Source organism: Cannabis sativa, chromosome 2 (assembly GCF_029168945.1).
Source record: "Cannabis sativa cultivar Pink pepper isolate KNU-18-1 chromosome 2, ASM2916894v1, whole genome shotgun sequence".
Lineage (NCBI taxonomy): Eukaryota > Viridiplantae > Streptophyta > Magnoliopsida > Rosales > Cannabaceae > Cannabis > Cannabis sativa.
In genome coordinates this window covers 40429925-40574103 of record NC_083602.1, presented here as the reverse complement: position 1 = coordinate 40574103, position 144179 = coordinate 40429925, and the positions used below count along the sequence as shown (strand labels likewise).

Genomic DNA, 144179 nt, shown 5'->3' with positions numbered 1-144179 from the left:
AGGAAAAGTCTCAACTATTTCAGAAAAGATAAAGCCATGAAGGATTTCCTTGAATCAACAGTAAGAGGTCTCAAATATGCTTTCCTATGCATTAGACCAAACACATGTTGTTGAGTGGGAGTACTGAGTAGGTATCAGATTAATCCAGGAAAGGAACATTGGAAGACAATCAAGTGAATCTTAAGATCAGGAAGAGGAACTATATGTTAGTCAACAAGGGTGCATTTAATACTCTTAGACTACACCAAATCAGATTTCTAGACCTACCTTAGTGCTAGAAAGTCTACTGATGAGATGGTGATTACTCTAGGGGTGGAGTAGTGATTTTGGAGAAGTGTAAAAACCTATCTGAAGTCTTTAATTCTACGAGAGAGACTGAATGTTAAAGTTCCAGGAAAGATACTTATTCAGTCTAAAGAAAGTTCTATATATTTTTGGTATTGTTCCAACATTTATTAACTACTAGTGTTACTTCCTGGCTAACGCAAAAGTAGTTGGCAAAAAGTAAAGAATCCAGTATCCTTAAAGGAGTAGACATATAGAGAGGAATTTCACAATATCAAGAATTTTGTGATTAAGGAAATGTAATGGTGGAGGAAAGGTTGTATTAAATACAACCTGTCAGATCCTATTATAGAAAGTATACTACATACTACACTTGATTTAAATGTCAAGGTGTTGAGATTATTTGAAATGCACTTTTTGTTTTATATTAGTGCAAGTGGGCGTTTATTTGGTTTTATGCCCTAAATAAAACCCATTTCAATATAATCAAATTTACTAATAAATAAAGATCAGAAATCGTATTTTATGTTGCATGGTTCACATGATTTATTTCATGATTATATTTAATGTATAAATTCTATTAAGTCCACAAGATATGTATTTGTTCGTGATTATAGTGTTGTCAGCACAGTGGAATATAATCATGATTATATGTTCAGAAAGTTTAATTCCCTATTTTTTCAGTTCACTGGATTTAGACTGGCATGATAATCAGCGATAGGTATACTTACACCTTGGATAAGTGTTATGTCCTTTCCAGGGCATTGGCAAAGTTTACCAGTATCGGATGTATGGAGTATACATTGGAAGGGACCGATATTGAACTTTGATTAGATATGATAAATTTACCGTAATATCTATTCAATTCAATATCACATAGTTGATCATAGATCAAATGATCTTAATCATGACATGATTAGGTTCGATCTCACGAGTGTTATTCATGTTCTTTGATTTTTTAGTTAAGCCTACTTTTTGGTCAGGGTGATACGTACATTTTGGGAACACGATAGTACAATTGAGTGAGAGCGCTAAACATAGATATGGAATCTGTAGCTTCTATAGGTATTTAAAAGTGAAAGAATGATTTCCTTCGAGCTTGGCTGAATAGAGATAAATGATTGAGATCTCATTTTAGTGATTATATTATTTAACTAAAATATCATTTATAGGTGGCCAAGTGTTTTAAGGATAAAATACATTGAAAGGGTGTAACGGTAATTTTATCCCTATGCAATGTAGATCATCTATAGAGGATCATAGATTATTGGGATTATAACAATGGATAATTAATAGCGTATCTATATCGTGGAACATATAGAGCGTTCTATGTAACTGAGAGTGAAATTCCAAGTTCTATGGTGGATGTAATGAGGAATTAATAAGTTAGTGAATTTACTTGGTAAATTCTAGGTCTGCTTATTGGAAGCTCGATTATATAGGCCCATGGTTCCCATACTATTTGAGACAAACTGCTTGTAAGACTCAGTTAATTGATTTTAATTAATCAATTATAATTCTAAAATTAGACTATGTCTAGTTTATGAATTTTTCACTATGTTATGGCTTGATTGTAAAGAAATAGTGTTTTGGGGTTTATTTGGTAATTAAGAGACTTTATGGAGTCTAATTAATAGATATTATAAATGACAATTTTATTTGATAGTTATTTTAATTATTAAATAGATAGTTTTGGCATTTATAGGTTTAAATTGGAAAATATGGTTTTATTGAATAGAAGAATAAGTGGTTGAAATAAAGTGGCAAAATTGTAACTAGAGATTGGCCCTTTGAAGTGTACGGCCAACAAGTTATTTTTGCCCAATATTTTATTCTTTTTTAATCCATAATAATTCAACCCTAACCCTATTGAAGATAGTATAAAAGGAAGGCTATGGTCTCTTCATCCAAACTAATGCTTCCAAAGCTAATAACCTAGCTTTTGATGAGACCTCTTTCTTCTTCAATTCGAAACACTTAGCCTTTCTTCACAAATATTATTCAGCCATTAGTGATACAGTGAGTGCCCACACACATCAAGTTGGTCCTCAATCATAGTATGTAAGACTGTGAAGAATCTAATCAACAAGAAGGAGAGAAAGAGATCCAAGTTCAGATCTTGACAATGCTCTGCTACAGAAAAGAATCAAGGGCTAGAGATCTGAACGGAAGGAGTCATTATATTTCGCTGCAATCAATGTAAGGTTTCTTAAACTTTATATGTGTTTATTTACATTGTTTTAAAAATTCATATTAGGATGTTAAATAACATACATGGTAGTAAATCTAGATCCTGGTAAAAAAATTCCAACACTTTCTCTAAATGCTTCGCTATTTTTAAGCCTTTGGCCTGGTATTCCCCGAGGACCTGGTTCACAATCAATTGGGAATTACTATGGCAGGTGAGGTTTTTTTACTTTCAACACCCCAGCTATCTTTAAGTCGGCGATCAAGGCTTCATACTCAGCCTCGTTATTTGATGTGTCAAATTGGAACCTCAGAGCATAGTGAAACTTAAAGCCTTCTGGCAATATTAATATTACCCTTGCACCCAAACCTTGTTCGTTGGATGGACCATCCACGTATAACTTCTAGGTTTCCGCATCTCGATGAACAAGTGGACTTTCTTCTGGAGATATACCTTCTATCAAGAAGTCAACCAAAGCTTGGCCCTTGATGGATGTTCGAGGATGGTATGTTATGTCGAACTGCCCCAGTTCAATCAACCATTTTATCAATCTTCCAGAAGCATCTGGTTTCGATAAAACTTGTCTCAAGGGCTGATCGATTAACACTTTTATGGGATGCGCCTGGAAGTATGGCCGTAGTTTACGAGACGCATGGACTATGCACAACACGAGTTTTTCTAGAGGCGGATATCTTGATTCTCCCCCTAGTAACATTTTACTTACATAGTAAATAGGTTGATGGTGCTTGCGCTCTTCTCGCACTATTGCTGCACTAATCGCATCTTCCGATATTGCCAAATACAGGAGCAGCGTTTCTCCAGTTATTAGTTTTGCCAAAATTGGAGGTGTCGCTAGATGCCTTTATATGTTCTGAAAGGCCTCTTTGCACTCTTTTGTCCACTCACACTTTTTGTTGCCTCGCAATATATTGAAGAACGACAGACACTTATTAGTTGACTTCGAAATGAATCTGTTAAGTGCATCCATTCTTCCTGTCAGGGCTTGTACTTCCTTAGGCTTTGTCGGTGATGGCATGTCTATTAATGCCTTGATTTTTTCGGGATTTGCTTCAATACCCCTCGCGTTAACTATGAATCCCAAAAAATTTCCTGAGGAAACCCCAAAGGAACATTTTTTAGGGTTTAGCTTCATGTTATACTTCCTTAATATCTTAAAGCATTTCGCGAGGTCTGTGGTATGATCCCTACTTTTTATTGATTTTACCAACATATCATCGACGTAAACCTCCATGTTCTGGCCTATTTGGTTTGTGAACATTTCATTTATTAATCGCTGATATGTTGCCCCAACATTTTTTGGTCTGAACGACATGACTTTATAACATTAGAGTCCCATGTTGGTTACAAAGCTTGTATGCTCTTGATCTGGTTCATACATTTTTATCTGGTTATATCTAGAATATGCGTCCATAAATGACATAAGCTCGTGCCCAGTAGTTGCACCCACTAACTGGTCGATAATGGGAAGATGAAAATAATCTTTTGGGCATGCCTTATTCAGACCAGAGAAATCAATACAAGTTCTCCAGGTTCTGTTAGGCTTCGGGATGAGAACATGATTGGCTATATACGAGGGATAAAACACCTCGCGTATAAAGTCATTGACTAACAACTTGTCCATTTCCTTTTTTAGTACCCCTTGCCCCTTGGAATCCAAGGGTCTCCTTTTCTGTCTCTTCGCTGGGTAGTTTGGATCAACATTTAAATGATGACAGATAATATTAGGGTTAATCCCTATCATATCTCCATGGCTCCAGGCGAATTGATCCTGGTTCGCCTTCAAAAAACTTATTAGTTGCTATTTGAGCTGCTTGTCCAGGTTCTTCCTAATGTATACACACTTTATGGGATTTCCTGGGTCGAGGATAACCTCTTCCAATTCCACAATTGGCTTTAATAGGTTTCTCTCATCTTGAACTAGAGGGTCAAGATCTCCATCTTTCTTTTCATTTTCTTCTGCCAAGATTGTCATCAGCTAATGTTCGACTTTCCTATGCTGCAACTCTATGCGATAGCAATTGCGAGCCAGCATCTGGTTGCCACGCACCACTCCCACTCCTTCTGGTGTTTGGAATTTCAAAGATAGGTGCTTGATTGAACTGACTGCCACTAGTTCGATCAGTGCTGGACGACCCAACAATATGTTGTAAGCTAATGGCAGGTCGACAACTAAGAAATCTTGCATAACAGTTGCCAAGAGGGGTGCGTTGCCCAAAGTTAATGCGAGCTCAATTATGCCAAGACTAACAATGCTGTCTTCGGTGAATCTGTAAAGATTCACCTTGCAAGGCCTCAGTTTAGCTTTTTCGAACCCTGTCTTCCTTAGAGTTTTCTTATAAAGGATATTTACCGAGCTCTCGTTGTCTATTAACACTCTCTTGATCCTTTTATTGGCGAGTTGAATGGTAATCACCATTGAATCGACGTGAGGATATCTCACGTTTTTCTCGTCTTTCTCCGTGAATATAATAGGAGGTTCTTCGGTTTTCACCTTCTTGGAAGGTTCTGGGGTGAATGTCGACTGCTCGTTCTTTATCTCTTTCACATATCTTTTCTGGGCACTATTGTTTTCCCCTGAGATATGTGGCCCTCTCGAAATAACCAGGATGTCCTCTCCTTCAACAGGAAGAGGTTGTAACACCTGGTTGTTTGGGTTATTAGGCAGATTGGGCTGGTTGTATCCCTGGTGCTATCATTTCACGTACTGTTTAAAATGACCTCGAGCGATGAGACTTTCTATCTCATCTTTCAATTGGCGACATTCGTCGGTCGTATGCCCAATATCCTTATGGAATTTACAATACCTGTTAGGATCTCTTTTGCTCCTCACATTCCTCATAAGCTCTGGCTTACTGAAGGCAACCTTTTACTCATGTGAGAGGTAAATATTCTTTCGAGTTTCATTAAGCTCGGTATAAATAGCATACACTGGCACGTACTTATCGTACTTCTTTTATTTCTTTTTTATCCTTCGATGATTCTTTAGAACCGTCCTTTCTCTTCGAACCAGAAGCCCCCAAGTTATCCATTCTCGTGGAAACAATGCTTGTTGAAGCATTTTTGGGTTTTCCTCCCGAGCTTGTTTTCAACAAATTCATTTCCTTTCGGGCTTCTTCTTTCCGAACAAATACTTGAGCCCCTTCAGCAAACTCAGTGATGTTTCTTACTAGACGACCTTGTAAGTCATCCCACAGCTCGCCCCCTGCAGTTGATGGATCAGTAGAGATCCCCACCTGAAGGGCTGTAAGTTGTGTACTATCATCCAAATTCCTAACCCTAGCTGTAGCCGTGCTAAAATGACTTAAGTACGCCTTAAGTGTCTTGTCGGGTTGCTGCTTTATATTGGTTAGCAAGGCCGCTTCGAATCGTCTATCCCTATTAGCCTGGAACTGTTTTTTGAAATCCCTGGAGAGCTGCTCCCTGGAAGTTATTGAATGATGAGTAAACTTGTTAAACCAACTGCTTGCTGCTCCGACAAGCGAGTTGAGGAACAAAGTACAGCGTAAATTTTTCGTCACATTACTCGCTTGCATTATTGTATTAAAGTTGTTCAAATGCGAGACTGGATCAGTGGTTCTGTCATACGGCAAGACATGCGGGTTTTCGAATCCCGAAGGAAAAGGGGTATTCATGATATCTGGATGATATGGCCCAATATCCTCCTCTGAGTCCTATCCAGATTGTCTCCCTTGTTCCCCCACTTGATATCTCCTGAACTTGTCCACCAGCTCGTTTATCCGTAATTGGATGGGATCCTCTAGCTTTGGACAGAGCTATTGGGGAAGGTTAGGTTTCTTCTGATTCAAGTGCTCTCGTAGATCCAGTTGGGAGTAATTACTGACAGACCTCGTCTTACTCAAAGATCGCGTCCTACTCATAAACTTTGTCTTTGAGTGACTCGCGGATTTACTGGTTCCCATGCTTTCTCGATCAATAGCTCGTTGAGTACTTTCTCCTCTTCGAGTTGATCGACTGTGGGTCCTTGACTGCCTCGAGGTCACACTTGCTTCTTCACGCTCTATTCTTTCCCCCTAAGTGCAGTGTGTCGTTTTTCCACCATTAGGGTCAGTATGAGTCCTCGCTCTATGGGTTTGGGAAGAACGCTGGTGATTCCTCGTAGGTGACCCTCGTTCTCTAGGCTGATTCCCAAGATTTTCCTCATTTTCATGAGGAATTTCTCGTTCATCAGTTTCTTGTTTCCTCCCATTCTCATTTTTGTGAGAGGGTTTGGCTGGTCATTTGGATTCTCGGGGGGTATCTCATTTTCCCTGGGTTGTTCTTCCCGAGAATTTTCCTATCTCTTGATTCGTGAGCCACGAGGTCTACCTCGTGGTCTTCTCACTCCAAGTTTAGGTTGATTTTGAGCATTCGTCCCCTGTGCCATCCTGACCGCAACTGCCTCACATTCCAATTCAGCATTTTGCCGCTGTGCCTCTTCCAGACAACGTCTTAAGCGACGGTTTTCCGTTTCATAGGTACTTTCTGCCATAGGCTGGGTCCCCCCACGATTGAGCTCTTCATCCCTTGTCCTAGGGTTCTAGCTACTCCCACACCGAGTTCTCTTCGAGCGTGTTGTCCGCGTACTACGACCAACGTCGGGTTGGGTTCTCCGTGAACGTGTGGTTCGAGCGCTGGGACCTCCCTTTGGTTAGTCCTCCTAGAGCGGGTGGTTCGTCTAGATTGCGGGTTGGTAGACCTTCTAGAGCCCATGGGCTCTTTCCCAGAACGATGATTAGTTTCCTCAAGTGGTGTATTAACATTTTTTGGGTTTTCAACCATGAAGGAGGTGGTTTTTCTTCAAAAGGAAGGAGGGTTTTTTTTTTCTAAGCTTTTTCACAGAGGCTCTCAATGAAAGCACCAAACTGTTAACACAAATTTTCGTTAACTAAATTTGAGCTTAACTATGACAATCTCACACAGAATATATAAAGCTATAAAAGTAAAAATATGAACACAAGTTTTTTACGTGGTTTTGCAGTTAAAATTCTGCATAGTCCACGAGTCAATCTTATTCAGATTTATGATTGTTTTCTCAGGGCCTCTCTTGTATGAGTTTTTCCGTCCCTTTTTTGGTCTTGTTCGTCACTATTTATAATTACATAATGGGCAGTTAATTACAAAATTGACTGTAATCTGTCTACAACGATCATCCCCTAAAATCACGGGGTTGTTGGAAATTATTTTACCAGGATCTTAGATCTACTCACAAGTATGTTGATTAACACCCTAAATATGAACTTCTAAAACAATTATGAAATAAACACATATAAAGTATTAGAAACCTAACATTGGGTGCAGCGGAATATAATGACTCCTTCCGTTCAGATATCTAGCCCTTGATTCCTTTCTGTAGCAGAGCATTATCAATATCTGAACCTGGATCTCTTTCTCTGATTCTTTAGTGCTGAAACTCCTTCTTGCTGAAAGTCTTTCTTCACGATCTTCCTCACTATGATTGAGGTATCACTTGCTGTGTGTGGGCAATACTCTAATCACTAAGTATTTCGAAATCTTAAGGAAGAAGAGAGAGAGGGAGTGGGCGGCAAAGTAGAGAGAGAAGGCTCAGGTTTTTCTGAATGAAAAGTGTAAAAGTTTAGTGTAAATTTCCTGAAGCCTTCACTATCTATTTATAGCATTCCACTAGGGTTAGGTTTGAATTATTTGACATTAAAATAATGAAAATATCAGAGGATAATTCCTATAAAAGTGGCCGGCCATGCAATGTGGATTTGGGCCTCACTTTTTGCAATTTTGCAGTTTTATCTTTTCTGCATCGGATTTTCTCAAAAACGCCAATTTTCTAATTCAACCATTAAATGCCAATTCTAACTATTTAATAACTATAAATAATTATTAAATAATATTTTCATTTATCATATTTATTAATTGAACCATACAAAGTATCATAATTAACGAATATGCTCCTAAAACTCTTTCTTTACAATTTCGCCCTTACTTAGTGAAAAATTCACAAATAGACATAGTCTAATTTGAGAATTATAATTGATTAATCAAAACCAATTACATGAGTCTTACAAGAAATATTATCTCAACTAATGGGGGGACCATGGGTCTATATAACCGAGCTTCCAATAAGCAGATCAAGAACTTATTACCTAAATTCACTGACTTATTAATTCTTTGTTGAATCCACGCATAGAACTTAGAATTGCACTCTCAGTATATAGAATGCTCTATATGTTCCACCATATAGACACATCATTAGTTATCCATTGTTCTAATCCTAATTTGATTAATGATCCTCTATATGAATGATCTACACTATAAAGGGATTAGATTACCGTTACACCCTACAATGTATTTTAACCTTAAAACACTGAACCTCGTATGAATAATATTTCAGCTTATGTGAATTGAGTACTCCACCATTTATTTTCGTTTGGTCAAGCTTGAAGGAGATCATCCTTTACTTACTATTCGCCAGATAGAAGCTATAGATTCCATGTTTATGTTAGCGCTCCCATTCAATTGCACTACCGTGTTCCCAAAATGTACGTATCACCCTGACCCAAAAGTAGGCTTAACTAACAAATCAAAGAACACGAATAGCTTCTTGAGATTGAGCCTAATCATATCAGGATTAAGATCATTTGATCTAGGATCAACTAGGCGATATTGACTTGAATAGATATTACAGTAAGTTTAATAAATCTAAGTCAAAGTTCAATATCGGTCCCTTCCGATGCATACTCCATGCATCCAACCTGAGCTTTACTTTAACCAATGCTCTGGAAAGAACATAGCATTTCTCCAAATGCAAGTAAACTTTGTTGTAGATTATCATATCAGTAAAACCCTGTGTATGATAAATCTAGAAAACTTTATTCACATAGTCATGTTTACTTTCCAATGTGTTGACAGCACAATAAACAGGATCAAGTATGTGAAAAGGGTTTCAGATGAATTTATACATTATGTACATATAATCATGAAATAAATCATGTGAGCCACGCAACATTAAATGTTATTTCTGATCTAAGTAAATTTGATTATATTGAAATGAGTTTTATTTAGGGCATAAAACCCAACAAACTCCCACTTGCACTAATATAAAACAAAAAGTGCATTTCAAATAATCTCAACACCTTAATATATAAATCAAGTGTAGTAGTAGTAAACTCCTCGTAATAGGATCTGAAAGGTTGAATTAAACACAACCTTTTCTCCACCATTACTCTTCCTTTAATCACAAAATCATTGATAATGTGAAATTCCTCTCTATATGTCTACTCTTTTGGGATACTGGATTCTATACCTTGGGCAACTATTTTTTGTTAACCAGGAAATAACACTAGTAGTTAAGGCAATTTGGAATGGTGCCAAAAATGTATAGAACTTTCCTTAGACTGAATAAGTATCTTTCCTGCAACTTTAACATTCAGTCCCTTTCTGGTAGTCCTAGAGACTTCAGATAGGTTTTTACACTTCTCCAAAATCACTATTCCACCCCCAGAGTAATCACCATCTTATCAGAAAGATTTTCTAGCACAAAGGCAAATCTCGAAATCTGATGTGGTGTAGTCTAAGAGTTTTAAATACACCCTTATAGACTACATATAGTTCCTCTTCTTAATCTTAAGATTTACTTGATTGTCTTCCAATGTTCTTCTCTTGGATTAATCTGATACCTACTCATTACTCCCACTCAACAGTAGGTGTCTGGTCTAAGGCATACTAAAGCATATCTGAGACCTCTCACTGTTGATATAAGTAATTCTTTCATGGCTTTATCTTTTCTGGAATAGTTGAGACTTTTCCTTAGATAAAATCTATGGCTAGAAGTCGAGAAGCTTCTATAGATTGCCATTAGAAAGAAAATGCTTCAGCATCTTACTAAAGTAAGTTGCTTGCATTAGAGTAAGTAATTACCAGGTATACCATAAGCCATAGGTTTAGATAAACTCAAACCTATAATACTAGGAACAAGAAGTCTTGTTAAGTCCATTGAATAGACTTATAAACAAAAATTTCCTTTTATGTCCTTGTAATAGAAAGTTTAGGTTACTCCATGTGAATGGATTAAACCATAGTTCTATTGGCTTTTCTTCTTAGTTTCTTATCTTGACAATCCATCACTTGTTTAAACTCACAATGGATTTTAATCACTAGTGTCTTCCAAGTCATAAGAAGGTGAGTTCCTCGAAAATCTCCCACTACGACAAGGTACCGTGGATTATGTCTAAGAAAACTAAATGGTATTGATCTCTTCGGTTGTGACAAGACAACAGAGGCAGTGGGCTCATCATATGTCAAATAAGATGATAGAACACTTTTAGAATCAAGAAAAAAATATCTCCTTTATTTGCTACTTTATTTTCAGACTTAGGCATTTTCTTAGAAAAGTAGAATTTGTTTAAACAAACACTTTCTTATCTATTGACTATGGGATGGTCCACCCCTAATCACTTAGAATAGCTAACAAACATGCAAACCATGGTTAACAGTTCTAGCTTTTCTTAAGATTTTGATTAGGTCATCCATGAATCTAGTAATGATTTACATTAAGTATACAACCATTACATCATTGTGAAATTGCATTACCATAGAAGGTCTTACGCAACAACTAGTAACTAATCATCAATATGCAAATCGAAATTTCTGGGGAGGTAAGTTTGGATATAATTCAAAAATCAATTTAATGATCTTTGAACTGCATATCTACTAACTATTTCTCCACCCCTATCAGTTCGCAAGATCTTTAACCACTTACCTTAATGGTGTTTCACCATTGCTAGAAATTAATGAAATATTTCAAACATTTCAAATTTCTTTGCATAAGGTATAATCTAGAGTGATCGTTTTAAGAATACAACGAAAAACTCATATCCACCCCTGAATGTACATCCATCTGCGAATGAGATGAACAACTTTCAGTGGATATAGGCATATTAACTCTTTGCAGAGATTGATCTTGTCAAAACCACTATGAACAAGATACAAATGCCATAGATTAATAAAAATGTGGTTGTGTCGTTTTGATGACTTAGGTTTAGTTACTTCAAAGAGTTCTTAGAATAGTGCAAGTGGATCCTGGTCACAGAATACTAAACTCATATTCCATACAGTTTGCATCCATTGATAGAAGATGGATATTAAACACTTGTGAAAGGGTAATTGTATTGTATTCTGGAAATAGAAATATAAGAATATTTCTATTTGGAATCTAAAATTAAAGTCAAAGACTTTAATTAATACCAAATATAATGAGTAAGTCTATCTTGGACCACCACTACTAATTTAAACTCTAAGTCAGATTTGCCTATAAGTAGGAGATATCTAAGATTGAGGATTTATATCATTTTGGGATAGAATTTCAAGAATATAATCAAAAGTGTCGTTTAATTTCTTAAAAGAAAATAGAATGACATTAAATGATTTATAGACCATTCATCCAATGATATGTTAATGAGCTAATTCGAAATGAATAAGCTAAGAGGAATTAGGATAATTTCGTTTATAAATAAGAATCTAACGATGCTTCGATTAGCGAGAGTCAAAGTAATCTTATTTATACAATCTTCTTGTTTCATATTATAAAAATACTAGTCTAAGGTGTCATCAATTGATGAACAGCTAGATGTTACATATACAATATTTATCTTTCGAGATCTAACACTATTATGTATGTCTAATGGTGAAAAGACACTACGGATTTATCTCATTAGATAAACAAACCAAGTTAGACCAACAATGAAGATTCGAAATTAAACTACAACATAATAACAGAAAATAACATGGTTCAATATAAATTCATACACAATTCAGAAATTATTAAACATATAGCAAGTAGGAATGACAAGTGAAAATACTAAAACATACAATCCTAAATAATTTCCAAGGTTTTCAACAAATAGATATCAGTGTCCCGTTTAGGCGAGAGTCAAAGCTACCATCCATTGAATAGAGTTGTCAGCTCATCTAAAATGTTAAACATTCTAGCAACCTTTTATTCGATCAAGATTAGAATTCAGCGTTGTCCCGTTTAGGCGAGAGTCAAGGCAATTCTATCTTATGAGCTTCCACCATTGTTTCATAATTTGCAAGTCAAATATGGTCGCCACCATTAGGGTGATCCATACCATATAAAACACTTACAAACTACTTATCTTTCGAGATTAAACGGTGCGAAATTGCTAAGGAACGTTCCTCCATTAGGGAGGATTACTCACTAAAACAAACGCGATGTAAAACCAACAATGGAGATCGATTATCTTAATAATAAAGCTCATTATTTAAAATGTATTTTCGTTATTATTTATAATAAAATATATTCATTAAATATCAAATTTAGAATTAAAATTCTAAATTAAAATTTAATTTAATATTTATAAAATTATACTTAGATGGTGATTGAAACAAATTGAATTATTTCCATCTCAGTAGTAATTTTGATATATAAATATTAAGAAAATTATTCAAGTTGTATTAATTTAAATTAATTTGCAACTTAAAATAAATTTTCATGAGAATATATTTATTGTATTTTGAAAAAGAAAGTATAAAAACTTTATATTTTCGAAATACTTAAATAATAATTACTTAAAAAAATACTTTAAGCAAAAATATCACCTATCTAGATTTTTCTTTGACTAATTAATTCAATTTCTAATAATATATTTTAATTCATTTCTTTTAAATTAATCAATTAATGAAAAAATTATTGATTTAAGTTGGTCCAAAAATTAATTAAAATAAATAATTAATTTACAACTTAATCTATTTTTCAAGATAAATTCAAAATCATCTTGCATTATGAAATGCAATTTCGAAAATTGATTAATAAAATAAAGAAAAAATATATTTTGAAAATTATTTAAATTTACTTGAAAAAATAAATTTCAACTAAAAATAATTTTCTATTTAATTAAATGTCATGAAAAAGAAATATTTAAGTATCATGATGAAAATCAACTTAGATATTTAATTTTTCAATTTAATTAAATGTATTAAATTCAAGAAATAAATAATTAAGTGTAAAGAAGGCTTAATTATTAATTTCTAGTTTAATACTAGGAAAAATATACTTAAAATAAATTGTACAAAAATTAATGATTTAAATAATTAATTTCACAATGTATAATATTTTCCTATTTAATACTAGAAAGAATAAGTAGTCTAGAAATAACTATCTAGAAAATATCTTATTTGACTAAGTATCTTTTCCACAAAATTTAAAAAAATATCTAATTTAAGTTGTATTAGAAAAAATCTAGAACTTAAATATTTTCAAATTTAAATTTAATTAAATATCAAAATTAAGTTGTAACCACTTAATTTGAAAATATTCCATTTTAAGTTAATATTTGAAAAAATATCAACTTAAAAAAAATATCTAAAGAATCTTAATAACCAATGCCTAAAATTTCTCAAATTAATTTTAAAATTTTAAATCCAAAAGATATTCAGATTTAAGCTGGTTAGTTATAGATAACTAAATATCAACTTAAATAGGAATATTTAATGAAAAATTTAAATTAAGCTTCAGAAAGAATCTAGATGGTTATAATTCTATATTTAATTAAATACAAGAAAATACATATAGTTTAGCTTAGAATATAAAATTCTTTAAACTATGGTTTCTTAAATTAAATTCAAAATAAATGAAATTAATTATGTTGCTAATCAATTTTATTAGGTTAAACTAATTTAATTAACCTAGTACAGTTATTCAAATCAGGCAAATGAGCCTTCACAATTGGGGTAGTTCATGTGAGGGGGTGCTGGGTTCACTATGTCGTATCCACTTCTATTGCTCCCAACTCTCACACAAGGCCCAAAAGAGAGGAATTTAACCTTAAAATGAACAATTGTTATTAATTGAATAGGTCCAAAACTAAATGGGCCTAAATAAAATCTATCAAGAACTATGATATTTTATTTAGCAACAACAACCTATATGCATCTATAATAAAATTAAACACATAGGCTCACACAAGCACACAATTTGGATGGATCCAATCATGTTGCTAGGTCATACACAAATGAAAGAAGATTGTAAATATACCTGTTACAAATTATTTACTTGACCAAGGGAGCCATGAGTTAAAATCAGATCATTGGATCTCTCAACAAGTTAACCATGGCTATTTGCAATCAAGCAATAATAGGTTTTAAAAACTTACAAACAAGCTAAAACCTATACTCTTGCAACAAGGTTAGCTGGATAATTGGATGTAGGATTTATTTAATTTTAACAGACACAGGGTTTTACTGATATGATAATCTACAACAGAGTTTACTTGCATTTGGAGAAATGCTATGTTCTTTCTGTTGGAAATTATTTTACCAGGATCTTAGATCTACTCACAAGTATGTTGTTTAACACCCTAAATATGAACTTTCTAAACGATGAAATAAACACATATAAAGTTTAAGAAAACCTTACATTGATGCAGCGGAATTAATGTCTCCTTCCACTCATATCTCTAACCCTTGTATCCTTTCTGTAGCAGAGTATTATCAAGATCTGAGCCCGAATGTCCTTCTCTTTGTGTGTGATCCTTCACAGTCTTCCAATCTATGATTGAGTTACCACTTGCTGTGTGTGGGTACTTACTCTATCACTAAGGTTCGAAATTTAGAAGAGGAAAAGAGAGTGAGAGAGGTTCGGCCAAGGTATAGAAAAAGGAAGGCTCAGTTTTTCTGAAAAATTGTTTTTCTAAAAAGTAGTGTATTTTGACTGAGCAATCACTTTCTATTTATAGGCAACTACTAGGTTTAGGTTAGGAATTATTTGGCATTAAAATAATGAAAATATCAATTTGAAATTCCACATAAAGTGGCCGGCCAAGGTGTAAGTAATGGGCCCCACTTAGTTTTGCAGTTTTCACAAATTTTATTTCTATTTTCTCAAAAACGCCAATTTTCCAATTCTAACCTTTTAAATGCCAAAACTAATTATTTAATAACTAAAATAGATTATTAAATAATATTATCATTTAATTTAATTATTAATTAGACATATAAAGTCTATTAATAAATAAATAAACCTAGAATCTCTTTTCTTTACAATTTTTCCCCTGCTTAGTGAAAATTCACAAATTAGACATAGTCTAACTTTAGAATTATAATTGATTAATCACAAATCAATTATAGTTTTCTCTGGTTTTTAGCCCTTGCAGTCGAACGACTGGTGCCATGGCTAAAATAAGGTCCAAAAATCATGGAAAACTGAAATCTGCTACTAAAAAATCAAAGCGATGTATTTCGAAAGTTGTTTCTGACGATGAGCGGACTGAATTCCTGGAGCGAATTGCTGAAATTGAGCCTCTTGAGGTCTCGGATGAGGAGATATACTAGGAAGAAGGGCGATTCTGTGAGGGTATCGATTCAGGTATGATATCCCCCAAATCCATAGCTGAGGCGCGATTGGAACAGAATATGGAAGGAAAAGAGGTGCGTGCTGATTTTGATCAATTCCTCACGGCTAATGTGCAATGTAACAGTAACCTAAGACAAGGTATGAGTTCTATCCCCCCTATATTGCGTTCTAACATTGTGATAAGAAACCTGGAAAATTCATTTAAAGAAACAGAGCAGGGCAGTGGGAAAGTTAAGATTACTCTTGATGATATTGAAGAGGAGGTTCTGTTTTGGAAACCCTCAATGGTATGTTACGTGCTTGGTGTTAATCCTCCATTACATGTTCTTGAGGGTTTTGCAAAAAGAGTGTGGCAGGATAAGGTTGATAGAATGAAACTTTTGTCTCATGGTATCTTCATTATTCGTTTTCATTCTGCTGAATATAGAGATCAAGTCATTAATGGGGGCTATGTCTTTTTTAACCGAAGGCCAGTTATCATGAAACCTTGGGATCCTAATGTCAACTTTAAGAAAGAGGATGTGAAATGTGTTCCAATTTGGGTGCAATTAGAGGATTTAGAACTGAAGTATTGGGGCCAAAAGTCACTCTTTAAGATAGTTGGGCAATTAGGCAAACCTCTCATGGAAGATTCTATTACTAGAGAAAGGGAAAGATTGAATTATCCTAGGGTGTTAGTGGAGGTTATCATGGACCAAAAACTACCTGATATGCTAGAATTCGAGAATGAATATGGGATGAATACATCGGTGGGGGTAAAGTATGAATGGAAGCCTATAAGTTGCTCTCATTGTTCGGGTATTGGTCACTCAGCTGCTGAATGTAAGAGATCTGCACCGGCCAAACAACAATGGATTGTTAAAAAGGATAATAGGAAGACCACAGACATTGATGAAGATGGGCTTATTAGAGTATCAAAAGGGAAGAAAGTTGATAAGCCTGAACAGACTAAGGAGGTCCCAGCAGTAAAAACAACCAACCCTTTTCAAGCTCTCAGTATGGAAAATCAGATGGGAAATAGGGGGGAATTTGGAATAAGCCTACCTCAAGCCGATTGGGGGATTATGGATGACACAAGAGGGGGGGGGGGGGGAGAGCCCTCTCTTTCAAATGGATAAAATACTCTGTTGGAATGTCCGAGGAGCTAACAATCAATCTAAACAACAATCAATAAAGCAATTTATTAATTCTCAAAAGGTTAATTTTGTTGGTCTCCTCGAGACAAGGGTAAAGGCCCCAAAACTTGGAGCCTTGTACTCGAATGTGTTCGATGGATGGTGTTTATCTTCCAACATTGCATGGCATCCAGGAGGTAAGATTACTATTGCTTGGAACCCTCATAGATTTTTTGTTGATATTGTCAAGTGTACTAGTCAACTAATGCACTTGAGAATGTTAACAATTGAGGGATTTAATAGCTTTCTTACTGTTGTGTATGCATCTAATAATAGGAATGAGAGACATATCTTATGGAAGGAATTGTGTGGGATGTATACTAATGAATATTAGTGTGTCATGGGTGATTTTAATGATATTTTGGCGAAGGAAGAGAGGGTGGGACAAAGGGTGAGATCTTATCCTGACTCTGAATTTCTTAGTTGCGTGAACTTTTGTAAGCTTGAAGATGTTAAGGCAAGTGGGAATTTTTTCACTTGGTCAAACAAGCAACCGGGGTCTGATAGAATTTATTCAAAGATTGATAGGGTTATGGCCAATCAAGCTTGGATCAATAAGTATGAGTGGGCTGAAGCCGTTTTTCTCAATGAGGGACTATTTGATCATTCTCCGGCTATTTTGTCTTTACATCCTCAAGTAGTGGGGGGGAAAAGACCTTTCAAATACTTTAGGATGTGGAGATCTCATCCTAAGTATGAGACTGAATTAAAAACAGTATGGAGTATGAATATCTCGGGGGGCAAAATGTTTCAAGTGATTTGCAAGTTGAAACAGTTCAAGGAGAGACTTAAAGTGATTAATAGAGAGGGATTTTGTGACCTATTGAAGCAATTAATGATGCCAAAAACCGACTTGGAAGCTCTCCAAACTAGGCTACAGCAGCAGCCTTTAGCAGCCCATTTACACCAACAAGAGAAAGAAGCTCGGAGAAAGTTGATCCTAAAAAAATGCGAATTATACTTCTTTTTAAAACAAAAGGCTAAATTGACAAAGTTGTAAGATGGAGATACGACCCCGCCTTATTTCATGCTTGCATTAAGCATAGAATGAGACAAAATCGTATTCTATCTATAGAAAATCAGCAGGGCTGCAGAGTTACTGACCCTTCTCTCATCTCAGATGCATTCCTTGATTTTTATAAAAATCTGCTGGGCACTACAAGATCTAACAGGAAGAAGGTTGAGAAGGCTATCATTAGCAAGGGGCTTTGGTTAGTTCAGAGCAAGCAGCTTGTCTTTTAAAGGAGTTCACTGAAGATGATATCAAAAAGGTTGTATTTAGTATTCTTGGGAATAAATCCCCAGGGCCTGATGGTTTCTCCAATAGCTTTTACCAAGACAATTGGGAGATAATTGGGAATGAGGTATGTGGGTCTGTGAAATCTTTTTTGGAATCTGGTAACATTTTGAAGGAAATTAATTCTACTATAATAACCTTGGTACCTAAAAGTAAATGTCCTAATTCTGTCAAAGATTTTAGGCCAATAGCTTGTTGCAATGTGATCTACAAGATTGCCACTAAGTTATTGAGCTCTAGAATCAATGATATTCTCCCTTCAATAATATCACAAGCTCAGGGTGGTTTTATTAAAGGGCGATTCATAGGACATAATATCTTGATTTGTCAAGATTTGGTGAGGCATTATGGTAGAAAAGCGGTCAAGCCCAGTTGCATGATCAAACTAGATCTCCAAAAGGCCTACGATACGATTGAGTGGAGCTTCCTTGAAGAGATGTTACATGGACTGAATTTCCCTGAGAGATTTATTCAGCTAGTTATGAACTGTATCAGCACCCCCAAATTCTCTTTGATGTTCAATGGTTCATTGCATGGTTTCTTTGAAGCCAAGAGGGGAATTAGACAAGGTGATCCGATATCACCACTGCTTTTTGTCTTGGGCATGGAATACCTGTCTCGATTAATGAAGAAAGTTGGGGAAAAAGAGGGATTCAAGTTTCATGATAGATGTTCTGCTTTGAAACTTAATCATCTTGCTTTTGCAGACGATGTTCTCTTATTCTGTCATGGAGATTTCATGAGTATCCTATATATGCTGCAGGCCCTAAAAACTTTCTCTCTAACATCGGGATTGTATCCAAACCCCAGCAAGACTGCTATATACTGTAGCAACATGCAGCCTAGAGAAGTGAGCTCCATTATGAGATTATCAGGCTTCACAAAGCAGGAATTGCCTTTCACCTATTTGGGAATACCAATATGTGGGAAAAGGATCTCTGGGAAAGAATGTGAAATTCTAGCTGAGAGAATGACTGCCAGAATTAGAAGTTGGAGCACCAGAAATCTTTCCTTTGCTGGGAGAATCACTCTTATTAATTCTGTTTTGATTGCTATACAGGCTTATTGGAGCCAAATGATGATCTTACCAAAGAAAGTTCTGAGAATCATTGAATCTATTTGTAGAGCTTTTCTATGGAAAGGCAATGCTATGTCCCAAGGTGCAGGCTCTGTTGCGTGGAATAACATTTGTCAACCGAAAGCTGCTGGTGGATTGGGAATCAAGAATTTAGAGGTATGGAATAAAGCTGCTATTTGTAAATATATATGGGCTGTTGCTAATAACCAGGAGAGTCTATGGCTTCGATGGATTCAAAGTGTATATATTAAGAATCAGGTCTGGTGGGACTACACTTCTTCAATACACTCTAGTTGGTATTGGAAGAAGTTGGTAGCTCTCAAAGAACACCTCAAAACTGTGATACAACCTGCTGAATTTCAGAAGCAGAAATACACCATTTCAGCTGGTTATAACTTGTTATTGCCACCCTCAAACCGAGTGAACTGGAGCAAGGAAATATGGTCGAGGCTCAACACTCCAAAACACAATGTTATAGCTTGGTTGGCCACACTTAATAGACTAAAAACTCAGGACAGATTGCTGAGATTTGGTATTCAAACTTCTGCTGTGTGTTACTTGTGTAAATTGCAGGTGGAAACAAGCCAGCATTTATTCTTTGAATGCCCGGTTGCACACCATTGTTTGATAAAAGTTAAAAGTTGGCTGGGGTGGCATGCCCAAACCAAAGAATTTTTCAAAGAACTTCGAGGTGGATAGGAAGATCTAGATTGTCTAAATTCAAGAAGGGGGTTTTGGCTGCTGCTTTAATCGGCCTGGTATATAGCATTTGGAGATGCCGAAATGCTGTAGTCTGGAAAGAACAATCTGTCAGCATGGATCGAATTGTTGAAGAAGTACAGTGGACTTCAAAGGCTCGGATTGAGAGAATTTTGCCCAAAAAAATTAAGAACATTGACAAAGAATGGTTTTTTGCATTATAGAGTTTAAACACAATGTGAAAAGGGAAAGATTATACCATTGTATATAGAGGTATACAGATTTCGGCCCTTATTGGGTGCGCATAGTTTGTAAAAAATTTCGTATTATGCAATACAATTCATTGATTTATCAAAAAAAAAAATCACAAATCAATTATTGAGTCTTACAAGCAGTATGTTCTCAACTAGAATGGGGACCATGGATCTATATGCTGAGCTTCCAATAAGTGAACCGAATTTACTAAGTAAATTCCTACTTATTAATTCTTCGTTGAATCCACGCTTAGAACTTAGAATTACACTCTCAGACTTATATAGAGCATATTATATGTTCCACGATATAGATATGCTATCTCATTTAACCATTGTTATAATCTTCTTGTGATCAAAGATCCTCTATATAGATGATTTACATCGAAATGGGATAATTTTACCGTTCTCACCCCTCAATGTATTTTTCCCCTTAAAACACTTAGCTACTGGTAAATGGTGTTTAGTGATCTAAGAATTAGTCACTTAAACAAGAGCTCATCCATTTACTTCTATTTGCTAAGCTCGAAGGGAATCATCACTTGACTTCTATACACCAGTAGAAGCTATAGATTCCATATTTATGTTCAGCACTCCCACTCAATCATACTATCATGTTCCCAAAATATACGTATCACCCTGACCCAAAAGTAGGCTTAACTAATAAATCAAAGAACATGAATAGTACTCCTGAGTTGAGCCTAAGCATATCAGGATTTAGATTCTTTTAATCTTAAGATCAACTACTGATATTGACTTGGAAAGATATAACGGTAAGTTTGTAATATCTTAACTAAGTTGCAATATCGGTCCAGTCCAATGTATACTCCATATATTCGAAACTAGTATACTTTACTAATGTCCTGGAAAGAACATAACACTTACTCCAAGTGTAAGTACACATCATCGCTGATTATCACATTAGTGTAAATCCAAAACACTGATGAAACAGGGACTTAGTCTTTTGATTCATATGATCACAATCACATTCCACTGTGTTGACGATACTGTAATTGTGAATAAACATATGATCTGGATTTAACTGATTTTGCGTATAAATGTAATAAACATATTAAACTATTAGCATGTAAAATTAATGCAAACATTAATCACTTCAAATTTCTTATATTGATTACTAATCAGATTGTAAAGAGTTTTATTTAGGGCATAAAACCCAACAAACTCCCACTTGCACTAATATAAAACAAAGTATGCAAATAAGTCAATCTGATGTCTTGATCTTTAGATCAAGTGTAGTATATTTGAATCCACCCAAACTTCTGGAAACTAGTTCATAAATACATTTATGAAACATCCTTTACTATATGCTTTACTCATCAAGGGATACTGAAATCCTTACTGTTTAAAAGTACATCTGAATAAACAGAAGACATGTCTCTCATATTTTAAAATATGTAATTGAGATAATACAGTGTAGATTTTTCTTCAGTATTATAACTTTCTAGTATTTTCGAATTTACAAAGTTATAATTCTTCTCTGGTAGAGCTTGAATTATTATAGAATAACTCCTCCACCCCCAAAGTAAGCACCATCTAAGGAATTTTGAATGAGTTGGTGAGATACAAGGATAACTGATACACAGTTCCTTAATATCTAACATATAGATCACTTTCATAAATCTTTCTTGAATATCTTCTAATGTTCCTTATTTGATTACATCTCAGATAGCTCCCACTCAATAGCAGATGTCTGGTTAAATAATGCTTTTAACCTCTTTATTGTTTGGAGAGTTATCTAATTGTGACTTTTGTATTAGTCTGAAACTTTAAGTTAAGACTAAGTCATCAACATAGCAGACTAGTGTTTGAAGTGAAAATACATGCTAGAGATTAAGTAATCAAAATTAAGATACCATAAAATTTTATGAGGATTAAGAATTCTTGGTTCAAGTCATTCGAATAGACTGAACTAGAGTTCTTTATCTTATTCTCATAATTCTGATAAGTTATACCTATCCATGTGAATGGTTAGATTTGCTTTTCAGTAGTGTTCTTAAGTACCTATCACAAGTGTCAACCTGATGAAGATGGGTATAGAATTTTAAAATTCTCCCACACAATTAAGGTAGTGTGAAACTTTATCAAAGAACTTTCATAGGTATCAAATTTTTACTGTAACAGTAAAACTAAATTGGAACATACAATCAAGATCAAGGATTTATATTGATAATAGTTAAGTCATTATATTACTACCATGTTTAAAGAAAATATGTGTTACATAGGGTATTATGGAATAGACTCCACCCCTAAGTATATACATATAGGGTATTGTGGATGAACTCCACCCCTAAGTATATAGAGATTATGATCCACCCCTAAAGGTTGTAAAGATCATGACTCTCTAAGTGTGATAGAGTTTATGTGGAGGTGAATACTATTTAGAGTTCATTAGATATAAAAGATCGTTGAACTGCATAGTTTTCTTAACTTTTCTCCACCCCTATCAGATCAAAAGATCCTTTTATTAAACAACTTCTTAATAATTGTATTAGAATTAACAATTATTAATAAATATAGAATTAGTTTCTAGTGTTTATTTAATATAACTCTATGAAGAGTTGTAAATATTATAGAATTTGCATCAATAATAAAAACACTTACACATTCAAACATATAAATATAATTTCGTAATTGTGGTTTAAGATAAAGTAAATGAAGCTCAATCTCATTAATTGCAATTGGTTTGAAAATAAAAGAAACTTTATTAATAATAAATAAAAAAAATATTGCAACAATATGAGAAAAACAGGGATAAAAATCCCTAACTAAAATTTGAAATCCAAATTGTCTTTAAACTAAAACAATTAATTCAAAAATAGATAGAAGAGCTTCATCTTCATCTGGACGATTTCACCCTTGGTCCAGCTTTCCGATCCAACTCATCTGTGTTCAAGTAGCTTGGCCTACAAGAAGAAGAAACAAATAAACAAAGTTAGTCCAGAATCATAAATCTAATTGGATAATAATTCACTAAAACTCTTAAAGTTTATAAATAGAAATACCTTGTTTCTTTGCAAGAAGTTTAGGACACTGGGGTTTCCAATGACCTTTCTCATTGCAGTAGAAACACTTTCCTTTGAGTGTAGCATCACCAGAAGCAGCAGCCTTTTTGTTTTTCATGGCTTTTGCACGCTTCTTGGTGTTCTTCCACTTCTTCTTCGATTTGGGTTTTAAAGTAGAGGCAACATTTGCTTCAGGTTTTACCGTCTCATTACCATTCCCAGAATTGTGAGGCTTACTCCCTTTCTTTTTAGGTCCTCCAATCAAATTTTCATAAGTTTGAAGGTCATTGACTAACTCATGAAAGTCTATGTCCTTCTTATTCATGACATAATTTGATGTGTAGGGCAGAAATGCTAGAGTCAGACTATTCAAGATAAGGCTTACCTGAGTAGTGTGATCCATTTCAGCACCATAATCCTGGGCTTCTTGGAAATAACTTGCCATGAGGAGAACATGATCACGCACGTTTTGATGGGGTTCTATCCGTGCATTGATGTACTTCTTAGTCGCGTCAAAGCGAGACTGAAGTGATGCCCTACCGAATAGCGTCATTACTTCAGCAGCCTTTTCGGTTTTAAAAAACCGAGTTTTGAGGGTGTCAACCATGCTGGAAAGCATAAAGTATAGAGCTTTGTCATTAGCTTTCTGCCAACGCTCATACTTTTCTTTCACAGCTTTGGATGCATTATCCCCAGGTACTTCAGGTGACGGCTCAGTTAAAACAAACAAGGCACTTTCTCCTATGAGAGCAATGTTACTGTTCTCATTCCATTTGGGAAAGTTAGATCCATTTAGCTTGTTTTCAGTCAACAGTGATAACATGAAATTCATCATGATTAAACAGGATACTACAAAATAATAGAAATCAACAAATAGAAATCAATAATGGTTTAACACAAAATCAATTCAGAAATTATAAGCACATAGCAAATAGGAATGATATGAGAAAACACTAAAAAAAAATCAATCCTAAATAATTTCCAAGGTTTTTCAACAAACTGATATCAGTGTCCCGTTTAGGCGAGAGTCAAAGCTACCATCTACTGAATAGAGTTGTCAGCTCATCTAAAATGTTAAACATTCTAGCAACCTTTTATTCGATCAAGATTGGAATCCAGCGTTGTCCTGTTTAGGCGAGAGTCAAGGCTATTCTATCTTATGAGCTTCTACCATTGTTTCGCAATTTGCAAGTCAAATATGGTCGCCACCATTAGGGTGATCTATACCATATAAAACACTTACAAACTACTTATCTTTCGAGATTAAACGGTGCGAAATTGCTAATGAACGTTCCTCCATTAGGGAGTATTACTCACTAAAACAAACGCGATGTAAAACCAACAATGGAGATCGAATATCTTAATAATAATAAAGCGTATTTTCTTTATTATTCTAATAAATATATTCATTAAATTCGAATTTAGAATTAAAAAATTCAAAATAAGAATTTAATTCAATATTTATAAAATTATACTTAGATGGTGATTGAAATAAAATGAATTATTTCCATCTTAGTAGTAATTTTAAATATAAATATTAAGAAAAATTAATTTAAGTTGTATTAATTTAAATTAATTGGCAACTTAAAATAAATTTTCATAAGAATATATTTATTGTATTCGAAAAATAAAGTATAAAACTATACAAATTTTCGAAAATACTTAAATAATAAATACTTAGAAAAAAAAATACTTCAAGCAAAAATATCACCTATCTAGATTTTCCTTTGACTAATTAATTCAATTTCTAATTTAATATATTTAAATTTATTATTTTAAATTAATCAATAGATGAAAAAAAATCATTGATTTAAGTTGGCCCAAGAATTAATTAAAATAAATAATTAATTTACAACTTAATCTATTTTTCAAGAAAAATTCAAGAAAATATTGCATAAATAAAATGTAATTTTCGAAATTGATTGATAAAATAAAGAGAAATATATTTTTAAAATTATTTAAATTTAAATTGAAAAATTAAATTTCAACCTAAAAATAATTTTCTATTTAACTAAGTATCATGAAAAATAAATATTTAAGTATCATGATGAAAATCAACTTAGATATTTAATTTTTCAATTTTATTAAATGTATTAAATTTAAGAAATAAATAATTAAGAGTAGAGAAAGCTTAATTATTAATTTCTAGTTTAATACTAGGAAAAAATATACTTAAATAAAATTGTACCAAAATTAATTATTTAAATAATTAATTTCACAATGTATAATATTTTCGTATTTAATATTAGAAATAATAAGTAGTCTAGAAATTACTATCTAGAAAATATCTCTTCAACAAAAATTTGAAAAATATCTAATTTAAGTTGTATAGAAAAAATCTAAAACTTAAATATTTTCAAATTTAGATTTAATTAAATATCAAAAATTAAGTTATAACCACTTAATTTGAAAAATATTCCATTTTAAGTTTAAAACTAACTTAAAAAATATCTTAAGAATCTTTAATAACTAATGCCTAGGATTCCTCAACTTAATTTTAAATTTAAATAAAATATTCAAATTTAAGTTAGATTTGAAAAATCAGTTGAAATAACTAATTTATAACTTAAATAAGAATATTTAATTAAATAAGTTCTAGAAAGAATCTAGTAAGTTAAAATTCTTTATTTAATTAAATACAAGAAAAATACAAATAGTTTGTCTAGAAATAATATCTAAAACTAAAAGTGTTTTTCTTAAAATTAACTTTAAAATATTAAAATGAAAATAAATTTCATATATTTTAAAAGTTAATTATGTTGCTAATTTAATTTTATTAGGTCAAACTAATATAATTAACCTAGTACAGCTATTCAAATCAGGCAAATGGGCCTTCACAATTGGGGTAGTTCATGTGGGGGGTGCTGGGTTCAGTATGTCGTACCCACTTCTATGGCTCCCAACTCTCACACAAGGCCCGAAAGAGAGGAATTTAACCTTAAAATAAATAACTGTTATTAATTGAATAGGTCCAAAAATTAAATGGACCTAAATAAAATCTATCATTGTGTGACATTTTATATAGCAACAACCTATATGCATCTATATAATAAAATAAACATATAGGCTCACACAGGCACACATTTGGATGGATCCTATCATGTTGCTAGGTCATACACAGATGAAAGAAGATTGTAAAATATACCTGTTACAAATTATTTACTTGACCAAGGAAGCCATGAGTTAAAATGAGATCACTGGATCTGTCCACAAGTTAACCATAGCTATTTGTAATCAAGTAATAATAGGTTTTGAAAACTTACAAACAAGCTAAAACCACATACTCCTGCAACAAGGTTAGCTGGATAGTTGGAAGTAGTATTTATTTAATTTTAAATAATTAAATTTCGAAAATAAAAAAAAATAATTAAATAATTTAAAAAAATTTAATTTTCGAAAAATTTAAAAAATAAAAAAATATTTATTTATTTTCAAAAATATTAATAAAATAATATTTAAAATTAAACCTACAATTTTTGAAAAATTAGGTTTCAACTAACCTAAATATCATTTCAAAATTTGCTAACTACTTTTAAAATTAAATGTTATTTTATAAATAAAAATTAAATATAAAATTAAAAAAGGTAAATAAATATCTTTTTCAGATTTTAGATTTAATTTAAATAATTAAAATAACAAAATTTAAAAGTTAGCGAAATATCTTATATCTATTTAAAATATCATGGTTATAGTTATCTTATTTTAAATTTAAATAAGGTCAAATTATTTAAAAAAAATTAAATTAAAAAATTAATATCTGACCTTAAATTTAAAAATAAGATAAGATATAATTAAATTTAAAAATAAGATAGATAATTAAGCAAAAAAGATAGATATTTACTATTTTCAAATTAAAATTACACTAATATCATGAATTAAATTAAAAAATATTAAATAATTTAATTATGATAATTAGAATTGAAATATGAATAGTAAATGTCTAAATACAAAACTACACAAAAAATCGGAAGTTAAATCCATGAAAAAGCATGAAAAAACGAAGAAAAACGAAAAAATTGTGACCTGTACGACGGTATGCGTTGCATACTCGTCCGCACGCGCTCATAGGGGTGCAAGCCGAGAAACCTCGACCCAGGGAGTGAAATGCAGGATTTACGCGCGCGGAGGGGGGTGTCTTCAGACACCCGTGCGTGTTGCTCAGACAAAATGCTGTCCGAACACGCGTATGACCGAGGTGCACTCGGTTCCGCGCTCGCGTGGGTGATGTAGCATCCCTATCTTTTTTTTTTCGAATCTTCAAAAAATCATAACTAATTCAAATTAAATCGAAATTGAGTTTTGTAAAAAAGTAACTTGCTTAATTTTTTCCATAATATCCAATAAAAATAATTTTAGAAACAAAATTTCAATTATTTTTCACGAAAATTCACAAACATCAATCAATCATCATATAACACTCAATACAACATAAAACCATCCAAAACATCAAACAATCGTGTTAAAGTCCAAATATCTTGAAAGCAAATCAATTACCATGGCTCTGAGGCCAGTTGTTGGAAATTGTTTTACCAAAATCTTAGATCTACTCACAAGTATGTTGTTTAACACCCTAAATATGAACTTTCTAAAACGATAAAATAAACACATATAAAGTTAAGAAAAACCTTACATTGATGCAGCAGAATTAATGTCTCCTTCCACTCAGATCTCTGACCCTTGTATCTTTTCTGTAGCAGAGTATTATCAAGATCTGAGCCCGAATGTCCTTCTCTTTGTGTGTGATCCTTCAAAGTCTTCCAATCTATGATTGAGTTACCACTTGCTGTGTGTGGGCACTTACTCTATCACTAAGGTTCGAAATTTAGAGAGAGAGAGAGAGAGAGAGAGAGAGAGAGAGAGAGAGAGAGAGAGAGAGAGAGAGAGAGAGAGAGAGAGAGAGAGAGAGAGAGAGAGAGAGAGAGAGAGAGAGGTTCGGCCAAGGTATAGAAAAAGGAAGGCTCAGTTTTTCTGAAAAATTGTTTTTCTGAAAAGTAGTGTATTTTGACTGAGCAATCACTTTCTATTTATAGGCAACTACTAGGTTTAGGTTAGGAATTATTTGGCATTAAAATAATGAAAATATCAATTTGAAATTCCACATAAAGTGGCCAGCCAAGGTGTAAGTAATGGGCCCCACTTAGTTTTGCAGTTTTCACAAATTTTATTTCTATTTTCTCAAAAACGCTAATTTTCCAATTCTAACCTTTTAAATGCCAAAACTAATTATTTAATAACTAAAATAGATTATTAAATAATATTGTCATTTAATTTAATTATTAATTAGACATATAAAGTCTATTAATAAATAAATAAACCTAGAATCTCTTTTCTTTACCATTTCGCCCCTACTTAGTGAAAATTCACAAATTAGACATAGTCTAACTTTAGAATTATAATTGATTAATCACAAATCAATTATTGAGTCTTACAAGCAGTATGTTCTCAACTAGAATGGGGACCATGGATCTATATGCTGAGCTTCCAATAAGTGAACCGAATTTACTAAGTAAATTCCTACTTATTAATTCTTCGTTGAATCCACTCTTAGAACTTAGAATTGCACTCTCAGACTTATATAGAGCATATTATATGTTCCACGATATAGATATGCTATCTCATTTAACCATTGTTATAATCTTCTTGTGATCAAAGATCCTCTATATAGATGATTTACATCGAAATGGGATAATTTTACCGTTCTCACCCCTCAATGTATTTTTCCCCTTAAAACACTTAGCTACTGGTAAATGGTGTTTAGTGATCTAAGAATTAGTCACTTAAACAAGAGCTCATCCATTTACTTCTATTTGCTAAGCTCGAAAGGAATCATCACTTGACTTCTATACACCAGTAGAAGCTATAGATTCCATATTTATGTTCAGCACTCCCACTCAATCATACTATCATGTTCCCAAAATATACGTATCACCCTGACCCAAAAGTAGGCTTAACTAATAAATCAAAGAACATGAATAGTACTCCTGAGTTGAGCCTAAGCATATCAGGATTTAGATTCTTTTAATCTTAAGATCAACTACTGATATTGACTTGGAAAGATATAACGGTAAGTTTGTAATATCTTAACTAAGTTGCAATATCGGTCCAGTCCAATGTATACTCCATACATTTGAAACTAGTATACTTTACTAATGTCCTGGAAAGAACATAACACTTACTCCAAGTGTAAGTACACATCATCGTTGATTATCACATTAGTGTAAATCCAAAACACTGATGAAACAGGGACTTAGTCTTTTGATTCATATGATCACAATCACATTCCACTGTGTTGATGTTGCTATATTTTATGAACGCTACGCAAGTATACGCAATCAAGTAGTAAATCTCACACAGGTGAGGTCGATCCCACAGGGAATTGGATTAAATACCACTAAATTATACTTATGATTCTATTCGGTAAATCGAAAGCAATTATGATTTAAAAACAGTAAAATATGAAAGAAATTCAGAAAACTTATTAACACAATTGAGAGTTGAGCAAGATGAGATAATAGGGAGGAGAATCCTGTTGTTGTTTACCCAAATCGTTAATGCTTAATTACTATCCTATTCTTGGAGTGAATGACAGATTATGAAATAACCTAGCTCCTTTCAGATCTTCTAGATTCTAAATCACATGTTATCTAATTAATTCCTTAATTAAACTAACATGAAATCAGCATTAAGTAATAATCTACTCGTCACATAAGTCATGCAAATACTTTCGTTTCACATAGAACATCGATTATCTTAATTTTAGCATTCTCAATTCTCACTTTTCAGATTTCGAATTGAGATCATAGAGCATGCACAAGGTGACCAATCTTAAACATGAAATTAAGAACAAATTAAGATAATTTCACACACAAGAATTGAGGAATGGTAATTAAACATTAACTAGGCAAAACATTAAACAACAATCATCATCCTCCCTAAATGGGAAATTTAGTTCAGAAACAAATCCATAACCATTCCTATAGCAATATTCAACATAAATAAATTAAAGAGGAATAAAGAAAAGAACTGTTGGTGGATGAATTCTGGATCTTCACTTGAATCTCTATGCTCTTCCTGCCGCTCTCAGCTGTATTTTAGGGTTTCTAATCGCTCTCCCAGACTTCCAATCGCAGTTTTCTATTTATAACTAAAATTTAGGGTTCGATGGACAAAAATGCCCCTGGTCCGTACGGGATCTCGCCGCGGCTAAGCTTCCTCTCGCCGCGGCGAGATAATTGAAAATAAGGGGTCTCTCTGTATCTTTTAAATGGCCGCGGCGAGCCTCTTCAGCGCCGCGGCGACTGAAGCTTCATAGATTTTCGAAATCTAGCCGCGGCCAGGTTGTGTTTAGCCGCGGCCAGATGTGCACAATTACTGAGAAGTTGTGTTTTCTTCGGCTCAGCACATCTTTTAACGAATTTCTGCACCCGAGACCTCTTTTATTCCAAAGAACCTGAAAACATAGAAAACAAGCGTAATTAGTCCCAACACGGCTAAAAACGCACATAAATTGGATCCAAAACATAGGCTAAAAATAGCCTAACAAACTCCCCCAAAGCCCGACTCTTTACTCGTCCCCAGGAAGTAAACTAGGACTAAACTAAAAACAAACTGACAATGATAGCTAAACTTTCCAACAATTTAATTGTTACCACCACCTGCACAACTTCAATCCATCAATAACCAGAATTTCAACTTGCCAACTCTAAGAACTAAGTTGAATGTGCAATTTACAAGTAAGTAATTCATACAAACATAAAGCATCGCAATTGCCATCAATATCACAAGCATTTCTAAACTTTCCAACATCCCACTAACACATGATCAATAAGTTTGAATGACATACCTCTCTCCACTAATGTTGACAAATTTCTATTTGGAATCAATAGGTCTTTTTCGGTTAACATCGCATGGCTTAGGTACATGGGTAGGTGAGAAGTCATTTAGGCTATACTATACCATAAGCACTATTAACCAAGCAAGCCTAGACATTTCTTTTGCTTTCTTTCCATATATCCCAAAAACAGAAATAAGAGATTGCAATTTTTCTTATGTGTGTACCTCATAATTTTCTTAACTTTTTCAAGAAGACACATTTTTTTTCTTTCTTTCTTCTTTTTCATAGGCACAACACACAATATTATTCTTTTTTTTTTTTCAATCTCTCATTCCTACACTTTATTTTTCCACTTACAGCAGTTATCCCCCCAAACTTGCTTCAAGGCTCATGGCATAATAAGTTACGTTCAGGGTGAAAAGAATTTAAGATACGAATTGACTCGGTTAAGTGGTGAAAAATTTTTAAAACAGGCTAAGGCTCAACTTTGGGTATACTATGGTAAAAATTTCTAGGTAGGCTTGAAAGGCTCAATCGTTCCAAAGAAAACTTGCCTAAATCACTTTCCAAACAAAAAAATATCAAGGATTTCGCTTCAAGAGAGTATGTCATACAAATTCTATTCCATGTACAATCAATCATTCCACAAACCAAATAGAACAGAGGTGATATGTGAGAATAGCAAATGTTTTAAATCTACATGAATCACTTCCTAGCACACATCCATCTTAATTCAAACAGTTGCAAGTCAAGCACACAGTTATGTTTTAATCCATTGCACAAGTGAATAACAACAATTCAATCAATCCTTCAATTTAGCTATCACACAAGACTAAAAAAAAACTAAAACAAACTAAACGCGAGAAAAAAAAATATAAGTCTCCCCCCCCAAACTAAAATGCACATTGTCCCCAATGTATGAAAATAAACCAGGGTGAGAGAAACTTACCTGAGCCCCATCAGAAGGGATCAAGTCCACCCTTTGCATTCAAAAGAGCCCTCGCACTAAATGAAGAAAATTTACCACCAATAGTGTTGATTTCAGAGTTTTGCACAAGAGTAAGCTCACCTTCAGAACTACCACACATCAATCTTTTCCAACGACGCTGAATCGTTCGAAGTCGCTCTTTAGGCTTTGCTTTCTTCTTATCAGTTTTAACAAAAGAACCCTTCACCACCTCAATCTTGCAACATGTAGGAATGTCAGTTGGGGCAAAAACATTAAAATTGACCTCTTCATCTTGGACTCGCAACTTTAACTCCCCCTTTTGAACATCTATTAATGCTCGACCCGTGGCCAAGAATGGTCTTCCCAAAATAATGGGAATAGTTGAATCTTCCTCCATATCAAGAATTAAGAAATCAGCAGGGAAGATAAACTTACCAACCTTCACCAGTACATCTTCAATTATGCCACGAGGATGAGTTAGAGAACGATCCGCTAGTTGTAGAGTCACTGTTGTGGGCTTTGCTTTTCCCAATCCTAGCCTTTTGAAGACAGACAACGGCATTAGATTAATGCTTGCTCCCAGATCACATAGAGCTTTAGTTTCCCACTTTGAACCCCCTTTATAGAGCATGGAATATTGAAACTACCCGGATCTTTAAGCTTGGGCGGTAGTTTCTTTTGCAAAATGGCGCTACACTCCTCAGTTAATGCCACTGTTTCATAGTCCTCCATTTTTCTCTTCTTAGACAATATCTCCTTCATGAATTTCACATAACGGGGCATTTGTTCCAAGGCTTCAGCAAAAGGAATGTTGATGTGTAGTCTTTTGAAGACCTCTAGAAATTTTTTAAACTGCTTGTCTAGATTGGTCTTTCGGAGTCTGCGAGGATAAGGTATCTTCACATGATGATCAATACCGATTGGTGGAGGACTGTTGTGGTGGTGCGGGGCTATCGGTAGTTTTCTTTTCTATTGATGTTGGAGTTGGTGATTGATCTTTAACTTCTTCATTGAATGGTTGTACCACATCGGGCCCATCATAATTCTTTCCACTCCTCAAGGAAATTGCTTTACATTGCTCTTTTCCTTTTGCCTCACTAGTGCTATGTTGAATTTCCTTGAGCTTGGTTTGCCACTTGAGTAGCCAATTGTTCCATTTGAGTTTCTAGAGTTTTAATAGAGGCTCTAGTTTCCATCATGAATTGGAGCAATAAATCGGCTTGGATGTTGGAGCCACTTTAGGACTTTGTTGTTGGTTTTGTTGGGGTGATTTCTCTGCTTTGTAGAACCCGTTGGTTGTGCCCATAATTATTATTTTGGGAGTAGTTCCCAATGGCTTTTGCTTGATCCATTGGCAAATTATCCACATCTTCCCGACACTGCGAAAAGTGATGGTTGCCTCCACATATCTCACAAATAACTTGGGCTTGTTTAGCTTGCCTATGCAATCAGCTTTGTCGAGGCCTCGGCTTGACTTTGTCAATTTTGTGATGGCATCAACCTCTAGCACACCAAACGGCTACTTTCTTAGTTTGACTCCTTTCGGATTGGCCACTGCCGATTATTTAGAGCCATCTCCTCCAATAGATCGTAAGCCTCATTAGCACTCTTTCTCATAAAAGCTCCACCCAATTGCTTTGCATCTATCGAGTTCTAGTGTTACCAACCAACCCGTTGTAGAAATTGTGAACCAGCATCCACTTCTCTATGCCATGATGAGGGCATTTTCTGATTAGATCTTTAAACCTCTCCCAAGCCTCATGGAGAGATTCATTATCTTGCTGACAGAAGTTGTTTATTTCTCCTCGCAGCTTTGCAGACTTTCTTTGGAGGGAAGAATTTAGACATAAATCTTGTTGCTAAGTCCTCCATGTTGCTTTATAGAATTTGGTGGCAAGGAGATCAACCAACTCTTGGCTCGCTCTCTCGGTGAGAATGGAAAACGGTCTCGAACGGATGGCGTCATCACTAACCCCATTGACTTTGAAGGTCCGACATAACTCCATGAAGTTCGATAGATGCGGATTGGGGTCTTCGGAGGGAGTCCACCTGGCCCAGAAGATCGGCCACACCATTTGTAGTATGGCGGGCTTAATCTCGAAATTATTTGCATCCTTTGTCGGTGGCACGATACATATTTGACCGCACTCCGTCGAGTAGGGAGAATGTAATCTCTCAAGCTACGGCCATTAGCTTGATCTTCCACGGCACCTCCATTATTACCGTTATTACCTCCATTGTTTCCAGCATTATTGTTCACATTGGCAGCCATGATCTCTGATGTTTCAGCAGTTGCTGAAACTCTTTCTTGCCTCTTGTTCTTTCGATTCCTCCTGCAAGTTTTCTCGATTTCAGGATCAGCTGTGGTAATATGTTGTTTGTCCTTGACGGCGCATGCACTTAGGATTCCTGAAATAGATCAAGAAAATATTGCAAGAAAAAGGTTAGAAAAATCAGCAAGAGAAAATATACCAAAGTAGAAGTTAGTATAATTTTATGTAATATAATCTTTAACAATTCCCCGGCAACGGCGCCAAACACTTGTTGCTATATTTTATGAACGCTACGCAAGTATACGCAATCAAGTAGTAAATCTCACACAGGTGAGGTCGATCCCACAGGGAATTGGATTAAATACCACTAAATTATACTTATGATTCTATTCGGTAAATCAAAAGCAATTATGATTTAAAAACAGTAAAATATGAAAGAAATTCAGAAAACTTATTAACACAATTGAGAGTTGAGCAAGATGAGATAATAGGGAGGAGAATCCTGTTGTTGTTTACCCAAATCGTTAATGCTTAATTACTATCCTATTCTTGGAGTGAATGACAGATTATGAAATAACCTAGCTCCTTTCAGATCTTCTAGATTCTAAATCACATGTTATCTAATTAATTCCTTAATTAAACTAACATGAAATCGACGTCATTAAGTAATAATCTACTCGTCACATAAGTCATGCAAATACTTTCGTTTCACATAGAACATCGATTATCTTAATTTTAGCATTCTCAATTCTCACTTTTCAGATTTCGAATTGAGATCATAGAGCATGCACAAGGTGATCAATCTTAAACATGAAATTAAGAACAAATTAAGATAATTTCACACACAAGAATTGAGGAATGGTAATTAAACATTAACTAGGCAAAACATTAAACAACAATCATCATCCTCCCTAAATGGGAAATTTAGTTCAGAAACAAATCCATAACCATTCCCTATAGCATATTCAAACATAAATAAATTAAAGAGGAATAAAGAAAAGAACTGTTGGTGGATGAATTACGGATCTTCACTTGAATCTCTATGCTCTTCCTAGCTCTCAGCTGTATTTTAGGGTTTCTAATCGCTCTCCCAGACTTCCAATCGCAGTTTTCTATTTATAACTAAAATTTAGGGTTCGATGGACAAAAATGCCCCTGGTCCGTACGGGATCTCGCCGCGGCTAAGCTTCCTCTCGCCGCGGCGAGATAATTGAAAATAAGGGGTCTCTCTGTATCTTTTAAATGGCCGCGGCGAGCCTCTTCATCGCCGCGGCGACTGAAGCTTCATAGATTTTCGAAATCTAGCCGCGGCCAGGTTGTGTTTAGCCGCGGCCAGATGTGCACAATTACTCAGAAGTTGTGTTTTCTTCGGCTCAGCACATCTTTTAACGAATTTCTGCACCCGAGACCTCTTTTATTCCAAAGAACCTGAAAACATAGAAAACAAGCGTAATTCCGTCCCAACACAGCTAAAAACGCACATAAATTGGATCCAAAACATAGGCTAAAAATAGCCTAACAGTTGACGATACTGTAATTGTGAATAAACATATGATCTGAATTTAATTGATTTCGCGTATAAATGTAATAAACATATTAAACCATTAGCATGTAAAATTCATGCAAACATTAATCACTTCAAATTTCTTATATTGATTAGTAATCAGATTGTAAAGAGTTTTAATCATTAGTTATCCATTGTTATAATCCTAATTTGATCAATGATCCTCTATATGAATGATCTACACTGTAAAGGGATTAGATTACCGTTTTACCCTACAATGTATTTTAACCTTAAAACACTTAACCCCGTATAAATGATATTTCAGCTTATGTGAAATGAGTCCTCCACCATTTATTTTTGTTTGGTCAAGCTCGAAGGAGATCATCGTTTACTTACAATTCGCCAGATAGAAGCTATAGATTCCATGTTTATGTTAGCGCTGTCCGGTTTTATGCCCTAAATAAAACTGTACAATCTGATTAGTTATCAATTTAGAAGTGAATTATGATTACATGTATGTTACATGTTTATGGTTTAATATATATACTTGATATATGCACAAAATTAGTTAAATCCAGAACATATAGTTATTCACAATTACAGTATCGTCAATACAGTGGAATGTGATTGTGATTATATGATTCAAAAGATTTGGTCCCTGTTCATCAGTGTTTTGGATTTATACTGATGTGATAATCAGCGATGAAGTATACTTACACTTGGAGTAAGTGTTATGTTCTTTCCAGAACATTGGCAAAGTATACTGGTTTTGAATGCATGGAGTATGCATTGGACTGGACCGATATTGAACTTGGTCAAAGATATTGTAAGCTTACCGTTGTATCTTTCCAAGTCAATGTCAGAAGTTGATCTTAGATTAAGAGAATCTAAATCCTGATATGCTTAGGCTCAATCTCAGGAGTGCTATTCTTGTTCTTTGATTTATTAGTTAAAGCCTACCTTTGGGTCAGGATAATACATATATTTTGGGAACATGATAGCATAACTGAATGGGAGTGCTAAACATAAATATGGAAATCTATAGCTTCTACTGGTGTATAGAAGTAAAGTGATGATTCCTTTTGAGCTTAGTTAAATAGAAGTAAATGGATGAGCTCTTGTTTCAGTGACTATATATTAGATCACTAAAACATCATTTACAGGTAACTAAGTGTTCAAATGGGCAAAATACATTGAGGGGTGTAAACGGTAAATTGGTCCCGTCTCGATGTAAATCATCTATATAGAGGATCTCTAAATCACATTAAGATTATAACAATGGTTAAATGAGATAGCATATTGATATCGTGAAATATATGATATGCTCTATATAAGTCTGAGAGTGCAATTCCAAGTTCTAAGAGTGGATTCAACGAGGAATTAATAAGTTAGGGATTTACTTGGTAAATCGGTTCAACTTATTGGAAGCTCAGAATATAGATCCATGGTCCCCATTCTAGTTGAGACTATACTGTTTGTAAGACTCTATAATTGATTTATGATTAATCAATTATAATTCTAAAAGTTAGACTATGTCTAATTTGTGAATTCTCACAGTTTAGGGATGAAATTGTAAATAAGAGGGTTTCTAGGTTTAATTATTAATTATGAGACTTTGCATGTCTAAATTAATAATTAATTTTAAATGGCAATATTATTTAATAATCTATTTTAGTTATTAAATAATTAGTTTTGGCATTTAAATGATTAGAATTGGAAAAATGGCATTTTTGGAGAAATAGAAATAAAATTGAGGAAACTGCAAAATCCATGTGAGGCCCATACACACCATGGCCGGCCACATGATTGCATATTTCCCAATTATTATTTTCAATTTAATTTGTCATATAATTGCTAATCAAAGCCTAGCCTAAATAGGAAAGTGGTGAATCACACTAAATAAGGCAGTTATTCAATTACACAGTAAAAGAGGAAACTGTTTATTTGGAAAGTTGTGGTCTTCCCTTTTCCTATTTATAGCCGCCCCCTCTCTTCTCTTGGTGTGCTTGAAAGAGAAAACTTTGCTTTGCATAGTGTATCACACGAAATCAAGAGAGAAAACAAGAGAGAAATTTCGAAATTCCTAGTGAGAGAGAAGTGCCCACACACATCATTCAGTACCTCATTATAGTTTGGAAGACTGTGAAGGATCACATCCAGCTGAAGAACTTTCGGGCTCAGATCTTGATTATACTCTGCTACAGACAGGAATCAAGGGTTAGAGATCTAAGTGGAAGGAGACATTAATTCCGCTGCAATCATTGTAAGTTATTCTTAACTTTTATGTGTTTAGTTCATCGTTTTAGAAGTTCAATATTAGGTTGTTAAATCAACATACTTGTAAGTAGATCTAAGATGCTGGATAAATATAATACCAACAAGCGCTCCCACTCAATTGCACTACCGTGTTCCCAAAATGTACATATCACCTTGACCCAAAAGTAGGCTTAACTAACAAATCAAAGAACACGAATAGCCTCTTGAGATTGAGCCTAATCATAACAGGATTAAGATCATTTGATCTAGGATCAACTAGGCGATATTGACTTGAATAGATATTACGGTAAGTTTAATAAATCTAAGTCAAAGTTCAATATCGGTCCCTTCCGATGCATACTCCATGCATCCAACCTGAGCTTTACTTTAACCAATGCTCTGGAAAGAACATAGCATTTCTCCAAATGCAAGTAAACTCTGTTGTAGATTATCATATCAGTAAAACCCTGTGTCTGATAAATCTAGGAAACTTTATTCACATAGTCATGTTTACTTTCCAATGTGTTGACAGCACAATAAACAGGATCAAGTATGTGAAAAGGGTTTCAGATGAATTTATACATTATGTACATATAATCATGAAATAAATCATGTGAACCATGCAACATTAAATGTTATTTCTGATCTAAGTAAATTTGATTATATTGAAATGAGTTTTATTTAGGGCATAAAACCCAACAGGGGTTTGATTACATATAAGTGTAAACGCGGTTATGATTTGAAAATCATGTAGCTGTGATTTTCTCGCTTTTACTGGCTCAAAATGATCGTGTATTAAACTCGTCCTTAATTTTTGTATTTGGGGATGTCTCGACAGAAGATTGGTTCCAGTGATTTCAATAGCGAGCTGGGACAATTTTTCCTTCTGAGGTCGACGATGCATGTCTTGTGACGATCGCGGTTCTTATTTACAAAGAGTTCTTCGAAGCTCGTTTGAATGTTAGCTTCTGACTCGTCACAGTTTTAAGCCTCACTGATGTTAACTGGATGAAGTTACAAAAAGCCTTCCCATGCACCATGCTTACTTGGTCTCGAGCCGACTCGACTGTTACACTTAGTTTGTACATTATACACTAAGGGCTTTCTAGTTAATATGTGTCACTTTTCGTCTTCCTAAGTGTAATGTCCTTGATGCCTCGCTATTCGTATTCAGCGACATACAGTTTCTCGCTAATATACTAAACACTAGTTTGTATATTGATTCCTTGCATAAGACCTTACAATCAGCAGGTTACAAATATGCTTTAATACTTACGTACTTAATGAGTTATTCCATAAAAAGTGATTGAATCGATCCATATTCCCCTTATCTTAACACGTGTCCTCCACTTAGATGGAAGCCAAATTTCGGGTATAACATTTTCCTAACCATATATATTTTAAATTGGTTTATGCTGTTATTTTAATTTTATTAAAATATAAGATTAGAAAACGATATTGAAAATATCTACTTGGTTATTTTCAAATCATTTATCTTATTAGATATTTAATTTAATTTAATAAAATAATTCAAAAAAACCTAGATATTTTAAATTACTTTCATTGTTGAATTTTAAATTTTTGAAAAGATATTTTAGGTTGTTTTTAATAACCTTAAATTTTCAAAGTAGTTGGTTAGTTAAAATAATAATTTAATTATATAAATATCTTACTTCACAATTTATTACACGAACATTGTTTGTTATATTTAAATTGTTTATTCAATTTTTTTTTAACAAAGCTATTATTTATTTGATCTAAATTGCTATGATTAATTTGTTGACAGATCCAATGATCTGATTTTTAATCATAATACAATTGTCAATAGACCTTATAAATAATTTGTAACAGGTAAATTTAATATTTCTTTTATCTGTGTAAAGCTAGAAATATGATAGGGCCCATCCAAATCAATTTGATCTGTGTGAGCCTATATGTTTGCTTTTGGGCTTAGATGCATATATAGAAAGCCCATTTATTTTTAGATAAATAGACTATGTTGCTAAAATGAAATAGGGCCAAGATGCAAAATGGCCCTAAATCTAACAATTATGTTAATAAATGTCCCTTTTATAAAAAAATTAACAAAATATCCTTTTAGTTAAAAATTTGATGATAAAATTACAATTATAACCTTGAATAATTAAGTGTTTGGTATAGTTATTTTGCACAATAGTATATCGTTTTTATGTCCAATAATATATTAAAAAAAAACTGAAAGGTAGTATATATATATATATTTTGAAATAAATGAAAGGTAGGATATTAGTTTAAGATTGTAGTATATTATTTTAATGTGCTATGGTATATAATAAACGAAAGATGGAAATTAAAAAATATGGAATATTAGTTTAAGTTTGAGGTATAGTTATATTTCACTAGGAAATATTGTCTTTATGTTCATTAGTATATCATGAAGGAAAGAAAAAGAAAAAAAATCATGTGGAATATTAAATTAAGATTTTAGTAAATATATATTTTCCACTATATTGTTAGTATATTAATTTTTCAGTATAGTATTTATGCTTATGATTGCAGAATATAGTTTTTATATGCTATTATATATCGTGGAAAAAAATTATTTAATAGTATATTAATTTAAGTTTATGGTATATTTATATTGGTCTAAGGTATATCGTTTGTATGTGATATGTATATCGTGAAGGATATAAAGAAAAAAAAAACTATTAAATATTAATTTAAGTATGAGGTATAGTGATATTTGACTGAGGTATATTGATTTTATGTTCATTGGTATTTCATGAAGGAAAGAACAAGAAAAAAAAAACTTGTGGAATATTAAATTAAGTTTTTTGTATAATTTTTTTTTCACTATGCTGGTGGTATATTAATTTTTGATTATGGTATATCTGCTTATGATTGTGGTATATAGTTTTGGTATGCTACTGTATATTGTGGAAAATAATTCATTTAATAGTATATTAGTTTAAGTTTGTGATATATGTATATTGGTTTAAAGTATATTGTTTGTATATCATACGATATATTAATAAAAAATTAATTATATGGTTAAATAACATATTAGACAACAACAACAGCAACAAAATCTAAAATAATAAAATATATAATACCTTTTGTATAATGAAAAAATAGTTGGCAAAAATTCAGTAGAGAGGTTTTGATTTATTATTTTTCATAATTTCTATTAAAGGAATAAAACATATAATACCTTTTATATAATGAAGGGTATTTTAGGTATTAAAAAGTAAAAAAGGACATTTGCTTTATTATTTTAAAAAAGGGACATTAACTATCTATAGAGTTAGAAATAGGGCCATTTACTTACATTTCTCAATGAAATATCACTTTTGATAGTTTTATTTATGCCCAATTAGTATTGGGCTTATTCAATTAATAACAGTTGTTTAATTTAAGCTTAAATTCCTCTCATTTGGACCTTGTGTGAGTGTTAGGGGGCCATTGTAGTGGGTACGACATATTGAACCCAACCCTCCCTCACATGAACAACCCCAAATGTGAAGGCCCATTTACCTTATTTAAATAATTGTATTAGGCTAATTATACTAGTTTAACATAATTAAAATTGAATAAGCAACATAATTAATTTTGAAATAAATAGAATTAATTTTTCATTAGACTATTTTAAAATTAATTTAGAAAAACACACTTAGTTTAAAGAAAAGATTCAAGAAAGTGATTTCTAGTAACTAATTTATATTTTCTAATATTTAATTAAGTTAAAAAATATATTTAAGTTGAAAATTGATTTATTTATTAATTTTAGACCAACTTAAATTAGGATATTTTTGTTAGAACTTAAATAGAATTAATAATTAAGTTAATTTTATTTATCTAATGAAAAGTTTCAACTATTCCAGAAAAGATAAAGGCCAAGGAAAGAATTCCTTAGGATTAACGGTGAGAGGTCTAAGATATGCTTTGCTATGCATTAGACCAGACACCAGCTGTTGAGTGGGAGTAATGCGTAGATATCAGATTACTCTAGGAAAGGAACATTGGAAGACACTCAAGTGAATCTTAAGATCAAGAAGAGGAACTATATGTTAGTCGATAAGGGTGGTGTTTTAATACTCTTAGACTACACCAAATTTAGGTTTCAAGACTTGCCTTGATGCTAGAAAGTCTGCTGATGAGATGGTGATTACTCTGGGGGTGGAGTAGTGATTTTGGAGAAGTGTAAAATAACTATCTGAGTCTCTAACTCTACCAGTGAGACTGAATGTTAAAGTTACAGGAAAGATACTTATTCAGCCTATGGAAAGTTCTTTACAGTATTTGGCATTGTACCATTAATTTATTAACTACTAGTGCTACTTCCAGACTAACACAAATGTAGTTGCCAAAAAGTAAAGAATTCAGTATCCCTAGAGGATTAGACATATAGAGAGGAATTTCACAATATCTAGGATTTTATGATTAAGGATATGTAATGATGGAGAAAGTTTGTATTGAATACAACCTGCCAGATCCTGTTACAGAGATAATACTACATAATACTCTTGATCTGGATATCAAGGTATTGAGATAAATTGAAACGCACTTTTAATTTTATATTAGTGCAAGTGGGAGTTTGTTGGATTTTGTGCCCTAAATAAAATCCATTTCAATGTAATCAGATTTAATAATTAATAAAAGATCAGAAATCGTTTTATGTTGCATGGTTCACAAAATTTATTTTAGGATTATATTTAATGTATAAATTCTATTAAGTCCAGAGCATATATAAATATATACATATATTTATTCATGATTATAGTGTCGTCAGCACAGTGGAATATAATCATGATTATCTATTCAAAAGTTTAATTCCTATGATTTGTCAGTTCACTGGATTTAGATTGACATGATAATCGACGATAAGGTATACTTACACCTTAGATTAGGGTTATGTCCTTTCCAGGGCATTGGCAAAGTGTACTAGTATCGAATGTATGGAGTATACATTGGAAGGGACCAACATTGATCTTGGATAAGATATCATAAACTTACCGTTATATCTTTCTAAGTCAATATCAATGCTTGATCTTAGGTCTATGGATCTTAATCCTAATATGCTTAGGTTCAGCTTAGTTGTACTATTTATGTTCTTCAAGTTGTTCATGGAAGCTAACCATTGGTTTTGGTGGATATTTACATCTTGGGCACATGGTAGTTCAATTGAGTGGGAGCGCTAAACATAGATATGGAATCTATAGCTTGTGTAAGTATTTAGAAGTGAAACAATGATTTCCTTTGAGCTTGGCTGAATAGAGATAAATGATTGACGCCTCATTTGAGTAATTATATTAGTTTACTAAAGTATCATTTATAGGTAGCTGAGTGTTTTAAGGATAAAATACATTGAAGGATTGAATGGTAAATTTGTCCCTATTCAACGTAGATCATCTATAGAGGATCTTTGACTATTAGGATTGTAACAATGGATAATCATAACGTATCTATATCGTGGTACATATAGAGCGTTATATATAATTGAGAGTGTATTCAATTCCAAATCTATAAGGGCGTAAGGCGGAATTAATAAGTTAGAGAATTTACTTGGTAAATTCTAGATCTACTTATTGGAAGCTCGGTTATATAGGCCCATGGTTCCCTCACTAGTTGAGATAATAGTGCGTGTAGACTCAGTTAATTGATTTTAATTTTATTCAATTATAATTCTAAAATTAGACTGTCTTATTTATGAATTTTCACTATGCAAGGGCTTAATCGTGAAGAAGAAAAGGTTTTGGGGTCAATTTATTAATTAAGAGACTTTATATGGTCTAATTAATAAATAATATAAATGACAATTTTGTTTGATAATTAATTATAATTATTAAATAAATAGTTTTGTCATTTTTAGGATTGAATTGAAAAATATGGTATTATTAAAAGAAGAATAAGTGGTTGAAATAAAAGTTGCAAAATTGTAACTACAGAATGGTCCTTTTATGTGGCCGGCCTTAGAGTTATTTTTGCCCAATATTTGATTCTTTTTTAATCCATATAATTTAGCCCTAACCCCTTGTTGAAACACTATATAAGGAACATGATGCTCTCATCTGATCCACCTGAACACTTAATTTTCAACTTGCAAAAATCTAGTTTTCTTTATCTGACAGCTTGTAGATGAGAGACACCTTCTATACAGTTTTCAAGCCTCCTTCATTTTTCTTCATATCCAAACCCTTAGTGATAGAGTGCCATGCCCACACATAGCAAGTCAAGTACTCAATCATCGTGAGTAAGACAGTGGTAACCAAACGCGAAGGAAAGAAAGAGATCCAGGCTCAGATTTTGATAATACTCTGCGATAGTAAGAAACAAGGGTTAGAGATCTGAGCAGAAGGAGTCATTATATTCTGTTGCAACCAATGTAAGGTTTTCTAAACTCCTATGTGTTTAGTTTCATTATTTTAGAGATATTCATATTTAAGATGTTAATTCAACATACTTGTTAGTAAATCTAGATCCTGGTCTTCTTTCTAATTTTTCTCTTAAGGCCTGAATTTGAAATGGCGAAAAAATAAAAGTAATAAAAGGGTCTCCCCTTCTTGAATTTATATTATGGGATGTTGATCCACATGCTTTTGAATTAAAGGCCTAGAACTTATTTGAAAAAACATAATGTCAATCCAACAGATGGGAAACTGAAAGGCTACATAAAATATACTCTACAATATTCGAGGCATTTTCTCATTATTATTATTACCCTCAATATCTGCGTTTGCATTAGATAGTCGTCATTGCGGTATCCCAGGCTAGACACGCTTTCCGAAAGGCGCGTTCAATTTTTGAGTTAATAGAATGACAACACGTGTAAAGTGTAAGCTGTGATCTACAAAAAGTTTTTACCCTTCTGTTATCCCAATTTTTGCACTCTGACGTGGCATCGCACGTGTTGGAAATTATTTTACCAGGATCTTAGATCTACTCACAAGTATGTTGATTAACACCCTAAATATGAACTTTCTAAAACGATGAAATAAACACATATAAAGTTTAGTAAACCTTACATTGGGTGCAGCGTAATAATATGACTCCTTCCGTTCAGATATCTAGCCCTTGATTCCTTTCTGTAGCAGAGCATTATCAATCTCTGAACCTGGATCTCTTTCTCTGATTCTTTAGTGCTGAAACTCCTTCTTGCTGAAAGTCTTTCTTCACGATCTTCCTCCCTATGATTGAGGTATCACTTGCTGTGTGTGGGCACTACTCTAACACTAAGAATTTTGAAATCTTTAGGAAGAAGAGAGAGAGGGAGTGGTCGGCCAAAGATAGGGAGAGAGAGAGGCTCAGTTTTTTCTGAATGAAAAAGTAGAAAATTTAGTGTAAATTTTCTGAAGCCTTCACTATCTATTTATAGCATTCCACTAGGGTTAAGTTTGAATTATTTGGCATTAAAATAATGAAAATATCAGAGGGAAAAACCCTACAAAAGTGGCCGGCCCTATCTGTATGGATTTGGGACTCACGTTTTGCAATTTTGCAGTTTTATCTTTTCTGCATCTGATTTTCTCAAAAACGCCAATTTTCTAATTCAACCATATAAATGCCAATTCTAACTATTTAATAACTATAAATAATTATTAAATAATATTGTCATTTATCATATTTATTAATTGAACCATACAAAGTATCATAATTAACAAATATGCCCCTAAAACTCTTTCGTTACAATTTCGCCCTTACTTAGTGAAAAATTCACAAATAGACATAGTCTAAATTGAGAAAGTCTAAATTGAGAATTATAATTGACTAATCAAAACCAATTACATGAGTCTTACAAGCAATATTATCTCAACTAGTGGGGGGACCATGGGTCTATATAACTGAGCTTCCAATAAGCAGATCAAAAATTTATAACCTAAATTCACTGACTTATTAATTCTTCGTTGAATCCACGCATAGAACTTAGAATTGCACTCTCAGTATATAGAATGCTCTATATGTTCCACCATATAGACACATCATTAGTTATCCATTGTTATAATCCTAATTTGATCAATGATCCTCTATATGAATGATCTACACTGTAAAGGGATTAGATTACCGTTACACCCTACAATGTATTTAATCCTTAAAAAACTTAACCCCGTATAAATGATATTTCAGCTTATGTGAAATGAGATCTCCACCATTTATTTTTGTTTGGTCAAGCTCGAAGGAGATCATCCTTTACTTACTATTTGCCAGATAGAAGCTATAGATTCCATGTTTATGTTAGCGCTCCCACTCAATTGCACTACCGTGTTCCCAAAATGTATATATCACCCTGACCTAAAAGTAGGCTTAACTAACAAATCAAAGAACACGAATAGCCTCTTGAGATTGAGCCTAATCATAACATGATTAAGATCATTTGATCTAGGATCAACTAGGCGATATTGACTTGAATAGATATTACGGTAAGTTTAATAAATCTAAGTCAAAGTTCAATATCGGTCCCTTCCGATGCATACTCCATGCATCCAACCTGAGCTTTACTTTAACCAATGCTCTGGAAAGAACATAGCATTTCTCCAAATGCAAGTAAACTCTGTTGTAGATTATCATATCAGTAAAACCTGTGTCTGATAAATCTAGGAAACTTTATTCACATAGTCATGTTTACTTTCCAATGTGTTGACGACACAATAAATAGGATCAGGTATGTGAAAATGGTTTCAGATGAATTCATACATTATGTACATATAATCATGAAATAAATCATGTGAACCATGCAACATTAAATGTTATTTCTGATCTATATTAATAAGTAAATCTGATTATATTGAAATGAGTTTTATTTAGGGCATAAAACCCAACAAACTCCCACTTGCACTAATATAAAACAAAAAGTGCATTTCAAATAATCTCAACACCTTGATATACAAATCAAGTGTAGTAGTAGTAAACTCCTCGTAATAGGATCTGAAAGGTTGAATTAAACACAACATTTTCTCCACCATTACTCTTCCTTAATCACAAAATCATTGATAATGTGAAATTCCTCTCTATATGTCTACTCTCTTGGGATACTGGATTCTATACCTTTGGCAACTACTTTTGGTTAATCAGGAAATTAACACTAGTAGTTTAGGCAATTTGGAATGGTGCCAAAAATGTATAGAACTTTCCTTAGACTTAATAAGTACCTTTCCTGGAACTTTAACATTCAGTCCCTTTCTGGTAGACCTAGAGACTTCAGATAGGTTTTTATACTTCTCCAAAATCACTATTCTACCCCCAGAGTAATCACCATCTTATCAGAAAGATTTTCTAGCACAAAGGCAAATTTCGAAATCTGATGAGGTGTAGTCTAAGAGTTTTAAACACACCCTTATAGACTAACATATAGTTCCTCTTCTTTATCTTAAGATTTACTTGATTGTCTTCCAATGTTCTTCTCCTGGATTAATCTGATACCTACTCATTACTCCCACTCAACAGCAGGTGTCTGGTCTAAGGCATACAAAAGCATATCTAAGACCTCTCACTGTTGATTTAAGAAATTCTTTCATGGCTTTATCTTTTTTGGAATAGTTGAGACTTTTCCTTAGATAAATAAAATCTATGTCTAAGAAGTTGTGAAGCTTCTATAGATTGCCATTAGAAAGAAAATGCTTCAGCATCTTATTAAAGTAAGTTGCTTGCATTAGAGTAAGTAATTACCAGGTATACCACAAGCCATAGGTTTAAATAAACTCAAACCTATAATACTAGGAACAAGAAGTTTTGTTAAGTCCATTGAATAGACTTATACACGAAAATTTCCTTTTATGTCCTTGTAATAGAAAAATTTAGGTTACTCCATGTGAATGGATTAAACCATAGTTCTATTGGCTTTTCTTCTTAGTTTCTTATCTTGACAATCCATTACTTGTTTAAACTCACAATGGATTTTAATCACTAGTGTCTTCCAAGTCATAAGAATGTGAGTTCCTAGAAACTCTCCCACTACGACAATGTACCGTGAATTATGTCTAAGAAAACTAAATGGTATTAACCTCTTTGGTTGTGACAAGACAACAGAGGCAGTGGGATCATCATATGTCAAATAAGATGATAGAACACTTTTGGAATCAAGAAATAAATATCTCCTTTATTTGCTACTTTATTTTCAGACTTAGTCATTATCTTAGAAAAGTAGTATTTTTTTGAACAAACACTTTCTTATCTATTGACTGTGGGATGGTCCACCCCTAATCACTTAGAATAGCTAACAAACCATGGTTAACAGTTCTAGCTTTTCTTAAGATTAGGTCATCCATGAATCTAGTAATGATTTACATTAAGTATACAACCATTACATCATTCTGAAATTGTATTACCATAGAAGGATTTAGGGAACGACTAGTAACTAATCATCAATATGCAACTCAAATTTCTGGGGAGGTAAGTTTGGATATAATTCAAAAATCAATTTAATGATCTTTGAACTGCATATCTACTAACTATTTCTCCACCCCTATCAGTTCGCAAGATCTTTAACCACTTAGCTTAATGGTTTTAACCATTGCTAGAAATTAATGAAATTTTTAAACATTTCAAATTTCTTTGCATAAGGTATAATCTAGAGTTATCGTTTTAAGAATACAACGAAAAAACTCATATCCACCCCTGAATGTACATCCATCTGCGAATGAGATGAACTACTTTCAGTGGATATAGGCATATTAACTCTTTGCAGAGATTGATCTTGTCAAATCCACTATGAACAAGATACAAATGCCATAGATTAATAAAACAGTGTGGTAGTGTCTTTTTGATGAATTAGGTTTAGTTACATCAAAGAGTTCTTAGAATATCCTGGTCACAGAATATTAAACTCATATTCCATACAGTTTGAAACCATTAACAGAAGATGGATATTAAACACGTGTAAAAGTGTAACTGTATTGTATTCTGGAATTAGAAATATAAGAAAATTTCTATTTGGAATCAAAATTAAAGTCAAAGACTTAAATTTATACCAAATGTAATGAGTAATTCTATCTTGGACCACCATTACTAATTTAACTCTAAGTCTGATTTGCCCATACAAGTAAGAGATTTCTAAGATTGAGGATTTATATCAATTGGGAATAGAATTTCGGGATTATAATCATATGCGTCATTTAATTTCTTAAGAGAAAATATAATGACATTAAATGATATATAGACCATTCATCCAATGATATGTTAATTCGAAATGAATAAGCTAGGAGGAATTAGGATAATTTCGTTGTTTAAATAAGAATCCAACGATGCTTCGATTAGCGAAAGTCAAAGTAATCTTATTTATACAATCTTCTTGTTTCATATTGTAAAAATACTAGTCTAAGGTGTCATCTATTGATGAACAGCTAGATGTCGCATATACAATATTTATCTTTCGAGATCTAACACTATTATGTATGTCTAATGGTAAAAATCCATTAGTGATTTATCTCATTAGATAAACAAACCAAGTTAGACCAACAATGAAGATTCGAAATTAAACTACAATTTAATAACAGAAAATAACATGGTTCAATATAAATTCATACAGAATTCAGAAATTATTAAACATATAGCAAGTAGGAATGACAAGTGAAAATACTAAAACATACAATCCTAAATAATTTCCAAGGTTTCCAACAAACTGATATCAGTGTCCCGTTTAGGCGAGAGTCAAAGCTACCATCCATTGAATAGAGTTGTCAGCTCATCTAAAATGTTAAACATTCTAGCAACCTTTTATTCGATCAAGATTGGAATTCAGCGTCGTCCCGTTTAGGCGAGAGTCAAGGCAATGCTATCTTATGAGCTTCCACTATTGTTTCATAATTTGCAAGTCAAATATGGTCGCCACCATTAGGGTGATCCATACCATATAAAACACTTACAAACTACTTATCTTTCGAGATTAAACGGTGCAAAATTGTGAATGAACGTTCCTCTATTAGGGATGATTACTAACTAAAACAAACGCGATGTAAAACCAACAATGGAGATAGAATATCTTAATAATAAAGCTCATTATTTAAAGAGAGTTTTATTTTCTTTGATTCTCTTTATTTAATCTATTTATTTTAAATATATATTTATTTAATTAAAATTTCCAATTTAGAATGAAAAATTCTAAATATAAATTTTAATTTAATATTTATAAATTTTACTTAGATGGATATGAAAATAACATGAATTTCTTCCATCTTAGTAATAATTTCCAATAAATATTTAGAAAAATATTCAATTTAAGTTGTTACAAAATTAATTTAAATTAATTTACAACTCAAATTTAATTTTCTATAAATATATATTTCATTTCGAAAAATTAAAGTATTTAAGAATACAATTTTCGAAAATACATGTTAAAATAAAAAATAAATCCTGGAAAAATTATTCTAATTTAATGTTGGCCCAAAATTAATTAATAAAATTAATTTACAACAAAAAAATATAATTTTCCTATTTAGTTAAATATATAAGAAAAATTTCAAATATTTAAGTATGATGATGAAAATCAACTTAAATATTAATTTTCTATTTAAATAAATACCCTAGAAAAATACTTCTAGCAAACACAGATAATATCTATCTAGATTTTCTTTTGACTAATTAATTCAATTTCTATTTAAATATATTTTACTTCATTTATTTTAATTAATCATTGATTTAGGTTGGTCCAAAATTAAATTAAATAATTTACAACTTTTATCTATTTTGCAAATAAAATTCGAAATTCCAGCATTTAGAAAATGCAATTTCGAAATTTGATTAATAAAATAAAGGAAAAATATATTTTGAAAATTATTTAAATTTAGTTGGAAAAATAAATTTCAACTAAACATAATTTTCTATTTAATTAAGTGTCATGAAAAAGAAATATTTAAGTATCATGATGAAAATCAACTTAGATATTTAATTTTCAAATTAATTAAATGTATTAAATTGAAGAAATAAATAATTAAGTGTAGAGAAGGCTTAATTATTAATGTCTAGTTTAATACTAGGAAAAATATACTTAAAATAAATTGTACCAAAATTAATTATATAAATAATTAATTTCACAATGTATAATATTTTCCTATTTAATATTAGAAATAATAAGTAGTCTAGAAATAACTATTTAGAAAATATCTTATTTGACTAAGTATCTTTTCCACAAAATTTGAAAAAATATCTAATTTAAGTTGTATTAGAAAAAATCTAGAACTTAAATATTTTCAAATTAAAATTTAATTAAATATCAAAAATTAAGTTTTAACCACTTAATATGAAAATATTCTATTTTAAGTTAATATTCGAAAAGATATCAACTTAAAAAAATATCTAAAGAATCTTAATAACCAATGCGTAAAATTTCTCAACTTAATTTTGAAATTTTAAATTCAAAAGATATTCAGATTTAAGTTGATTAGTTAGTGATAACTAATTTTAACCTTAAATAGGAATATTTAATGAAAAATTTAAATTAAGCTTCAGAAAGAATCTAGATGGTTATAATTCTATATTTAATTAAATACAAGAAAATACATATAGTTTAGCTTAGAATAAAAATTCTATAAACTATGGTTTTCTTAAATTAATTTCAAAATAAATGAAATTAATTATGTTGCTAATCAATTTTATTAGGTTAAACTAATTTAATTAACCTAGTACAGTTATTCAAATCAGGCAAATGGGCCTTCACAATTGGGGTGGTTCATGTGAGGGGAGGGGGTGCTGGGTTCAGTATGTCGTACCCTCTTCTATGGCTCCCAACTCTCACACAAGGCCCAAAAGAGAGGAATTTAACCTTAAAATGAAGAACTGTTATTAATTGAATAGGCCCAAAAACTAAATGGGCCTAAATAAAATTTATCAAAAACTATGATATTTTATTTAGCAACAACAACCTATATGCATCTATAATGAAATTAAACACATAGGCTCACACAGGCACACTTTGGATGGGTCCTATCATGTTGCTAGGTCATACACAGATGAAAGAAGATTGTAAATATACATGTTACAAATTATTTACTTGACCAAGGGAGCCATGAGTTAAAATCAGATCATTGGATCTGTCAACAAGTTAACCATGGCTATTTGCAATCAAGCAATAATAGGTTTTAAAAAACTTACAAACAAGCTAAAACACATACTCCTGCAACAAGGTTAGCTGGATAGTTGGATGTAGGATGTATTTAATTTTAAATAAATAATTTCAAAAAATAATTAATTAAATAAATAAAAAATTTATTTTCGAAAATTTAAAAAAATTTCGAAATTAAAAAAAAATTAAAATTAAACCTATAATTTTGAAAAATTAGGTTTCAACCAACCTAAATCTCATTTCAAAATATGCTAACTACTTTTAAAAATTTAATGTTATTTTATAAATAAAAATTAAATAAAAAAATTAAAAAAGATAAATAAATATCTTTTTCAGATTTTAAATGTAATATAAATAAATAAAATAACAAAATTTAAAAGTTAGCAAAATATCTTACATCTATTTAAAATTACATAATTATAGTTATCTTATTTTAAATTTAAATAAGGTCAAATTATTTAAAAAAAATTAATTTAAAAAATTTAATATCTAACCTTAAATTTAAAAATAAGATAAGATATAATCAAATTTAAAAATAAGATAGATAATTAAGCAAAAAAGATAGATATTTACTATTTTCAAATTCAAATTACACTAATATCATGAATTAAATTTAAAAAATATTAATTAATTTAATTATGATAATTAGAATTGAATTAGGAATTGTAAATGTATAAATACAGAACTACACAAAAAATCGGAAGTTAAATCCATGAAATAGCATGAAAAAACGAAGAAAAACAAAAAATTTGCGCATTAGAGGGTGCATGGTCGAGGGATGTGGGCGCAGGAGGCTGCATGCAGCCTGTTCCGCGCGCGTGTCCCTGTTGCTCGATCCCGATATTTTTCGAAACTTCAAAAAATCATAACTAATTCAAATTAAATCGAAATTGAGTTCTATAAAAAAGTAACTTGCTTAATTTTTTCCATACTATCCAAGAAAAATAATTTCAGCAACAGATATTCAATTATTTTTCACGAAAATTCACAAACATCAAATAACACTCAATACAACATGATACCATCCAAAACATCAAACAATCGTTTTAAAGTCCAAATTTCTTGCAAGCAAATCAATTACCATGGCTCTGAGGCCAGTTGTTGGAAATTATTTTACCAGGATCTTAGATCTACTCACAAGTATGTTGATTAACACCCTAAATATGAACTTTCTAAAACGATGAAATAAACACATATAAAGTTTAGTAAACCTTACATTGGGTGCAGCGGAATAATATGACTCCTTCTGTTCAGATATCTAGCCCTTGGTTCCTTTCTGTAGCAGAGCATTATCAATATCTGAACCTGGATCTCTTTCTCTGATTCTTTAGTGCTGAAACTCCTTCTTGCTGAAAGTCTTTCTTCACGATCTTCCTCACTATGATTGAGGTATCACTTGCTGTGTGTGGGCACTACTCTAACACTAAGAATTTCGAAATCTTTAGGAAGAAGAGAGAGAGGGAGTGGTCGGCCAAAGATAGAGAGAGAGAGAGAGGCTCAGTTTTTCTGAATGAAAAAGTAGAAAATTTAGTGTAAATTTCCTGAAGCCTTCACTATCTATTTATAGCATTCCACTAGGGTTAGGTTTGAATTATTTGGCATTAAAATAATGAAAATATCAGAGGGAAAAACCCTACAAAAGTGGCTGGCCCTATCTGTATGGATTTGGGCCTCACGTTTTGTAATTTTGCAGTTTTATCTTTTCTGCATCTGATTTTCTTAAAAACGCCAATTTTCTAATTCAACCATTTAAATGCCAATTCTTACTATTTAATAACTATAAATAATTATTTAATAATATTGTCATTTATCATATTTATTAATTGAACCATACAAAGTATCATAATTAACAAATATGCCCCTAAAACTCTTTCTTTACAATTTCACCCTTACTTAGTGAAAAATTCACAAATAGACATAGTCTAAAATGAGAATTATAATTGATTAATCAAAACCAATTACATGAGTCTTACAAGCAATATTATCTCAACTAGTGGGGGGACCATGGGTCTATATAACTGAGCTTCCAATAAGCAGATCAAAAATTTATAACCTAAATTCACTGACTTATTAATTCTTCGTTGAATCGACGCATAGAACTTAGAATTGCACTCTCAGTATATAAAATGCTCTATATGCTCCACCATATAGACACTTCATTAGTTATCCATTGTTATAATCCTAATTTGATCAATAATCCTCTATATGAATGATCTACACTGTAAAGGGATTAGATTACCGTTACACCCTACAATGTATTTAATCCTTAAAACACTTAACCCCATATAAATGATATTTCAGCTTATGTGAAATGAGATCTCCACCATTTATTTTCGTTTGGTCAAGCTCGAAGGAGATCCTCCTTTACTTACTATTCGCCAGATAGAAGCTATAGATTCCATGTTTATGTTAGCGCTCCCACTCAATTGCACTACCGTGTTCCCAAAATGTACGTATCACCCTGACCTAAAAGTGGGCTTAACTAAAAAATCAAAGAACACGAATAGCCTCTTGAGATTGAGCCTAATCATAATAGGATTAAGATCATTTGATCTAGGATCAACTAGGCGATATTGACTTGAATATATATTACAATAAGTTTAATAAATCTAAGTCAAAGTTCAATATCGGTCCCTTATGATGCATACTCCATGCATCCAACCTGAGCTTTACTTTAACCAATGCTCTGGAAAGAACATAGCATTTCTCCAAATGCAAATAAACTCTATTGTAGATTATCATATCAGTAAAACCCTGTGTCTGATAAATCTAGGAAACTTTATTCACATAGTCATGTTTACTTTCCAATGTGTTGACGACACAATAAACAGGATCAAGTATGTGAAAAGGGTTTCAGATGAAATCATACATTATGTACATATAATCATGAAATAAATCATGTGAACCATGCAACATTAAATATTATTTCTGATCTATATTAATAGTAAATCTGATTATATTAAAATGAGTTTTATTTAGGGCATAAAACCAAACAGCACGATGGTGAGACGTGGAATCAACTCTATGTACATGCTCGCAAGAAATATGTTGAACAGAACACCGTGTACATTCGCTCGGATGATGTAAAGCCCGCTTAGTTAATTTGGAAATTAGCAGTTGTTTATGTTGATTATGAGATTATTTATAGCTATTTAAATAATCTATTCTACTGTTATTTATGTTATTCAGTATCTTGCATATTTTGCATTTCCGGTGTCCGGTATTTTGGAACTCGGCGTTTGGCTCAGTAGAAATCACAACTTAGTATGTTAGTAGTTTGGGGACGGGTTTTAGACATTGGGAATGTCGGGAATGGCCGGGAATTTAGAATGTCCCAAAAATACCCCGTTAGTATGATTTATGTGGTTTTATGGTGGAGGGGCAAAATGGTCTTTTTGCCCCATTAGTGCTTTGTCTTATGTGAGTTTTAAATGGAATAAATGTTTAATTTAATGGATTATTTATGGCTGAAATGTATTAATATATGTGACTTGTTTCATTTATTCATTTTTACAAAAATAACTCTAAGTTAGAAAATTAGAAATTTAAAAGAAAAGCTCTCTTTTCCTCTCCATTTTCGGCTGGGTTTTGGGGATTCAAAGGTTGGGTTTTTCAAGCTTGATTCATCACATTGTTAGGAACTCTTGATTGTGGTATGTATCTCTTACTTGTCCTTCTTTGTTTTCTTGGAATTTTGATAAAAAATGAGTAAATGCATGTTAATTTGAATATTGTTGCTGCTGAGTTTGATTGTTGATTTCTGAGGTTAAATCATGATTTTTTAGATGTTAATTAAGCTACTTGTGGTGTATGATTCCTAGGTTGAGCATGCTAGAATTTTCTTATGCAAAAGTTTGGTTTTCAAAGTAAATAATTGACAATTGGTGGCTGTAGTTGTTGCATGAACTAGGTTTTGTCTTCTGCTATGTTTTTATGCTTGATTATGTGATTCTAGGCTAGCTTTGAGGCTTGTGAGTGAGCTTTAGCCAAGTTTGAGTTTTTACTCAAAGCTTGGAGCTCACATGGTGATTTTTGAATCTGTGATTTCTGGGTTAGTTTGAGGCCTTAGAAATGTTCTAGGGAGGGTATAGAACAGGTCTGGAAAGTTTGGAACCAATTGGGGTTGAATTGGTCGAGTTATGAAAAATTTGGTTTGCTGCCTGCGAGGAACCGGAATTAGGTTGTGCATCCGACTCGGATGAGGGTTCGAACTTTTCCAACCGGGTCGGTTGGGCAACCTGGCCTACCTCATTGGGGAAAATTCTGGGACCCTAGTTTTCCTCGTTTTTATGTTTTAGGGGGTATTGCCATGCTTTTTATCGATAGGGAAACTTTTAGTTCCAAGTTTTAGTCCCCGGGAAGTGATTTAGCGTGTCACTTATAGCGTTGTGATTTTTATGGTTTAGGAGCGATCCGCCGCTCGGCTTCGGCTTCCAAGTCAGTTGACGGCACACGACAATTCGGAATCCGTGTAAGATTAGTATAACAAGATGCATATGTAGATTACATGTTTAGCGAGCATGTAGGAAGCCTATTAGATTACATTAGTTGTATGTTGGCTTCGAACCATCCAACCCCCGTCACGTCGGTACGGAGCCGGAGTATGACCAAGAAATGAGTATGACCGGTTTGACCGATCAGTCGACACTTGGTTGGTGGTTCCGTACTATTGACGTATCCCGTTCGGTACAGCCGGAGTATGACCAGCACGAGTATGACCGGCTCGACCGATCGTGGAGGATATAGTAACACGTCGGTACATGTGCCGGAGTATGACCAAGAAATGAGTATGACCGTTCGACCGATCGAGGGTTGTTACGTGTCAATAGTACCGTCCCTATGAACGTTCGTAACTCGGCACCATGTTGGACATGGCAGTAGTGGCTCGCACCATGTTGGACATGGCAAGAATGACGGACTCAGTATCGTGTTGGACACGGCAGTTAGTATTATGTATGAGTATTTTTATGCTTTTCTTACTGAGTCTGTCGACTCACAGTTCTACGTTTATGTGTAGGTAAAGGCAAGGCTAGAGCTGATGGACCGTGAGCGAGCTTATGAGATTGTACATGTCGGGGCGGTTAGGCCTGGAGCGTACGATCATCGGGACAGCGAGGCTGATTTTTGTAACTGGTCGTTAGACGACTTTTATTTTATGCATCAGTTAAACAGTTAAACTTTTTGTAAATATTTTTATAATCGGGATCCCGAGTCTTTTGTAATACTGTTTTATAAGTTCAATAAAAAAGCAAAATTTTAATTAATCACGTTTTTCCATAAACCTCGTTGATTAGCAACGAGCTGCACAGTATGTTTGAAAATCACGTAATACGCCTAAGTTAGTTAGGGTGTTACAGATGAGGTCCTCTGAACCAAGCAGTGAGCAAGCCGTGCAACATGCCAACACTTAGCAAATTCAGCTTTCGCATCATGAGTCACCAAAGAAATCCATATAACTTTGGGATAAGATTACAGAGATATGGCAAGCTGTCCAAATCCCACGATTAGTGTATTCTGTATGTACTACGCAATCTGTAACACCCTACTAGTTTAGGCGTGCTACAGTGCTTTTAAAAATTACTGTGCAACCTTTGTTAATCAAAGGGTTTATCAAAAGTGATAAAATTTAAACTTTAATAAATAAACATATACTGTATTACATTTATAAAATTTGGGATCCCGTATCTACATTTTTCAACTTTACATAATCAAAAGATGTCGCACAACGACTACAAAATCGTGAGCCCTAGTTGTCCCGAAGATCCAACACTCCAGGTCGAACTGTCTCGATATATACAATCTTCATCCAGCTCAAAACTCACTGCCGTTCAACAACAGCTTTTCCTTTACCTGCACATAACATAACATCTGTGAGTTAACAGACTCAGTGAGAAAAGCATAAAACGTAAATATATAACTAACCTACGACTAAGTGCCCATACACCTATCAACAAGTCATAAACAATGCAAACATGTATAGTTGAGTCTCAAACATTCTTGACCATAGTATAATTGACCATAATACCACATGCACTTAGTACTTTACTCGTACTAGTGTTGGTAGCATTACTCCATACTATAAGTACAACTAGCCATAATACCACATGCACTCAGTACTTCAGTGTTTTAGTGTTGGTAGCACTAGTTCATGCTTTCGAAAGTATAACCAACCATAATACCACATGCACTCAATAATCTGGCATATACTAGTATTGGTAGCATTGGTTCATACCTTCTAAATTGCCAAACACATACATTCACGATATCAAGAGGCAATCGTATATACACTAACTATCATTTTAACGGATATGTCATACATCTGCCAAACATAAAAATAACATGTACATATGTATGTGTGTTATACTAGTCTTACCTTAATTTTGAGTTTAGGTGCGCCGGTCAACCATAGTGGAAATAGCTGCATGTAATCGAAGGCCCTAAGTCACATTTCCAGAAAGACAAATAAGTGTTGCCCTAACACTTTCGGGGACTTAAATTGACAACTAAAAGTTTCCCTATTGATATACATCATGGAAATACCCTAAGTAGATAGAAAACACTCAATTGGGGTCCTAGGAAAAGTCTTAAGATGGACCCCCAAATTCTGCCTAAATCGAATTGCCCGAAACTCAACTATCCCATTTTAAAACTTGCATAACTCCTAAAATTCTAAGAAAAACCTTACAAAATTTTGCAGGGTATCTAAAAACATCCCAATGAACATTTTTTATGAAGAAACATCAATCAAATTCTCAACAGAAATTAAACTAAATGGCCGTCCTAAAACTGCCTAAATCGGATAGCCCGAAACCTCCCTGTCCGAGTTTGGAAATCCTATAAATCATCCAATACTGATCCAAAAATTACCAAATTTTTCCAGGAACCTAAAAACATCATAATGAACATGTTTCATGAAGAAACCTCAATCAAATTCTCAACAGAAATCAAACTAAATGGCCGTCCTAAAACTACCAAAATCGGATTGCCCGAAACTCCTTGTCCGAGTTTGGAAATCCCATGTCTAAAAATAACGGTCATTACAACTATCCCCCCGTTAAAAGGATTTCATCCCCGAAATCTAACCTGAATAACTCTGGATATTGAGTCCTCATTTCAGACTCTAACTCCCAGGTGGCCTCTTCCACCTTGTTATTCTTCCATAGTACCTTGATTAAGAAGATAGTCTTGTTCCGTAGAACTTTGTCCTTCCTATCCAGGATTTGAACTGGTTGTTCCTCATAGGATAGATCTGGTGCCAACTCTAGTGTATCATAACTCAAGACATGAGTTGGATTAGATACATACTTTCTCAGCATTGATACGTGAAAAACATTATGCACTGCTGATAATGCTGGAGGTAAAGCTAATCGATACGCTACTTGTCCAACCTTTTCGAGTATTTCAAATGGCGCTATGAATCTAGGACTTAACTTGCCCCTCTTTCCAAAGCATTTAACACTTTTCATTGGTGAAATCCGTAGGAAAACATGTTCTCCTACTTGAAACTCTATGTCTCGGCGCTTAGGATCAGCATAACTCTTTTGCCTACTTTGGGAAGTAAGCATCCGTGCCTTGATCTTTTTGATGGCATCACTGGTCTTTTTAACTAACTGAGGACCCAAAAACTTTCTTTCTCCAGTTTCGTCCCAGTGAATAGGTGATCGACACTTCTTACCATACAACAACTCATAGCGAGCCATCCCTATTGTACTCTGATAGTTATTGTTATAAGAAAATTCTATTAAAGGTAGGTACTTACTCCACGAACCTTCAAAATCTAACACACAGGCTTGTAACATGTCCTCTAGAATTTGAATCGTCCTTTCAGACTAACCATCTGTCTGGGGGTGAAAAGTTGTACTAAACTTCAGCTTCGTACCAATGGACTTCTGAAGACTTTGCCAAAATTTGGAAGTAAATTTTGGATCTCTATATGAAACTATGGATTTCGGAGCTCCATGGACACACACTATCTCCTTAACATACAACTCAGCATACTGACCCACTGTAAAGGTGGTTTTCACTGGCAAAAAGTGTGCTGACTTTGTGAAACGATCCACAATTACCCAAACTGAATCATACATTCCAGTAGTTCTAGGTAATCCAACCACAAAATCCATGGTAACATCTTCCCATTTCCACTCAGGGAGTGTCAAAGGCTGTAGTAACCCTGCCATTTTTTGATGTTGAGCCTTGATCTATTGACAAGTCAAACACCTTGACACATAATCTACCACATCTCTCTTCATACCGCACAACCAATAATAGGGTTTCAAATCTTGATACATCTTGGTGGTACCTGGATGTAACGAATATGGAGTGGTGTGAGCTTCATCTAGAATCTCTTTCTTAAGCCCACCATGGTTTGTAACACAAACTCGAGCCTTATAAAGGAGCATACCAGCATCAGAAACTGTGAAGTCCTTAACATGTCCAACTAAGACTTCCTCTCGAGTTTTAACTAACTCAAGATCTTCCAGTTGGGCACACTTGATCCTTTCTATTAGGTCAGAATGAAGTGCCAAGTTACTAAGTTTGCCCACCACAAACTCAATACCTGCATTGACCATGTCAGTGGCTAATTGGGGAGAAATTATTTTGGTACTACAAACTTGTCCAGGGCCCTTCCTACTCAGGGCACAAGCCACTATATTGGCTTTTCCAGGATGATAAAGAATCTCGCAATCATAGTCCTTGACTAACTCTAACCACCGTCTTTGTCTCATATTTAGATCTTTTTGAGTAAAGAAATACTTGAGACTCTTGTGGTCAGTATAAATTTCACACTTTTCCCCATAAAGGTAGTGTCGCCAAATTTTCAATGCGAACACCACTGCTTCAAGTTCCAAATCATGTGTTGTGTAACGTTGCTCATATTCCTTCAACTGACGAGAAGCATAAGCAAGGACCCTATCGGCCTGCATCAAGACACACCCCAAACACTGTCTAGATGCATCACAATATACCACAAACTTTTCTTTATCTGATGGTAAGGCTAACACTGGTGCTGTGACTAGTCGCTTCTTCAGTTCTTGGAAACTGGCTTCACACTTATCAGACCACACAAATTTTTGGTTCTTCTTAGTCAATTCTATCAATGGCATGGAGATCTTAGAAAATCCCTCTACAAAATGACGGTAGTATCCAGCTAAGCAAATAAAGCTTCTAACCTCAGAAATTGTCTTCGGTCTCCGCCAATCTCTAACTGATTCAATCTTTCCTGGATCAACCATAATACCATTTTCACCAACAATATGACCTACAAAGGATACTTGGGATAACCAGAACTCACACTTCTTAAACTTAGCATAAAGTTTGTTTTCTGTAAGTCGTTGTAAGACCATTCGAAGATGTTGCTGATGTTCTGCTTCCGACTGAGAGTATACAAGGATGTAATCGATAAACACTATGACAAAGTGATCAAGGAAATCCTTAAATACTCTATTCATAAGATCCATAAAGGCTGCTGGAGCATTAGTCAATCCAAACGACATCACTAGAAACTCATCTTGTCCATACCTCGTACGAAATGCAGTCTTCAGAATATCTTTCTCTCGAATTCTTAACTGATGATACCCAGAGCAAAGATCGATCTTAGAGAAGACTGTCTTCCCTTGAAGTTGATCAAACAAGTCATCAATTCTTGGCAATGGATACTTGTTCTTAATTGTAAGCTTGTTCAACTCCCGGTAATCGATACACATCCGAAGGGATCCATCCTTCTTCTTGACAAACAATACTGGAGCTCCCCAGGGGGATACACTAGGTCGGGTAAACCCAATATCTAACATTCCATGAAGTTGAACTTTCAATTCCTTAAGTTCAGATGGAGCCATCCTATATGGTGCTTTAGAAACGGGCTCTACTCCCGGTATCAGATCAATAACAAAATCGATTTCACGTTGGGGTGGTAAACCAAGTAATTCCTCAGGAAACACATCTAAAAACTCTTGAACCACTCTCACATATTTAGGTCCAACTATTTCGAGTCTATTGGTATCAATCACTACTGCCAGATAACCTATACACCCATCTTCTAATAAGTCTCTAGCTCTCAATACTGATATGATTGGAATTCGAGAACCTTGAACTCTTCCCACAAATACAAATGGTTTTTCACTTACCGGTTGAAAAGTTACCATCTTTCTCATGCAGTCAATACTAGCTGCATTCTTGGATAAGAAGTCCATCCCCAAAATGATATCAAAGTCTGCTGAAGATAACTCGATAAGATCAGTACTTAACTCCCTATCATCCACTGTGATCGGTACATCCCTAATCCACCTCTTGGAGATAACTAACTCCCCACTAGGTAAAAGGGTTCGAAAACCTAATTCATAACTATAACAGGGCCTACCTAGTTTATCAATTACTTTTGATGCCACGTAAGAGTGTGTAGCCCCAGAGTCAAACAATACAGTAAAATTAGAGTTATTTATGAAAAGCTGACATGTAACAACTGATGGACTAGCCTCAGCATCTGCATGTGTAATGGCAAATACCCAGGCAGGAGTGGGTATGAACTCCTTCTTTGGCTCTCCCCTTGTCAACTGAGGGCAGTCCCTCTTAAAGTGTCCCATCTTACCACACTGGAAGCAGGAATTCTTGTTACATTCTCCCAGGTAATGTTTCTTACAACGAGGACATTCTGGGTACGTAAATCCACCATGACGACCACCACTCTGACCACGATTCCCGCGGAACCTCTTGTTCTGCCTAAAATTGCTTGGTCTGAAAGGAGTCTTCCTTTTTGAATCAAAAATTGAATCACTACTACTCCTACCCAAACTAGAAGGAGGCAAAGTAGTGACTCCACAAGAACTTTGAGTCCCTCGGGGCTCATGCAAAAACTGTACTGCACCTTCAGCTCGAAGAGCCTTTTGTACCATCAGTGCATATGGGGTAGCATCATCGGTTGTAATTGTCAAATCATGACGAATCTTGGCATTAAGCCCAGCCAAGTACTTTTCCTTCTTAGTGTAATCTGTAGGTACTATACCTGAGGCTAATCTGGCCAATCGTTTAAACTTTGTCGTATACTCCGTCACTGACATTGATTCTTCTTGAACCAATTGTGTAAACTCCTTCCGTTTTGCACTATGAACAGCCTCATTATAATACTTAGAGTTAAACAAATCCTGGAATTCATCCCAACTCATAACAACAACATCCTATGTGAGCGATACTAACTCCCACCATATCAGAGCATCTTCCTAGAACTGAAATGTGGCACAGGCCACTCTGTCGCTACCGGTGACTCCCATAAAATTTAGTATTCGATTCATAGTGGTTAGCCATTGCTCAGCTTTCATAACATCAGGGCCTCCCAAAAAGACTGGAGGTCCCTATTTCCGAAATCACTCATATAGTGGTACTAACCTGTTGCCAGCTATAGGATATTCCGCTGGCAACATTGGTACTGGGGCCATACCAACCTGAGGAAGAGGAGCAACCTGAGGGCCTTGCTGCCTCAGCCTAACAATCTCCTCATCCTGTTGCTGTATTCTAGCCTGCAACTCAAAAAACCTATGCTCCCAATCTTGTGGAGCTTGTGGTGGATTAACATTACCCAAACCATGAGCCTGTCCACGACCTCTACCTTGGCCTCGCAAAGGAGGGGGTTCTTGGTGGCCTTGACCGCCACTAGTTCCAACCACATTACCCTGACTTCGTACATTTCTCCGGGTATCTATATGATACTAGCCTGTGAACCCATAAGTTAGTTTAATCAGGAAGTGGTCAACATAATAAACTTAAGACCTCATACATGAGATCTTAGACACGCACATAATTAATCAATATTTCACTAACATGTTTCCATCATGCTTTTCTAATTATAAAAAGCTACTAAAACATGTAAAGGCTTACTGAACCGTGAGTCGAGGTTGTATCTGATGATGATTGTACATATCTTGACGGTCTAGTAGACAACCTAGCGGCTCTGATACCGAAATTGTAACACCCTACTAGTTTAGGCGTGCTACAGTGCTTTTAAAATTACAGTGCAACCTTTGATAATCAAAGGGTTTATCAAAAGTGATAAAATTTAAACTTTAATAAATAAACATATACTGTATTACATTTATAAAATTTGGGATCCCGTATCTACATTTTTCAACTTTACATAATCAAAAGATGTCGCACAACGACTACAAAATCGTGAGCCCTAGTTGTCCCAAAGATCCAACACTCTAGGTCGAACTGTCTCGATATATACAATCTTCATCCAGCTCAAAACTCATTGTCGTTCAACAACAGCTTTGCCTTTACCTACACATAACATAGCATATGTGAGTCAATAGACTTAGTAAGAAAAGCATAAAACGTAAATATATAAATGACCTACGACTAAGTGCCCATACACCTATCAACAAGTCATAAACAATGCAAACATGTATAATTGAGTCTCGAACGTTCTTGACCATAGTATAATTGACCATAATACACATCAATCCATACTATAAGTACAACTAGCCATAATACCACATGCACTCAGTACTTCAGTGTACTAGTGTTGGTAGCACTAGTTCATGCTTTCGAAAGAATAACCAACCATAATACCACATGTACTCAAGAATCTGGCATATACGAGTATTGGTACCATTGGTTCATACCTTCTAAATTGCCAAACACATACATTCACGATATCAATAGGCAATCATATAGACACTAACTATCATTCTAACGGATATGTCATACATCTGCCAAACATAAAAATAACATGTACATATGTATGTGTGCTATACTAGTCTTATCTCAATTTTGATTTTAGGTGCACCGGTCAACCTTAGTGGAAATAGCTTTAGGTAATCGAAGGCCCTAAGTCACATTTCCAGAAAGACAAATAAGTGTTGCCCTAACACTTTCGGGGACTTAAATTGACAACTAAAAGTTTCCCTATTGATATACATCATGCCAATACCCTAAGTAGATATAAAACAGTCAATTGGGTTCCTGGGAAAAGTCTTAAGATGGACCCCCAAATTCTGCCTACATCGGATTGCCCGAAACTCAACTATCCCATTTTAAAACTTGCATAACTCCTGAAATTCTAAGAAAAACCTTACAAACTTTTGTAGGGTATCTAAAAACATCACAATGAACATTTTTCATGAGGAAACATAAATCAAATTCTCAACATAAATCAAACTAAATGGCTGTCCTAAAACTGCCTAAATCGGATAGCCTGAAACCTCCCTGTCTAAGTTTGGAAATCCTATAACTCATCCAATACTCATCCAAAAATTACCAAATTTTTTCAAGAACCTAAAAACATCATAATGAATATATTTCATGAAGAAATCTCAATCAAATTCTCAACAAAAATCAAACTAAATGGCTATCCTAAAACTGCCTAAATCGGATGGCCCGAAACTCCTTCTCCGAGTTTTGAAATCCCATGTCTAAAAATAACGGTCATTCAAAAATCTGTCTACTTATATCAATTGTAACCAGAAGGGAAATACTTCCCTCCCAAGCTTATAGCCCTATAAATAGTGATTCATACTCACTGAGCAAGGGGTCGAAACATTTATCTAAGAATTCAAATTCAGAGATATTCTTGTAAGAGCTCTAAGAAAAGGAACCATTCTCCTTGTTCTTTTGTCAATAAAAACTACGAGGATTAGGCTATTACCGAACTGCTCGGGGCTGAACCTCTATAAAATTCTTGTGTCTTTATCTGCTTATTATATTACATTCGTATTATACTATTTGCCGCTTACGAATTAGACTCATTGTCGTTGGCTAAAAGCGAGGTCAACATTTTGGTACTTTCATTGAGAGCACAATGAAGGATCGCTCTTTATCTCAAATCTAATTACAAGTACGATGGTGGTGCAGACTCGTAGGGGCGTGGTTGATCGAGCAAATCCACAAGCGGTGGATCCTGCACAGCCGAACCTTGGGAACACGAGGGTTCTGCCAACCACAAATCCTGAACAACCATCAACCGTAGGTCGCGGTGTGACGACTCCTATGGTTGAAATTGTTGGGTTTTGTGCCCTAAATAAAACCCATTACAATCTGATTAGTTATCAATTTAAGAGATTTGAAGTGATTTTATGTTAACATGTATTTTTCATGCTTATGGTTTAATATATATATTTATTATATATGCACAAAATCAGTTAAGTCCAGAACATATATTTATTCACAATTACAGTATTGTCAACACAGTGGAATGTAATTGTGATTATATGATTCAAAAGACTAAGTCTCTGTTTCATCAGTGTTCTGGATTTACACTGATGTGATAATCACCGATGAAGTATACTTACACTCGGAGTAAGTGTTATGTTCTTTCCAGGACATTGGTAAAGTATACCAGTTTCGAATGTATTGAGTATAAAATGGACTGGACCGATATTGAACTTGGTTAAGATATTATAAACTTACCATTGTATCTTTCCAAGTCAATATCAGTAGTTGATCTTACATTAAAAGAATCTAAATCCTGATATGCGTAGGCTCAATCTCAGAAGTTTTATTCATGTTCTTTAATTTATTAGTTAAGCCTACTTTTGGGTCAGGGTGACACGTATATTTGGGGAACATGATAGTATGACTGAGTGGGAGCGCTGAACATAAATATGGAATCTATAGCTTCTACTGGTGTATAGAAGTCAAGTGATGATTCCCTTCGAGCTTCGCTAAATAGAAGTAAATGGATGAGCTCTTGTTTCAGTGACTAGATCTTAGATCACTAAAACATCATTTACAGGTAACTAAGTGTTTTAAGGGGCCAAATACATTGATGGGTGAAACGGTAAATCTATCCCTTCTCGGTGTAAATCATCTATATAGAGGATCTTTGATAATATTAAGATTATAATGATGGTTAAATGAGATAGCGTATCTATATCGTGGAACATATAGAACGCTCTATATAAGTCTGAGAGTGCGATTCCAAGTTCTAAGAGTGGGTTCAACAAGGAATTAATAAGTTAGGGAATTTACTTGGTAAATTCGGTTCGGCTTATTGGAAGCTTAGTAATATAGATCCATGGTCTCCATTCTAGTTGAGACCATATTGCTTGTAAGACTCAAGAATTGATTTATGTTTAATCAATTATAATTCTAAACTAAGACTATGTCTAGTTTGTGAATTTTCACTAAGCAGAGGTGAAATTGTAAAGAAAAGAGATTATTTATTAATTAAGAGACTCTATATGTCTAATTAATAATTATATTAAATGAAAATATTATTAAATAATCTATTTAGTTATTAAATAATTAGTTTTGGCATTTAAAAGGTTAGAATTGGAAAAATTCGCGTTTTTGAGAAAATAGAAATAAAAATTGTGAAAACTGCAAAATCCAAGTGAGGCCCATTAACACCATGGACGGCCACTTGTTCAAGAATTTTCCAATTATTATTTTCATTATTTTAATGCCAATTAATTACTAACCTAAACCTAGTAGTTGCCTATAAATAGAAAGTGATGGCTCACACCAAATGAAGTAGTTAAGCAATTATTCAGTAATTCAGGAAACTGCCTTTTTCAGAAAATTGTGCCAATCTTTTTCTCTCTATAGCCGACCCTCCTCTCCTTCTTCTCTTCTACACAATTTCGAGATACCCTAGTGAAAGAGTAGTGCCCACACACATCAAGTGGTACCTCAATCATAGTTTGGAAGATTGTGAAGAATCCAAATCAAAGAGAAGGACATTCGGACTCATATTATTCCGCTGCAACCAATGTAAGGTTTTCTTAACTTTATATGTGTTTATTATCATTTTAGAAAGTTCATATTTAGGATGTTAAATAACATACTTGTGAGTAGATCTAAGATCCTGGTAAAATATATTCCAACAACTGGTATCAGAGCCATGGTAATTGATTTGCTTGCAAGAAATTGGACTTAAAACGATTTGTATGTGATTCGGATGGTATCATGTTGATCTATGTGTTATATGATAATTGATTGATGTTTGTGAATTTTTCGTGAAAAATAATTGAATTTTTGTTTCTGGAATTATTTTTATTAGATAGTTAGGAAAAAATTAAGGAATTTACTTTTTTACATAACTCAATTTCGATTTTATTTGAATTAGTTATAATTTTTTGAAGATTTGAAAAAAGATAGGTGGATCGCTCAAGGCCACGCGCGCGGAACCGAGTGTCCCTCGGTCAGGTGCGAGTTCGGACATGTCAATGTCCGAGCGACATGCCCAGGGGTGTCTTAAACCCCTTATCTGCGCACCGAAATCATGCAAGGGAGCGTTGCACCGAGTTTTCTCGGCAGATTACTCCTGTGAGCGCGGGCGGACAGTATGCAATGCATACTGTCCGTACCACTTGCAATTTTTTTTCGTTTTCTTCGATTTTTCATGCTATTTCATGGAATTAACTTCCGATTTTTTGTGTAGTTTTGTATTTTGATTTTTACTTTTCATATTTCAAATCTAATTATCAAAAATAAATTAATTTGATTTTTTAAAATTAATTTTAGATATTAGTGAAATTTGAATTTGAATTTGAAAATAGGTAAAAATCTATCTTTTTGCTTAATTTTTTATCTTAATTTTAAATTCGATTATTTTATCTTATTTTTAAATTTAAGGTCAGATTTTTTTTAGTTATTCTATTTTAAATAATTTAACCTTATTTAAATTTAAAATAAGATTACTATAATCATGATATTTTGAATAGAAATAAGATATGTTTGCTAACTTTTAAATTTTGTTATTTTTTTATTTATTTAAATTAAATTATAAAATCAGAAAAGGATATTTATTTATCATTTTTTTATTTTATTGAATATTTAATTTATAAAATAACATGAAATTTAAAAGGTGGTTAGTAATTTTATTTTAAAATGATATTTAGGTTAGTTGAAACCTAATCTTTCAAAATTGTAGGTTTAATTTTAAATATTATTTTATTTCATTTAAAAATCCGAAAATATTTTTTTTATTATTTAATTATTTTCGAAATTTAATTAATTATTTAAAATTAAATAAATCCTACATCCAACTATCCAATTAAACCTGTTGCAGGAGTTTGTGTTTTAGCTTATGTGTAAGTTTTATAAAACCTATTATTGCTTGATCTAAATTGCCATGGTTAACTTGTTGACAGATCCAATGATCTGATTTTAACCCATGGTTCAATTGTCAATAGGTCAAGTAAATAATTTGTAACAGGTAAATTTTACATTCTTCTTTCATGTGTGTATGACCTAGTAACATGATAGGGTCCATCCAAATCTGTGTGCCTGTGTGAGCCAATATGTTTATTATATTATAGATGCATATAGGGTGTTGCTAAATAAAATGTCACACCCTGATAGATTTCATTTAAGTCCATTTAGTTTTTGGTCCTATTCAATTAATAATAGTTATTTATTTTAAGGTTAAATTCCTCTCTTTTGGGCCTTGTGTGAGTGATGGGAGCCAATAGAAGTGGGTACGACATACTGAACCCAGCTCCCCCTCACATGAACTACCCCAATTGTGAAGGCTCATTTGCCTGATTTGAATAACTGTACTAGGTTAATTAAATTAGTTTAACCTAATAAAATTAATTAGCAACAAAATTAACTTTTAAAATATATGAATTTTTTTTATTTTAATATTTTAAAGTTAATTTTAAGAAAAACACTCTTAGTTTTAGATATTATTTCTAGATAAACTATTTATATTTTTCTTGTGTTTAATTAAATAAAGAATTTTAACTAACTAGATTCTTTCTGAAGCTTATTTTAATTATTTCATTAAATATTCCTATTTAAGTTATAAATTAGTTATTACTAACTAATTTTTCTTATCAACTTAAATTTGAATATCTTTTGAATTTAAAATTAAGTTGAGGAATTCTAGGAGTTGGTTATTGAAGATTCTAGAGATATTTTTTAAATTGTTAAACTTAAAATAGAATATTCTTAAATTAGGTACTTACAACTTAATTTTGATATTTAATTAAATTTTATTTGAAAATTTTTAAGTTGGTTATTTTAGATTCTTTCTATAACAACTTAAATTAGATATTTTCCAAATTTTGAAAAGATACTTACTTAAATTGAGATATTTTCTCGATAGTTATTTCTATACTAGTTATTATTTCTAATATTAAAATAGAAAAATATCATTGATTGTGAAATTAATTGTTTAATAATTAATTTTGGTACAATTCAAGTTAAGAATATTTTTCCTAGTATTAAACGAGAAATTAATAATTAAGCCTTCTCGATACTTAATTATTTATTTCTTGAATTTAATACATTTAATTAAATTGAAAATTAAATATCTAAGTTGATTTTCATCATGATACTTAAATATTACTAATTTCATAGCATTTAATTAAATAGAAAATTATTTTAAGTTGGAAATTTTTTTTTGCTCTATTTTTTTTTGGCAATAAAACTTGACTTTCCTCTGTTTCTTGCTCTCTCAGCTCTCGAGCTGGTGCCATGGCGAAAACGAGATCCAAGGTGCAAAGGAAGCAACAATCTGTAACTAAGAAACCTGGTGCGAAGAAACGAGGCCCTAATTCATCAACCGAAGCTAAGAAATTCAAATCCATGGACTCTATCCTTGGAATTGAAGCAGCTGAGTTTACGGATGATGAGGAGAGACCTATCGAAGAGAATACTACACTGGACGAACAATCCCTGATGTTATCGCCTCGATCATCACTTCGAGCTCTGCAGCAACAAGAGGATGTTCGTGCTTATTTTGCTTTTTTCCTGGAAGCTAATATTCAGTGCAGCAAAGACCTTGAGGAAGGCAATCACTCAGTTCCCCCTATCTTGAGATTTGGCTCTATCTTAAGAAACTTAACTGATTCCTTTAACAATGCTGAAAATTCTGGTGTCAATAAGAGAGATAATACTGAAAAAAGGGAAAGTTAAGATTGCCATGGATGACATTGAAGAGGAAATCTCATTTTGGAATTCATCTATAGTTTGTTATGTCCTTGGGGCCAATCCGCCTTTATCAATTTTGGAAGGGTTTGCTCGCCGAATCTGGAAGGATAAAGTTGACAAAGTTGGATTGCTATCCTATGGCATCTTTATCATTCGGTTTACTACCATTGAGGACAGGGACACCATCCTTAATGGAGGGTATACCTTCTTTAATAACAGGCCAGTGATAATGAAGCCATGGGATCCCGACACCAACTTTGAGAAGGAAGATATTCGAGCTGTCCCAATTTGGATCCAACTCGAAAATCTGGATTTGAAGTATTGGGGCCAAAATACTCTCTTCAAAATTGTAGGGCAAGTGGGAAACCCTATAATGGTGGATGATAATACAAAAATGAGGCATAAACTATCCTATCCCCGAATCCTTATTGAAGTAACACTGCAGCAGGATTTACCTGGAACTATCAGTTTTGAGGATGAACATGGGTTCAATGTCACAGTGGGCATCAAGTATGAATGGAAACCCATGGTGTGTAAAAATTGTAATGGTCTCGGCCATATGACTGAAGAATGCAGGAAAAAACCAAGGCATAAAAAGCAACAATGGATAGTCAAGGAAACAAAGGAACCAATTCCAGCAGGGGCCACAAACACAGATACGGCTGCTGGAGACTTTAAGCCTGTTACTAAAGGGTGGAAACCAAAAATTAAGCCTCCTGTTACTGGTACAATGACTGGGAATTCTTTCCATGTTTAGATGATCAACAAGGGAACAACAATGATGAGGCAGTGACAATACCAGATGAGGAGCAGGAAAATGGTCAGACAGAAATGGGAAAGAGTGGAGGAGGGGAAGGGCCTCCTCTACAAAATGGATAGGCTACTAAGTTGGAATGTCCTAGGAGCCAACAACCAACAAAAGCAAAGCATGGTCAAGCAATTGATCTATTCTCACAATTTTGGTTTAGTTAAGGCTTCCAAGCTTGGAGCCTTGTACTCAAATATGTTCTCAGGATGGTGCTTTACTATGTAGTAATATAGATTGGCATAAAGGAGGGACAACAATAGTAGCTTGGAATCCTAATTCCGTTTCCATCAACATACTCAAATGCACAAGTCAACTTATCCACCTCGAAGTCTCTACTTCAGATGGTAAGAAGTTCTTTACTACTTTTGTGTATGGTTTCAATGAGGTAGAAGGAAGGAAAGCTCTTTGGAAAGATCTAATGGATATGGCCACTCTTGATCCCTGGATTGTGATGGGGGACTTTAATGACATACTCGCAAAAGATGAAAGGGTTGGTTCTAAAGTTAGACACAACCTTACACCTGATTTCCCGAACTGTGTGGCTTATTGTCAACTAGAGGACATCAAATATACGGGGAATTTCTTCACATGGTGTAATAAGCAAGAAGATTCATCTAGAATCTATTCAAAAATAGATCGGGTACTAGCTAATGACAGATGGATTCACTCTTTTCCTAGGCCTGAGACTATATTCTTATATGAAGGTATCTTTGATCATGCACCAGCTTTACTTACTTTTCATCAGAATTTGCAAACAGGAAAAAAAACCATTTCGATACTTTCGAATGTGGTCTTCACATCCTAGTTATGCAGAGCAAGTTAAAAGAGTATGGCAGCAGAATCATGAAGGCACCAAGATGTACCAAGTGGTGACAAAACTTAAAGCTCTAAAGGCCATTTTCAAAGGAATAAACAAGAAGGGGTTTTCTGATATTCATGCTCCTGTGATTAAAGCCAAAGAAGCACTAGATGATTGTCAGAATCGGTTGCACCTGGATCCTTTCAACTCTGGATTACAGGAACATGAAAAATGCTTGAGGCAAAATTATTATGATGCTCATACTAATTATCTATCCTTTCTTCATCAAAAAGCCAAACTCACTTGGATTCGTGATAAAGATGACAACACAGTAGCTTTCCACCTGAGTATCAAGGCCAGAAGGAACCAAAATAAGATTCTCTCAATAGAAGATGCACAAGGGGTAAGAGTTGATGGCCCGAGCAAAATAACTGATATTTTTCTATCATATTATCAGGCCCTACTTGGCACCAGCAAGCACAACAGAACATCAGTCAACAGAAGAGTTCTTAGAAACGGCCCCACAGTCACCCCACAGCAAGCAGATGCACTTGTAGCTGCTGTAACGAATGAAGAGTTTGAGTGCAGAGAAAATGCAGAGAACAAAAGAGAATAAAAGAAATGAACAGAGGAAATGAGAAATCAGCTCAATGGAAATCATTGGCTAGTGATTGTATTTATAGACATGTTTGTACCGTACAAAGAATGACCTAATAACCTTTACAAAATCATAAAGTAATTATTACAAAGGGAATATTATAACAATAATCTGTTACAACAATGGGACCACACGAATTAGTTATGACAGCTCATATACACTAAACCAATAGGCAAAATATCATTTCTTCACAGCCCATCTCAAACTTGAGGGTGTTACCACACCAAGTTTTTCCACCAAGAAATTAAATCTACGTTGTGTCAAACTATTGGTAAGACAGTCAGCAGTTTGGTCACTCGAGGGAATGTATCTGACTTCAATTTCTTTGTTAATCACCTTATCTCTTACAAAAGGCACATCCAATTCGATGTGTTTTGTACGAGCATGGTACATAGGGTTGGCAGCCAAAGCACTGGCCCCTATGTTATCGCACCAGGTGACAGGAGTACAAGGCAGAGGAAATTCGAACTCTTTGAGCAAGGATTGTATCTAAGCTATTTCAGCAGCCACTTGAGCAAGAGCTCTGTATTCAGATTCTGTACTTGATCAAGATACAACGACCTATTTCTTAGATGACCAGGATACAGGTGTGTCTCCGAGATAAACACAGTAGGCAGCAACACTTCTTCTGTCATCTAGACAACACGCCCAATCGGCATCCGAGTACCTTGTTATTGCCAATCTATCTCAAGGTTTTATGTGGGGTCCATGATAGGTTGTTCTTTTCAAATATCGAAGCACTCTCTTGGCTGCACTCCAGTGTGCTGTTGTAGGAGATTGCAGGAGCTGACTCAACTTGTTCACGGCAAAAGATAGGTCTGGTCTGGTGTGAGTCAAGTATTGCAAACCTCCTATGATGCTTCTATACTCTGTTGGGTTTGAGAGTAGTTCACCATCAGTTTTAGACAAAGGTTTCCCAGCTGTCATTGGAGTGTTACAGGGTTTGAGATGAAGCATTTCAGCTTTGATTAATAATTCTTTGACATACTTCCCCTGATTCATATACAAACCGGTTTCATCCCTGTGCACTTCAATGCCAAGGAAAATTGTAGAGGACCAAGATCCTTGAGAGAAAACATTTCATTCAATTTTCCAATGAACTTTGTGAGTTTAGAAGCATCATTTCCTGTGATGATTATGTCATCGACATAAATGAGAGCCATTATAACAGTACCAGTGGCTTTTTAGAAAAACAAAGATGAATCGGCTCTTGATTTTGCAAAGTTCCAGCTGAGCAAGGTAGTTTTTAATCTGTCATACCAGGCCCTCGGGGCCTGCTTCAGACCATATAAAGACTTGGTGAGTTTGCACACTGCATTAGGTTGGTTTTGATCTTCAAAACGTTGTTGTTGTAACATATAAACGTCTTCTCGTAGAGTGCCATTCAAGAATGCGTTATTGATGTCCAGCTGTCGAATTTCCCAGCCTTTAGATACTGCAATAGTCAGAATTATTTTCATGGTTGAAGCTTTGATTACTGGACTATAGGTTTCCCCAAAGTCAATTCCAGGTCTTTGGTTAAAGCCTTTTGCAACCAAACGTGCCTTGAGTCTTTGCAAACTACCATCTGAATTCCTCTTTTCTCGAAAAACCCATTTATTTCCAATAATGTTCATACCTTGCTTTCTTGGAACTAAATTCCAGGTTTTGTTTCTCCTCAAAGCTGTCATTTCATCTCCCATTGCAGAGTTCCAGCCTGGATGACACAAAGCTTCCTCAACAGTAGCTAGTTCATCATTTTTCCACTGCCATTGAGCTTGACTGATATACACCTTCGGTTTAAAAATGCCTGCCTTCGATCGAGTGATCATAGGGTGAGAAGGCTTCGGAGTTGTAGGTTCATTTTGACTAGCAGTATCATAAATTGCAGGTTGTAAAATAGAGCCTGTATTATCAATTGAGGAGTGCTACTACTCTGTTCTCTGTCAGTGGGAGTTTGTTCATGAGATTGAGAGACAATAAATTCAGATGAGTCTAATACCTGATGTCAATTTTGATGACTAGGATCAGTGGAGTCGAGAGTTGCTTCAGAGGTTGCTGCTTCAGTGACTTGACACACAGGGTCTAGTGTAGTAGTGTTGGACTGATTTTGAGAGGATTGAAACAAAGCTGACCATGATGGGACACTAACACACACAGATTTTTCGGGTTGGAAATTGTTCAGAAAACCAGTTTGGAAAGGGAAGTTGTCTTCATTGAATACAACATTTCGAGAAATGTATATCCTTCCTGTGGAACTCAAGCATTTGTAACCTTTGTGAGAGTCACTATACCCAAGATTGACACATCTTACTAAATGAAATTGAAACTTGTGAGTTTGATATGGTCTAATACAAGGGTAACAAGCAACTCCAAATGTTTTAATGAACTTGTAATCTGGTTTCTTGTTAAAAACAACCTGAAATGGTGACTTATGTTTCAAAATAGGTGTAGGCAACCTATTGATCAAATAGACAGCGGTTTGGAAAGAATCCCACCAATACTTAAGAGGCATATGAGCTTGAGCAAGAAGTGTCAAGCCCATCTCGACAATATGCCTATGTTTCCTCTCAGCTCTACCATTTTGAGAAGAGGTGTGAGGACAAGAGTGTTGAAACTCAATGCCATTTTCAATGACACATTTGGAGAATGCTTGAAATTCACCTCCCCAATCTGTTTTTAAGACTTTAATCTTCCTATCAAATTGATTTTCTGCCAAAGTTTTGAATTGAATAAAGGCTGAAAGTGCTTCATCTTTTGTTTTGAGTGGATAAATCCAAGTGTATCTACTATAATCATCCACAAAGTGAATGTAGAATTTATAGTTGTAACTAGATGTGATGGGGGCAGGCCCCCAAACATCTGTGTGTATTAATTCTAGCATATGTTAGGCACGATTTGAATTGGTATTGAAGGGCAAGGCATGGGATTTACCGAATTGACATGCTTCACAGAAACTACTCTTTTCATTCATATTAACTTTTACATCAGCAAGGTTTAAAACCTTATTTAAAACACGATTAGAAGGGTGACCAAGACGCTTGTGCCACCTATCTTTTAGGGAAAGAAAACTAGGACTAACACTTTTGTGGCTGGAAACAGTGACCACACCAGTAAACGGTTTGACAGAGTTCAACTTAGACATTAGACTTGGTTGGTTGGAAAGACCTTCTTGGTGATTTGTGAGTTGGTATAGGCCATCTTTAAGTGTCCCTTGTAGCAGCACCCTCTTTGACTCCAGATCCTTCACAAAACAATTTTGTGCAAGGAATTCAACAAACACATTATTATCATGTGTGAGCTTGGAAATACTAAGTAAATTCTTAGTAATGTTAGGCACATGTAAAACATTCCTCAAAATTATGGAGGTATTATCAACAGAGGGTATTAGACTTTTACCAACATGGGCAATATCAAGTTTATTGCCATTACCAACAGTCAATGTCTCCTCAACATTGTAATCAGTCTTGTTGGTGAGGTTGTTTAAGTCGGCTGTGATATGGTTGTTGGCTCCAGAATCAACATACCAAGCAGTGTCCTCCACCATCTCAGGAGTGGCTATAAATGTAGATGCACCATTGCTATTGTTGCTGGTTTGCCCTCCTTTGTTTCCACTGCTGGAACCATTCGGGTCTGAACCCATGTAAGACTCATCATAGCGATTATAGCAATACGCAGCACTGTGACCATATCTCTGTTGGGTTTTATGCCCTAAATAAAACTCATTTCAATATAATCAGATTTACTTATTAATATAGATCAGAAATAACATTTAATGTTGCATGGTTCACATGATTTATTTCATGATTATATGTACATAATGTATAGATTCATCTGAAACCCTTTTCACATACTTGATCCTGTTTATTGTGCCGTCAACACATTGGAAAGTAAACATGACTATGTGAATAAAGTTTCCTAGATTTATCAGACACAGGGTTTTACTGATATGATAATCTACAACAGAGTTTACTTGCATTTGGAGAAGTGCTATGTTCTTTCCAGAGCATTGGTTAAAGTAAAGCTCAGGTTGGATACATGGAGTATGCATCGGAAGGGACCGATATTGAACTTTGACTTAGATTTAATTAAACTTACCGTAAAATCTATTCAAGTCAATATCGCCTAGTTGATCCTAGATCAAATGATCTTAATCCTGTTATGATTAGGCTCAATCTTGAAAGGCTATTCGTGTTCCTTGAATTGTTAGTTAAGCCTACTTTTAGGTCAGGGTGATACGTACTTTTTGGGAACACGGTAGTGCAATTGAGTGGGAGCGCTAGCATAAACATGGAATCTATAGCTTCTATCTGGCGAATAGTAAGCAAAGGATGATCTCCTTCGAGCTTGACCAAATGAAAATAAATGGTGGAGATCTCATTTCACATAAGCTGAAATATCATTTATACGGGGTCAAGTGTTTTAAGGATAAAATACATAGTAAGGTGTTGCGGTAATTTAATCCCTTTACTGTGTAGATCATTCATATAGAGGATCATTGATCACATTAGCATTATAACAATGGATAACTAATGATGTGTCTATATGGTGGAACATATAGAGCATTCTATATACTGAGAGTGCAATTCTAAGTTCTATGCGTGGATTCAATGAAGAATTAATAAGTCAGTGAATTTTAGTCCTAAATTCTTGATCTACTTATTGGAAGCTCGGTTATATAGACCCATGGTCCCCCCACTAGTTGAGATAATATTGCTTGTAAGACTCATGTAATTGGTTTTGATTAATCAATTATAATTCTCAAATTAGACTATGTCTATTTGTGAATTTTTCACTAAGTAAGGGCGAAATTGTAAAGAAAGAGTTTATAGGGGCATATTTGTTAATTATGATACTTTGTATGGTTCAATTAATAAATATGATAAATGACAATATTATTTAATAATTATTTATAGTTATTAAATAGTTAGAATTGACATTTAAATGGTTGAATTAGAAAATTGGCGTTTTTGAGAAAATCAGATGCAGAAAAGATAAAACTGCAAAATTGCAAAAAGTGTGGCCCAAATCCACTTGTATAGGGCCAGCCACTTTTGTAGGAAATTTAAACTGATTTTTTCATTATTTTAATGCCAAATAATTCAAACCTAACCCTAGTGGAATGCTATAAATAGATAGTGAACGCTTTAGAAAATTTACACTTAAATTTTCTATTTTTCCTTCAGAGAAAAAAACCTAAGCCTTTCTCTCTCCCTATCTTTAGCTGCCACTTCTTCTTTCTCTTCCCTCTTGAATTTCGAAATCCTTAGTGTATGAGTAGTGCCCACACACAGCAAGTGATACCTCAATCATAGTGAGGAAGATCGTGAAGAAAGATCATCAGCAAAGGAGTTTCAGCATCAAAGATTCAGAGAAAGAGATCCAGGTTCAGATATTGATAATGCTCTGCTACAGAAAGGAATCAAGGGCTAGATATCTGAATGGAAGGAGTCATTTAATTCCGCTGCACCCAATGTAAGGTTTCCTAAACTTTATATGTGTTTATTTCATCGTTTTAGAAAGTTCATATTTAGGGTGTTAATAAACATACTTGTGAGTAGATCTAAGATCCTGGTAAAATAAATTCCAACAACTGGCCTCAGAGCCATGGTAATTGATTTACTTGCAAGAAATTTGGACTTTAAAACGATCGTTTGTATGTTCTTTGGATGGTATCATGTTGTATTGAGTGTTATTTGATGATTGATTGATGTTTGTAAATTTTCGTGAAAAATAATTGCGATTTTGTTTCTGGAATTATTTTTATTGGATAGTATGGGAAAAATTAAGCAAGTTAGCCTTTTACAGAACTCAATTTCGATTTTATTTGAATTAGTTATCAATTTTTGAAGATTTGAAAAAAATCGGGGCTGTGTTGAAATTTTCCTGCGATCGCGAAACTGTCCGTACAGTTCACATTTTTTTTGTTTTTCTTCGACTTTTCATGCTTTTTCATGGAATTAACTTCCGATTTTTGGTATAGTTTTGTATTTATACTATTACTATTCCTAATTCAATTCTAATTATCTTTTTGAATTAATTTAATATTTTTTAAATTTAATTCAAGATATTAGTGTAATTTGAATTTGAATAGAATTAGTATCTATCTTCTTGCTTAAAAATCTATCTTATTTTAAAATTTGATTATATATTATCTTATTTTAAATTTAAAAATAAGATACTTATAATCATGTAATTTTTAAATGATATAAGATATTTTGCTAATTTTTTAAATTTTGTTATTTTATTTATTTAAATTACATTTAAAATTTGAAAAAGATATTTATTTATCTTTTCTAATTTTTTATTTAATTTTTATTTATAAAATAACATTTAAAATTTAAAAGTAGTTAGCAAATTTTTGAAATGATATTTAGGTTGGTTGAAACCTAATTTTTCAAAAATTGTAGGTTTAATTTTAAATTTAAATTTTTTAAAAAATTTTCGAATTTTTCAAATTTTTTTTAAATTTTCGAAAAAAAAAATTATTATTTAATTAATTATTTCGAAATTAATAATTTAATTTAAAATTAAATAAATTTTACATCCAACTATCCAGCTAACCTTGTTGCAGGAGTATGTGTTTTAGCTTGTTTGTAAGTTTTCAAAACCTATTATTACTTGATTGCAAATAGCCATGGTTACTTTTTTCCAGATCTAATGATCTGATGGCTCCCTTGGTCAAGTTAATAATTTGTAACAGGTATATTTACAATCTTCTTTCATCTGTGTATGACCTAGCAACATGATAGGACCCATCCAAAGTGTGCCTATGTGAGCCTATGTGTTTAATTTGATTATAGATACATATAGGTTGTTGTTGCTAAAATAAATTATCATAGTTCTTGATAGAATTTATTTAGGCCCATATAGTTTTTGGGCCTATTCAATTAATAACAGTTGTTCTTATTAAGGTTAAATTCCTCTCTTTTGGGCCTTGTGTGAGAGTTTGGAGCCATAGAAGTGGGTACGACATACTGAACCCAGCACCCCCTCACATGAACCACCCCAATTGTGATAGCCCATTTGCTTGATTTGAATGACTGTACTAGGTTAATTAAACTAGTTTAACTTAATAAAATTGATTAGCAACATAATTAATTTCATTTATTTTGAAATTAATTTAAGAAAATTATAGTTTAAAGAATTCTTTATTCTAAGCTAAACTATATGTATTTTCTTGTATTTAATTAAATATAGAATTATAACCATCTAGATTCTTTCTGGAGCTTAATTTAAATTTTTCATTAAATATTCCTATTTAAGTTGATATTTAGTTATCTACAACTAACCAACTTAAATCTGAATATCTTTTGAATTTCAAATTTCAAAATTAAGTTGAGGAATTTTAGGCATTGGTTATTAAGATTCTTTAGATATTTTTTAAGTTAATATCTTTTCGAATATTAACTTAAAATGGAATATTTTCAAATTAAGTGCTTACAACTTAATTTTTGATATTTAATTAAATTTAAATTTGAAAAATATTTAAGTTCTAGATTTTTTTTAATACAACTTAATTATTTTTTTTAAATTTTGTGGAAAAGATACTTAGTCAAATAAGATATTTTCTAGATAGTTATTTCTATACTACTTATTATTTCTAATATTAAATAGGAAAATATTATACATTGTGAAATTAATTATTTATATAATTAATTTTGGTACAATTTATTTTAAGTATATTTTTCCTAGTATTAAACTAGAGACTAATAATTAAGCCTTCTCTACACTTAATTATTTATTTCTTGAATTTAATACATTTAATTAATTTGAAAATTGAATATCTAAGTTGATTTTTATCATCATACTTAAATATTTCTTTTTCATGACATTTAATTAAATAGAAAATTATTTTTAGTTGAAATTTATTTTTTCAACTAAATTTAAATAATTTTCAACATATATTTTTTCTTTATTTTATTAATCAATTTTTGAAATTGCCTTTCTTAAATGCTAAAATTTCGAATTTTATCTTGAAAAATAGATTAAGTTGTAAATTAATTATTTATTTTAATTAATTCTTGGATCAACTTAAATCAATGATTTTTTCATTTATTGATTAATTTAAAATAAATTGAATTAAAGTATATTATTAGAAATTGAATTAATTAGTCAAAGGAAAATCTAGATAGATGATATTTTTGCTTGAAGTATTTTTCTAGTGTATTTAATTAAATAGAAAATTAATATTTAAGTTGATTTTCATCATCATACTTAAATATTTGAAATTTTTCTTATATATTTAATTAAATAGGAAAATTATATTTTTTTGTTGTAAATTAATTTTATTAATTAATTTTGGGCCAACATTAAATTAGAATAATTTTTCCAGGATTAATTTTTTATTTTAACATGCATTTTCAAAAATTGTATTCTTAAATACTTTAATTTTTCGAAATGCAATATATATTTATAGAAAATTAAATTTGAGTTGTAAATTAATTTATATTAATTTTGTAACAACTTAAATTGAATATTTTTCTAAATATTTATTGGAAATTATTACTAAGATGGAAATAATTCATGTTATTTTCATATCCATCTAAGTAAAATTTATAAATATTAAATTAAAATTTATATTTAGAATTTTTCATTCTAAATTGGAAATTTTAAATAAATATATATTTAAAATAAATAAATTAAATAAAGAGAATCAAAGAAAATACAACTCACTTTAAATAATGAGCTTGATTATTATTAAGATATTCGATCTCCATTGTTGGTCTTACAAAAGTTAAATGTTTTCAATATAACCTCGAGACGCTAGACTTCGTCCCCCTATGGATGGTTATTCGTTGAACTCATTTAAAACCGTAAGATTTCATTTGATAAGGGTTTTGTGAGTTTTCGTCTCTATTTAGACTCTCCCCTACGGTGACTACTTAGAGATAAACTCATAAAACATGAAACAATGGTGGAAGCTCATAAAATGAGAATAACCTTGACTCTCGCCTACCGGGACAACGTTAGATTCTTATTTTGATCGAATAAAAGGTTGCTAGAATGGTTTCTATTTTAGAAGAGCTGACAACTCTATTCAATAAATGATGCTTTGACTCACGCCTACCGGGACACTGTATCAGTTTGTTGAAAACCTTGGAAATTATTTAGGATTGTATGTTTTAGTATTTTCACTAGTCATTCCTACTTGCTATATGTTTATAATTTCTGAATTGTGTATGAATTTATATTGAACCATGTTATTTTCTGTTATTAAGTTGTAGTTTAATTTCGAATCTTCATTGTTGGTCTAACATGTTTGTTTTTCTAATGAGATAAATCCCTAATGGATTTTCACCATTAGACATACATAATAGTGTAAGATCTCGAAAGATAAATATTGTATATGCAACATCTAGCTGTTCATCAATTGATGACACCTTAGACTAGTATTTTTACAATATGAAACAAGAAGATTACATAAATAAGATTACTTTGTCTTTCGCTAATCGAAGCATCGTTGGATTCTTATTTATAAACGAAATTATCCTAATTCCTCTTAGCTTATTCATTTCGAATTAGCTTCAAAACATATCATTGGATGAATGGTCTATAAATCATTTCATGTCATTCTATATTTTCTCTTAAGAAATTAAATGACGCATATGATTATAATCCCGAAATTCTATTCCCAATTGATATAAATCCTCAATCTTTGAAATCTCCTACTTGTATGGGAAAATCTGACTTAGAGTTTGTATTAGTAGTGCTGGTCCAAGATAGAATTACTCATTATGTTTGGTATAAATTTAAGTCTTTGACTTTAATTTTAGATTATCAATAGAAATTTTCTTATATTTCTAATTCCAGAATACAATACAGTTACACTTTCTCAAGTGTTTAATATCTATCTCCTATTAATGGATTAAAACTGTATGGAATATGAGTTAGGTATTCTGTGACCAGGATCCACTTGCAGTGTTCTAAGAACTCTTTGATGTAACTAAACCTATGTCATCATAGACACGAGCACATTTTTTTTAATCTATGGCATTTGTATCTTGTTCATAGTGGATTTGACAAGATCAATCTCTGCAAAGAGTTAATATGCCTATATCCACTGAAAGTAGTTCATCTCAATCACAGATGGATGTACATTCAGGGGTGGATATGAGTTTTTCGTTGTATTCTTAAAACGATAACTCTAGATTATACCTTTTAGCAAAGAAATTTGAAATGTTTGAAAATTTTCATTAATTTCTAGCAATGGTTAAAACCATTAAGGTAAGTGGTTAAAGATCTTGCGAACTGATAGGGGTGGAGAAATAGTAAGTAGATATGCAGTTCAAAGATCATTAAATTGATTTTTGAATTATATCCAAACTTACCTCCCCAGAAATTTCGAGTTGCATGTTGATGATTAGTTACTAGTCGTTGCCTAATTCCTTCTATGGTAATACAATTTCAGAATGATGTAATGGTTGTATACTTAATGTAAATCATTACTAGATTCATGGATGACCTAATCAAAATCTTAAGAAAAGCTAGAACTGTTAACCATGGTTTGTTAGCTGTTCTAAGTGATTAGGGGTGGACCATCCCATTGTCAATAGATAAGAAAGTGTTTGTTCAAACAAATACTACTTTTCTAAGATAATGACTAAGTCTGAAAACAAGTAGCAAATAAAGGAGATATTTAATTCTTGATTCCAAAAGTGTTCTATCATCTTATTTGATATATGATGATCCCACTGCCTCTGTTGTCTTGTCACAACCGAAGAGATCAATACCATTTAGTTTTCTTAGACATAATTCACGGTACCTCGTCGTAGTGGGAGAGTTTCTAAGAACTCACCTTCTTATGACTTGGGAGACACTAGAGATTAAAATCCATTGTGAGTTTAAACAAGTAATGGATTGTCAAGATAAGAAACTAAGAAGAAAAGCCAATAGAACTATGGTTTAATCCATTCACATGGAATAACCTAAAGTTTTCTATTACAAGGACATAAAAGGAAATTTTAGTTAATAAGTCTATTCTATGGACTTAACAAACTTCCTGTTCCTAGTATTATAGGTTTGAGTTTATCTAAACCTATGGCTTGTGGTATACCTGGTAATTACTTACTCTAATGCAAGCAACTTACTTTAGTAAGATGCTGAAGCATTTTCTTTCTAATGGCAATCTATAGAAGCTTCACAACTTCTTAGGTATAGATTTTATTTATCTAAGGAAAAGTCTTAACTATTCCAGAAAAGATAAAGCCATGAAAGAATTTCTTATATCAACAATGAGAGGTCTTAGATATGCTTTTGTATGCCTTAGACCAGACACCTGCTGTTGAGTGGGAGTAATGAGTAGGTATCAGATTAATCCAGGAGAAGAACATTGGAAGACAATCAAGTAAATCCTAAGATTAAGAAGAGAAACTATATGTTAGTCTATAAGAGTGTGTTTAAAACTCTTAGACTACACCACATCAGATTTCGAAATTTGCCTATGTGCTAGTAAATATTTCTGATAAGATGGTGGTTACTCTGGGGTGGAATAGTGATTTTGGAGAAGTGTAAAAACCTATCTGAAGTCTCTAGGTCTACCAGAGAGAGACTGAATGTTAAAGCTGCAGAAAAGGTACTTATTCAGTCTAAGGAAAGTTTTATACATTTTTGGCATCATTCCAAATTTCCTTAAACTACTAGTGCTAATTTCCTGATTAACCAAAAGTAGTTGTCAAAGATATAGAATCCAGTATCCCAAGAGAGTAGACATATAGAGAGGAATTTCACATTATCAATGATTTTGTGATTAAAGGAAGAGTAATGGTGGAGAAAAGGTTGTGTTTAATTCAACCTTTCAGATCCTATTACGAGGAGTTTACTACTACTACACTTGATTTGTATATCAAGGTGTTGAGATTATTTGAAACGCACTTTTTGTTTTATATTAGTGCAAGTGGGAGTTTGTTGGGTTTTATGCCCTAAATAAAACTCATTTCAATATAATCAGATTTACTTATTAATATAGATCAGAAATAACATTTAATGTTGCATGGTTCACATGATTTATTTCATGATTATATGTACATAATGTATAGATTCATCTGAAACCCTTTTCACATACTTGATCCTGTTTATTGTGCCGTCAACACATTGGAAAGTAAACATGACTATGTGAATAAAGTTTCCTAGATTTATCAGACAAAGGGTTTTACTGATATGATAATCTACAACAGAGTTTACTTGCATTTGGAGAAGTGCTATGTTCTTTCCAGAGCATTGGTTAAAGTAAAGCTCAGGTTGGATGCATGGAGTATGCATCGGAAGGGACCGATATTGAACTTTGACTTAGATTTAATTAAACTTACCGTAAAATCTATTCAAGTCAATATCGCCTAGTTGATCCTAGATCAAATGATCTTAATCCTGTTATGATTAGGCTCAATCTTGAAAGGCTATTCGTGTTCCTTGAATTGTTAGTTAAGCCTACTTTTAGGTCAGGGTGATACGTACTTTTTGGGAACACGGTAGTGCAATTGAGTGGGAGCGCTAGCATAAACATGGAATCTATAGCTTCTATCTGGCGAATAGTAAGCAAAGGATGATCTCCTTCGAGCTTGACCAAATGAAAATAAATGGTGGAGATCTCATTTCACATAAGCTGAAATATCATTTATACGGGGTCAAGTGTTTTAAGGATAAAATACATAGTAAGGTGTTACGGTAATTTAATCCCTTTACTGTGTAGATCATTCATATAGAGGATCATTGATCACATTAGGATTATAACAATGGATAACTAATGATGTGTCTATATGGTGGAACATATAGAGCATTCTATATACTGAGAGTGCAATTCTAAGTTCTATGCGTGGATTCAATGAAGAATTAATAAGTCAGTGAATTTTAGTCCTAAATTCTTGATCTACTTATTGGAAGCTCGGTTATATAGACCCATGGTCCCCCCACTAGTTGAGATAATATTGCTTGTAAGACTCATGTAATTGGTTTTGATTAATCAATTATAATTCTCAAATTAGACTATGTCTATTTGTGAATTTTTCACTAAGTAAGGGCGAAATTGTAAAGAAAGAGTTTATAGGGGCATATTTGTTAATTATGATACTTTGTATGGTTCAATTAATAAATATGATAAATGACAATATTATTTAATAATTATTTATAGTTATTAAATAGTTAGAATTGACATTTAAATGGTTGAATTAGAAAATTGGCGTTTTTGAGAAAATCAGATGCAGAAAAGATAAAACTGCAAAATTGCAAAAAGTGAGGCCCAAATCCACTTGTATAGGGCCAGCCACTTTTGTAGGAAATTTAAACTGATTTTTTCATTATTTTAATGCCAAATAATTCAAACCTAACCCTAGTGGAATGCTATAAATAGATAGTGAACGCTTCAGAAAATTTACACTTAAATTTTCTATTTTTCCTTCAGAGAAAAAAACCTGAGCCTTTCTCTCTCCCTATCTTTAGATGCCACTTCTTCTTTCTCTTCCCTCTTGAATTTCAAAATCCTTAGTGTATGAGTAGTGCCCACACACAGCAAGTGATACCTCAATCATAGTGAGGAAGATCGTGAAGAAAGATCATCAGCAAAGGAGTTTCAGCATCAAAGATTCAGAGAAAGAGATCCAGGTTCAGATATTGATAATGCTCTGCTACAGAAAGGAATCATGGGCTAGATATCTGAACGGAAGGAGTCATTTAATTTCGCTGCACCCAATGTAAGGTTTCCTAAACTTTATATGTGTTTATTTCATCGTTTTAGAAAGTTCATATTTAGGGTGTTAATAAACATACTTGTGAGTAGATCTAAGATCCTGGTAAAATAAATTCCAACAATCTCCCACACACTTGACATGTGGGTTTCGTATTGCCTTGATTCATTCCTCCACCACCTCTGAATCTGCCCGAGCCTCTGCCTCCTCGAGCCTGACTTGAGTTACCACGATTTCCTTGTCCATACTGCCCAGAGTTGTCGGATCTGTTGCCTGCAAAACCAGGGTTTCTAGTTGCAGCAACGTTAGCAGAGGGAGAACCTGAGACAGGTTGTTTAGAGGACCCAGACAAGGTTGTTAACCTATCCAACTTGCTGTCAAAACTCAGGAGTATATCCTGAAGTTCTTGCCAAGTAGTGGATAGTCTAGCTTCAACCTGAAGAACAATAGGCAAGTATTCAATGTCAAGACCAGAGAGAATATTAGAGACAAGCTATTTCTCAGGATAAGGATCCCCAGCTAGAGCTAAAACGTCTGCCCATTGACGTTTTTGACGAAGATAATCTGCCATGGACATTGTTCCCTTTCTGTAGGTCTGTATCTTAGTACGATATTCATCCATTTTTACACGTGAGTGTGCTCCAAATAGTGTCTCCAATGCTTGCCATAAGCTTGTAGACGAGTCACACCCCATCACTTCTGTGGCTATGCTCTCTGTCATAGAGCCATAGAGCCAACCAAGCAAGAGTTGGTCATTGACAATCCATGATTCAAACTCAGGATTGATAACAGTAGCATCTTCACCCAAAGATGCATCAGCTGGCAAGAACTCGACTGGTCTGACCCTAGTACCATTTAGGTACCCATCCAGTCGATGACCACGGACTATCATAGATACCATGGTCTTCCACAGAGTATAATTGTTCCTGTCATGTTTTAAAGCAAAAGGTTGAGTAAGAGTTGTACCCACATGAGTTCCGACGATACTGGTAGCAGGAGCTGAAATCTGAGTAACACCACTGGTTGCGCTTCTAGCTGTAGATCCTTGTTCTCCATGCATGGGAGTCCGCTCTGCCATGATTTACACACACGAACACACCACTGGTGTAGAGTTGCTCTGATACCAAGTTTGAGTGCAGAGAAAATGCAGAGAACAAAAGGCAATAAAAGAAATGAACAGAGGAAATGAGAAATCAGCTCAATGGAAATCATTGGCTAGTGATTGTATTTATAGACATGTTTGTACCGTACAAAGAATGACCTAATAACCTTTACAAAATCATAAAGTAATTATTACAAAGGGAATATTCTAACAATAATTTGTTACAACAATGGGACCACACGAATTAGTTATGACAGCTCATATACACTAAACCAGTAGGCAAAATATCATTTCTTCACATGAAGAAGTTAGAAAAGCAATTTTTGCCATTCTGGGATCTAAGGCACCAGGTCCGGATGGATACTCAAGCTACTTTTTTCAAGACAATTGGGATCTAATTGAGGGGGGACATATGTGATGCAGTGAGGTCGTTCATCCACTCAGGACACATACTCAAAGAGATAAACTGCACCACTCTTACTATCATCCCCAAAGTCAAATGCCCCAACTCTCCAAGTGACTTCAGACCCATTGCATGTTGCAATGTAATATACAAGGTAGCCACAAAGATACTTTGCTCAAGACTTAAACACATACTGCCAGAACTTATAGCACAAAACCAAGGGGGATTCGTTCAAGGAAGATTCATTGGCCACAACATAATGATATGTCAAGACTTGGTTCAGCACTATGGAAGGATATCCAAAAAGGCCAATTGCATGATCAAACTCGATCTCCAAAAGGCTTATGACTCAATAGAATGGGAATTCATAGAGGAGGTACTCAAGGGATTGCTCTTCCCTGATAAATTAATCTCCTTGGTGATGAATTGTGTCAAAGCTCCAAAGTTCTCTCTTTTTTTCAATGGAACCTTACATGGTTTCTTTGAATCTAAGAGAGGATTACGAAAAGGAGACCCCCTCTGTAACACCCTAACTAACATAGGCGTATTACGTGATTTTTAAACATACTGTGCAGCTCGTTGCTAATCAACGAGGATTATGGAAAAACGTGATTAATTAAAATTTTCGCTTTTTAATTAAACTTATAAAATAATATTACAAAAGACTCGGGATCCCGATTATAAAATCATTTACAAAAAAAAAATTAACTGTTTAACTGATACACAAAATAAATGTCGCCTAGCGACCAGTTACAAAATCAGCCTCGCTGTCCCGAGGATCGTACGCTCCAGGCCTAACCGCCCCGACATGTACAATCTTCACAAGCTCGTTCACGGTCCATCAGCTTTAGCCTTGCCTTTACCTACACATAAACGTAAAACTGTGAGTCGACAGACTCAGTAAGAAAAGCATAATAATACTCATACATAATCTTGGTTATGATCAGACGCCCATACCCCTGATCATAACCCTAACTGCCGTGTCCAACACGATACTGAGTCCCGCTACTGCCGTGTCCAACACGGTACTGAGCCACTACTGCCATGTCCAACATGGTACTGAGTTCTGAACGTTCACAGGGACGGTACTATTGACAAGTATCCTCCTGATCGGTCGAACCGGTCATACTCCGGCTGCTGGTCATACTCCAGCCTGTACCAACGGGATAAGTCAATAGTACGGAACCACCAACCAAGTGTCAGCCTCATCGGTCGAACCGGTCATACTCCGGCTGCTGGTCATACTCCAGCCTGTACCGACGTGACTGGGTTGGATGGTTCAAAGCCAACATACATAACTAATGTAATCTAACAGGCTTCCTACATGCACGCTAAACATGTAATCTACATATGCATACTGTTATACTAATCTTACCTGGATTCCGAATTCAGGTGTGCCGATCAACCTGACTGGAACTTTAGCTGAGCGGCGGATTACAGGCTCCTAAACCATAAAAATCACAACACTATAAGTGACACGCCAAATCACTTCCCGGGGACTTAAACTAGGAACTAAAAGTTTTCCTATCGATAAAAAGCATGGCAATACCCCCTAAAACATAAAAACGAGGAAAACACGGGTTTTGAAAATTCCCCAACCGGTAAACCGGTTCTGCAACCGGAATTCCGGTTCTGGGAATTACTGGACCCTCATCCGGAATTCCGGTTGCACAACCGAAATTCCGGTTCCTCGCAGGAATTTTTCAAAAATTCCTAACTCAATCAAATCAAACCCAATTCATACCAAACCTTCCAGACCTGCTCTAAATACCCCAAAGAACATTTTCAAACACTAAAACAACCCAGAAATCACAGATATGAAAAACACCATTAAAGCTCAAGCTTTGAGTTCTAAACTCAAACTTGAGCAAATCCCTCTAACATGCATTCAAACCAACTCAAATCTACTTAAACTTGCATAAAATCACCTCTGAAAACTACAGTAAACATCACAAAACAGCAGCAACAGATTTCAATAATTTTCTTTGAAAACCATAGTTTTGAGCCAAAATTTCATAACTTAATAAACTCAAGAAATCATCAGCCCTAACATGCATGAATCAACATTTTAAATCAAAAATAAACCTCTGAAATCCACATCAAAATACAGCAGCAAGCACAACTCAAAAATAAGCATGCACACCATTTCTTTTTCATCCAAAAATCAAGAAACTAAAGAAAGGAAGCTAAGACAAGGATTACCTCTACAAGATTACTAAGAACTTGCTGAAAATCACAAGAATCAATCAAAGAAATCCAGCCCTAGCAGCTCCAAGACTTGGCCGAAATTGAGAGGAAAGAAAGAGAGAGTGTTTTGTTTTGAAACTTTTCTCTAAATTTTCTAAGTGTAGGAAGTGAGGCTTGAAGAGTAAAATGAATTAAAGAGGATTCTTTTCAGCCAAATAACATATAAAATAAACATTTATTTTCAAATAAATAAATCACTAAAAGACAAAATACCATTGGGGAAAAAAGACCATTTTGCCCCTCCATGCTAAAATCACATAAATCATACTAAAGGGGTATTTTTTTTTTGGAAATTCTAAATTTCCCGGCCATTCCCGACATTCCCAATGTCTAATAAACCGCCCCAAACAACTAACATACTAAGTTGTGATTTCTACTGAGCCAAACGCCGAGTTCCAAAATACTGGGCACCGGAAATGCAAAATATGAAAACTACTGAATGACATAAAATGCATCACTGAATTCCATAAATAACATTATAATAAATTATTTAAATAGCTATAAATAATTTTCATAATTAATCATAAACAACTGCTAATTTCCAAATTAACTAAGCGGGCTTTACAACTATCCCCCCCTTAAAAGGATTTCGTCCCCGAAATCTAACCTGAATAACTCTGGATATTGAGCTCTCATATCTGACTCTAGCTCCCAGGTGGCTTCCTCCACCTTGCTGTTTCTCCAGAGAACCTTGACCAATGCTATGGTCTTATTCCGAAGGACTTTATCCTTTCTATCCAGGATCTGCACTGGTTGTTCTTCATAAGTCATGTCTGGCTGTAACTCAAGGCTCTCATAACTGAGTATATGAGAGGGATCTGAAACGTATTTTCTCAACATCGAGACATGGAATACATTGTGAACTGCTGATAAAGCTGGAGGCAATGCTAACCGATATGCCACCTGACCTATCTTCTCGAGAATCTCGAAAGGTCCTGTAAATCTAGGGCATAACTTGCCTCTTTTCCCGAAACGTTTAATCCCCTTCATCGGAGATACCCGTAAAAACACATGGTCCCCTACTTGGAACTCAACATCTCTGCGTTTCGGATCTGCGTAACTCTTCTGTCTGCTCTGTGAGGCAAGCATTCTAGCTTTTATCTTCTCTATTGCCTCATTGGTCCGCTGCACTGACTCTGGACCTAGGTATTTCCTCTCCCCTGTCTCATCCCAGTGGATAGGGGATCTACATTTCCTACCGTATAACAGTTCATAGGGAGCCATCCCTATCGTACTCTGATAACTGTTGTTGTAAGAAAATTCTATCAACGGTAGATACTTATTCCATGAGCCTTCAAAGTCCATAACACAGGCTCTCAACATGTCCTCCAATATCTGAATTGTCCTTTCGGACTGACCATCTGTCTGAGGATGGAATGCTGTACTAAATTTCAGCCTTGTACCCATTGCCCGTTGCAAACTTTGCCAAAATTTGGAGGTGAATTTCGGATCCCTGTCCGAAACTATAGACTTCGGTACCCCGTGAAGTCTTACGATCTCTCTAACATACAATTCTGCCAACTGATCCACTGTAAATGTTGTTCTAACCGGCAGAAAATGAGCAGATTTCGTAAATCGATCCACCACTACCCAGATGGAATCAAATAAACCCGTGGTCCTAGGCAACCCGACCACAAAATCCATCGTGATATCTTCCCATTTCCATTCTGGTAGGGTTAGAGGCTGCAACAACCCTGCTGGTCTCTGATGTTCAGCCTTAATCTGCTGACAAGTGAGGCATCTCGATACGAATTCTACCAAATTCTTCTTCATACCGCTCCACCAGAAGTACGGTTTCAAATCTTGGTACATCTTAGTGGTGCCGGGATGCAGAGAATACGAGGTAGAATGAGCCTCCTCAAAGATCTCATTCCTAAGTTCCACACTATTCGGAACACAAACCCTGGCTTTATACAAAAGCATCCCACTGTCTGACACTGAAAAGTCCTTGGCTTGACCAGCCAACACCTCATCTCGGATCTTCACTAACTCTGGATCCGTCATCTGAGCAACTTTTATTCTTTCCAACGGATCGTTGCAGCGTTAAGTTGTGAAGCTGACCTACCACAAACTCAATGCTGGATCTAACCATATCCTCTGCTAGCTGAGGTGAGATCTGAACCATACTAGCTACTTGCCCGGGACCCTTTCTACTCAGGGCATCGGCCACTACATTGGCCTTTCCGGGATGATAGAGGATCTCACAATCGTAAACTTTCACTAATTCCAACCAACGCCTCTGTCTCATATTCAAATCCTTCTGAGTAAAGAAATATTTGAGACTTTTACGGTCGGTATAGATCTCACACTTTTCTCCGTAAAGGTAATGCCGCCAAATCTTCAATGTAAAAACCACTGCGGCCAACTCTAGATCGTGAGTCGGGTATCGCTGCTCATAATCCTTCAACTGACGGGAGGCATAAGCGATGACCCGATCGGCTTGCATCAATACACACCCCAAACCCTGTTTGGATGCGTCACAATAAACTACGAACTTCTCCTTGTCCGAAGGCAAAGCTAGCATTGGAGCGGTAATCAACCTCTGTTTTAGCTCCTGAAAACTAGCTTCGCACTTGTCTGACCAGATAAATCGCTGATTCTTCTTTGTAAGCTCGGTTAGGGGCATTGAAATTTTAGAGAACCCTTCGACGAACCTACGGTAGTACCCAGCTAAACCCAAGAAGCTTCTAATCTCTGTCACTGTCTTCGGTCTCGGCCAATCTCTGACGGATTCAATCTTCCCGAGATCTACCTTGATCCCATCTTTGCTCACAATGTGCCCTAGGAAGGACACCTGAGATAGCCAGAACTCACATTTCTTGAACTTGGCATAAAGCTTATGTTCTCGAAGCCGTTGCAGTACCATCTGAAGATGTAACTCATGCTCCTCTTCTGATTGAGAGTACACGAGGATGTCGTCGATAAACACAATCACACAGATATCGAGGAAATCCTTGAATACTCTATTCATCAAGTCCATGAATGCTGCAGGAGCATTGGTTAGTCCGAACGACATAACCAGAAATTCGTAATGTCCATACCTAGTGCGGAAAGCCGTCTTCGGAATGTCCTCCTCTCGGATTCTCAACTGATGATAACCCGAACGGAGATCAATCTTAGAAAAGACCGTCTTCCCCTGAAGCTGGTCGAACAAATCATCGATCCTAGGTAATGGATATTTATTCTTCACCGTCAGCTTGTTCAATTCTCTGTAATCGATGCACATCCTCATAGATCCATCCTTCTTCTTGACGAATAAAACCGGGGCTCCCCAGGGTGACACACTGGGCCGAATGAACCCTATGTCAAGCAACCCTTGGAGCTGAATCTTTAATTCCTTAAGTTCAGCTGGAGCCATTCTATACGGGGCTTTGGAAACCGGTTCCACCCCTGGTGCCAAGTCTATCACGAAGTCAATCTCCCGCTGAGGTGGTAACCCTGGAAGTTCTTCAAGAAAAACATCCAAAAATTCCCGAACCACCCTGATGTCCTCTGGCCGAATGGTATCTGGCCGAGTGGTGTCCACCACCACGGCCAGAAACCCTAAACAACCGCCATGCAATAAATCTCTAGCTGACATGGCCGAAATCACCGGGATCCGGGATCCCTGAACTGAACTAACAAACACGAATGGTTCTTCACTTTTCCGGTTGGAAGATCACCATCTTCCTTTTACAATCAATACTCGCCGAATATTTAGATAGAAAATCCATTCCTAATATAATATCGAATTCGACTGAACTCATCTCTATCAGATCAGCACTTAACTCTCTACCATCTATCCTGATCGGCATAGACCTAATCCACCTATTGGAGATAACCAATTCTCCGCCAGGTAATAGGGTTCCAAACCCTGATTCATATCTATCGTACGGTCTACCCAATTTACTAAAGACTCTGGCAGCCACATAAGAATGTGTAGCCCCAGAATCAAACGACCGAATATAGCGAGTTATTAATAGAAAGCCGACCCGTGACAACCGATGGGCCGGCATCCGCATCGGCTGAGTGATAGCGAACACCCTGGCTGGAGTGGGTATCGCTGGAGCTCTCGGTGCCTCTGATCGGAGCTGGGGACAGTCCCTCTTGAAGTGTCCGGGCATGCCACAGTGAAAGCATCCCTGACCTTTGCACTCACCCCGATGGTGCCTCTTGCAGCTAGGGCACTCGGGATAGGAGAATCGGGTCTCAGTACCACCAGGACGACTCCCTCTGTTCTGGTTCCCCTGGAACCTCTTGTTCTGACTCGAGCCACCGGAAGCAGTGGGTGCTCTCTTCCTCTGGTCAATGGCCGAACCACTACTCCCCCTGTTAAAGCCTGATGCAGGAGGGGTAGGAGCCCCGCCACTCACCGGAGTACTAGCTGACTCCGACATACACCCAACTGCGCCCTCAGCTCGCAGTGCCTTCTCCACCATCTGAGCATAGGTGGTGCTGTCGTCCGTGGTAATCATCAAATCATGCCTGATCCTGGCATTCAACCCGTCCAGATACTTCTCCTTCTTGCTGAAGTCGGTCGGCACAATTCCCGAGGCTAACCTCGCCAACCGATCAAACTGAGTAGTATACTCAGTGACGCTCATATTCTCACGCTGGGTCAGGTGAGCGAACTCTTTCCTCTTGGCGCTTCTGACCGCCTCGTTGTAGTACTTCGCGTTGAAGAGTTCCTGGAACCTTTCCCAGGTCATGGTGGTGACGTCATGGATCTGAGACACCATGTCCCACCAGACCAGAGCGTCCTCCTGGAACTGGAAAGTGGCACACACCACTCTGTCGTTACCGGTGACACCCATGAAGTTCAGTGTCTTGGTAATCACCGTCAGCCACTGCTCGGCTTTCATCACGTCCGGACCTCCCAGGAAAACCGGAGGTGCTTGCTTCCGGAACCGTTCGTACAGAGGTTCCAATCTATTGGCCGCCACCACTATCTCGGCCTGGGCAGCAGGGGCAGGTGCCACTGGAACTACGGGCACTGGAACTGCAGGAGCACCCTGCTGTCTCAACCTCTGAATCTCGAGGTCTTGTTCTTCTATCCGGGCTTGCATTTCCGCAAACCGTAACTCCCAATTCTGGGCTCCCTGATCGGCTGGGGGAGCCTGGGCAGCCTGTGGCGGGTTCTCATCACCCCGACCACGAGCCCTGCCTCGGGGACCTCTACCTCGGCCCCTAACAGGTGGGGGAAACTGAGCTCCCTGTCCTTGGTTCGACCCTACGGAGTTGCCCTGACTCCTGGTAGTCCGCCTGGCGTCCATCTGATTAGAACCGCCTGCGAAACCAAGAGTTGGCATATCAGGTCGTATTCAAGGAGAGCTTACTAATGCCGCTTAATTTGGAAATTAAAAACGAAACATGCGCCTATTCTACTATCAGGCTACTAACATGCTTCCTAACAGGCTTTTCTTTTTCATAACTGAATAAAATAAACTACTAAAGCAATAAAGGCTTACTGAACCGTGAAACGAGCTAACTGCTGATGATGATTGTACATGTCGTGACGATCTTCGGAAGACAACCTGGCGGCTCTGATACCAAATTGTAACACCCTAACTAACATAGGCGTATTACGTGATTTTTAAACATACTGTGCAGCTCGTTGCTAATCAATGAGGTTTATGGAAAAACGTGATTAATTAAAATTTTCGATTTTTAATTAAACTTATAAAATAATATTACAAAAGACTCGGGATCCCGATTATAAAATCATTTACAAAAAAAATTTAACTGTTTAACTGATACACAAAATAAATGTCGCCTAGCGACCAGTTACAAAATCAGCCTCGCTGTCCCGAGGATCGTACGCTCCAGGCCTAACCGCCCCGACATGTACAATCTTCACAAGCTCGTTCACGGTCCATCAGCTTTAGTTTTGCCTTTACCTACACATAAACGTAAAACTGTGAGTCGACAGACTCAGTAAGAAAAGCATAATAATACTCATACATAATCTTGGTTATGATCAGACGCCCATACCCCTGATCATAACCCTAACTGCCGTGTCCAACACGATACTGAGTCCCGCTACTGCCGTGTCCAACACGGTATTGAGCCACTACTGCCATGTCCAACATGGTACTGAGTTCTGAACGTTCACAGGGACGGTACTATTGACAAGTATCCTCCTGATCGGTCGAATCGGTCATACTCCGGCTGCTGGTCATACTCCAGCCTGTACCAACGGGATAAGTCAATAGTACGGAACCACCAACCAAGTGTCAGCCTCATCGGTCGAACCGGTCATACTCCGGCTGCTGGTCATACTCCAGCCTGTACCGACGTGACTGGGTTGGATGGTTCAAAGCCAACATACATAACTAATGTAATCTAACAGGCTTCCTACATGCACGCTAAACATGTAATCTACATATGCATACTGTTATACTAATCTTACCTGGATTCCGAATTCAGGTGTGCCGATCAACCTGACTGGAACTTTAGCTGAGCGGCGGATTACAGGCTCCTAAACCATAAAAATCACAACACTATAAGTGACACGCCAAATCACTTCCCGGGGACTTAAACTAGGAACTAAAAGTTTTCCTATCGATAAAAAGCATGGCAATACCCCCTAAAACATAAAAACGAGGAAAACACGGGTTCTGAAAATTCCCCAACCGGTAGACCGGTGGTTCTGGGAATTACTGGACCCTCATCCGGAATTCCGGTTGCACAACCGGAATTCCGGTTCCTCGCAGGAATTTTTCGAAAATTCCTAACTCAATCAAATCAAACCCAATTCATACCAAACCTTCCAGACCTGCTCTAAATACCCCAAAGAACATTTTCAAAGCACTAAAACAACCCAGAAATCACAGATATGAAAAACACCATTAAAGCTCAAGCTTTGAGTTCTAAACTCAAACTTGAGCAAATCCCTCTAACATGCATTCAAACCAACTCAAATCTACTTAAACTTGCATAAAATCACCTCTGAAAACTACAGTAAACATCACAAAACAGCAGCAACAGATTTCAATAATTTTCTTTGAAAACCATAGTTTTGAGCCAAAATTTCATAACTTAATAAACTCAAAAAATCATCAGCCCTAACATGCATGAATCAACATTTTAAATCAAAAATAAACCTCTGAAATCCACATCAAAATACAGCAGCAAGCACAACTCAAAAATAAGCATGCACACCATTTCTTTTTCATCCAAAAATCAAGAAACTAAAGAAAGGAAGCTAAGACAAGGATTACCTCTACAAGATTACTAAGAACTTGCTGAAAATCACAAGAATCAATCAAAGAAATCCAGCCCTAGCAGCTCCAAGACTTGGCCGAAATTGAGAGGAAAGAAAGAGAGAGTGTTTTGTTTTGAAACTTTTCTCTAAATTTTCTAAGTGTAGGAAGTGAGGCTTGAAGAGTAAAATGAATTAAAGAGGATTCTTTTCAGCCAAATAACATATAAAATAAACATTTATTTTCAAATAAATAAATCACTAAAAGACAAAATACCATTGGGGCAAAAAGACCATTTTTCCCCTCCATGCTAAAATCACATAAATCATACTAAAGGGGTATTTTTTTTTTTTGGGAAATTCTAAATTTCCCGGCCATTCCCGACATTCCCAATGTCTAATAAACTGCCCCAAACAACTAACATACTAAGTTGTGATTTCTACTGAGCCAAACGCCGAGTTCCAAAATACCGGGCACCGGAAATGCAAAATATGAAAACTACTGAATGACATAAAATGCATCACTGAATTTCATAAATAACAGTATAATAAATTATTTAAATAGCTATAAATAATTTTCATAATTAATCATAAACAACTGCTAATTTCCAAATTAACTAAGCGGGCTTTACACCCTCTCCCCTTTATTGTTTGTCATTGGAATGGAATACTTTTCTCGGATAATGAAGGAGATAGGATGCAAGCAACATTTCTCATTTCACGAAAGGTGTGCCTCGCTGAAACTTAACCATCTCAGTTTCGCCGATGATGTCTTTTTATTCTGTAATGGAGACTATAAAAGCATTATCTTACTACTTCAAGGGCTTCAACTCTTCACCAACACATCCGGCTTGACCCCAAACAAGTCAAAATCTACCATATATTGCAGTAATATGGCAGATATAGAAGTTAAAAGGGTGATTGACGCCTTTGGTTTTTCCCAATAGACGCTCCCTTTAAAATACTTGGGCATGCCCATTTGTTTCAAAAGGATCTTAAGGCAGGAGTGCAGCATACTTCCTGAAAGAATGACAACCCGAATTCGAACATGGAGCACAAGGAATTTATCGTTTGCGGGTAGGGTTGTCCTTATTAATTCAGTCCTCTTTGCGATTCACTCATATTGGTGCCAAATACTCAAATTGCCAAAGAAAGTCATCCAAGAGTTAGAAGCTATATGTAGGGCTTTCCTGTGGAAAAGCCAACATATCATGCAAGGGGCTGGGAATGTTGCTTGGAGCAAGGTTTGTCAACCCAAATCGGAAGGAGGGGCTGGTTTTACAAAAACAACTTAATGGAATGTGGCTGCCTTGTTTAAGTACGTATGGGCCATCGCCAACAAAGAAGACAACCTTTGGGTCCGATGGATTCACAATGTTTATCTCAAAGAGGAAGAATGGTGGAGCTACAAAGCTCCAATCCAAGGGAGCTGGTATTGGAAGCAAATTGTTGCTGCAAAAGATCAACTCAAAGAACTAATCGATACTCAACAATTCACATCCAACATGTACACTATCTCTCTTGGCTATAAGTTGCTCTGTCCACCACAAACTAAAGTCGCTTAGAGTAATGAAGTGTGGGGGAGATTTAATATCCCCAAACACAGCTTCATCACTTGGCTTTCAGTTCAAAATCGATTGAAGACCAAAGATAGATTGCATAAGCTCCATATAGCAGCTGATGCCACTTGCAGCTTATGCTCTCAACATGAAGAATGGGTCTTGCATCTGTTCTTCAACTGCCAGTTAGCTCAGGAGTGTGTGAAACAGATTAAAAGTTGGCTGTCCTGGGGTGTTCTATCCAATAACCTCAACAAGCTTCTTAGATGGATAAACCGTGCAAAGATCAGCTCCTTCAAGAAGAAAGTTCTTGCAGGGGCTGTAGCTGGGTTAGTGTACTCAATATGGCATACTAGAAATGACAAAATATGGAATAATAAGATTGATAATGTAGATGCAATTGTAAAGAAAGTTCAGCTTACTGTTAAACATAGAATTGACTCCCTTTGTCCAAAAAAAGTGAGTCAAATAGATAGAGAGTGGTACCAAAACTTGTAATAGCTTAGAAATATTTTTGAGATCTCCTTTTTCATGAGATGCTCTTACTTTGTAAATGGTTTGTAGATTAATACATTGCTAATTTATCAAAAAAAAAAATTGAATAATTTTTAAAATATATTTTATTTATTTTATTAATCAATTTCGAAATTGCATTTGATTATGCAAGATGTTTTTGAATTTATCTTGAAAAATAGATTAAAGTTGTAAATTAATTATTTATTTTAATTAATTTTTGAACCAACTTAAATCAATGATTTTTTCATTTAATGATTAATTTAAAATAAATGAACTAAAATATATTATTATTAGAAATTGAATTAATTAGTCAAGGAAAAATCTAGATAGATAATATTTTTTTCCTTGAAGTATTTTTTGTTGTAAAGATTAATTTTTTTTAACTATTTCGAAAATTATATAATTTTATACTTTAATTTTTCGAAATACAATATATATTCTTATAGAAAATTTAAATTTAAGTTAAATTATTTAAAATAATACAACTTAAATTAAACAATTTCTTAATATTTATTGGAAAATTAATACTAAGATGGAAATAATTCATTTTATTTTCATAACCATCTAAGTATAATTTTATAAATATTAAATTAAATTTATTTAGAATTTTATTCTAAATTTGAAATTTAATTAAATAATAGAAGAAAATACATTTTAAATAATGAGATTTATTATTATTAAGATATTCGATCTCCATTGTTAGTTTTACATAGCTATTGTTTTAGTGAGTAATCTTCCCTAATGGAGAAACGTTCATTAGCAAGTTAGCGCCGTAGAATCTCGAAAGATAAGTATATTTGTAAGTTTTTTATATTAGTATTGATCACCCTAATGGTGGCGACTGTATAAGACTTACAAACATATGAAACAATGGTGGAAGCTCATGAAATAGGAATGACCTTGACTCTCGCCTAAACGGGACAACGTCGAATTCTCTTTTCGATCGAATAAAAGGTTGCAAGAATGGTTATTATTTTAGATGAGCTGACAACTCTATTCAATGGATGGTAGCTTTGACTCTCGCCTAAACGGGACACTGATATCAGTTTGTTGAAAACCTTGGAAATTGTTTAGGATTGTATGTTTTAGTCTTTTCTCTTGTCATTCCTACTTGCTATGTGCTAATAATTTCTGAAAAGATTTTGTGTTAAACCATAATTGATTTCTATTTATTATTTTGTAGTATCCTATATTGCCATGTCAAATCCCATGTTATCACTGTTGACTGAAAATAAGCTAAGTGGATCTAACTTCACTAAATGGAAAGAGAACATTAATATTGCTCTCATAGGTGAAAGTGCCCTGTTTGTGTTAACTGAGCCGTCTCCTGAACAGCCGGGTGACAATGCAACTAAAGTTGTTAAAGAGAAGTTCGAGCGTTGGCAGAATGCTAACAACAAAGCTCGATACTTCATGCTTTCCAGCATGGTTGACACCTTGAAAACATGGTTTGCCAACACTGTCACGGCTGCAGAAATAATGACGCAGTTAACTGAGCTATTCGGAATGGCATCTATCCAGTCTCGCTTTGACACGACTAAGAAATTCATCAATGCATGGATGGAACCCCATCAGAATGTGCATGAACACCTTCTCCAAATGGCAAGTTATTTCCAAGAAGCCCAGAATCATGGTGCTGAAATGGATCATACAACTCAAGTAAGTCTTATCTTGAATAGTCTGACTCCAGCTTTTCTGCCCTGTACATCAAATTATGTCATGAATAAGAAGGAACAAGACTTTCACACGTTAGTCAATGACCTTCAGACATATGAAAATTTGATTGGAGGACCCAAGAAGAAAGGGAGTAAACCTCAGAATTCTGGAAATGGTAATGGGACGATTAAACCTGAGGCACACGTTGCCTCTACTTCCAGACCCAAGACAAAGAAGAAGTAGAAAAACACCATGAAGCGAGCTCAAGCTGTGAAAACAGCTAAGAACAAAAAGGTTGCTGCTCCTGGTGATACACTAAAAGGAAAGTGTTTCTACTGCAATGAGAAAGGCCATTGGAAACCCAAATGTCCTAAGCTTCTTGCAAATAAACAAGGTATTTCTTTCTATAAACTAATGTGTTTTAGTGAATTATTATCCATTTGGATTATTAATTCTGGACTACTAACCTTGTTTATTTGTTTTTCTTCTTACAGCCCAAGCTGCTTAAACTCAGGTGCTATCTTAGCGAGTTGAATCGGAAAGCTAGACAAAGGGGTGGAGTTCGTCCAAGATAAAGATGAAGCTCCTTTATTTATTTTGAATTAATTGTTTCAGTTTCAGAACAATTTGGATTTCAATTATTAGTTTGGAATTTTATTCCCCGTTCTTTTCTCATTATGTTGCAAATTTTTTTTATGATTTTATAATTAAGTTTTTATTTTACAAATAAATAGCAATCTATGAGTTGAGCTTCATTACTTTATCTTATATAACAATTACCAAATTATTATGTTTGTATGTGTATGTGTTTTTATTATTGATACAAATTCTATAGTTATTTAAACTCTTTATAAAGTCATTACTACATAAACACAAGAAAATTATTCTCTATGTTTATGAATAATTGTTAATTCTAAAACAATTATTAAGAATTTATTTAATAAAAAGATCTTTTTATCTGACAGGGGTGGAGAAAAAGTTAAGAATAATATGCAGTTCAACGATCTTTTATATCTAATGAACTCTAGATTATATTCAAAACTCCACATAATCTCTATAACACTTAGAGAATCATGATCTCTATAACCTTTAGGGGTGGATCATAATCTCTATATACTTAGGGGTGGACTATATTCCACAGTACTCTTTGAGACAGATAATTTTAAACATGGAAGTAATATAATAAATTAGCTATTATCAGAATAAATCCTTTATCTTGATTATATGTTCTACTGTTGTAATAGATAATGATACCAACAAAGTTCTTTGATAATGTATACACTACCTTAATTGAGTGGGAGAATTTTAAAAATTCTTTACCCATCTTCATTTGGTTGACACTTGTGATAGGAACTTAAGAACACTACTGATAAAGCAAATCTAACCATTCATGTGGATAGAAATAACTTATCAGAATTATGAGAATAAGATAGAAGAATTCTTGCATAGTCCATTCGAATGACTTGAGTCAAGATTTCTAATCCTCAACATTTTATGGTATCTTAATTTTATTGCTTAATCTCTAGCAAGTATTTTACACTTCAAATACTAGACTGCTATTTTGATGACTTAGTTTTAAAGAAACTTACAGTTTCAGACTAAGACAATAAGTCATAACGAGATATCCCTCAAAACAATAGTAAGAGGTTAAAAGTATTATTTAACCAGACAACTACTATTGAGTGGGAGCCATCTGAGATGTAATCAAATAAGGAACATTAGGAGATACTCAAGAAAGATTTATGAAAGTGACCTATATGTTTGATATTAAGGAACTGTATATTAGTTATCCTTATATCTACACCAACTCATTAAGATTTGGAGATGGTGGTTACTCTGGGGGTAGAGGAGTTATTCTAGAAGAGTGTAAAAACCCATCTATAATAATTCAAGCTCCATCAGAGAAGATATATATATAACTTTGTAAATTCGAAATTACCAGAAAGTTATTCTACTGAAGAAAATTCTACATTGTATTATATCAGTTCCAAATTTTAAAGTATGAGAGATATGTCTTCTGGTTATTCAGATGTACTTAATAAGCAGTAAGGATTTCAGTATTCCTTGATGAGTAAAGCATATAGTTAAGGATGTTTCATAATGTTTTATGAACCTGGTTCTAGAAATTTGGGTGGAGTCAAATATACTACAATTGATCTGAAGATCAAGACAGCAGATTGGTTAAAATGCATAACTTGTTTTATGTTAGTGCAAGTGGGAGTTTGTTGGGTTTTGTGCCCTAAATAAAACCCATTACAATCTGATTAGTTATCAATTTAAGAGATTTGAAGTGATTTATGTTAACATGTATTTTTCAGGCTTATGGTTTAATATATATATTTATTATATGCAAAAAATTAGTTAAGTCCAGATGATATATTTATTCACAATTACAGTAGTGTCAACATATTGGAATGTAATTGTGATTATATGATTCAAAAGACTAAATCCCTGTTTCATCAGTGTTTTGGATTTACACTGATGTGATAATCAGCGATGAAGTATACTTACACTTGGAGTAAGTGTTATGTTCTTTGCAGGACATTGGTAAAGTATAGTAGTTTCGAATGTATGGAGTATACATTGGACTGGACCGATATTGAACTTGGTCAAGATATTGTAAACTCACCGTTGTATCTTTCCAAGTCAATATCACTAGTTGATCTTAGATTAAAAGAATATAAATCCTGATATGCTTAGGCTCAATCTCAGGAGTGCTATTCATGTTCTTTGATTTATTAGTTAAGTCTACTTTTGGGTCAGGGTTATATGTATATTTTGGTAACATGATAGTATGACTGAGTGGGAGCGCTGAACATAAATATGGAATCTATAGCTTCTACTGGTGTATAGAAGTCAAGTGATGATTCCCTTCGAGCTTAGCTAAATAGAAGTAAATGGATGAGCTCTTGTTTCAGTGACTATATCTTAGATCACTAAAACATCATTTACAGGTAGCTAAGTGTTTTAAGGGGCCAAATACATTGATGGGTGAGACGGTAAATTTATCCCTTCTTGGTGTTAATCATCTATATAGAGGATCTTTGATCACATTAAGATAATAACGATGGTTAAATGAGATAGCGTATCTATATCGTGGAACATATAGAATGCTCTATATAAGTCTGAGAGTGCAATTCCAAGTTCTAAGAGTGGATTCAAAAAGAATTAATAAGTTAGCGAATTTACTTGGTAAATTCGGTTCGGCTTATTAGAAGCTCAGTAATATAGATCCATGGTCCCCATTCTAGTTGAGACCATACTGCTTGTAAGACTCAATAATTGATTTATGTTTAATCAATTATAATTCTAAACTTAGACTATGTCTAGTTTGTGAATTTTCACTAAGCAGGGGTGAAATTGTAAAGAAAAGAGATTCTATGTTTATTTATTAATTAAGAGACTCTATGTGTCTAATTAATAATTATATTAAATGACAATATTATTTAATAATCTATTTAGTTATTAAATAATTAGTTTTGGCATTTAAAAAGTTAGAATTGGAAAAATTGGTATTTTTGAGAAAATAGAAATAAAAATTGTGAAAACTGCAAAATCCAAGTGAGGCCCATTAACACCATGGGCGGCCACTTGTTCAAGCATTTTTCAATTATTATTTTCATTATTTTAATGCCAATTAATTACTAACCTAAACCTAGTAGTTGCCTATAAATAGAAAGTGATGGCTCACACCAAATGAAGCAGTTAAGCAATTATTCAGTAATTCAGGAAACTGCCTTTTTCAGAAAATTGTGCCACTCTTGTTCTCTCTATAGCCGACCCTCCTCTCCTTCTTCTCTTCTACACAATTTCGAGATACCCTAGTGAAAGAGTAGTGCCCACACACAACAAGTGTTACCTCAATCATAGTTTGGAAGATCGTGAAGAATCCAAATCAAAGACAAGGACATTCGGACTCAGATCTTGATAATACTTTGCGACCAATGTAAGGTTTTCTTAACTTTATTTGTGTTTATTATCGTTTTAGAAAGTTCATATTTAGGATGTTAAATAACATACTTGTGAGTAGATCTAAGATCCTGGTGAAATATATTCCAACAGAAATCGTGCCTAGTGTGCAAGAGACTAGGAATACCAGTTCAGCATCCAACTAGGGCATTCATAACACAGCCGTTATGCTTGCTACCAACGTTCAAACAGCCATTGGAGATGACACTGAAATCTAGAACCTTCGTGTTGCTCTTGGAATTATGCAGGGTCATACAAACAACCTGCATCATGATCAGGAGGAACTCCATGCTGCGGTGAATTTCGCGTTTGAAGAGCAGAGACACATGGTTGCTGAATGGTGAGATAAGGAGATGGAAACGTTAAGGGCTCAGCAAGCAGTCATTAACGACTCGGCAGGCCACTGTGCTAATACGAAAAGCCTATCAAACTACCGGACAACAACTTGTAACTGTCATCCCTTTGGGCAAAACAGACGAAGATCCAGCGATGAATACCTCTCACACTATAAATGGTCAGCCGTCAAATCCCCGGTCACAGGTTCCACTTATGGGCCAAGTGGTAGGCGGGCAGACCTTGTCTAGTAATTCATCAAGAGAAGTCATACCCAATAATTCTAACCAAGTTAATGGTGCCGGTCAGCACTTGGCCAAACCAATCAGTCACTGAGGCAGCCATGTGTTTCTGTATTTGATAGATTGGGGACGACTCATGATCTCAGAAACAATCTGAACAGGATGAGAGGGGTGGACGACCAGCTTGATGCGCCAATCGTGCAACTCGGAACCCGCGCTCAAAATCTCGCTCAAAGAGATGTTGATGTGACTCAGGTCGGCGAAGAGGCCGAACAGGTTAGTTAAGCCATGCAAGCACAATTGGACGAACTAAAAAATATGTTCTAAGGCCTGGTCGGTCAGAGGAACAACGATCTCGAGTTGGACCGAGCACGTGGAACCCCTTTCTCCCCCGAGATTAATATCCTGGAATTGCGCCACAAATTTAAGATGCCAACCTGGAAGATGTATACTGGGAAGGAAGATCCCTTATCCCACCTTAAGTATTTCGAGATGCAAATGGACCTGAAAAGAGTACGAGGAGATGTATGTTGTAGAGTTTTTCATGCCACCCTTTCAGAAGACGCCCAACAATGGTATTTTAAGTTGGCGCCCAGAAAGTTCAATCCATGGAAGGCTTTTTCCTCGGAGTTCCATGCACAATACTCCTCCTCTCGTCTACTTCTCTTACACCTATGAGATCTGGTCGAAGTAAAACAAAGACCAAGGGAGCCTCTCCAAGCCTACATCAGCAGATTCATGACAAATGCGACTAAGGTGTCACGAGTAACCGAGGACGGAAAGTTGTCCGCGATACAGGGGGCATTGAAGTCCTTGGCAAACTTTGGAAGGAAATAAGGAAGAACGGACCAGTAGACTAGATGAGTGATTTTCTTGACCGCGCAGAGGGTTTTATCAAGCTTGAAGAGGCCATTCAGTAAGCAAAGGGTGAACAAAAACCTAGCCAGTCAAAAGCTCCTTCTACTGGGACATCCGTCCAGCTCCCCCATTACCCAAGCAATTCAAGCTCAAGTTGTAAACGGTCCAACAACAATAATAGGCAAGGGAATGGGAAAAAGAAGAAGTTCACTGGCAAGACCGAACAAGCTCCGCGGGAGAATCCTGTCAAGTATACTACATTTACCGTCCTAACGGAAGATATAGAAAGTGTATATATGGCTAATCAGTCATTAGCCCCGTACAAGAAGCCCGCACCCATGAAAAAATATGTCAGCAAGAGAGATATGACCAAGTTTTGTCGTTTTCATGGGGATTACAGCCATGACACTAATGAATGCAACAATCTGAAGCGGGAAATTAAATTTCTGATAAGGAAAAATAATCTGCAAGTGTAGAAGTATGTGAAGGCCGATCAGAATCAGAAGGGCGATAACAACCAAGACTTGCTACCACCACAGGTAGATGGACATCTACAAGTCATTATTGGAGGTCCGCACATAGCTGGAGATTCAGACAAAGCCCGGAGAGGTATGCTCAAACAGAGCACGAGCAAGAAGAAGTAGTCCTGGTCGTAGAAGAAAGGAAGTCAAAGATCCCACGGGCAGGGGAGCCCACCATAACATTTAATGATGAAGATGCTGTCAAGATTAGATTTTCGCACAGCGACCCGTTGTTCGTGGAAGTCCAGATAGCCAACAAGATGGTGGCCAGGACCATGATAGATAATGGAGCCTCTTCCAACATCTTATTCAAGACCACATATGAAAAGATGGGGCTCAAACTAAAAGATTTAACCCCCGTCTTCAGCCTGTGTATGGTTTCTCCGGCCAAGGAGTCACACCTCTAGGGCAAATTCACATACCCCTCAATGTTGGACAAGCTCCGACAAGCATAACTATAATGGCACAATTCTTAGTGTTAGATGTTCCATCAGCCTTTAACGCCATGCTAGCCCGACCAGTTTTGTATGAATCAAAGGCTGTTACGTCAATATTTCATTCATGCCTGAAGTTTCCAACAAGAATGGGGTAGGTTGTCTAAGAGGAAACCAACAAGTGGCTCGGGAATGTTATAACCTTGCCATAGCCAAGGCTAAGAAGGAAGTATCCTCTAGCTAGAGGTCGGACAAGGGAAAAAACATTTCTAAATAGGGAACTTCCCACGGCGGGGATGAAGATGTGGATCCTCGACTTGGGGACCCAAGCAGCAATGTTGGACCTGTGGAAGAACTAGAAGAGATTGAGATTGACCTAGATATTCTGGCCAGAAAGCTTAAAATTGGAAAAGGTTTGTTGCTCAAAGTAAAATCAGCATTGATAAAATTTCTTAGAGCAAACCTGAACATTTTCGCCTGGTCACATGAGGATATGGTCGGAGTTGATCCTTCTATAATTTTGCACGTCCTAAATATTGATCCCAATTTCTGACCAGTTCAACAAGAGCGAAGGCTGTTGGACAAAGAGCGAGCTCTAGCCCTGAAGGAAGAGGTAGAGAAGCTACGAAATAACAACTTCAAAATTGAAGCTTTCTACCTGGCTTGGGTTGCAAATCCCGTACTGGTACCCAAGCCGAACAAGAAATGGCGAGTGTGTATTGATTTCCACTCCCAAGAATCAATCAGGTTGCGGACGTAACAGCCGGGCACGAAATATTAAGCTTCATGGACGCTTATTCAGGGTACAATCAAATAAAAATGCATCCACCGGACCAAGAACATACAAGTTTCAAAACAGAGATGGGTCAATATTACTATAAAGTCATGCAATTTGGCCTCAAAAACGGTTGGGCGACATACCAAAGATTGGTAAACAAGATGTTTAATGACCATATCGGACGAAACATGGAAGTATATGTGGATGACATGCTCGTAAAATCCTACAAGACAGGGGGCACATAGATGACCTGGACGAATGCTTCAAAGTCCTCGGGAAATAGAACATGAAACTCAATCCCTTAAAGTGCTCCTTAGGAGTCAGCTCGTGTAAGTTTCTGGGCTTTATTGTTAATGCCCGAGGAATTGAAGCCAATACAGAGAAGATTCAAGTTCTCCTGGATATGAAATCGCCAACAAGAACCAAGGAAGTACAAAGTTTTACTAGTCGGATCTCCGCACTCAGTAGATTTGTTTCAAAATTGATAGACAAGTGTGTTCCGTTCTTCAACATCCTGCGAGGAAACAATCAATTTGAGTGGATAGAGGAATGTGAAAAAGATTTTCAAGAGCTAAAAATGCAACTCACAAAACCTCCTGTACTCTCGAAACCTTTGGATGGAGAAGAACTTGGGATATACTTGGCTGTAACGAAGCACGTTGTGAGTGCTGTACTAATCAAAGAGGAAAACAACATACAACCTCTGGTCTATTACATAAGTAAAAGACTCATTGAGGACGAAGGCCGATACCCATTGATAGAGATCCTCACTTACTGCCTGATTCTAGCAACAAGAAAGTTAAGGCCCTATTTTCAAGCTCATCCTGTTCAGGTGTACACTGACCAACCCTTGCGCCATATATTACAAAAGCTGGACGCCTCTGGACAGTTACTCAAGTGGGCAGTAGAACTGGGTCAGTATGAAATTACTTTTCAACCCCGAACAACAATCAAAGGCCAGGCCTTAGCAGACTTTGTAGTAGAATGCACAGGCAAGAAAGAAAGCATATCGGAAGGCAACCCCGAGCCAGTACAAATATCTTAGCCAAGTAACAGTGAAGACAAGCTGACTTGGAAACTACATGTGGACGGGTCGGCTACAGATCAACTATCTAGTGCAGGAATTGCCCTTGTCACACCTGGGGGCAACACCTGCACGCTGCAGTCAAGTTTGGATTTAAAGCATCCAATAATGAGGCCGAATATGAAGCTTTGATTGCTGGTCTAAAACTAGCCCGAGAGATGAAAGCCGAACATATCGAAATCTATAGTGATTCACAGCTAGTTGTAAATCACGTATCTGGAGAATACGAGGCTCAGGGAGAAAAGATGATAGCATATTTGTGCAAAATACACGATCTGCTCGCATAGTTCAAAAGCTACGCTCTTAGACAAATTCCAAGGGAAGAAAAAACACGACTGCTGACGCGTTAGCTTGGCTTGCGAGTAGTAATGTAAGTGATAGAGCGAATTCGGTTCCTATCCAATTCCTCAAAGAACCTAGCATCACTGGCATGGAAGAGATCGGAATGATTGATACTTCCCCAAATTGGATGACGCCAATAGCGACCTACCTCAACACTGGGGAACTCCTAGATAATCGAAATGAAGCTCAAAAAATGAGAAGGAAGGCTACACGGTACACCATAGTAGAGGGGATTATGTATAGATGAGGGTTCTACATGCCATTGCTCAGATGTGTTACCCAAGAAGAAGCTGCAGGACTATTGTCTGAAGTGCACGATGGATTTTGTGGAAACCATGCCACCAGGCAGAGTTTATCTAAGAATATTCTAAGGCAAGGTTATTTCTGGCCGACAATGATCAAAGATTCCAAGGCCTATGTTAAAAAATGTGACAAATGCCAGAGATTTTCAAAGATACTGTGAGCTCCGCCCAACGAGTTAGCTCAGATGCAAAGTCCGTGGCCTTTTGCCATTTAGGGAATTGACCTGATCGGACAATTACCCAAAGCAAAGGTGGAGTGCAGTATGAAGTGGTTTCCGTTGATTACTTTACTAAGTGGACAGAAGGCAAGCCACTGGCAACCATTACATCCAAAAAAGTTCAAGACTTTGTTGTGAAGAACATAATCTGCCGGTTGGGATTGCCGTACAAAATAGTCTTGGACAATGGCAAATAGTTTGACAGCCAGTCCTTCACTGATTTTTGTGCGAACCATGGTATCATCAAAAGTTTCTTCGCAGTGGCGCATCCCCAAGCAAATGGTCAAGTTGAAGCAGTCAACAAGACATTAAAAGATACACTACAGAAAAGACTTGAGGAGGCTAAAGGAAACTGGCCCGAGGAACTTCCTGAAGTTCTATGGTCGTACCGAACAACTAAGAAAATGACAACCGAACAGACTCCATTTTCCATGGCATATGGATACGAAGCAATGCTGCCCGTAGAACTCGAGCCACCATCCCACAGAAGATTGATGTATAGCCAAGAAGCAAATCACGTACTCCTTGCCAAATCACTTGATGAAATTGAAGAGAAGCAAACCATAACAAACTTAAAGCTGATGGCCCATCAGCAAAAAGTAGCTCGGTATTTCAACAAACAAGTGCAGCTCAGAAATCTTTGTGGGAGATATGGTCCTAAGAAGAGCATTTCTAAACACCAAAGACAGTACAGCAGGTGTACTCAGACCTAACTGGGAAGGACCATATCAAGTGGTCGAAGTTCTCGAATCGGGAGCATACAAATTGGGCAAGTATGATGAAAAAATGCAACTCATTCTGGTACCTAGGTATTGGAATGGGGAACATTTAAGAAAATACTACCAATAGAAGTACCAGGTCGGATGACCATATCAAGTACTAAACTATAGAACATTTACTCTTAAGTGAATGGCCTTTTCGGCGGACCACGCCCAAAGGTTCGAATAAAATCACAAAGTACTAAGGTCAGATGACGACCATCTAAAGTAAAATTTTTAATTTTTGTAATTTGTTTTATTTCATGTTAAGCTTAAGATCAGATTAGATCAAATTAGTAGCTTTGATGTAAGTGACCACAGTAACAGACACTTTTTCGATCAATAAATGAATAAAGATGTTTGTTTCAATATTCAAATTGAGTCAAATTTACTAACATGTTGCTAATTTACCATCCAATGCGTACAAAAGGTTTGGTCGAGCCCAAAACCCTGAATAGACAAAAGAGCATACTTGCAAAAAAAATGATAAGTGACCAAGAGTCATAAGTCTACTCGGTCACTGGGGGGCACCTATACCTGTATAAAGCATTTGGTAAAAATAAAACAAACACAGTTGCATGATGATAATAAACAGAGAATGAAATTCATTAAAGATAACAAAGCATGCAAAACTTGGATTAAAGGCTGCCTGGTCAGCCCGTTGTTTGAAAAATGAAAAATAATTCCAAGTTTAAAGACCGCTTGGCGGGTCACTTTGTCTTAAAAAAATGCCTTATGGCTAGACAAAAAAAAGATAGAAAGAAGAAGTATTCAAACGGATGGAGTCCCAGGCTCTTTGTACGGGTCTTCTGGGCCGATCGGAGCTGGAGGATCAGTTGTTTGAGTGGGGGGCATGTCTACATTCTTACCGGAGGTAGAAGTGGTCGCCTCGGATTCTCCATAAGCCACCTGAGAAGCCCAATACTCGAGAAAGATATCTTGACGAACAAAACCGTGGCTCCCCAGGTGACACACTAGGCCGAATAAACCCTATGTCAAGCAACCCCTGAAGCTGAATCTTTAATTCCTTAAGCTCAGCTAGAGCCATTCTATACGGAGCCTTAGAAATTGGTTCCACTCCTGGTGCCAGATCTATAACGAAATCAATCTCCCGCTGAGGTGGTAACCCTGGAAGTTCTTCGGGAAAAACATCTAGAAATTCCCGAACCACTCTGATATCTTCCGGCCGAATGGTATCTTGCCGAGTGGTGTCCATCACCACGGCCAGAAACCCTAAACATCCACTATGCAATAACTCCTTAGCTGACATGGCCAAAATCACCGGGATCCGAGATCCACGAACTGAACCAACAAACACAAATGGTTCATCATTTTCCGGTTGGAAGATCACCATCTTCTTCTTGCAATCAATACTGACTGAGTATTTCGATAGGAAATCCATTCCTAAAATAATATTGAAATCTACTAAGCTCATCTCTATCAAGTCAGCGCTTAACTCTCTACCATCTATTCTGATCGGCATAGACCTAATCCACCTTTTGGAGATAACTAACTCTCTGCCAGGTAATAGGGTTCCAAACCCTGATTCATAGCTATCCCACGGTCTATCCAATTTACTAAAGATTCTGGCTGCCACACTAAAAGCATCCCTGACCTTTGCACTCACCCGGATGATGCTTCTTACAAATGGGACACTCCGGTTAGGAATAACGGGTCTCAACACTACCCTGACGACCGCCTCGATTCTGGTTCCCTCGGAACCTCTTGTTCTGCCCCGAGCCACCGGATGCAGTGGATGATTTCCTCTTCTGGTTCATGGCCGAACCACTACCTCCCCTGCTGAAACCTGATGCAGGAGGGGTAGGAGCCCCGCCACTCACTGGAGTCCTACCTGACTCCAACATACATCCAACTGCGCCCTCAGCTCACAGTACTTTCTCCACCATCTCAGCATAGGTGGTCTTGTCGTCGGTATCAATCATAAGGTCATACTTGATCTTCATATTAAGTCCATTAACAAATTTTTCTTTCTTACTGAAATCGGTTGGCACGATTCCGGAGGCCAACCTCGCCATCCGATCAAACTAAGTTGTGTACTCCGTCACACTCATAAAATTCAATATTCTCGTAATCGCTGATAGCCAGTGTTCGACTTTCATGACGTCCGGACTGTTGGATTTTATTTTACCAGGATCTTAGATCTACTCACAAGTATGTTATTTAACACCCTAAATATGAACTTTCTAAAACGATGAAATAAACACGTATAAAGTTTAAGAAACCTTACATTCGGTGCAGCGGAATATAATGACTCCTTCCGTTCAGATATCTAGCCCTAGATTCCTTTCTGTAGCAGAGCATTATCAATATCTGAACCTGGATCTCTTTCTCTGAATCTTTGGTGCTGAAACCTCCTTATTGCTGAAAGTCTTTCTTCACAATCTTCCTCACTATGGTTGAGGTATCACTTGTTGTGTGTGGGCACTACTCATACACTAAGTATTTCGAAATTTAAGGAAGAAGAAAGAGAGAGTGGGTTCGGCCAAAGATAGGGAGAGAGAGAGAGGCTCAGTTTTTTCTCAATCAGAAGTGTCAGAAGAAAGTGTAATTTTCCTGAAGCCTTCACTATCTATTTATAGCATTCCACTAGGGTTAAGTTTGAATTATTTGGCATTAAAATAATGAAAATATCAGTTTAAATTGCCTACAAAAGTGGTCGGCCATGCTTAGTGAATTTGGGCCTCACTTTTTGCAATTTTACAATTTTATCTTTTCTGCATCTGATTTTCTCAAAAACGCCAATTTTCTAATTCAACCATTTAAATGCCAATTCTAACTATTTAATAACTATAAATAATTATTAAATAATATTGTCATTTATCATATTTATTAATTGAACCATACAAAGTATCATAATTAACATATATGCCCCTATAAACTCTTTCTTTACAATTTCGCCCTTACTTAGTGAAAAATTCACAAATAGACATAGTCTAATTTGAGAATTATAATTGATTAATCAAAACCAATTACATGAGTCTTACAAGCAATATTATCTCAACTAGTGCGGGGACCATGGGTCTATATAATCGAGCTTCCAATAAGTAGATCAAGAATTTAGCACTAAAATTCACTAACTTATTAATTCTTCGTTGAATCCACGCATAGAACTTAGAATTGCACTCTGAGTATATAGAATGCTCTATATGTTCCAACATATAGATGCATCATTAGTTATACATTGTTATAATCCTAATGTGATCAATGATCCTCTATATGAATGATCTACACTGTAAAGGGATTAGATTACCGTAACTCCCTACTATGTATTTTATCCTTAACACTTGACCCCGTATAAATAATATTTCAGCTTATGTGAAATGAGTACTCCACCATTTATGTTAGTTTGGTTAAGCTCGAAGGAGATCATCCTTTGCTTACTATTCGTCAGATAGAAGCTATAGATTCCATGTTTATGCTAGCGCTCCCACTCAATTGCACTACCGTGTTCCCAAAATGTACGTATCACCCTGACCAAAAAGTAGGCTTAACTAACAAATCAAAGAACACGAATAGCCTTTCAAGATTGAGCCTAATCATAACAGGATTAAGAACATTTGATCTAGGATCAACTAGGCGATATTGACTTGAATAGATATTACGGTAAGTTTAATAAATCTAAGACAAAGTTCAATATCGGTCCCTTCCGATGCATACTCCATGCATCCAACCTGAGCTTTACTTTAACCAATGCTCTGGAAAGAACATAGCACTTCTCCACATGCAAGTAAACTCTGTTGTAGATTATCATATCAGTAAAACCCTATGTCTGATAAATCTTGGAAACTTTATTCACATAGTCATGTTTACTATCCAATGTGTTGACGGCACAATAAACAGGATCAAGTATGTGAAAAGGGTTTCAGATGAATTTATACATTATGTACATATAATCATGAAATAAATCATGTGAACCATGCAACATTAAATGTTATTTCTGATTTATATTAATAAATAAATCTGATTATATTCAAATGAGTTTCATATCGTAAAAATACTAGTATAAGGTGTCATCAATTGATGAACAGCTAGATGTCGCATATACAATATTTATCTTTCGAATAGATCTAACACTATTATGTATGTCTAATGGTGAAAATCCACTAGGGATTTATCTCATTAGATAAACAAGCCAAGTTAGACCAACAATGAAGATTTGAAATTAAACTACAACTTAATAACAGAAAATAACATGGTTCAATATAAATTCATACACAATTCAGAAATTATAAACATATAGCAAGTAGGAATGACAAGTGAAAATACTAAAACTTACAATCCTAAATAATTTCCAAGGTTTTTCAACAAACTGATACAGTGTCCCATTTAGGCGAGAGTCAAAGCATCATCCATTGAATAGAGTTGTCAGCTCATCTAAAATGATAACCATTCTAGCAACCTTTTATTCGATCAAGATTGGAATTCAGCGTTGTCCCGTTTAGGCGAGAGTCAAGGCAATTCTATCTTATGAGCTTCCACCATTGTTTCATAATTTGCAAGTCAAGTATGGTCGCCACCATTAGGGTGATCTATACCATACAAAACACTTACAAACTACTTATCATTCGAGATTAAACGGTGCGAAATTGCTAATGAACGTTCCTCCATTAGGGAGGATTACTCACTAAAACAAACGCGGTGTAAAACCCACAATGGAGATCGAATATCTTAATAATAAAGCTCATTATTTAAAGAGAGATGTATTTTCTTTGATTCTCTTTATTTAATCTGTTTATTTATAATATATATTTATTTAATTAAAATTTCAAATTTAGAATGAAAAATTCTAAATATAAATTTTAATTTAATATTTATAAATTTTACTTAGATGGATATGAAAATAACATGAATTATTTCCATCTTAGTAATAATTTCCAATAAATATTTAGAAAAATATTCAATTTAAGTTGTTACAAAATTAATTTAAATTAATTTACAACTCAAATTTATTTTCTATAAATACATATTGCATTTCGAAAACTTAAAGTATTTAAGAATACAATTTTCGAAAAATGCATATTAAAATAAAAAATAAATCCTGGAAAAATTATTCTAATTTAATGTTGGCCCAAAATTAATTAATAAAATTAATTTACAACAAAAAAATATAATTTTCCAATTTAATTAAATATATATAAGAAAAATTTCAAATATTTAAGTATGATGATGAAAATCAACTTAAATATTAACTTTCTATTTAATTAAATACACTAGAAAAATACTTCAAGCAAAAATATCACCTATCTAGATTTTCCTTTGACTAATTAATTCAATTTCTAATAATATATTTTAATTCATTTATTTAAAAAATTAATCAATTAATGAAAAAATCATTGATTTAAGTTGGTCCAAAATTAAAATAAATAATTTACAACTTTAATCTATTTTTCAAATAAAATTCGAAATTCCAGCATTTAAGAAATGCAATTTCGAAATAAAATAAAGAAAAAATATATTTTGAAAATTATTTAAATTTAGTTGAAAAAATAAATTTCAACTAAAAATAATTTTCTATAATTAAGTGTCATGAAAAATAAATATTTAAGTATCATGATGAAAATCAACTTAGATATTTAATTTTCAAATAAATTAAATGTATTAAATTCAAGAAATAAATAATTAAGTGTAGAGAAGGCTTAATTATTAATCTCTAGTTTAATACTAGGAAAAATATACTTAAAATAAGTTGTACCAAAATTAATTATATAAATAATTAATTTCACAATGTATAATATTTTCCTATTTAATATTAGAAATAATAAGTAGTCTAGAAATAACTATCTAGAAAATATCGTATTTGACTAAGTATCTTTTCCACAAAATTTGAAAAAATATCTAATTTAAGTTGTATTAGAAAAAATCTAGAACTTAAATATTTTCAAATTTAAATTTAATTAAATATCAAAAATTAAGTTATAACCACTTAATTTGAAAAAATATTCCATTTTAAGTTAATATTCGAAAAGATATTAACTTTAAAAATATTTAAAATATTCCATTTTAAGTTAATATTAGAAAAGATATTAACTTAAAAAATATCTAAAGAATCTTAATAACCAATGCCTAAAATTTCTCAACTTAATTTTGAAATTTTAAATCCAAAAGATATTCAGATTTAAGTTGGTTAGTTGTAGATAACTAAATATCAACTTAAATAGGAATATTTAATGAAAAATTTAAATTAAGCTTCAGAAAGAATCTAGATGGTTATAATTCTATATTTAATTAAATACTAGAAAATACATATAGTTTAACTTAGAATAAAAAATTCTTTAAACTATAATTTTCTTAAATTAATTTCAAAAAAAATGAAATTAATATGTTGCTAATCAATTTTTATAGGTTAAACTAGTGTAATTAACCTAGTACAGTCATTCAAATCAGGCAAATGGGCCTTCACAATTGGGGTGGTTCATGTGAGGGGGTGCTGGGTTCAGTATGTCGTACCCACTTCTATGGCTCCCAACTCTCACACAAGGCCCAAAAGAGAGGAATTTAACCTTAAAATGAACAACTGTTATTAATTGACTAAGCCCAAAAACAGAATGGGCCTAAATAAATTCTATCAAGAACTATGATAATTTATTTTAGCAACATTAACTTATATGCATCTATAATGAAATTAAACACATAGGCTCACACAGGCACACTTTGGATGGGTCCTATCATGTTGCTAGGTCATACACAGATGAAAGAAGATTGTAAATATACCTGTTACAAATTATTAACGTGACCAAGGAAGCCATCAGATCATTAGATCTAGCAAAAAGTAACCATGGCTATTTGCAATCAAGTCATAATAGGTTTTGAAAACTTACACACAAGCTAAAACACATACTCCTGCAACAAGGTTAGCTGGATAGTTTGATGTAGGATTTATTTAATTTTAAATTAAATAATTAATTTCGAAAATAATTAATTAAATAAAACAAATTTCGAAAATTTTTAAAAAAAAAATTGAAAAATTCGAAAATTTAAAAAAAATTTAAATTTAAAATTAAACCTACAATTTTGAAAAATTAGGTTTCAACCAACCTAAATATCATTTCAAAATTTGCTAACTGCTTTTATAATTTAAATGTTATTTTATAAATAAAAATTAAATAAAAAATTAGAAAAGATAAATGAATATCTTTTTCAGATTTTAAATGTAATTTAAATAAATAAAATAACAAAATTTAAAAATTAGCAAAATATCTTACATCTTTTTAAAATTACATGATTATAGTTATCTTATTTTAAATTTAAATAAGGTCAAATTATTTAAAAAAAAAAGATTTATTTAAAATATTTAAAATCTCACCTTAAATTTAAAAATAAGATAAGATATAATCAAATTTAAAAATAAGATAGATTATTAAGCAAAAAAGATAGATACTAACTATTTTTAAATTCAAATTACACTAATATCTTGAATTAAATTTAAAAAATATTAAATTAATTCAAAATGATAATTAGAATTGAATTAGGAATAGTAATAGTATAAATACAAAACTACACAAAAAATCGAAAGTTAATTCCATGAAAAAGCATGAAAAAACGAAAAAACTGTGAGTTGTACGGACAGTATGCCAAGCATACTGTCCATGGGCGCACTTGCAGCCTCTCCGCCCGCGCACGTGGTGCAGCAACATAACCCGATTTTTTCGAAACTTCAAAAAATCATAACTATTTCAAATTAAATCGAAATTGAGTTCTGTAAAAAAGTAACTTGCTTAATTTTTTCCATACTATCCAATAAAAATAATTCCAAAAATAGATATTCAATTATTTTTCACGAAAATTCACAAACATCAATCAATCATCAAACACTCAATACAACATGATACCATCCAAAAACAAACAAACAATCGTTTTAAAGTCCAAATTTCTTGTAAGTAAATCAATTACTATGGCTCCGAGGCCAGTTGTTGGATTTTATTTTACCAGGATCTTAGATCTACTCACAAGTATGTTATTTAACACCCTAAATATGAACTTTCTAAAACGATGAAATAAACACGTATAAAGTTTAAGAAACCTTACATTGGGTGCAGCGGAAAATAATGACTCCTTCCGTTCAGATATCTAGCCCTTGATTCCTTTCTGTAGCAGAGCATTATCAATATCTGAACCTGGATCTCTTTCTCTGAATCTTTGGTGCTGAAACCTCCTTCTTGCTGAAAGTCTTTCTTCACGATCTTCCTCACTATGGTTGAGGTATCACTTGCTGTGTGTGGGCACTACTCATACACTAAGTATTTCGAAATTTAAGGAAGAAGAAAGAGAGAGTGGGTTCGGCCAAAGATAGGGAGAGAGAGAGGCTCGGTTTTTTCTGAATCAGAAGTGTCAAAAGAAAGTGTAATTTTCCTGAAGCCTTCACTATCTATTTATAGCATTCCACTAGGGTTAGGTTTGAATTATTTGGCATTAAAATAATGAAAATATCAGTTTAAATTGCCTACAAAAGTGGTCCGCCATGCTTAGTGGATTTGGGCCTCACTTTTTGCAATTTTACAGTTTTATCTTTTCTGCATCTGATTTTCTCAAAAACGCCAATTTTCTAATTCAACCATTTAAATGCCAATTCTAACTATTTAATAACTATAAATAATTATTAAATAATATTGTCATTTATCATATTTATTAATTGAACCATACAAAGTATCATAATTAACAAATATGCCCCTATAAACTCTTTCTTTACAATTTCGCCCTTACTTAGTGAAAAATTCACAAATAGACATAGTCTAATTTGAGAATTATAATTGATTAATCAAAACCAATTACATGAGTCTTACAAGCAATATTATCTCAACTAGTGCGGGGACCATGGGTCTATATAACCGAGCTTCCAATAAGTAGATCAAGAATTTAGCACTAAAATTCACTAACTTATTAATTCTTCGTTGAATCCACGCATAGAACTTAGAATTGCACTCTGAGTATATAGAATGCTCTATATGTTCCACCATATAGATGCATCATTAGTTATCCATTGTTATGATCCTAATGTGATCAATGATCCTCTATATGAATGATCTACACTGTAAAGGGATTAGATTACCGTAACTTCCTACTATGTATTTTATCCTTAAAACACTTGACCCCGTATAAATGATATTTCAGCTTATGTGAAATGAGTACTCCACCATTTATGTTCGTTTGGTCAAGCTCGAAGGAGATCATCCTTTGCTTACTATTCGTCAGATAGAAGCTATAGATTCCATGTTTATGCTAGCGCTCCCACTCAATTGCACTACCGTGTTCCCAAAATGTACGTATCACCCTGACCTAAAAGTAGGTTTAACTAACAAATCAAAGAACACGAATAGCCTTTCAAGATTGAGCCTAATCATGACAGGATTAAGAACATTTGATCTAGGATCAACTAGGCGATATTGACTTGAATAGATATTACAGTTAGTTTAATAAATCTAATTCAAAGTTCAATATCGGTCCCTTCCGATGCATACTCCATGCATCCAACCTGAGCTTTACTTTAACCAATGCTCTGGAAAGAACATAGCACTTCTCCAAATGCAAGTAAACTCTGTTGTAGATTATCATATCAGTAAAACCCTATGTCTGATAAATCTAGGAAACTTTATTCACATAGTCATGTTTACTTTCCAATGTGTTGACGGCACAATAAACAGGATCAAGTATGTGAAAAGGGTTTCAGATGAATTTATACATTATGTACATATAATCATGAAATAAATCATGTGAACCATGCAACATTAAATGTTATTTCTGATCTATATTAATAAATAAATCTGATTAGATTGAAATGAGTTTTATTTAGGGCATAAAACCCAACACGGACCTCCCAGATAAACCGGAGGTGCCTGCTCGCAGAACCTTTCATACATGGGTTCCATTCTGTTTGCCGCTACCACTATCTCGGCCTGAGCAACAGGGGCAGGTGCCACTGGAACTTCTGGCACCGGCACTGCAGGAGCACCCTGCTGCCTCAATCTCTGAATCTCAATATCTTGCTCCTCTATTCTGGCTTGCATTTCAGCAAACCTAGTCTCCCGATTCTGGGCTTCCTGATTGGCTTGGGCAGCCTGTGGCGGGTTAACATCACCCCGACCACGAGCCCTGCCCCTGGGACCTCTACCTCGGCCCCTAACATTTGGGGAAAACTGAGCTCCTTGACCCTGACTTGACCCGACTAAGTTTCCCTGACTCCTAGTATTTTGTTTGGCGTCCATCTAGTCTGAACAGCCTCGAAACCCCGAGTTGGCACATCAGGTCATGATCAACGAGAGCTTACTAATGCCGCTTAATTTGGAAATTAAAAAGATGTGCCTATTCTACTATCAGGCTACTAACATGCTTCCTATCAGGCTTTTCTTATTTCATAAGAATTAAATAAACTACTAAAGCAATAAAAGCTTACTGAACCGTAGAACGAGCTAACTGCTGATGATGATTGTACATGTCGTGACGCTCTTCGAAAGACAACCTGGCGGCTCTGATACCAAATTGTAACACCCTAACTAGCATAGGCGTAACACGTGATTTTTAAACACACTGTGCAGCTCGTTGCTAATCAACGAGGTTTATAGAAATCGTGATTAATTAAAATTTTTTACTTTTTAATTAAACTTACGAAATATTTGTACAAAATACTCGGGATCCCGATTACAAAATATTTTATAAAAGTTCACTGACTATACAAAATACTTGTCGCCTAGCGACTAATTACAAAAATAGCCTTGCTGTCTTGAGGATCGTACGCTCCAGGCCTAACCGCCCCGACATGTACAATCTTCACCGGCTCGCTCTCACGTTTCTTCAGCCTTAGCCTTGCCCTTACCTACACATAAACATAGCACTGTGAGTCGACAGACTCAGTAAGAAAAGCATAATCAAATACCATACATAAATCCCGAGTTATGATCAGACGCCCATACCCCTGACCATAACCCTAACTGCCGTGTCCCGCACGATACTGAGTCCTGAACGTTCATAAGACGGCACTATTGACAAGTAACAGCCTATACTCGGTACACTGGTCATACTCCAGCTGCTAGTCATACTCTAGCCCGTACCAATGTGTTACAGTATCAGCCTATACTCAGTACACTGGTCATACTCCAGCTGCTAGTCATACTCTAGCCTGTACTGATGTGATACGTCAAATAGTACAGAACCACCAACCCTAGTATCAGCCTATACTCGATACACTGGTCATACTCCAGCTGCTAGTCATACTCTAGCCTGTACCGATGTGATACAGTGTCAGCCTATACTCGGTACACTGGTCATACCCCAGCTGCTAGTCATACTCTAGCCTGTACCGATGTGACACAGTCGGATGGTTCGAAGCCAACATACATATCTAATGTAATCTAACAGGCTTCCTACATGCACGCTAAACATGTAATATATATGCATACTGTTATACTAATCTTACCTCAAATCCGAATTCAGGTGTGCCGGTCAACCTGACTGGAACGAACTGCGCGGTGGTTTACAGGCTCCTAAACCATAACAATCACAACACTATAAGTGATACGCTAAATCACTTCCCGGGGACTTAAACTAGAAACTAAAAGTTTCCCTATCGATAAAAAGCATGGCAATACCCCAAACAACATAAAAACGAGAAAATCTAGGGTTTCTGAAAATCACCCAACCGGCAGAACGGTTGCCCAACCGGAATTCCAGTTCTGGGAAATTTCAGTACCCCATCCGGAATTCCGGATGCACAACCGGAATTCCGGTTCCTCGCAGAATTCAACCAAAAATTCATAACTTTTTCAATTCAAACCCAAATTAACCCAAACCTTCCAGACCTGTTCTAAACATCCCATAGAACATTTCTAAAGCAACAAAACCACCCAGAATTCACAGGATCAAAAATCACCATTAAAGCTTCAAGCTTTGAGTTCCAAACTCAAACTTGATTAAACAACACCAACATGCATTCAATTCAGCCCAAATCTACTTAAACATGCATAATTTAACCTCTGAAGATAGCAGCAAACAACTACAGCAAGTAGAGCAACAGATTCAACATATTTCCATAAAAACCATAGTTTTGAGTTAAAACTTCACACTTGCTTAAAATCAACTAATCATGCATCAAAATCTATTTTATTTCATTCAATTAAACATTTTTAAACTATAGAAAACAACAACAACAATCAACAACAGCTATCAACATTAAATCACCAAGCATGCACTTATTTTTCTTCAAACTAATCAAGAACACCAAGAAGGTTTCAAGAACCTTACCTTCTTAGCTTGAATCACTACCAACAAGCTGAAATAATCAAGAATTTCAGAGCAAAATCCAAGCCCTAGCAGCCCCAATCAAAACCGAAAGAGAGAGAGAGAGAGAGAGAGAGAGAGAGAGAGAGAAAGAGCTCGAGAGAGAAAATGCAAAAGTTGCTTCCTTTCTTTGATTTTTTAGAAAAAATGGATAAAATGGGATAAATTGATAGTTTTATTAAATTACTTCAGCCAAAATAATCTTTAAAAATTTGATTTCCCATTAACATAAAATTCACTAAAAGACAAACATACAAATGGGCCAAAAGACTATTTTGCCCTTTCCACACTAAAAGGCATAAAAGGGTACTTAAGGGTATTTTGGGAAAACTCTAAATTTCCGACTAATCCCGACATTCCCAATGTCTAAATAAACCGTCCCACTATACTAACATACTACGTTGTGATTTTACTGAGCCAAACACCGAGTTCCATGTTACCGGGCACCGGAAATGCAAAATTATGAAAATCACTAAATGACATAAAATGCATTTCAGAATTCAATAATAACAGCATAATAATTATTTAAATAGCTATAAATAAATTTCCGTAATTAAACATAATTAACTGCTAATTTCCAAATTAAACTAAGCGGTCTTTACACTTACCGTAGTATCTATTCAATTCAATATCACTAAGTTGATCCTAGATCACATGATCTAAATCCTGATATGGTTAGGCTCAATCTCAAGAGTGTTATTCGTGTTCTTTGATTTGTTAGTTAAGCCTACTTTTGGGTCAGGGTGATACGTACATTTTGGGAACACGGTAGTGCAATTGAGTGGGAGCGCTAACATAAATATGGAATCTATAGCTTCTATCTGGCGAATAGTAAGCAAAGGATGATTTCCTTCGAGCTTAACCAAATGAGATAAATGGTGGAGTACTCATTTCACTTAGCTAAAATATCATTTATACAGGGTTAAGTGTTTAAAGGATAAAATACATTGTAGGGTGTTACGCTAATTTAGTCCCTTTACAATGTAAATCATCCATATAGAGGATCATTGATAAAATTAGGGTTATAACAATGGATAACTAATGATGTGTCTATATGGTGGAACATATAGAGCATTCTATATACTGAGAGTGCAATTCTAAGTTCTATGCGTGGATTCAACGAAGAATTAATAAGTCAGTGAATTTAAATAGTAAATTCTAGATCTGCTTATTGGAAGCTCGGATATATAGACCCATGGTCCCCCCACTAGTTGAGATAATATTACTTGTAAGACTCATTTAATTGATTTTAATTAATCAATTATAATTCTCAAAGTTAGACTATGTCTATTTGAGAATTTATCACTTATTAAGGGCAAAACTGTAAATAGAGATTTTGGAGGGCATATTTATTAATTAGGAAACTTTAATTAGTTTTATTATTAATAAATAAATGACAATATAGTATTTGATAATTAATTGTAATTATTAAATAATTAGATTTGACATTTATGTGGTTGAACAAAGGAATTGGCAGTTTTTGACAAAACAGGAAACTAGCAATGTAGGAAAATGAAAGTTGGAAAAGTGGCCGGCCACTATGCTTCCCTTTTCACATTGATTTTTCAATTTTTAAATGTCAATTAATTCAACCATAGCCCTAGGTGGTCTTCTATAAATAGAAGGTAAAGGCTTCAGTTTTTGTACACACATTATTCTGACAGAATTTTCTCACACAAAAACTCTCTCTGAGCCGCCACCCTCTCTCTCTCTACCTTCTCTGTTTCGAAATCTATAGAGTAGTGCCCACACACATCAAGTAATACCTCAATCATAGTGAGGAAGGCTGTGTAGAATTCAGAAACAACAAAGAAGGACTATCGGGCTCAGATCTTGATTATACTCTGCGACAGAAAGGAATCAAGGGTTAGAGATCTGAGTGGGAGGATACATATATTCCGCTACACCCAATGTAAGATTTCTGATACTTTTATGTGTTTAATTTTCCATCGTTTTAGAAGTTCATATTTAGGTTGTAAATCAACATACTTGTGAGTAGATCTAAGTTCCTGGTAAACTAACTTCCAACATGGAGATCTTTAGTCAGCTCGGCCACCTTCTTTTCGGCAGCAAGAAGTTTCTTGTTGACTTCTCCCAGTGTAACACCCCACTAGTTTAAGCGTGTTACAGTGCTTTTAAAAATTACTGTGCAACCTTCGCTAATCAAAGGGTTTATCAAAAGTGATAAAATTTAAACTTAAACATATATTGTAATACATTTATAAAATCTGGATCGCGTATCTACATTTTTCAACTTAACATAATCAAAAGATGTCGCACAGCGACTACAAGATTGTGAGCCCTAGTTGTCCCGAAGCTCCAACACTCAAGGTCGAACTATCTCGATATATACAATCTTCATCCAACTCAAAACTCACTGTCGTTCAACAACAGCTTGTCCTTTACCTATACATAACATAGCATCTGTGAGTCAACAGACTCAGTAAGAAAAGTATAAAACATAAATATATAACTGACCTAGGACTAAGTGCCCATACACCTATCAACAAGTCATAAACCAAGCAAAAATGTATAATTGAGTCTCAAACGTTCTTGACCATAGTATAATTGACCATAATACCACATGCACTCAGTACTCTAGACGTACTAGTGTTGGTATCATCAATTCATACTGTAAGTAGAACTAGCCATAATACCATATGCACTCAGTACTCTAGTGTACTAGTGTTGGTACCACTAGTTCATGCTTTCGAAAGTATAACCAACCATAATACCACATGCACTCAGTAATAAGGAGTACTAGTGTTGGTAGATTGGTTCATACTTTCTGAATTGCCAAACACATACATTCACGATATCAAGATGCAACCATATGTACACCAACTATCATTCTAATAGATATGTCATACATCTGGCAAAGATAAAAATAAACATTTACGTATGTATGTGTGCTATACTACTCTTACCTCAATTCTAATTTCAGGTGTGCCGGACAACCTTAGTGGAAATAGCTGCTGGTAATCGAAGGCCCTAAGTCACATTTCCAGAAAAATAAATAAGTGTTGTCCTAACACTTTCGGGGACTTAAATTGACAACTAAAAGTTTCCCTATTGATATACATCATGTAAATACCATAAGTACTTAGAAAACACTCAATTGGGGTCATGGGAAAAGTCTTAATATGGACCCCCAAATTCTGCCTAAATCGGATCGCCCGAAACTCCACTATCCCATTTTAAAACTTGAATAACTCTTGAAATTCTAAGAAAAACCTTACAAAAATTTTCAAGGAATCTAAAAACATCACAATGAACATTTTTCATGAAGACACCTCAGTAAAATTCTCAACATAAATCAAAATAAATGGCTGTCCGAAAACTGCCTAAATTGGATGGCCCGAAACCTCCCTATTCGAGTTTGGAAATCATATAACTCATCCAATACTGATCTAAACATTACCAAATTTTGTGAGGAACCTAAAAAAATCATAATGAACATATTCATGGCAAAACCTTAACCCAGTTCGCAACATAATTCAAGTTACCATAACCTAGTTAAGTTTGACTTCTTTCAACTCAAGCTTGCATAACTTTTGCTACAACCACCCAAAACAATTCAAACCACTTCTAAACAGTCCTAAATAACCTTAATTATCATCTCATAACCTTCCTAAACTTATTCAACATTTTTTACTATAAACAGCCACTAAAAACTAACAAAAATCCTAGAAAACCAATAAATTTCAGATTAGGTTTTACCTTAGAAGTTTGGAGGAGCTAGGGGTTGAACTCCTTGATGAATTCCAGCTAGGAAGAGACTTGAAAATGGTGGAAAACACTGAGTTTTGGCCCTGGTTCAGAAGCCACGAAGTAGAGGGAGAAGGAGAAGGTGATTTGGTGTTTTTTTTACTTTTCTTTTGCTTTTGACTTGGCTTTTTTTTTTTTGGTTTCTTTTATTTTGCTTTTCCTTTTTTGTTTGCTTTCTAAGCAGCTGGTCATCCTCAAAAGGATGAGCCACAATCACCTATCCCTTCCAAAAAGAGTGACTAAGCTCTAAGGGTGAAAAGACTAGAATGCCCTTATTTCCCCGCAAAGTTATCTCGTAGCCCTAGGGTAAAATGGTCTAATTCTATTATTTCGTTAGACCCCAATATTCTAGGATATCCAATAATATTTTCCCGTAAAATACTTGATACAAATTTGTGTCCATGTCACTAAAATTGCCATTCGACCCAATTCCACTGTTACCGGGCATAAAAATGTAAAAATATGAAAATTCACAGATAACATGCATATCACACATATAATTCAATAAAATCTCAGAAATTGTGAAATAATAATCATAACACATATTTTCATGAAAATATGGTCTATAAAGAATAAAACATTTAAATAATCACGTAGTCATATTAATTAGTGCTAAGTGTCCCACTAATCCCATGTCTAAGTATAACGGTCATTACACCCATGCCAGTTCCATTCGGACGGCTCAAAGTTGAATCCTGGCTTCATCAGCATCCTTCTTGGCCAAGTCCACTTCCGCCTAGGAATGGAAAACGGGGCGGGCTTGCCCCGACCCGCTACTGACCCCACCCTGCCCCGCCCCGCTCCGATTACCTCAGAAGTTTAATCGGGTCTGACCCGACCCGACCCAACAGGGTCGTATTTGACCCGACAATTTTTTTTTAACACTCAACAATACTATCACCTCAAACTATTAGCCCCACTTCTAATCGAATATATTATTATTATTTTTTAAAAAAAATAATAAAGAATCCTATTTGAAAATCTCCATATTGAACTATGACTTTGAGTATTCTACTACCCTGACTGCGAGTTGTATATAATTAAATGTGGTGAGTGAGCTATAGTGGCTCCTTCTCAATTTTTATCACTCGTTTGAAAATTATCAATCATTATTCTATGGTCTGTAGTGGCTCCTCTTTTATTTTTTCTTTATCTTTCAGCCATATATAAAATAGAAAATAACATTATTATAAACTTACCTTTATCAGTAATTATAGCAGAAAATATATATGTTTCAGTTCAAATTCTTTAAATTTACTCTTCTCTTTCACCAGAATTTAGCATTTCGATTGGAGAAGCTTATGTGTGTTAATTGTAAAAACTAAGCAAATTAATATATATAATAACAATTATGCCATAATAAGCTTAATATCTTAACCAGACACAATCGAAAGTATTATTTATTTGTAATAATCTTTCATTTTTACAAAAGCTTCGATGAAATTTCTAATCGACTTGTAAAATATATCTTTTTCTTTTTTGGTACTTTCCTCTATTGTTGATTTGCCATACAAAAGATATTGATACCCTTCGAAAGTGCAGCTGTAGAGAGTGTATTATCGAATCGGGTCAGCCCCGACCTAAAAAAAATTTTACCGGGGCGGGGCGGGGCGAAGACCCGATTAGATATCCGATTGTCCCGGGGCGGGACTGCCCCATCAGGTTGGGGCCCCGACCCGATCCGCAAAAAAACCCCAATTTTCCATTCCTACTTCTGCCCCCATATAGTGTTGGAAATGCAGCGTTCTTAGAGGCAGCCATCTTAGCTCGGGAATAAGCATAAGCCATCTTCAGACCGGTCTGCACAGAGAAATAACATTAAAATCTGAACTAAGTGAAGAAGGACAAGAGGAACCTGTCAGGAAAGACTTACCCTCGTAAACTCCTTAATGACTCCTCCCATCACTAACTCCAGCGAAAGGTCGTTATCAGCCCCAGCCAGCTGCTCATTCACCTCAGGGACCGACCGAGTCATGTAGTGAGTGAGCATATCCTTGCCTCTTTTAGTCTCTGGATGCAGCACCGGAGGTGGGGCAGGGGCCCTGGTCTGCTCAGATCCGCTTCTAACCAGCTCGGATCTGCCCTTCAATTGCTCTAGTTTGTCCGAGCTCCCTCCTCGGGAGTCTTTAGACTTAGTCGCTTTTAGGGCAAAAGGGTCTACGACGGTTTGTTCCTCGGAGAGATCAATAACTACCTCAGACGATGCTTTCTCTTAGGACGGGGTTGTCTCACCGCCCTTAGATTTCTTGGCCGGAGGAGATAGGCCCGAGCTTCCTCCCACTCTCTTCTTCAAGGCTTCAAGCATTTCCTGAGACATGTCTGTACGAAATGAAAGTAAGATGGTTATGAAAAAGCATGAGAAATATGAAAGCATAATAATTAGGAGAGTTAAAGTCAAGATGAAGTATCCTGCACATTGATAGGAGCATCTGCCCGAGCAAGACCTGATGGGTCGTCGTCATCCGACGAGCCTCCCTCCTCCTCCAGGAGGGCTTTCCCCTTCCTTACGACAGGGGTGGGCGGCTGAGCAGGTAGACTGGGCTCCCTAATCTGAATCGTATGTTCGATAGGCCTGTGCTCGGATGGAAGTTTCTTCTTCCTTTTGAGTGGAGTCTCCGGCTCTTCCTCAACCTCATCTTCCTGCTCAGAATGCTCCTGAGCATACTGCTTGGCTCCCGCACCTCAATTCAACTTAGCTTCACGCTTGAGTTGATTGAGTTCATTCTCCTGATGAGCTCCCTTAGCTCGACCAGCACTGGATTTCCTCTTCTTCTCCTTCACAGGTTGGGGAATGAAATCCTTTGGATAAAGCCCGTACTCAACAAAGTTGGTTTTCGAGGTTCATGGAATCCATTTCTGAATCCATGTCGACCGACCATTGTTTCTGTTCTGGACTTTCCATTGCTTGTTTATAGGTTAATGGGTCGTCATCAATATCGTCACCAACAACCATATTGATTTCACCATCCAAGCCATAATGAGATGGTTTAGTAAAAACCCTCCCACTACGACGAGGAGCGGTGATCTTCTGAACAGGAACATCAGTGGTAGATTTCTCGGTTGTATTAACTTGCAAAGGTTCAACCGAGGAAGTGGGGTTATCCTCTACTTGAGTAGAAGAGGATGGTGTTGGAAATTATTTTACCAGGATCTTAGATCTACTCACAAGTATGTTGTTTAACACCCTAAATATGAACTTTCTAAAATGATAAATTAAACACATATAAAGTTAAGAAAACCTTACATTGATGCAGCGGAATTAATGTCTCCTTCCACTCAGATCTCTAACCCTTATTAAATAACATGAAATTTAAAAGGAAAGTTAGCAATTTATTTTGAAATGATATTTAGGTTACCCAAAACCTAATTTTTCAAAATGGTAGGTTTAATTTTAATATTATTTTTCGAAATATAGATTTAAAATTAAATAAATCCTACATCCAACTATCCAAATCTAACCTTGTTGCAGGAGTATGTGTTTTAGATTGTTAGTAAGTTTTTCTAAAACCTATTATTACTTGATCTAAATTGCCAGGGTTAACTTGTTGACATATCAAATGATCTGATTTTAACCCATGGTTCAATTGATGATAGATCAAGTAGATAATTTGTAACAGGTAATTTTTACAAACTTCTTTCATCTGTGTATGACCTAGTAACATGATAGGATCCATCCAAATCTGTGTGCCTGTGTGAGCCTATATGTTTAATTTTTATTATAGATACATATAGGTTGTTGTTGCTAAATAAAATGTCATAACCTGATAGATTTTATTTAGGCTCATTTAGTTAATGGGCCTATTCAATTAATAACAGTTGTTCATTTTAAGGTTAAATTCCTCTCTTTTGGGCCTTGTGTGAGAGATGGGAGCCTTAGAAGTGGGTGCGACATACTGGACCCAGCTCCCCCTCACATGAACAACCCCAATTGTGAAGGCTCATTTGCCTAATTTGGATAACTGTGCTAGGTTAATTATATTAGTTTGACCTAATAAAAAATTGAATAGCAACATAATTAATTTCTTCGAAATTAATTTAAGAAAAACATAGTTTAATGAATTTCATTTCTGGATAAACTATTTGTATTTTTCTTGTATTTAATTAAATAAAGAATTTTAACTAACTAGATTCTTTCTGAAACTTATTTTTATTATTTCATTAAATATTCTTATTTAAGTTATGAATTAGTAATCACTAATTTTTCATAATAACTTAAATTTGAATATATTTTGATAATAATGTTAAGCTGAGGAATTCTAGGAATTAGTTATTGAAGATTCTTAGAAGATATTATTTTAAGTTGGTTTTAAACTTAAAAGGGGAATATCTTTAAATTAGGTAGTTACCACCTAATTTTGATATTTAATTAAATGATGTTTGGAAAATTTTAAGTTTGTAAATTATAGATTCTTTCTATAATAGCTTAAATCAGATATTTTCCAGATCTTGAAAAGATACTTAGTAGAATTGAGATATTTTCTAGATAGTTATTTCCATACTAATTATTATTTCTAATCTAGGAAAATATCATTGATTGTGAAATTAATTGGTTAATAATTAATTTTGGTACAATTCAATTAAGGATATTTTTCCTTGTATTAAATTGGAAATTAATGATTAAGCCTTCTCTATACTTAATTATTTATTTCCTGAATTTAATACATTTAATTAAATTGAAAATTAAATGTCTAAGCTGATTTTCATTATGATACTTAGATATTATTATTTTCATGATATTTAATTAAATAAGAAAATTATTTTAAGTTGGGTATTTCCATAACAACTTAAATTTGAATAATTTTCATAATATATTTTATTTATTTTATTAATCATTTTTCAAAATAGCATTTAATTATGCAAGATGATTTTGAATTTATCTTGAAAGATAGATTGAAGTTGTAAATTAATTATTTTAATTAATTTTGAATCAACTTAAATCAATGATCTTTTCATTTAATGATTAATTTAAAATAAAGGAACTGAAATATATTATTAGAAATTGGATTAATTAGTCAAGAAAATCTAGATAGATAATATTTTGCTTGAGGTATTTTTTCTAAGTGAAGTTTGATTTATTTTAAATGTATTTCAAAAATTGTGTATTTTTGGAAATACAATATATATATTTGTAGAAAATTTTAATTTGAGTTGCAAATTAATTTAAATTAATACAACTTAAATTAAGTAATTTTCTTAATATTTGTTAGAAAATTAACACTAAGATGGAAATAATTCATTTTATTTTCTTAACCATCTAAGTTTAATTTTACAAATATTGAATTAAATTTTATTTAGATTCTATTCTAAATTTAAAATTTAATAAATATATATAGATTTAAAATAAATAAATAATAGAAGAAAATACAATTTAAACAATGAGCTTTATTATTTTGAGATATTCGATCTCCATTGTTGGTTTTACATAGCTATTGTTTTAGTGAGTAATCCTCCCTAATGGAGGAACGTTCATTAGCAAGTTAGCGCCGTTTAATCTCGAAAGATAAGTATGTTTGTAAGTGTTTTATATTAGTATTAACCACCCTAATGGTGGGTACTGTATAAGACTTACAAACATATGAAACAATGGTAGAAGCTCATGAAATAAGAATGACCTTGACTCTCGCCTAAACGGGACAACGTCGGATTCTCTTTTCGATCGAATAAAAGGTTGCTAGAAGGTTTGCTATTCTAGATGAGCTGACAACTCTATTCAATGAATGATAGCTTTGACTCTCGCCTAAACGGGACACTGATATCAGTTTGTTGAAAACCTTGGAAATTATTTAGGATTGGATTTTTTTTGTATTTTCTCTAGTCATTCCTAATTGTTGTATGCTGATAATTTCTAAATGAGATTTTGTGATAAACCATAACTGATATCTATGTATTATCTTGTAGTATCCTGAATTGAAATGTCAAATCCCATGTTGTCACTCTTAACTGAAAATAAGCTAAATGGGTCTAACTTCCCAAAGTGGAGAGAGAACATTCATATTGCTCTCATAGGTGAAAGTGCCTCGTTTGTGTTGACTGAGCCGTCCCCTGAGCAGCCAAGTGACAATGCAACCAAAGCTGTAAAAGAGAAGTTTGAGCGTTGGCATAATGCTAACAATAAAGCTCGTTACTTCATGCTTTCCAGCATGGTTGACACCTTGAAAACAAGGTTTGCAAACACTGTCACGGCTGCAGAAATCATGACGCAGTTAACTGAGCTATTCGGTATGGCATCTATTCAGTCTCGTTTCGACGCGACTAAGAAATTCATCAACGCACGGATGGAACCCCATCAGAATGTGCGTGATCACCTTCTCCAGATGGCTAGTTATTTCCAGGAAGCCCAGAATCATGGTGCTGAAATGGATCAGACTACTCAAGTGAGTCTTATCTTGAATAGCCTGACTCCAGATTTTCTGCCCTACACATCAAATTATGTCATGAATAAGAAGGAACAAGACTTTCATACTTTAGTCAATGACCTTCAGACATATGAAAATTTGATTGGAGGTCCCAAGAAAAGAGGGAATAAACCTCAGAATTCTGGAAATGGTAATAAGACAAGTAATCCTGAGGCACTTGTTGCTTCTACTTCCAAATCCCATCATAAGAAGAAGTGGGAAAATGCCAAGAATCGAGCTCAAGCTGCGAATGCAGCTAGGAACAAAAATGCTGGAGCTTCTGGCAATACACAAAAAGGAAAATGTTTCTACTGCAATGAGAAAGGCCATTGGAAATCCCAATGTCCTAAGTATCTCGCAAAGAAACAAGGTATTTTCTTTATAAACTGATGTGTTTTTAGTGAATTATTATCCTTTTGGATTAATAATTCTGGACTACTAACCTTGTTTATTATTCTTCTTATAGCTAAAGCTTCTTAAACTCGGGTGCTGTCTTAACGAGTTGGATTAGAAAGCTGGATGGTGGATGGAGATTGTCTATAATAAAGAAGAAGCTCTTTCATTTGAATTAATTGTTTAGTTTTTTCAAACAATTTGGATTTCAAGTTTGGGATCTTAATTCCCTGTTTGGTTCTCATAAATATTGCAAACAATTTTTTTGGGTTTATAATAAAATATCTTTTTCAATTATATTGCAATTTATGAGTAGAGCTTCAGTTCTTTATTTTATCTATTACCGATTATTATGTTTGAATGTGTATGTGTTTTTATTATTGATGCAAATTCAAAAGTATTTAAACTCTTTACAGAGTTATTACTACATAAACACTAGAAGTTATTTCTATGTTTATGAATAATTGTTGGTTTCAAAAACAATTATTTGAGAATTTGTTTAATAAAAAGATCTTTTGATCTGATAGGGGTGGAGAAAAGTTAAGAATAATATGCAGTTCAAACGATTTTTTATATCTAATGAACTCTGGATTATATTCAACTCCACAGACTCTCTATCACACTTAGAGATTTACAACCTTTAGGGGTGGACCATAATCTCTATAAACTTAGGGGTGGACTTTATTCTACAGTACCCTTTGTGACACATAATTTTAAACATGGAAATAATATAATAAATTAGCTATTATCAGAATAAATCCTTGATCTTGATTATATGTTCCAGTTTAGATTTACTGTTGTAATAGTTATTGATACCATTAAAGTTCTTTAATAATGTTTCACATTACCTTAGTTGAGTGGGAGAATATTAAAATTCTTTACCCATCTTCGTTTGGTTGATAATTGTGATAGGAACTTAAGAACACCTCTGATAAAACAAGTCTAACCATTCACATGGATAGAAATAACTTATCAGAATTATGAGAGTAAGATAGAAGAATTCTTGCATAGTCTATTCGAAAGACTGATTCAAGATGTCTATTTCTCATAACATTTTATGGTATCTTGATTTGATTGCTTAAATCTCTAGCAAGTATTTTTCACTTCAAATACTAGACTGCTATGTTGTTGAACTAATCTTAAAGAAACTTACAGTTTCGGCTTAAGATAATAAGTCACAACGAGATATTCCCAGAAACAATAGTAAAAGGTTAAAAGTTTCTAACCAGACATCTGCTATTGAGTGGGAGCCATCTGAGATGTAATCAAATGGGGAACATTAGGGGACAATCAAGAAAGATTTACAAAAGTGACGTATATGTTATTAAGGAACTATGCATTAGTGGTCCTGATATGCACACCAACTCATTGTGAGATGGTGGTTACTCTGGGGGTGGAGGAATCATTATAGAAGAGTGTTAAAACCCATCTATAATTATTCAAGCTTCATCAGAGAAGATATAACTTTGTAAATAAAATTACCAGAAAGTTATTTTACTGAAGAAAATTCTACACTGCTTTATCTCAAATTCAAATTTTAAAATTTGAGAGATATGTCTTCTGATTGTTCAGATGTACTTAATGGGCAGTAAGGATTTCAGTATCCCTTGACGAGTAAAGCATAAGATAGGGAAGGTTTCATGTGTCTCATGAACCTGATTCCAGATATATGGGTGGATTCAAAGATACTACACTTGATCAGAGGATCAAGACAAAAGATTGATTGTAATGCACAACTTGTTTTATGTTAGTGCAAGTGGGAGTTTGTTGGGTTTTATGCCCTAAATAAAACTCATTACAATCTGATTAGTTATCAATTTAGAAATGAAGTATGTTTACATGTATGTTACATGTTTATGGTTTAATACATATATTTGATATATGCACAAAATCAGTTAAATCCAGAACATATAGTTATTCACAATTACAGTATCGTCAATACAGTGGAATGTGATTGTGATTATATGATTCAAAAGATTTGGTCCCTGCTCATCAGTGTTTTGGATTTACACTGATGTGATAATCAGCGATGAAGTATACTTACACTTGGAGTAAGTGTTATGTTCTTTCCAGAACATTGGTAAAGTATACTGGTTTCGAATGCATGGAACATGCATTGGACAGGACCGATATTGAACTTGGTTAAAGATATTGTAAATTTACCGTTGTATCTTTTCAAGTCAATGTCAGAAGTTGATCTTAGATTAAGAGAATCTAAATCCTGATATGCTTAGGCTCAATCTCAGGAGTGCTATTCTTGTTCTTTGATTTATTAGTTAAAGCCTGTTTTGAGTCAGGATAATACATATATTTTGGGAACATGATAGCATAACTGAATAGGGAGTGCTAAACATAAATATGGAAATCTATAGCTTCTACTGGTGTATAGAAGTAAAGTGATGATTCCTTTTGAGCTTAGTTAAATAGAAGTAAATGGATGAGCTCTTGTTTCAGTGACTATATATTAGATCACTAAAACATCATTTACAGGTAACTAAGTGTTCAAATGGGCAAAATACATTGAGGGGTGTAAACGGTAAATTGGTCCCGTCTCGATGTAAATCATCTATATAGAGGATCTCTAAATCACATTAAGATTATAACAATGGTTAAATGAGATAGCATATTGATATCGTGAAACATATGATATGCTCTATATAAGTCTGAGAGTGCAATTCCAAGTTCTAAGAGTGGATTCAACGAGGAATTAATAAGTTAGGGATTTACTTGGTAAATCGGTTCAACTTATTGGAAGCTCAGAATATAGATCCATGGTCCCCATTCTAGTTGAGATTATACTGTTTGTAGGACTCTATAATTGATTTATGATTAATCAATTATAATTCTAAAGGTTAGACTATGTCTAATTTGTGAATTCTCACAGTTTAGGGATGAAATCGTAAATAATAGGGTTTCTAGGTTTAATTATTAATTATGAGACTTTGCATGTCTGAATTAATAATTAAATTTTAAATGGCAATATTATTTAATAATCTATTTTAGTTATTAAATAATTGGTTTTGGCATTTAAATGATTAGAATTGGAAAAATGACATTTTTGGAGAAATAGAAATAAAATTGAGGAAACTGCAAAATCAATGGGAGGCACATTCATACCATGGCCGGCCACATCATTGCCTTTTCCCAATTATTATTTTTCAATTTAATTTGTCATTTAATTGCTAATCAAAGCCTAGCCTAAATAGGAAAGTGGTGGATCACACTAAATAAGGCAGTTATTCTATTACACAGTAAAAGAGGAAACTGTTTATTTGGAAAGTTGTGGTCTTCTCTTTTCCTATTTATACCAGCCCCTCTCTTCTCTTTGTATGCATGTGTTGCTTGAGAAACTTTGCTCTGCAAAGTGTATCACACGAAAATAAGAGAGAAAACAAAGAGAGATTTCGAAATTCCCTAGTGAGAGAGAAGTGCCCACTCACATCATTCAGTATCTCATCATAGTTTGGAAGACTGTGAAGGATCACATCCAACTGAAGAACTTTCGGGCTCAGATCTTGATTATACTCTGCTACAGACAGGAATCAAGGGTTAGAGATCTGAGTGGAAGGAGACATAATTCCGCTGCAATCACTGTAAGTTATTCTTAACTTTTATGTGTTTAGTTCATCGTTTTAGAAGTTCAATATTAGGTTGTTAAATCAACATACTTGCAATAGATCTAAGATCCTGGATAAATATAATACCAACAGAAACTCCTTAGCTGATGATCTTTCTTCACGATCTTCCTCACTATGATTGAGGTATTGCTTGCTGTGTGTGGGCACTACTCTAATAACTAAGGTAATTTTGAAATTCTAAGGAAGAAGAGAGAGAGAGAGAGTGGCTGCCAAGGTAGAGAGAGAAAGGCTCAGGTTTTCTAATTCAAGAGTGTAATTTTCCTGAAACCTTCACTATCTATTTATGGCATTCCACAAGGGTTAGGTTTGAATTATTTGGCATTAAAATAATAAAAATATCAGTTTAAAATGCCTACAAAAGTGGTCGGCCATGGCTTGATGGATTTGGGCCTTCCTTTTTGCAATTTTGCAATTTTAACACTTTTGTATCTGATTTTCTCAAAAATGCCAATTTTCTAATTCAACCACTTAAATGCCAATTCTAACTATTTAATAACTATAAATAATTATTAAATAATATTGTCATTTATCATATTTATTAATTGAAATATACAAAGTATCATAATTAACAAATATGCCCCTAATAACTCTTTCTTTATAATTTCGCCCTTACTTAGTGAAAATTTCACAAATAGACATAGTCTAATTTGTGAATTATAATTGATTAATCAAAACCAATTACATGAGTCTTACAAACAATATTATCTCAACTAGTGCGGGGACCATGGGTCTATATAACCAAGCTTCCAATAAGTAGATCAAGAATTTAGCACTAAAATTAACTAACTTATTAATTCTTCGTTGAATCCACGCATAGAACTTAGAATTGCACTCTCAGTATATAGAATGCTCTATATGTTCCACCATATAGACGCATCATTAGTTATCCATTGTTATAATCCTAATTTGATCAATGATCCTCTATATGAATGATCTACACTGTAAAGGGATTAGATTACCGTAACACCCTACTATGTATTTTATCCTTAAAACACTTGACCCCGTATAAATGATATTTTAGCTTATGTGAAATGAGTACTCCACCATTTATGTTCGTTTGGTCAAGCTCGAAGGAGATCATCCTTTGCTTACTATTCGTGTAAAGCCCGCTTAGTTAATTTGGAAATTAGCAGTTGTTTATGATTAATTATGAAATTATTTATAGCTATTTAAATAATTTATTATACGGTTATTTATGTTATTCAGTAGCTTGCATATTTTGCATTTCCGGCGTCCGGTATTTTGGAACTCGGCGTTTGGCTCAGTAGAAATCACAACTTAGTATGTTAGTAATTTGGGGACGGGTTTTAGACATTGGGAATGTCGGGAATGGCCGGGAATTTAGAATTTCCCAAAAATACCCCCTTTAGTGCGATTTATGTGATTTTATGGTGGAGGGGCAAAATGGTCTTTTTGCCCCATTAGTGTTTTGTCTTATGTGAGTTTATTATTTGAAAAATAAATGATTATTTATGTGTTTTTTTGGCTGAAATGGATTTATTATAAGCTATGTGATTTATATTCCTTTTCACAAAAAGAAAAAATTCAACACTTAGCAAAAAATAGAATTTTCAAAAGAAACTCTCTCTTTCTTTCCCTTCCATTTTCGGCCAAGCATTGAGCAGCAAGGAGTGGGTTTTCTCCTTTGATTTTGGCTTGTTAATTCATCTTCTCTTAAGGTCCTTTGCAAGCTAGGTTAGCTCACCTTCTCCCTTCTCTAATTTCTTGAGTTTTGGTGAAAAATTGTTGAAATGCATGCTTGAATATTTGTTGTTGTTGCTGCTGAAATCTGGTTGTTGTTTCTGAGTTTAAGCATGTTAATTGATGTTAATTGAGCTATGTTGAAAGCATGTTGGATAGATTGTTTAAAGCTTTAAGTTTTCATGTAAAAAGTTATGAGTTTTTGAAAGAAAAGGTTCAAATTGTTGCTGTGTTGTTGCTGTAGTTTCTAATAGTTTTCAGAGGTGATTATATGCTAGTTTGAGTAGAATTAACTAGGTTTGAATGCATGTTTGTGGGATTTGCTCAAGTTTGAGTTTAGAACTCAAAGCTTGAGCTTTAATGGTGAATTTTGTTTCTGTGGTTTCCGGGTTAGTTTGTTGCCTTAGATTTGTTCTTTGGGGTGTTTAGAGCAGGTCTGGAAGGTTTGGAACCAATTGGGGTTGAATTGGTCGAGTTATGGAAAATTTGGTTTGCTGCCTGCGAGGAACCGGAATTCCGGATGAGGGTCTGAATTTTCCAGAACCGGAATTCCGGTTGGGCAACCGGTCTACCGGTTGGGGAAAATTCAGGGACCCTAGTTTTCCTCGTTTTTATGTTTTTAGGGGTATTGCCATGCTTTTTATCGATAGGGAAACTTTTAGTTCCTAGTTTAAGTCCCCGGGAAGTGATTTAGCGTGTCACTTATAGCGTTGTGATTTTTATGGTTTAGGAGCCGATGTCCGCCGTTCAGCTTCAGTTCCAGTCAGGTTGACCGGCACACCTGAAATCGGAATCCAGGTAAGATTAGTATAACAGTATGCATATGTAGATTACATGTTTAGCGAGCATGTGGGAAGCCTATTAGATTACATTAGTTGTATGTTGGCTTCGAACCATCCAACCCTGTCACGTCGGTACAGGCTGGAGTATGACCAGCAGCCGGAGTATGACCGGTTTGACCGATCAGGCTGACACTTGGTTGGTGGTTCCGTGCTATTGACGTATCCCGCCGGTACAGGCTGGAGTATGACCAGCAGCCGGAGTATGACCGGTTCGACCGATCGGGAGGATATAGTAACACGTCGGTACGAGCCGGAGTATGACCAACGGACGGAGTATGACCGGTTCGACCGATCAGGTGGTTACGTGTCAATAGTACCGTCCCTATGAACGTTCGGTAACTCGGTACCATGTTGGACATGGCGATGGTGGCTCGGTACCATGTTGGACATGGCGGTGGCGGGACTCGGTATCGTGTTGGACACGGCGAGTTAGAATTATGTATGATATTATTATGCTTTTCTTACTGAGTCTGTCGACTCACAGTTTATGTTCATGTGTAGGTAAAGGCAAGGCTATAGCTGATGGACCGTGAGCGAGCTTATGAGATTGTACATGTCGGGGCGGTTAGGCCTGGAGCGTACGATCCTCGGGATAGCAAGGCTGAATTTTGTAACTGGTCGTTAGACGACTTTTAATTTTATGTAATAGCTAAACAGTTAAAACTTTTGTAAATGATTTTATAAATCGGGATCCCGAGTCTTTTGTAATATGGTTTATAAGTTTTATTAAAAAGCAAAATTTTAATTAATCACGTTTTTCCATAAACCTCGTTGATTAGCAACAAGCTGCACAGTATGTTTAAAAATCACGTAATACGCCTAAGGTAGTTAGGGTGTTACAATTTGGTATCAGAGCCGCCAGGTTGTCTTCCGAAGATCGTCACGACATGTACAATCATCATCAGCAGTTAGCTCGGTTCACGGTTCAGTAAGCCTTTATTGCTTTAGTAGTTTATTTTATTCAGTTATGAAAAAAGAAAAGCCTGTTAGGAAGCATGTTAGTAGCCTGATAGTAGAATAGGCGCATGTTTCGTTTTTAATTTCCAAATTAAGCGGCATTAGTAAGCTCGCCTTGAATACGACCTGATATGCCAACTCTTGGTTTCGCAGGCGGTTCTAACTAGATGGACGCCAGGCGGACTACCAGGAGTCAGGGCAACTCCGTAGGGTCGAATCAAGGACAGGGAGCTCAGTTTCCCCCACCTGCTAGGGGCCGAGGTAGAGGTCCCCGAGGCAAGGCTCGTGGCCGGGGTGATGAGAACCCGCCACAGGCTGCCCAGGCTCCCCCAGCCGATCAGGGAGCCCCGAATTGGGAGTTGCGGTTTGCGGAGATGCAAGCCCGGATCGAAGAGCAAGACCTCGAGATTCAGAGGTTGAGACAGCAGGGTGCTCCTGCAGTTCCAGTGCCCGTAGTCCCAGTGGCACCTGCCCCTGCTGCCCAGGCCGAGATAGTGGTGGCGGCCCATAGATTGGAACCATTGTATGAGTGGTTCCGGAAGCAAGCACCTCCGATTTTCCTGGGAGGTCCGGACGTGATGAAAGCCGAGCAATGGCTGACGGTGATCACCAAGATACTGAATTTCATGGGTGTCACCGGTAACGACAGAGTGGTGTGCGCCACGTTTCAGTTCCAGGAGGACGCTTTGGTATGGTGGGACATGGTGTCTCAGATCCATGACGTCACCACCATGACCTGGGAGAGGTTCCAGGAACTCTTTAACGCGAAATACTACAATGAGGCGGTCAGAAGCGCCAAGAGGAAAGAGTTCGTTCACCTGACCCAGCGGGAGAACATGAGCGTCACTGAGTATACTACTCAGTTTGATCGGTTGGCGAGGTTAGCCTCGGGAATTGTGCCAACCGACTTCAGCAAGAAGGAGAAGTATCTGGACGGGTTGAATCCCAAGATCGGGCATGATTTGATGATTACCACAGACGACAGCACCACCTATGCTCAGATGGTGGAGAAGGCACTGCGAGCTGAGGGCGCAGTGGGGTGCATGTCGGGAATCGGCCCGGTACTCGGTTAGTGGCGGAGCTCCTACCCCTCTGCATCGGGCTTTAGCGGGGAGTAGTGGTTCGGCCATTGATCGAGGAAGAGAGCACCCACTCGCTTCGGTGGCTCGAGTCAGAACAAGAGGTTCCAGGGGAACCAGAACAGAGGGAGTCGTCCAGGTGGTACTGAGACCCGATTCTCCTATCCCGAGTGCCCTATCTGCAAGAGGCACCATCGGGGCGAGTGCAAAGGTCAGGGATGCTTTCATTGTGGCATGCCCAGACACTTCAAGAGGGAATGTCCCCAGCTCCGATCAGAGGCACCGAGAGCTCCAGCGATACCCACTCCAGCCAGGGTGTTCGTTATCACGCAGGCTGATGCAGATGCCAGCCCATCAGTTGTCACAGGTCAGCTTTTTATTAACAACTCGCTATATTCAGTGCTGTTTGATTCTGGGGCTACACATTCTTATGTGGCGGCCGAGTCTTTAGTAAATTGGGTAGACCCTATGATAGATATGAATCGGGGTTTGGAACCACTGTTACCGGCGGAGAATTGGTTATCTCCAATAGGTGGATTAGGTCTATGCCGATCAGGATAGATGGTAGAGAGTTAAGCGCTGATCTGATAGAGATGAGCTTAGTCGAATTTGATATTATTTTAGGAATGGATTTCCTATCTAAATATTCGGCGAGCATTGACTGTAAAAGGAAGATGGTGGTCTTCCAACCGGAAAGCGAAGAACCGTTTGTATTTGTGGGTTCAGTTCAGGGATCTCGGATTCTGGTGATCTCGGCTATGTCAGCGAGAGAATTGTTGCACGGCGGGTGCTTAGGGTTTCTGGCCGTGGTGGTGGACACCACTCGGCCAGACACCATTCGGCCAGAGGACATCAGAGTGGTTCGGGAATTTTTGGACGTTTTTCCCGAAGAACTTCCAGGGTTACCACCTCAGCGGGAGATTGATTTCGTGATTGACTTGGCACCAGGGGTGGAACCGGTTTCCAAAGCCCCGTATAGAATGGCTCCAGCTGAACTTAAGGAATTAAAGATTCAGCTCCAAGGGTTGCTTGACATAGGGTTCATTCGGCCCAGTGTGTCACCCTGGGGAGCCCCGGTTTTGTTCGTCAAGAAGAAGGATGGATCTATGAGGATGTGCATCGACTACAGGGAATTGAACAAGCTGACGGTGAAGAATAAATATCCATTACCTAGGATCGACGACTTGTTCGATCAGCTTCAGGGGAAGACGGTCTTTTCTAAGATTGATCTCCGTTCGGGTTATCATCAGTTGAGAATCCGAGAGGAGGACATTCCAAAGACGGCTTTCCGCACTAGGTATGGACATTACGAGTTTCTGGTTATGTCGTTCGGACTAACCAATGCTCCTGCAGCATTCATGGACCTGATGAATAGAGTATTCAAGGATTTCCTCGATATCTGTGTGATTGTGTTTATCGACGACATCCTCGTGTACTCTCAATCAGAAGAGGAGCATGAGTTACATCTTCAGATGGTACTGCAACGGCTTCGAGAACATAGGCTTTATGCCAAGTTCAAGAAATGTGAGTTCTGGCTATCTCAGGTGTCCTTCCTAGGGCACATTGTGAGTAAAGATGGGATCAAGGTGGATCCCGGGAAGATTGAATCCGTCAGGGAT

General features: G+C 35.0%; 3 protein-coding genes, 1 long non-coding RNA gene and 1 other non-coding gene across 5 annotated transcripts; 2 read left to right on the top strand and 3 right to left on the bottom strand.

Moving 5' to 3' along the window:
- Nucleotides 1–4469: 4469 nt before the first annotated feature.
- On the bottom strand, nt 4470–6027 carry LOC133034297 (uncharacterized). Its single transcript, XM_061109351.1, has 2 exons — nt 5443–6027; nt 4470–5183 (listed from the first exon to the last, which is right to left on the bottom strand). Exons 1-2 carry the CDS (start codon nt 6025–6027, stop codon nt 4470–4472), a joined length of 1299 nt encoding a protein of 432 aa, XP_060965334.1.
- Nucleotides 6028–15850: 9823 nt separating this feature from the next.
- LOC133034296 (uncharacterized) lies at nt 15851–16954 on the top strand. Its single transcript, XM_061109350.1, has one exon. It carries the CDS (start codon nt 15851–15853, stop codon nt 16952–16954), a length of 1104 nt encoding a protein of 367 aa, XP_060965333.1.
- A 16895-nt stretch (nt 16955–33849) lies between these two features.
- LOC115703465 (small nucleolar RNA R71) lies at nt 33850–33956 on the top strand. Its single transcript, XR_004009227.2, has one exon. It is a non-coding gene; the product is annotated as a small nucleolar RNA R71 (small nucleolar RNA).
- A 24066-nt stretch (nt 33957–58022) lies between these two features.
- LOC133034294 (uncharacterized) lies at nt 58023–59904 on the bottom strand. The gene is made up of 3 exons (XM_061109349.1): nt 59288–59904; nt 59072–59088; nt 58023–58054 (listed from the first exon to the last, which is right to left on the bottom strand). The coding sequence occupies exons 1-3, from the start codon at nt 59902–59904 to the stop codon at nt 58023–58025; spliced, it is 666 nt and encodes a 221-aa protein (XP_060965332.1).
- A 4345-nt stretch (nt 59905–64249) lies between these two features.
- LOC133033968 (uncharacterized) lies at nt 64250–126878 on the bottom strand. Its single transcript, XR_009685965.1, has 2 exons — nt 126715–126878; nt 64250–64474 (listed from the first exon to the last, which is right to left on the bottom strand). It is a non-coding gene; the product is annotated as an uncharacterized LOC133033968 (long non-coding RNA).
- Nucleotides 126879–144179: the final 17301 nt, after the last annotated feature.

What these genes read in the sequence shown, in the direction of transcription:
- LOC133034297 (XM_061109351.1), bottom strand. Translation starts at nt 6,027, where the DNA reads ATGCAAGCGAGTAATGTGACGAAAAATTTACGCTGTACTTTGTTCCTC. An exon ending in ATAAAAAAGAAATAAAAGAA is followed by an intron (nt 5,184 to 5,442) that starts GTACGATAAGTA and finishes GTGAAATGATAG; the next exon opens with CACCAGGGATACAACCAGCC.
- LOC133034296 (XM_061109350.1), top strand. Translation starts at nt 15,851, where the DNA reads ATGATATCCCCCAAATCCATAGCTGAGGCGCGATTGGAACAGAATATG.
- LOC133034294 (XM_061109349.1), bottom strand. Translation starts at nt 59,904, where the DNA reads ATGGCTCGCTATGAGTTGTTGTATGGTAAGAAGTGTCGATCACCTATT.